This window comes from Emydura macquarii, unplaced genomic scaffold (assembly GCF_026122565.2).
Source record: "Emydura macquarii macquarii isolate MOO-44397 ecotype Brisbane River unplaced genomic scaffold, CSIRO-AGI_Emac_v2 contig_3517, whole genome shotgun sequence".
NCBI classification, from domain to species: Eukaryota; Metazoa; Chordata; order Testudines; family Chelidae; genus Emydura; species Emydura macquarii.
In genome coordinates, this window is record NW_027133654.1 from 7,899,392 (window position 1) to 8,008,740 (window position 109,349).

The following is a 109,349-nucleotide window of genomic DNA, read 5'->3' on the forward strand; positions in this document are numbered from 1 at the left end:
GACCCAATTCTGTGAGCCCATCTTTGGCCCCCCAGGGCTGACTTTCAAAGGTGATAAGCGAACACCGTGTTCTTTATCTTCTTTTGGAGTTGTAGATGCTCAGCACTTCTGAAAAGAAGGCCAGCAGCTGTCTCGAGTTGGGTACCCTAAGACAGCAGTACCCATAATCAGTTGCCACTTTTGAAAAATGTGGTCTGAACCCACTGCAGTATCAGACACATCAGCTGGTGAGGGGAACAGTATTGGTTTTTGCCTCTAGCTCCTGTTGGCAGAAGAAATAGTGAAATATCAAAGAAATTGTGAGATATGGAATTACTGATTGCTAGTGGAGACACATTTAATAGAGCCCCTTACAGGCTTAATTAGATTGTCTCACCTGGTAAAGCTGCTTCCACAAGAGTTTGAGTGTCAGCTTCAATAACGTGCAGGGTACATGTGTGCACACTAGGAGCATAATCTGTCTCCTTTCTAGAGGTTGCTGGTAAGATCCCTACTCTTTGTTGCTGGGTAAACATTTTACTTTATTGCTTTCCCCAGTTCTGGCTTCTGCTCTGGTGTCAGTGGGAGCTACTTCTAAACCAACAGGGCAGCCACATATCTATCTAATATCAAGCTATTGGAGGACTTATGTTCAAAAATAGATGCACTGTATGTGCTGTATTAATATGATGGCACCTATCAATCCCTGCTTGAGTTCAGTAAGCATGCTCAGGGTACGGGCATCCTGACTGGATGCCATCACAAAGTCATTGTTTCTGAAGCCTTGGTAACCAAAGATAAGGGACTTGGAATGTGCTTATGGAGACAGACTAGAGCTGGGCATAGTTTGGAAGGGAGTGGGGCACCCCCTTTTCCCCCAATTCAGCCAAAACACCTTATTTTGAACATGTAGCGCTCCACGTGGCTCCAATCTGGGACCTGAGCTGAGCAGGGCTAGATGTAGGTCTTTGAGTGCCCACAGTGAGATGTTTGTGGCATCCCTCACTCTCCACAACACATTGAAAGAAAGGGAGTGCTGTGGTAAAAAGAGTAGATAACTATCACTACATTTCAAGTTTCCAGAGCACCTGTTTGACAGCTACTGTTAAAAACATAGGTTAGCACACAGGAATTAAACAAACTTTTTTTTACTACGCTGATATTGTGAGTCTTTGTTTTCACTCCCCTTTTTCATTTCTTTAGCCCCTTTTTATTTCTTTTACTTCCCAGTTTAATTGTTTTCTTTCGTCTGAACTTCGTTTTTTCTTTCCCTCTTTTTTTTCTCACCTTCTAGCATTTTGACTTCCCTTTGGCTATGTCTACACTACAGACCTTACAGTGGCACAGCTGTACCAATGTAGCTGCATCACTGTAAGGTCTCTTATGTAGCCACTTTATTCCGACGGGAGAGACCTCATAATTAAACCACCGCCAACATAGCGCTGTCCACCCTGGCATTTCTTTCAGCATAACTTATGTCTGTCTATTGGGTGTTTTTTTCACACCCCTCCCCGACAAACGTTTTACCAACAAAAGTGTTAGTGTAGACATAGCCTTTGCCTCTCTCCCTCCACTCTTTCTTTTGGGACCTTGATACAGTTTCCCTCTTTTGTATTTTTCTATCATCATTCACTGCTTGGGACCCCCATACTTTCTTTCCTTCTCTCTCTTCTTTCCATCCCTTGGATTTCTCCATTCCCACACATTACCATTCACTTTCCTACACTCTTTTATGTTCATGTTTATTTGTTCCTTCATGCAGACCCTCATCTATTCACATTTTCATTCATTCATTCTCTCTGTCATATACACATCCATTAATTTTTCTTATTTTCTTGTCACGAGGTCCTGGATGGACCAAGGGCAGGAGGCTATCTCCAGCCTGGGCATCTTCTGCTTCAGTGAGCCATCCTGGGGATGGACTTCCAATCAGAGATGGTCAGAAAATGGGGAAAGAGGACTAATTTCACAGCAAATTTCAAATGGTCATTAAAAAACTTGTCCATAAACTGGAAGTTTTGGTTTTCAGCCAGAAAGTTTTTGGTTTTCAGGGTTTTGCTGAAAACTTGTAATTTTTGGAGGAAGCAGGTACTTTTCACAACAAATTTAGTTTAGTTGAAACCCTAATTTTCTGTTGAAAAACAGTTTCAGTGGAAATTTTTCAACCACCCTGCTCCTAGTGGGCAGGAGGAACTCTGCGCCAGGTGCTGGCCCATCCTTCAGCTCTCCGAATATTTTGCTTGATCTCCATTTAGGCAATGCATTGTCACATGCTGGGCCAGCCACACCTCATTTCCCCCTTCCATGCTGTCTGCCTTTGCTCGCAGAGACATTGGCAATTTGTAGTCAGAGGGTGGGTTGCTTTTAGGGGCAGCATTGCTAGCTGCTCATCTCTTAGGATGTCATGTCCTATGAAGCCACCTAGCTTTTCGGTGCCTAAAGCTGTGGTGTATGTAGCTATGATTCAGTTTTCTGTTTCTGAAGCAATGTAAGTGAAGAAGTCTACCTGTTTGAGGTCAGGCTCTGAAAGGATTCAACATAGAGGGTCTTAGCAGAATGTGTCTCTCTCTTTATGTCTATCAAAGGAACTGTATATTTGTTCTTTCTTTGCTTTTATTTTAGTCCTGAGAAGAGATTTATTATGCTGGATTGTGCCTAACTATGTGGTGGTTTCATAGGTACAAAAATCTGTAAGATTATGAAACTGATATATTGTTGCAGCAAAGGAAGAGAGAATAGCACTAAGCATGGAGACAATTTTCCCTGTAATTCTGTTGATGATTGGATATATTAAAACCAATAAGGAAATGAATTTTATGATCATATGGTCAGAGCCCTCTGTCAATCAAGCAAAATCTATATAATTTTCCATCAGTCAAACTCCCCCGTCAGCCATTATTTTGCTACAAATTGATCCTAAATTGTTGTTGGGGGTTTTTTGAACCAGATTTCAAGCTCCTAGAAGCAAATTGAGTGAGTGGAAGTCTAGGGAATAACACTAGATTTGATTAAACGCTGTGATTTTATTACTGAATAGGAAAACCAGGCAGTACAAAGCATTGTGTGCACTTATAAAGATGAAAGAGGGCTTTCTGCATAGCCAGAAAAAGTTTGGCGGGAATCACCAGACGATTCAGAAGACTGTCCAAAACCAATTCTCAAAGCTGCCTCAGCCGTGATCTAACCTTTGTTAAATCAACTGGGTCAAAAATACACAATGGCATAAACAAACAATGGGGGCGGGTTTCATTAAAAGATCTGGCTCATAAAGAGAGACCTGTTTTCAGTCAATAGCACTGGCGGTGCTAGTATAAACAAACAGGTCAGCAAACATGGAGTCAGGGATCTCCTGACTATCTCCACGCAGCCCAGCTGGCTGCGGTGTTAGTTTCCACACATCACCAGTGTGTCTGAGCCTAAGCAGAAGGGCTCCCTACTGGAGAAAGAAGGTAGTGCTCTCTCCTGCCCATTCAGTCCTTGGCCTCTCTGCTGAAATTGCTTGATTCTGCTGGCACCCCATATTTGTCCACGACGGACCAATGGGACAAGCAGCTTGTTTCAGATTGTACCCGGATCAACCAGGGCATGACATGGATTCTGAGCATTAGCAACCTCTTTGGGACGTGAACCAGTGAATGTCAGGGGAACAATAACGGGCTACAGAGCCTCTCTCCAGAGTCACCTTATCCCCGTTCTGTGATAGGATGTTAGTGTCACTCTTTGCATATGGATGAATCTGAATTAACTTTTTGAGGTAGGTCTGGCGCAAGTTGATCTTGGCAGCACTGAGACTCCATCTGCCCACTTCCCTCTACAAGGCTTCATTTGAGAACCCCTTAATGCTTTGTTCAGCAGGGTCCTGGGGAACTCTGGCAGCTGTGGAACAGCCCCTTTTAGTTTACCCCAGTAACTCTGCATTCAAAATTCACATGCTACAGGGATTGTCCTCTTACTGGCCCTCCAGAGAGCATGTTTTGACCCGTCTGTGCCTAGGATAGCCCACCTGAAAATGCCAAGGTCAGGGCAGACTACAAAAGAAGAGCAGATTCTCCCAGAACAGGTGGGTAACACTAAAGTTAGATTCCCCGACCAGTCACAAACAGTGCTCCTGATTTCCCACACTGGTTATCAAGAAGCTGTAACAAGAAATACACAGCCCCCTTGCATTTCAGTCTCTGGCTCCCAATCAGCAACTGGGTCCAGTAAAGAGATGAGTTATTTAAAACTCTATTCCCTTTACCAAAATGTTATTGTGATCCCCAAAGGATCAGCCACATTGCCAGATCAATATAAGTTTGGATCTTACCCAAAATACCATGCTGCCAGCCAATCCTTCAGTAACTAAAACTAAAGGTTTATTATAAAAGGAAAGAAACAAACAAGAAGAGAGATGTTAAATGGTCAAAGCAATCAGATACATATGACCTTAAAGTCCATATGTATCTGATTCTCAGCAGAATTGTGGAATTTGCAGGCTTGTACAGTTCTTCTGGTGTACATTCAATACCTGGATGGGTCTCAATCTTTTGTTTCCAAGCTTCATTTGTAGATGAGTTGGCCAGAGATAGGAAGCAGGAATAAAGAAAAGATAGAGATGGTGCAACTGCATTTTATAGATTCTGCCATGAGGCTTGTAATTCCATTGTCCCAAATGCAGCGACACAGCACATGGCATGGAAAAGCATCAGAGTCCCCTGTCCATAGGCATGTTCCTACATGTCTTGGTGACTCATAAGGTGTAGCCCCTGGGTTCTTTCACTGGATTCATTGTACATTGGAGTTCCCTTGATGGGCCATTAAGCAGACGTAATACTGCTGCCATCTTGTCGGGGGTGTCACCCACAAACTCAGCACAAGTTGAAATACAAATATAGCATACATATTTAGAACTCATAATACAAAACTGATACATATGTATAAACATGCTTATCAATCTTAGCGAATCATGACTCCCATCAATACCTTGCATGGTATATTCTATATGATATTTATTGCAATTTTGTCATATTGGTATTAAATAATATTATAAATGATCACCCCCAATCCAGACAGCATCACACATGTCATACCAACATGGACAAGACTTTCAAACAAAGTTGGGGAGTACCTAACAGAGAGGCTGCCACTGATGCTGAGCCTGACGTGTTATCTACAATAAATAATGAGGAAGGAGCCTTGTTGTGGACCTGTAGGTGGGCATGTCACTTATCCAGCCAAACCTTTAGTGTTTGATTCAGCCGAGTTTCCAGCTGGATCATTTCTCCCACCTTTAAGCATGAAAGTCCTGGGCTTGGTCTTTGGGAAGAGATATATTTGCTACTCAACCATTCAGTATCTCCTTCTAAGAAGAAAGAGATTAACAAAGGGTGAATTGGGGTGTGCAAGTGCAGATCACTTATTTCAGGTGCAGAAAGCTGCAAGTAACCGTCCCATGAGAATTCTAGAAAAAGAAGAACCTGATCAGGTCTTGCCTTTTTTTGGAAGCAATATTAGTGTGTGTGAGAAAGTTCTGTCTATTCTGAGATAGATTTAAAACTCAGTGGAATCTTTGAAACTCATTTCAATGACAAAATATTCCACTGAAAAGATGAGCTGCTGCTGATTTTAAAGCAGCTATAAATAAATTGAAGTACTTTAAATAAACAATGTCACATAATTGGTGTGACTGAGACTAACTATTAAGAGACAATAACAGCTGCCACTCACCGAGCTAGGGAAACGTGGAGGGTCAAATGCTTGGCTGGTGTGAATGCACAATGGAGCTGGTTCTACTTATAACAGTGCAAAATTTGGCCTGGAGTCTCTCCCGTCTCACCATCAGCAAGGGATCTTCAATATATACCCAGGGTCTGTGCTGAGCTTGTACTACTCACACTGTAGGAATATAGACCCACATTAGATGGGTGAACTATGCTTTTAAATTGAGTTGGGATAATTAGTATGAGAAGTAGACCCAAAACATGTGACCAGAAAGAATGAGATCATGAGAAAGAAGAGTTGTGTTAAATTTGTTAGTGACCTTTTGCAATAACAGTTAAGGTTTGGGCCGAAGTAATAGAAATAAAACACGGTTAATTGGATACCAGCTGCAGTAAATAACTGGCTATAAAAGAAACTGCTTCATTTGGCCTTAGCTAAGGTCTGATCATTGACAATGACATCGCTTGTTTGTTAAAGGGTGTGTAAAAAGTAAACTCTTAAAAGAGTTCATTGCTAATACCTGCCTGACCGCTTAACCCATATGGGTCTAAGCACCCCTGGGTTTAGCCTATTTGTAAATATTTTGATCAAATGCCTCTCAATATTTTGTTACAGTCTGGACATAGTAAATTGCTTATCATTTAGGGGTGTTAGGCATATTTAGAGCAAGTATATAAATACCATTTGGCCTTTGATGCTAATAAAAGAATTTATGGTTAAATCGGTATTCTGGTAACAGCCAGCATAAATAATATTAATTCCAACACATGCTGAAGCCTGCACTTTGTAGTCATCACTGCTACTGTTACCTGTGCTATCTCAGGTAGGCTAGCCCATGCATGGCATATTCTGTTGTTGTGTAGACGTACCCCAGAGAGGGGGTTATACCAATCCCTCCTAAATGTTTTACATTTGTATTTGGGTTTCACTTGGTTGACTCATTGGATGCTCTCTGTTCACCTGGAAATGATATCCAGGGCAATCTTATGTATACTTGAAGTTTTGCCTATTTGGTGCCAATATCAAAACAGCCTACAGGTTGCGGGTCCGTTGGGGCAATTTTTTGTGCTTGTTTGCCTTAACTGGAGCTGATGATGGGGAGGTGGGGACAAGACGATAGCAATGGGAAGGATTAATCATTCAGCAATAACACAGGCTGAATGTGATTTCAGGTGCGTTCACTCTAACCCAAGATGCATGTTACCGGGATGAAATTTTGTACTAAGCCCCATGAATGGGAGTGCTCTTTGGAGTGCAGACTGAGGGAAGCATGTGCTAGGTGGATTGTGCCTGATGTAATTTGTTCTTTCATATGAGAGAGAGATAGGGATGAAACAGATCCTAGGACTCTTGGTCCTTGACCAGATGATGGGTGAGAGCACTGCAGGAATAACTGCCCTGGTCTCTTCCCTCACATATGTATATATGTCACAGTTCAGGGCAACCAAATCTGTATTCCCCCACTGTGGTCCAGCAAGAACACCCACTTCCAGCTCCTCAGCCATCACCTCTCTTGGGAGGAGAACCTCTACTTTCTCCTTCCTGATCTGGCACTTTTCTAGGCTGCATAGTTCCCTGTTAACTCTGTGATATTTCCAGCAAGCCTGACTGCCTAAACAGGCCAGCACCCATGCTTTGCTTTCTCTCTGAGGGCTATGAACAGTGTATTGCCAGCAGTTGCAAGTTACCACACTGCCCTTTCTAAGCAAGCAGTTATTCTGAAAGTGAAAGCGTTACAGAGAAAACATAGTAAAAACAATATATGAACGTACACGCAGGCTAATAAGCTTGCCAGAGATCACCCTCCCCTCATCTCTGCTGGGGTGCTGGTTGGTGTCAGTCCTTAAAACCCCAACAAGGGGTTTGTCCGTGGTTACAAGTTCATAGCAGCCTCAGCTCAGACCAAGCACACAGACTCTGCAGATCAGCCTGTTCCTTTATACAGCTTGGGCCTTTGATCTTCCGCTTCAGGGAACAGCTGATTAGCAGATGGTGCTCCCCTCCTCAGTGCATGGCTGCAGAAGGCTGGGTCTTTTGCACAACCGGAGTGTTCGTGTGAGCGGGCGGGGAAGGATTTGCATTCACCTCCACCTAGCTTTTCCCCAGGAATTCTGCTTTGCACACATTGTCCCAAAAGGCTATTCTTGTCTGCCACATTGTTCAGTATAGTCCTTTGTTCATCCAGGCCCACAATAATATATAATGCAATGGGCTCCAAAGATATTTAAACTTGATTCAATTGGTTTTTCAAGGCTATTGCATAAAATTGCCATCTCACTCACATCTCCCCCCTAAAGAAGGGGGTGTAGCTAGTGCAATTGAATGCTAAACTGTATGGTCCAGTTCGGCCACTAGGTGGCACTGTGTGCGCAACATACCTTATTAAGTTAATATCAGCCATAGCGGACAGAACATTAAAGGATCGCAAAGTGAACGCATCTCTGGCATATCTCTCTGGGAAAGAAGCTCCATAGCCAGTCCATATCTGGTACAAAAGCCTGACCTGCTAGTAGCAGCCCGGCAACATATACAAGGTGTACGGGACAACTAGGGTGCTTGACCAGCATCCTAGGGGAACTCAGGGACTTATTTCCTGGACGGGCTTATTCTCTGAATAGCGTTTCTGCCATGGCCTTCTCTAATTGTACGTTTCCACCACTCCGATTATAAACATTCTGCTAGCAAGCCGGGCACACATCCTTCAAAAATCCGTGCAGAGTCAGTTGACAACCATCCTGTACAATTTCTCTGTTTATCAGCCCATGGGCTGAGCTCTCACACACCCCTTCTTACCCTGGTTACCCTCCAAAACCTCTTGGGTGTAAACTTGACACTTGGTCCTCCCACTGCCACCCACCCATCTGGTTTCTAGGGAGTGTGTGTGGTATACCTCCAGGGGGTGAGCTGCCCCAACAATGGGTTGAGCTCCTTGTCCCCCCGCCTGGAAGTATTCCAAGCAGTAATTCTTGGAGAAATAAGGGAGGGCTACTTCCCTGTGAATGGGCTCTCGACCATGCATTACTTGTTCCCCCTCCATAGGCTTCAGAGCTCATGCTCCAGCCTGAGCTGCAACTTCAAAGTGCTGTCTACACAGCTGCTTTCAGAACCCTTGAGCAGGTCCTGCTAGCCTCACTCTGTCAACCCAAGCTGGGAGGCTCACTGCTGTGGGCTATGTAGACGTACTCTGAGCGGGGAAAGGGCAAAGGCTGCAGCAGTCACTTTGTAACACTAAAGCGCAATGGGGGCTGTCTGCCTGCTCAGCCAAGAAGGTGCTACTGAGTGTGTGGCGGCCAGGGTTGGAGAAAGGGGAACACATATGTATAGCACTAGTCTCTCCTTTTTAGCATTCACAAAACTGTTCATCTTTCCTTTCCAAAAGATGGAGCTAATGAGCTCTTTCCTCACCTAAAATGCAGAACTTAAACATTAATATTACATCATTTTAGGCACACTGCACGTCTGCTCAAATGGAAGGCATCACATCACTCCATACAGAAACACTTGTGTATCACAATGATACCTTACGGGATGGGAAGAAATACAGTGGGGCTGGGACTACATACAGGCTTCCAAGGCAAGGGCTGTGCTGCATAGGTTATTAGCTCATGACAAGAGCCATAAATCATATTTCACTCAGGAGCTCAACCAGGTTCGTGAAAACATCGCTCTGGATGCTGCTATGCTGGGACCAAACATCACAGAAAGCTTTCTCTGCAGCTTTTTGTCATTGAGCACCTGCTCAACATTTTTCTGTTCTTTTAAGGTGATTAGAAGCTTTTCTGCTTCCATCTAGTTTAGGGTCCTGTAAAGGAGCAAGCAAACAAATGTATATGAAACAAGGAGTGGCTTCAATCTGTGCCCAAAACTTGAACCTGAGCAAAACTCCAATTTTTTTGCTTTTGAGGTTTGAAAACGATGTGTTCTAAAAATGATTGTCACGTGCTTTCGGCACTTTATTTTGCAAATCTTTCTTGGCTTCAGCTGAAGACAGAGCACAGAAATACCAGGACACAAGCTATTCCCATAGATGAGTTTGTAAATTAACCTAGTTATTTTGTGCGTGATTTCCTAGGCTTTTTCCTTCACACTGCCTGGGCCCAGCAGGTAGTCATTGAGAGCTCAAGAGGAACAGGCTCCCTGGCCTCAGTTCAGGTGCACAGACTCACTGCAGCCCAGAGCTGCCCACAGCTGCAATTGCAGGACAAGTCCTGCTCAGCTCCGGGCTAGAGTATGCACAGTATTGTGCAGTATTGAACAGACTCTTTGGGATTTTACTAAGAAGTCTCTACTAAGCATGTGCAACCTACAATTTTTCAAGGCCAAATCTTGGCCAAATCTGGGTGGATTTCCACAGAGAAGGCAAAAGGCACATCCCTGCTGCAAATGCTATCCCCTGCCAAATGTCAAGCCCCTGCTCTAAAGCATGGGGTACTAAAGCTTTTCAAGGATAAATCGTAGAATCATAGAGTTGGAAGGGACCTCAGGAGGTCATCTAGTCCAACCCCCTGCTCAAAGCAGGACTAACCTCAGCTAAATCAACCCAGTCAGGGTTTTGTCAAGCTGCAGCTTAAAAACCTCTAAAGTTGGAGATTCCACCACCTCCCTAGGTAACCCATTCCAGTGCTTCACCACCCTCCTAGTGAAAAACTTTTTCCTCATATCCAACCTAGACCTCCCCCATTGCAATTTGAGACCGTTGCTCCTTGTTCTGTCATCTGCCACCACCGAGAACAGCCTAGCCCCATCCTCCCTGGAACCCCCTTTCAGGTAGTTAAAGGCCGCTATCAAATCCCCCCTCATTCTTCTCTTTTGCAGACTAAACAAGCCCAGTTCCCTCAGCCTCTCCTCATAAGTCCTGTGCTCCAGCCCCCTAATCATTTTTGTTGCCCTCTGCTGTACTCTCTCCAACTTGTCCACATCCTTTTTGTAGTGGGGGGCCCAAAACTGGACACAATACTCCAAATGCAGCCTCACCAATGCCGAATAGAGGGGAATAATCACTTCCCGCGATCTGCTGGCAATGCTCCTACTAATGCAGCCCAATATGCTATTAGCCTTCTTGGCAACCAGGGCACACTGCTGACTCATATCCAGTTTTTTATCCACTGTAACCCCCGGTCCTTTTCTGCAGAACTGCTGCCTAGCTCATTGGTCTCCAGTCTGTAGCTGTGCACGGGATTCTTCTGTCCTACATAGAGGACTCTGCACTTGTCCTTGTTGAACCTCATCAGATTTCTTTTGGCTCAATTCCCCAATTTGTCTAGGTCACTCTGTATCCTATCCCTACCTTCCAGGGTATCTACCACTCCCCCTAGCTTAGTGTCATCTGCAGACTTGCTGAGGGTGCAATCTACCCCATCCTCCAGATCATTAATGAAGATGTTGAACAAAACAGGCCCCAGGACTGACCCCTGGTCACTAAAAGTTTTTTAACATGGGCAAAACAATGTATTTTTCCCTAGCCTTGTTCCTGGAAACAGCTGCCCCATTTTTTGCTGAAAAATTTCAAAACCATTCATGCTGAGGCAGGCATCTGGTGTGGAAAATATCAGCCAAAATGGTTAAAATGTAGCTAAGTTATAAACAACTGAAAACGGGGCCTTATAATGGGAAGCATCAGGCAACCTTAATAACAATCAACACCACTAGCCCGCCTAGAATTCTCTTTTGTGTTTCTTTTTCTTTTCTTTATTCTTTCCTCTCTGTAATATTATGCTTTGCTTTTGCATCATTTGTAGATTGATTACTTTTCTGCAAAATCAAAAGAGACGCTAAATAAAAAGAATAGATTACAAGGGAAAAGAGGTTTTGTTGGCACAATATTAATGACTTGTCAAGAGCTCTAAGCTTGGCATGTAAAGTTGGCTCTCCACTATAATTCCTATAGTAACTGGCTTCCTTCTTATGCTTTGAAAGATGTCTCTTCTATGCAATCCTACGCAGCTGAAAATGTATGTTCATCTGTAAAGTAAAAAAACTGCAGGGGAAATAGTACTTAGGCCACTGTGAAGATAAAAATAACTATTATTTAATTGCTAGAACTTTCCTAAACCATTTTATTAAAATTTAAGACATGTAGATAGTATAATGAATCGTTTAAATCGGTCACGCTTTAGGATTTTCACATACTGCACTGGCATGGTGGTTTTCGAAGAATGAAAATATTATTCCTCGAATTACTATAAAGCTCCTTCTGGAAGAAAGAAAGGGGGGAAAAAAGATGACTCTCTGTACTGTAGAGGGTGTCATTTTTAGCAGCAGCCTGGCTGTGATGTTGTGTAGTGGGAACAGAGTCCTGCAGCTGCAGAGTTTGGCCATAGCATAGGGAGACCTGGAATCAAGCTTATCTCAGGGCTCCTGGGGGGTGATGTTCTTTTGCTCTGGAAAGGATGGGGAAAGGGTGGTGATGATAGATGTACAGTCACTATGTTAGCATCTCCTGCTATCGGCTTTCTGGAGAATTAGTTACTTGCGTCACTCACCACTCACTATTTCTATCAGACAGAAAGAACCCCCTGCTAGTGTATTTGCATATGAGAGGAAGCATTTAAATGATGTCAAAAGATCATTTTGCCCAGAACAAAGTTCTAGGAACTCTCATTTGAACTAATGCTATTTGGACCAGACAAAGGTACACAGAGACTGTTAGGAAACTAGCAACCCCCTTTCCTGCAATAAAGGAAGATTGAGGCTAGATGACTAGTTAGATTCCCAGCTGAGTATATCACAGGCAAGAACTGACAGAATTGTGTTGTGCGACCAAGAGACATATTTTTTTCAACATCACCACTGTTCAATGCATTAAAGAGATCAAGCAAGATTGTTGTGTGAGTCGTTTTTGTGCTGAGAAGCGGGCTGTTTTAATGGTAAAATTATAGAGATTTATTCACAAAATATATAGGTATTAGAAAGTGCCATGTTGGTAATTAAGGGGCATGTAATTCCCAGAGCTGTGCTTTGAAACATTTGCCATTCAGTTATTTCTACAGGAGTAGCTTCCCAACAGGGGTCTTTATGACTTGGGGTAAGTTTGTAAGGCAGTTTTTTTCCAACTGCTAATTTGATGGCAGGATGCTTAACAGCAACTTGAGTTCTTAGCTCCTTGACTGGTTTTCACGTACTGTTAGCTAGATCACAGATATTACATACTGCCAGACACAAGCAGATGTGTTTGATATCTGATGGTAACTGGTAACTGGACTTGCCAAATATTCATACTGCACATCACTCCACTCTTGAAACATTGAAACCAGCAACTGGCCCAGGTAACCCAACAAGGAGTAGAGGTTGTGCTAATTTGTCTCAGCAGCGCATTCTTCTTTATATATCTCACTGCAAGATTTTCTGCTTTCAACTTTAATCCGAGATTTCCTCCTGGCTTTTTCTCTTTCCCTTTTCACTTTGTTCTGGCAAATGTTTCTGGACCCTGAGAGCTCTGTGAATCATCCTAAGAGGCTGGGGTGGATACTAATTAAAAACTGGCCACAGTCTCAGAAGGCATCATACTGAAGGAACGGTATACTTTCTCTGCCTCTTTGGCCCCGTATGAGTGCTGGGTTAAATGTGTGATACAAGAGATAAGAGAAATATGAAATCCGGTGGAAAACGACACCCTCAGAAATTGATTTAAGGATTTGTACAGAGCATAACTTGTCCAAGTAGGCCAAAAATACAACTGATTTTATCTTTAAGGAAATACTGATACTGCACTAATCCAAGACACACATTTAATAGATTTCATGGCTATCAAATTTAAAAGGGATTAGGTTTACAGAGCATAGAAGATGGGAAGGCAGGCACAGTATCCATTAATCACCACCCCTGCCCTGCAATTGAAGGAAATCAGTCACATGGGATAGGTCTACCATATTCCAGCATATGGTCTTCGCTCAAGAAGAGAATGGAAAATATCCTAAGCTCCATGTCAGTAATGAACTGTTTGTGGCAAACTTATTTTCACCTAAAGTTAAAAGGGTGACCATCCTGTCCCATGAGAATTTGAATATGCATGTATAGGCCTGATTTGAAGGCAATAGAAAGACTCCCACAGAGTTCAGTGGACTTTGGATCAGACCTTATATGTATCGAATGGGTTTGGGGCAACTTGGATTGGAGGTGTGATTTTGCAGGCAGGGTGAAGGAAAGATGGGAATGGAAGATGGAAAGAAAAGGCAGATGAAGAATGACTGCAAACACAGAAGAAAGAAAATAATTAGAAAAAGAAATAAAATATATTAATGATTGTGGAGAAAGAAACGTAAGGAATATAGCAATAGAAGAGGAGAAAGCATTATGTTCATTTCCTGAATTCCTCCTGATGGGGAACATGGTATTAGCAGTCTGGTGATAATCATTTGTGGGGTGGGAGGAAAAGCATTCTGGGACATTCATGCTGGCTAAAGGAGGGCCTAGCTGAGGTGGAGTAAGATCAAGGAGTCTTATTAGAGATTCATAGATTCCAAGGCCAGAGGAGACCATTGTGATCATCCAGTCTGACCTCCCATATAACAAAGGCCATAGAACTTTCCTGAACTAATTCCTAGAGCAGAGCATTTAGAAAAACCATCTAATTTTGATTTTCAAATGGTCAGTGATGGAGAATCTACCATGACCCTGGGTAAATGGTTCCCGGGGTTAATTACACTCACTGACAAAAATTTGTGCCTTACCAGTCTGAATTTGTCTAACTTCAACTTCTAGCCAGTAGATCATGTTCTATCTTTCTCTGCTAGATTGAAGAGCCCATTATTAAATATATGTTCCCCATGAAGATACTTGTAAACTCTGATAAAGTCACCCCTTAACCTTCTCTTTGTTAAGCTAAATAGATGAGAGAGGATAACTGGAACTATTAGGAGAAGTTTGATGTTAGGGATACATCAGGATGTATCGGGAGACATGATTGTGTAGCGGCAGGTGGTGTGGGGCTTAGAATAAAGTTCTTTTTGCAGGGCAGTGCATGATTTTAATATGGAAGTTTGCAAAGGCAGTAAACTATTTTTGTGCATGTGTGTCTGTGTGCATGTGTGTCTGTCTTTGTGCAAGACAGCTGCATGGTTTTAATATCTGGTGGTTTAAAGAAGAGGGGAGTTACTCCTTCATCCATCTATTCACCCTCAGGAGGTAAGGACAGAAGAGAACAGGATGTTGGGGTTCAGTTGTCACTCACCATTAAATTTGATTTTGGGTGTCATAAAATTATGATCCTAATGCAGGATTGCCATCTGTTGAAATTATGTGTCTATAGACATCACGGTGGTGCGTTATCATTCACTGATACAGAGTTAGGACTTGAAAATGCAAATGTCATAAAGCTTTGTCACGGTGTTGCAGTGTGGCTTTGGGAAAGGGAAAATTCAAAAGCCAACCTGGGGTATGTACAAGAAAGAAGCAGGTCGGATTTTCTTACTTTAAAGCAAAAGGTAGGATCCAATGCCACTAAGTAAAACTCTGAATTCTCTTACTGTATCTGGATGTTATCTGAATTCTTTCATCCTATGGCAAAACACGAACTAAGGGAAGGAAGGGAGAGTATGTAGTGGTATGAGCTTGGGCATCCAGATTCCTGGAGTCGGTTCCTAACTTCGCCATTTAATCTCTGTATAACCTTAGGTATGTCTCCTTAAACTTTCTATGCTTCAGTTTTTCCATAAGTAAAATGGGCATAAAAATATTATTACTTTATAGGGGTGAGGTGAAACTTCATTAATGTTACGTGCTTTGAGACCTTCAGATGGAAGGCCCTTGAGAACTGCAAAGTGTTGTTATAATTGTAATGAGATTCCCATGGGAGACAATATATGCTGAGAGAGGAGATTTCAAGTAGCAGGTCTATTGAGTGATGGGCCTGGGTCTCCTGGGATAGTTAGATTTTTGACAAGAGGTACAGTTCTGACAATGGCTCAGTATGTGAGACTTTCAGAAACTTCTCCCCTACAAAATGAATTATAGAACTGTTCATAATTCATTCCCTATGTTACACATTCTAGATCAATTTCTTTCTGCTCTCCCATGAGTTAGTCAACTTGTCATGCACACTACTGCAATTTTTTGTCTGTGCTCTAGTTGCATTAAAGTTGTGGAGAGTCAGGAATAACTAGGGCAAAGTTCTCAAAGGACAAGTAGGGCAAAGTTCTCAAAAGACAGTACATCTTAGTAGGTATTTTATGTTGGATAACCTATGCAAATAGCTGAAACATGAAATAAAGACTTATTTCGAATTGAATAATGCAGTTGCCCCATCTCTGACCAAACTGCAAGAATCACTAATCACAGCTATTAGAGGCCAAGTGATATAACACATATCAAAAGAGAAAAAGAGAGACTGGGGAAAACAATTATGGTTAACAAATGAACAAAAACAATTATGCAGCTTCCCTCCCACAGTGTGCAGAAGCCATAATCCAAATGAGGTGTGCGGTTAACTACTGCACATGCTGTTACAACAAGTGGAATGCTCTGTGCTCCATCTTAAACAACATTTCTGAGAATCATGGGGAAAAAAACGTATAAATTACTGGCCTAGAGTCATAAACAAACTGGGGCTTCGATGAGACATTCACTCACTACTTAGACTCCTGGGACTTAGATGAGACGAATGGGCATGTTATGATCCTTAGGTCCTAGAAACCCCTTTTTCTCCTCCACTCTCCACCCTAGAAAATCCTTCCTTCATTGCATATTGCGAAGAAACCTCTCTTCTTTACCTGGTAAAAAATACACCTGTACTGTCAGCATAAGCAGTGGTCTATATAAACCATTACCCCTGTTGCTCTCTGAGGCTGAAAATGCAGCTGATGGTTGGACTAAGGACAGAAGATGACTGTGTGCCATCTCCGGTAGTCTATATGCTTTAAAGTGCCTGTCCCTGTGGCATCCAAGCACTTTTAAGAATTAGCTAGGAATATGTTTAAATAAAATCCCTTTTGTCAGTTCAGTAAGTGCTATTTGTGCTGGTCCTACCCACCATCAGAGACAGGATGTAGGATGAGCTGAACCACTGGCCTGATCCTGTCTGGCTATTCCTATGTTCTTAGAAAAATATCTGCTAGAGAACTTTTTAAAAAATTACAAACAGGAATAAGAAAGACACTTCAGAGGACCTGTGTTTACAACAGATGAGAGCTGGAATTACCCCAACTGTAATAAAAGTGCATTTGAAACCTAGTCTGCTGTGGTTTCTGAGACAATGAAGGAAAGGGGGCAGCGAATCCTATCAGTAGCAAGGTGACTCAAAGTTTATTTGCAGCTGAGCTCTCAATCCCTGCAAAGCTGTTATCATTTAGTTGTGGGTGAGCAGTTCAAAACCTTGAGCATCTCCACCATTACAACCATCCCACGCCTTCTTTTCAGACAATCCCCTCCCTGCCGTATAAACCTCTCAGAACCAATGATGTTCCCCATTTGTGATCGGGAAGCATCAAACGTTTTGCGCTAGCTAAGCTCCAGAAAGTTTCTATCAACCCAAAATTAACCTGAACCTATGAAAGTCTCCCTGCTTCCATGTTCTTCTTTCTTTGATTTAATTTATTATTGTTGTTGTTTGTCTGTGCATGGTAGGGCCTCGCGTCCCTAATGAGGGATCAGATACCCATTGTGCTAAGTACTGTACTCACACGTAATGGAAAAACAGTCACTGCCCAAAAGTGTTTACAATCTAACTATGAGCAACTTCAGGTGGAGGTGGGGGTGGAGCACATGGTAATGAGGAGGCAAGTCAGTGACTTCAAAATCCCTCACCCAACCCCTGTTAATCCTACCAATATCTTTAGTGCTATTCCATTGAAGCTGGCCTCAGAGCTTGCTCACTCTCTCTCTGCTGGGGTCTAGCTGGATGTTCTATGCTTCAGGGCTTCCCCATGCTTATTAGAAAGTCCTATTGAATGTAAAAGGGATTAACCCAATAGGGTTCTATAAAAACTATTCTGAAAACCTAAAGAACTAGATTCTCTGCTGCACCCAGTATCCATTGGGGTCTGGTGCAGAGGAACTGGTTGTGGCTCCCCGATTCTGGAGTCAGTTGTATGTGGGCTTGGGCTCCATAGTTCTCTAAAGTACATCTACTCTATAGTAGAGGAGCCATCCACTGCTGGAGAATAGCTGTAACACTACAGCCATACATACTCCCACCGCCATCATTTCCCTTTGCTGGGGCAAAGTGAAACAGGACCTGCCAGTGAATAGGCAGTTCAAGGCCACGGGACACCCCAGCCTTAGGGGAATTCAAATCTAGGTAGGTCTGATGGCTGTCTGGCAACTTTGAGAACAACACAAAGGGGCCTGAATAAATAAGATAATCTTACACTTAGAATTTACTAGAAAAATACTAATCTTTCTATGGGTTTTTTGAACCACCTCATAGAATCCTGTAGCAGGGATAACATTTTCCGTTATGCTCTCTGACTTTTCCATAAGGAGAAAATAGCGACCTCTCAGTATGCACTGCCCTGTCTAACTGCAGGAAAGTCCTGAAACTTATAAGACTTGTAAAATCAGCCCACTCATAAAGGAAAGCTAGAGATGCTGCTGAGACAGATTTCAGCAAGATGATGCAGTCTAGAAGGGGATGTGACACAGAGAGAGAGAGATTGAGTTTTCAAACATTGAAAGGCTCATTTGGTTTAATTTGAAATGTGGGTTATAAATTCTACCATTTCTAGAAACTACGTGCCTGATCTTCAACTATGGCCAACATAAGTGCCTTGACAAAATCCATTCATTAGGTGTAAACCGAAGAAGACAAGCAGAAAAGGATGGAAGAGACAGAAAACGTGAGTTTGTGTCTGACCATTTGTTGTCACAATGTCAGTTAACTGGTTGAAACCTGATTGAAAACCTGACAAAGCTGGTACACTGACAGAATGGGGACTGCAAATCATAAGCTCATACATTCTCTTTCAGCTTCTAGAATATTGTATTAGGTAATGAAGGCCATGCACAGCGTGCATGCTAAAAGCAGCAAAGCCACCAGTTTGCTAGGTTTACCACTAAACCTTAACTCTGCCCCTGTGTCATGGTGATTGTGAAGTTTACAACAAGGAGGAGGGGCAGCTTGCTGTGTTCAATAAGTGCAGCAGCTTAACAAAGATGGCACTGGACATGCTGATTCCTTCTCATTTCCATGTGCTGGCAAGTCCCAGGGACAGAGTTAAATTTATGTGGCTGCGTTGTGTATGAAGCAGCAATCTAACTGCGCATTTCCTGGTTTTCAGAAGTTTGTGTGCTGAATTGTGTGTGTGTTTGTATGTAGATAGGCACATCTTAATTGTGCATTTCCTGGTTTTTGTACTTTTGTGAGGTGTGGGTTATTTTTTTGTTTGTTTGACTCTAACTTATCATTTTCTGAATGTCTAACATTTCAGTTTATGGTTTGGTTGGTTGGTTGGTTTTTCTTAAGTCTCACATTCTGGAAGGGCAAAAGGAGAAAAAGAACGTGTTTTGTGCTCACAACCTTAGCTGCCTCTTAACCAAGTTTATTGCAAATGACTGATGTTTTATTTAGAACATACGACAAGAAAAGGAATGTTGTAAGTAGTCAATCGCTGTACAGCAATGCTAAAGGACATATCAGTCACTAGTCTAACAAATGTGAGGTACTGGCTTTTCAATGCACTCCAGGTTCATGTGCGTCTCTCACTATGTAAGTGAAGAAAGCATCCTACATGGTTTACATTCTTCCAGCATTAGGCAACCTCTTTCCCCCAGTGGCACCATGGCAGATGTGATCAGCTGAAGTACTTGAGCTAACAGAGAAGGGATAGTTAATGAACTGCTCACCACAACTATTGGCATCTCACAATTTGTGGAGTGGGATTGGTCGCATGGTATTGTTTCTGCTCTCTGATTGGATTAATTTAGTGGATCCAGTATAAGAGCCACTAAAATCATCTGATCACATAAAAACTTTGTTTCCCAAGTACTGATCATGCCAAAGATCGCATACCAGAGTACTGACTGGAAACTTTTTAAACTGCAGAATGGGAAATGGGAAATGGGGAATAGCAAATAGAGTACTTCCAATAGGAATTCTTGAAATTTTCAAGATTTGTGAATATTTTCATGAATATTGTCTGAATATTTTGAATAAAGGATAGTATGACGCTCCCTATGGCAATGGATCAAATTCAAGTCCTTTCTTTACAAATATGTTTTAATGTTTTCAGGGCAGGGATCATGTCTTCCTACATGGTTGTATAGCACCTAGCACAATGGTTATTGGATCCTGATCAGGGCCCTTGGGCACTACTGCAATATAAATAATAATGAATGCTCTACCAGTTCTACTTCTGTTCCTCTACGCAAATAGGTGAAATATGCCTGTTTCTTCTGGAATATTGCCTTGCCTTTGTCCAGCAGTCAAAGCTTTGCATGAAAAGATTCTATGTGTGTTAATAGCAAAAGTCTGCTCAGAACACCTGCTGCTCTAAACAATTTGACACATTGTAATCATCAGGCAATACCATAATGAAACATGAAGAGAAAGGCTAGTGAAGAATATTGCACCTACAGGGGAAGCTGCACAAGATGGGATATTCACCGCTGAGGGAGGTCAGGCAGTGAATGGAGTACATCACTGTCTCTCTGCTACAAAGGTTCTGCCAGGGACAGGCAGCTTTAATTTACATCTCCTCTTGCATTGACATCTCCCCTGCTGATCCTGCTTCCTCTCTGGGCTGGCTCCCAGCATCTCCCAGCAGAGAGTGGTTGCAAGCACTTTGTGATGCTGCTCTCGTCCCTCTGATATGACAGCACCACATGAGGCCTGCAATTCAGATGCGCCAGCAGAATTTGACGGCTGAATATAACCTATTGTTTGCTGCCATTTTTGGCAATGGGAAGAGAAAAAAGTTTTCAATACATTTATGCTACTCTCTGCAAAGCTACCAATCTGAGCTAACAGAAATTGGTCTCAGCATATTTCTCTCTTCCACTTCTTTTCTGATCACTCACTCCGTTGTGGCCTGAATTGCCAGTGGATACTTAAGTATAGAAAACAGGAGGATAAATAAGTAGCCTGAACTAACTGGTTGCTAAGAGAGTAACCTAATTTACAACAGATGGTGTTTATTATTACCTTCCATCCATACGAGGGGGAAAAACTCTTCTTGGAATAAAACTGCATGCAACCTTTCAGTTTTCTTGTAGGACTGGGAAAAATGTATTCAGATAAAATATGATCATTCACATGAAACAAGAACTGGCTCAAACATTAAGACAGAGCTTTAACCAAGCCTGAGTTGAGCTTTGGATAATTTTTTCCCTCCACAGCCTTTTGCCTTTTTGGTTATGCTGGTCTGTATTTTTGGTTCCAGAAGGGGTTGTGATAAAAAAACCACTAAAAAGTTGGCATGACCATAATTTTTAGCCCAGTTTCAAAGACTCCAAAAATGGGTTAATCTAGTGTTCTTATCCAAACTAAATAATAATAATAGTAACATATTTAACACTTTCAATCTTTATTATTATTACCATAGCCTCTAGGAGCCCTAGCCATGGACCAGGACCCCATTATGCTAGTTAGCGTACAAACACAGAACAAAAAAGTCAGTTCCTGCTACAAAGACCTTACAATATAATCTTCAAAGTGTTTATTATCATTGCAGTTCACAAGAACTTTTTGAGATTGGTCGATTTCGTTATCGCCATTTTATAGATGGGTAAAAGTTAAGTAAATTGCCTCAATCCACAGAGGAAATTAGTATCAGAGCTGGGATTAAAGCTTCAGAACTCAGGGCCCACACATGGGGAGGAAAAAAGATACACTTTACCGGGGCCCAGAGGCTCTGGAGGGCCTGGCCCGGCCCAGGCTGCAACCCCCATTACCATGAGGAAAAAATTTTTCATGGCTCTGAAGGTAGCGCCTCACCAGCAGCAGTGCAGATATATACCGTACCATGCTACCATCACTTCTGTGCTGCTGCTAGTGGCATTGCTGCCTTCAGAGTAGGGCTCCCAGCCAGCAGTCACACAGCTTCCTGAAGCGGAGGGAGGTTCCCAGAGGTGGGTCTGACCGGGGCCCTGAAGTGGCCCAGTCAGGGGAAGGGGAAGTCTCATCTCTCCCCATGTCGGCTGGGGACTAGCAGCTGGAGTCTGGCACACGGTAGCAGTCCCTGGCTAGGGTGCCCCCAGCCCTACCCCTCCCCAACTCTGGGACCAGGGCTGGGGGGCTAAAGAAGCCTTGGACTGGCTGTGTGTGGGGGAGGGGGTCATGTGTGTGACCACAGCGCCATGGGTGGTTGCCCACTCATAAAGCTGGCTCTGCTCCCCCCTCCCCCCCCAAAAAAGTGACAAGCCACCCCCATACCATGCCAGCCTTACTTCTGTGCTGCTTCCTTCAGATCTGGGCAGCCTGAGAGTGGTGGCTGCTGACTGGGCGCCCAGCTCAGAAGGCAGCACCCCATCAGCAGCAGCACAGAAGTAAGGGAGGTAATACCATGACCCCCCAACAATAGCCTTGTGACCCTTCCACTAACCCCTTTTGAGTCAGAACCCCCTATGGTTACAACACCATGAAATTTCAGATGTAAATATCTGAAACCGTGAAATTTATGAGTTTTGAAATCTATGACTGTGAAATTGAACAAAATGGAACGTGAATTTGGTAGGGCCCTACTCTTGTGTTTAAAGTTAGGTACATGCTTAAGTATCTTGCTGAGCCAGGGTCTTGGGCCTTAGCCTGCTGTAATTGAAGTAAATGGAAAATTCCCCTTTGACCTCAATGTGCAGGCTTAGACCCATGGATCTAATTCCTACTCACTTTACTGACATGAGTAGACTCACTGCCACGTGCTTTGCAATCAACAGAAAAAAATGGACACAAGTAAAGTATTGGTCATGGGGAAACATCTTCCTTTGCTTTGAACTTAAGTTTCTTAATTAGAGTTCAGTTTTTTAAACATTTACAGGAAGTAGCCAAAATAGAATTTTTCTTTAACTATGTAGGCAGACAGCCAAGCATTGCAGTGGCAGAAATGTCATTTTATTAAGGGAATGTGTTCAAAGCAGTGCGTCAGCACCAAGCACATCATTTTGTTTAATGTTATCTACATTTCCTGGAGGTTCTTGATAGCTGAGGCATCTCCCATGAATTAATTTTAGTATCTCTGTCCCTGCATGCAGCATACTGTTGTACTTCTGCCCTTTATCCTAAATTGTATGCAATGTCCCTGGCAAGCAATGCTTTTTAGTAAAAGTAATACCCAGAGAAACCTTAAGATTGAGACAGGAGGTTACGTGGTTTCTTTACTTCCTCATTTAACTAATGTACACTGGAATGGAAGCATTTCCAAGATAGTGGATTAGTCATTAGCAGCCCTCAGGAAAGTGATGATTCAATTATACTAAACATATTATATCAGTGTGCATCCCTTGAAATGTCCTCTGCTCAGGGATGTGAAGTAATACTGGGATCTTTAAAAGCTTGTAGCCTCTGTGCAGTCTGTAAGGACCTCTTTTTCCCCCCCAAACTTCCTACTTTGGCAACTGTGCTGATACTGAAGTGTTATTTAAATGATTTTCAAATGCCCCATCTTCAATCTCTCCAAAGGTCCCTTGGAGGAGAGGCATCCATTAATCCATTGTCACCAAGGATCGTAGGTTAAACAGAGCTGGAACCCACAAGAGGTTATTAAAAGCACCATTTCCCTACAGTTTGGAACAGATGGTGTGAAATGGCATTTAAAAAACTATTCAGCAGATGATTGAAAACCAAAAAATGAGAACAGGAACACAAGTACAGCAAGAAAAAAAAGAAGGGGGATGGACCAGAGGGTTATAACAGAAATGTACTGTAGTCATGGTAAAAAAGTAGCGGCAGAAAAGATACCTTCAGAAGACTCATTGTAATGTCTGATTCACTCAGCTCTATGGTAGGACTCTAACCTCATCGTTTACATTTTTGTAAATACCTCCATTCACTTGCACCACCCCAGTGACTAGTGTAGTGGACTAAGTTCAGAACTCATGAATACTGATCCTGGTTCTTCCAGCAGCTCCCATTGGTAAATTGTAAAGTTCCCACGGAGTGTTTTTTATTGTATATTTATAGTATAGTTGTATCCAGAGGCTTCAATCAGGATGAAGGCCCTTGCCAATGTACAAACACAAACAAAAGGTGCATTCCTTCCCCAGATAGCATTTTAATGACAAGTGAGGATGCAAATACAGGACACATCTTTTGGTTTGGATTCCAATCTGGTAAAGCCACTCTGGAAGTGGAATGTGCTTTGGGTATATTATAAAGGCTGGAGAGTCTGGGATTAGACCCTACTTTGATAGGAGATGAGTATCCAGAGTCACATGTTAAAAGCTAAATCTATGGCTCTGTGGTTGGTGTAATGGGGTGACTGGCCCTTTTAAGTGGGAGCAAGTTCCAGTGCATCTGGATTGATTATCTGCTACCAATTGGGCTTCAGGGAAAGGTTTTATAAAGGAACAAGCATCAGCAGCTGTCTCCCTCTTTATATGGCCCAGGTGCCTTCCCTAAAGCCCAGTTGGGCAGCAGGTAATCACTAGAACCCATTCCCTTTTAAAGGGGATAGTCTTCCTGTGATACCAGCCTTAGAGCCATCTATTTAGCCTTTAACCTATGACAGGTTGGTCTAACTGGGGTGCATGGGAACCTGCTGCTTCTTAGAGGTGCCAGTCACTCTGTGATAATTGGAAAATCCTGTTGTCACATCCAGAAGCTAAGAGGGAAAGCCTGCCTATCTTTGCCCTAGTAGAACATGGTTAAAACCACTGCCTTAAATTGTTTACTTGAGGCTTCTAATCCTACATTAGAGAACTGAACCTATGTTACAGCATCACGCTAAGTGTGAGGTGTGTAACTCACACTTGCCATGCTACTCCAACTTCAGAGCTGTTGCACTTTTGCCTCCTGTCTGCACCAGTGTTTTACTATACCATTGCCCTCACACAGCTGGTTAGTATCTCTCCCCCTTACCACTCCTTAAGGCAGTAGCTGCTGGGAGATCTTGAAAGGCTCTGCCACCCAAGCAGTGGTGCAGGGCAGGACCCAGGACGGTTCACCTGCCTTGTATGGAACACCTGTAATACAAAGGAATGGTTGTAACTTCCTGGGGTGCTCCTGAGTGGCCCTTAGACTCTCACACTCAATTCCTGGTTTTTCATTTATTGTCCCCCTCCTCCATCCGGGTTCATTAGCTCCTCCCCTTTGATTTAGGTCGGGGGAGTCTTTCTTGACTCAAACTTGCGTCCTTTCCGCTCTCATCCAGAAGACGCCACGTTCACTGACCGGTGCGGTGCCATTTCCGTCCGAAGGTTTCGCCTAATTCGGATTACGACGAACGTGTAGACGCAGCGCTTGGGGCGGTGATTTAAACCAACTCCCGCCGCCTGCAGTGACGCCTGGAGCCCGCTAGGGGCCGCATTCGCCTGTGGCGGCCTCTATTCCGGCCGCCCGCCCCTGCTCGGAGACTCGGCGCCTCGTCGGTGCCGCGTGAGCAGTTGCCGCCATGTTGGCGGAAGAACCGCCGCCTTCCCCCGCCCCCTCCAGCCGCTAGTCGCGGGGGGAGGCAACTGAGCAGTTGGGAGCCGACGCCGCGCGCGCGCGCCGCGATGGAGGCGAGGGGCATGAGCCTGCCGCGCGGGCCCGGGCACCTCTGCTTCGACACGGACGAGTTCATGAAGGTGCCGGGCGGGGGGGGGACACGGCGAGGGAGCGGGCAGCCGGGGCGGCGGTGGCGGCGGCGAGCGGGGCCGGGAGACGTGCCCGGGGGCCGGCAGCGGACGGGGCGGTGTCCGCGGGGGTGTCGGGTCGGTCCCTGCGCTGGCTGCGGGGAGCAGTCCGGGGGAGGGGGGGCGCGGGGGTCTCCCCGGTGCCGGAGCGGTGCATCGGCCCTTGGCAGCGGGGGCCGGGTTCACCCTCTCTTCCCCTGCCCGGGGAGCCCGTTGTTAATTAGCAGATTTCCAGCCCTGGGGGCCAGGTGCTGGTTGGCCAGGCTCAACCCATAGCCTGGCATTGGGGGGCGGGGATGTCCCTGGGCGCCCCTGGGGGCCGGTCTGTAACCCGCCATGGAGCAAGGCCTGCTCCAAACTCTCCTCCTGCGACCAGCACAGCAGCTCCAATAGCCGTGGTGGCTTTGAGCCCCCAGTGGAGCAACGAGGTGGGCATGTGGGGATGGTCGTGGCTCCATCAGAGAGAAGCCCTCCAGCACTGAACCTCAAGAGATGAAGTCTGAGTACTGAGATGGGCAGCAGGTGTCCTGTTTCTGCTCTGCTTAGGTTTTTGTATTACAGGCATCATCTGAGCACCTTTCATTAGTGCTTTGAGCAACATGACTGACATCGGTCACATTATCTCATTTTCTCCCCTGGGGTGGCAATATGTGCAGTGGGGTGTTTTGGAATACATCTATATATACACACACACACACACACACGCTGCTATATGTTTATATTAGAGAAGGCAAGATAAAAGTGCACCTTGGACATGGAGCAGAAGGTGGTGAGGGTTTGGTGCACCTTGGTTCTCGTTGGAGTTGATGCCACAGTCTGTGCTGGCCCCTGAGGAAGCTTTGTCTTCTGGACACAGATCTTCACCTTTGTTGTAGACGGTTCCGTTGTGTCAGGAGTGAAGTTGTTGACCACAATCTTTTAGAGACTGGGCCCAGGCCATTGAGCTACTTGAAGATAAAGATTGAGACCTTGAACTTAGTTTTGTATTATTTGGGAAGTTAGAAACTTGCTTTTCTCAAGGCCTGGTCTACACTAGAGAGTTTTGTCCACTTTGGTCAACAAAACAGAAGTGGTGTACACACTGCAGTTAATCCTCAGCTGACAAAACTGCCCTGTTTTTTCGATGAACTAAAACCACCTAGATGAGATGTGTATGGCTTTTGTCGGCTTAGTTAGGGAGACGCAGTGACAACCTGGACACTCCCTCCCCTTACATCAGTGGTGGGGCTGTCATTCTTGTCAATTTAGTGGTGAAATTGACAATGAAGCCCAACCCCAGGCTGCTGTAAGCCTGGGCAGCTGGTTCCGGCTCCTAGCTGGGAGCAGGGTGAGAACCCCTGGCAGCTGGTCTCTGCTCTCGGCTGGGGCAAGAAGGGGGCTGGGGCGTGAAGTCTGGGTGCTTCTCCACCTGCTCCCAGACAGAGCAGTGGCAGAGCTTTGAAATTGACGTGGCTGCCCATTCCAGCGGCTGGGGAATGGAGAAGCCCCCAGTGGCTTCTCCTTGCAGAGAAAGGGGTGAGGGGTATGCAGCGGCTTCCCCTGGCTCTCTGGGACCAGGGAGTGGAGGGGCAGTCCACAGAGATGGGACTCTCAGCTCCCCACACTGCTCCCTAGGTTGGTGGAAGTACTCCTGGTGAGGACGCACTCCACCAACCCAAGGAGGGCAGTTTGGACATCAGCCACCGTTGTAATTACAGTGGTGGCTATAAGTCGACCTATGTTTGGTCAACTTATTTTTTTTAAGTGTAGACAAGGCCTCAGTAGTCTCTCCTTGTCAGCAGGTAGCCATTGTCTTTCTTTGGGACTACTTGTTCTTCACCCTTTCTGGAACAGGTTAAATGTTGTTTAGAGGTGATAAGGAGAAGACCTTTTGAAAATCTTGAAATTGGTTTTCAGGTTAACTTGGATGGAGAAAAACTCAGATGTCCTCTTTGAGCTTTGCCCTCTGAATACAGGCCTATGGAATCACCCTGGATGATAGCTGAAGAACTTTTGTTGTGGGGGCAAAAGAAGCGTTGCTATCTTTTTTATTGTATTTTTTCAGTCTTGCTATATTTGATGGTTTTCATAAACTTCCAGCTCTCGGAGGCACATGGTTTTGTGAGAATCTCAGCTTCCGTTTAAAAAACTAAAAGGAAATTTCTAGACCTAATTTATGCAAAGACAAACCTGAAAATGTTAACTTGGGTGTACCTCAACAATACAGAAGGCAAATTAAAAGAATCCAAAATTTATCATTGATTTTCAAATTTTATGCTTTTTTAAGTCAATCAAATGATTTTTGAACCATTGGCAGTACTGTAACCAATAATGTGCTTAAGCTTCAAAAAGTTATATATATTATTATAGTATAGATCACTGGTGGTTCTCCGCTTCTGTCTAGACTAGTGGTCTTACTGTTATTGTAATCCAAAATTATTAATATTTTGAAAACCCAAGAAATGAATGGTTAATGAGATGGGTGTGTGTGATAGGCTCTTCTGTGAAGTGGCATGCAGAATGAAAAAACTGGTATACCACTAAAACAGGTAGAATTGAGAGAGAGACATTACTGGCAATTTTTGTCTAACCTCTTTAAGATGAGTGTGTCAGGGAAAGACTAAGCTGAATCTACTACTTTGTCTATTAAGCCTTGAATATATTAGGGACTTCTACAACATAATTTCTACAGTGAAATCTGTTCATCTCTATTGGTTTTAGAGTGACAGTAACAGACATTCACTTTGGGAAGAGGGAGTCTTTGTTGTTTTTTCTATCAAATTTGGTGTTGGAACTTTACAGCTGTTGAAAAGTGAATGAAAAGAGAGCAAATTGAGTCTCTAGGGCTTAAATAAAGTGATTGTGATTGTTAGAATGGATAGATTAGTCTGACAAGGGAAGAGAAACATTGGTCTAACAGCCCACTGTCTCAGGTGGTAAATTAATTATTTTATTGTTATTAGGAGACAGTAAAGCACAAGTTTGCTCAGTGTATATTGACTTATGTCCTGAAAGACAGTGCTAGCATAGCTCTGTTCGGATCTGGAGTCTCTAGATTAGATGAGAAATTTTTCTTTTGATTTCTATTTATATGTTGCCTTCTGTTTCCAACTGTGCCTATCAGTTGTCTAGGAGCAGCTGAAGGACTTTGCAGTAAAAACACAGGCATGAAAGTTAATTGTTTAGGGTGGAAGGGAAGGAGAATTTTGCAGGATATGATAACTTGTTGGAAGGTATATGCCGAGGAAGCAACAAAAATCTTAATGGGGCTAGTCTGTGAGCAAGTTTATCAGTTTCTATGAGAGGAAGGCCTGCGTATTTAGAGGCATGGCTCTTTAGGCTCTACTACAGTTCTGTATATCCATTTCAGATGGCTGTATCAGCCAGAGTATTTGCATCTGTGCAACTGAATATCTGGAAACCCTTTTACTCTTTACACTGTGATGGTTTGGAATACGTGCACTACTACTACTTTCATTGGTTAATCTTTGGATAAAAGTATGTAAGGTATTAAATCACAGTTTGCAGATGGATGTTAATTTGGGGATGTAACTGTAAACAAATAGAGTGAGAAATATAAACTAATTTTTAAGAAAAAGCTTTATCTTCTTATCTGTAATAGAGGAAACTTGAAACATAAATCTGTTTTAATTATTTTCCTTTTCTTGTCCATCTCCTTGTCATCTGTTTTTGATGCTTGCGCTTGTAACTGCTTCCAAATGACATTCTTTCAGTGCCACTTCTCAATTTCTTCATACTTTATTCTAATTGACTTTAGTACTACTTTTTCTTTCAGGGTAGATTAAGTAATTGATTTTAATCATGTTTTTCATTTATACTTTTTAGTGATTTTACTGAAGAAAGGTTGATTCTCATTGGGTGATAACCATTAAAGCATGTTGATTTACAACTAAATATAGCCTTTACACTAAATTTGGTGCTGCTTTTTGCTAACCAGGAGAATACACTATATCTGCATACATCTATTAAAGCAAATATATAGTTTAACTTTTTACTAGATAATGATTAATTTTTTTACTTGTGACTTGGGCCACGCTTTATTTGAATGGGAATCCAAATTCAATTAAAATGCAAAAAATAACATTTTATTTTTTTTATTAAATAAAACTGCCTTAAATGTGCTCGATATATAAACAAAAAAAGTTTATCAAAACATGTCTTTCATTTAAAACTGATTGATTTATTCAACCAAGGAAGTAATATCTATACAAACGAACTGATCTCAATGTTTCTGGTCACCATTATTTCAAAACTTTAGAACTAGAAAATGTCAGCCTCTTGCACCTAGTTTTCATTCAGAGATTAGAAGAGGAAAACAAGCTTTCCTGTTTTGGGAACTTCCAGTTGGTTTCTAAACTTTGAGCTAGTCATTGAACAGAACTAGTTGAATTAATTGAAATGAAGAAAATATTCTTTCTGCACCTGTAGAAGAGGCTACTGCTTTCAGAAGCTGGTTTAGCACTTCCACGAACTCTTGTTCCAGGTGCTCAGTCAATTATTTCCACCAGTTCAGTGGTCTAACTTCCTTTAAAATTTGACTGTAAACGTGGACTGCTTAATAGTTTTTCTTTTAATTTAAATAAGTTTATGCATTAACATAGGTTGCCAGTTTCAGATTTAATTTTAAATAGGCTTGTTTTTTAAAAAACAAACCTATATTTAATTTAAATTAAAGTGTAATATAAATTTTTAAAAATCCAATTTCAATAACAGATGTTTAAGGTGTTAGTTTGATCTAATTATGTCATGAATTTTTCATAGCTTTTATAGGTATATCACAAAAAGGTTTAAACTGAACTCAGGTTCTGCTGCTTGTTTTGAAACACACCAAGTTTATCCCGTCCTTCAGCCCTGGTTACTTAGTGATGCTGTTTCAGAAAGCTCTGTAATACTATGTCTTTAAAGTACACTGGAATCTTGTATGAAACCCTCTTGTTACAGTATGTGCAGGTAATAGAAATAACATGCCAATATTGCCCTGCAACAAACAAAAGCTCTGTTTACAGCACTTGGTCAGAAATTAGAAGTGATTTTCCCAAGGCAAGTTTTGTGTTCCATTTTAAGTGATTGTGTGCTAACCATTATCTCAGCTGACATGGACAAAATAAATTAGATAAATTTTTCTCTTTGAGCTATTAATATTTACCACAAGAGATCTACTTTCCTCTGTGTAGCACCAGCTTAATTTTTCTTGGAAAAAATAGACAACTGATAGTACAAAAACCCAGCTTGCTTACCTTTTTAGCTGAGAATAGTTTCCACTTCAAGTGATAAAGAATTTGGATCACATTAAAATTCCCCCAATGCATTTTAAATTTTCTGGCTTTCTTGTTACCAGACATGGTCCTGTAATGTGCACTCTAAAATAAGATACTTTTCTATGGTACATTTCACATAGGGTTTCCAGTGAAAGGCCATTACATAACCAATAATGAACCCTCAGCTGTACCGACCTTGCTTTCAGTTGTGCTCTTTTGATGTAAGCATATCATCATCAAAGCTGATTATACTATTCAGAAGAATATAATAGTTGATCAAGTAACAAACTCTTTCCTAGGCATTTTCTAGATGAGGTTTGAAAATCTGTTTTTGCCATTCTGTTAAATATGGATTCCTGATTGCTAAAAGATCTCTTTATGATAGAACAGGCTAGAATTTTAATAAGAAATGAAAGCTTTGTTTTTTTTGTGGAATACTGCCAAACTCTCAAATATTTCAAACTCGTGAGGTCTATAGATTCTGTTCCTGTCTGCGCCTAAATGGAGTTCTTAGCCTTATTATGCAGTCTGGTTATACTTCACGTTTTAGGCTTTTAAAAAAGTTTTCTAGTATATTCCATATCAATAATACCAAAATGCCTGCCTGTGCTAACTCAGTCAGGGGACTCTGATGCAGCACAGCTGTCCCATGATCTATTATAATGGTCTTCTAATACTTATAAATGTAATCCTAAATCCTTCATTTGAAATAGTTTCTATATTAACTAAAGTGCAGCAACATTTCCACAAAACAAGCTAAGCTTTGCATATAGGGTGGAGTCCAGAAAATGCTCATCATCTTCAGCTCCCATTGAGGCCTTGTCACTGATATTCTGCACTTCACAGGATTGAGCTCATACTTGTAACATATTTTCAGACAAACCCACAGGCAGAGTTTAAAGCCGCAATAAAGGGTTTGGGATAATACAGTAGTGTAAATACATATAAGAAGACAGTATCATCTGTCCCAATGGGCTAGGATCCCAGAAAGCTAAAATCTCTCTCCAGAACATGATTTGTCAATTATCTGCAAACCTTCTTGTTTGGCTTCAGATATGCTTGATGGTCTTGTTTAATGTAGAATGTGTTATTACAGGAAAGATCCATTTATTTTCTGTTCCTTTGAGATTTTTTTGTTTATTTACATCTTTTTGGTCGTTTTCATTTTCAGCCAGACTTCGATGTCGATCACTTTGTGTCTGACTGCAGAAGGCGTGTCCAACTGGAAGAGCTCAGAGATGATCTGGAGCTTTATTACAAACTCCTTAAGACTGCCATGGTAGAACTCATAAACAAGGACTATGCAGATTTTGTTAATCTTTCAACAAATCTGGTAAGTTTTCCAGTTGAATTATGTATTTGAGTGTTTCAGTGTGCTTTTAATTACATCCCAAAATAGTGACTGTTTTTCTTTCCTGGCGTGCTACATAAAGAATTCTTGCCCCTCAATTGAGCGATGCTAGAAAATACTTGTATGTACTGTACCAGTAGTTTCTATATAACTGTTGTTGGTCTGTAGGAAGATAAAAAACAATAGTGTTTTCTTTAAAGATAATGAATTTAGTATGAAGGTAGTAAATAAGTTTTGAGACTTCCCCAACCTCCTTAAAATGTGAAAAGCCTCCAATACATGTAAAGCACCAGAAATATAAATTATTAAAATGGAGTGTTAAAAATCTAAGATGACCATAAGAATCCTTCAGAAATAGCCAGACTATGTAACAGGTTGGTACAGTTCAGTCCAGTTGACAAAGTACCACAATTCATTTTTCACATGGAAATGTCTCTAATACTACCCTTCTACTCCAATTTACATGATTTTGCTGATTGAAAAATAAATTACATTTATGGGCAATTACACACATTTTTGGTCATTGCAATTCTGTATGGTGTGGGCATTGGGATAGTACAAATATCTAGTTTGCATAGTTCTTAATTTTTCTTCATGTTCTGCACTGTTGAGACAAATAGTAGTGCTGATTTTTTGTGTGCCTTCCTTGTAGTATTAAATTATCATTCTGGCACATCACTACTAAGTATGAATCAAGATGGGATGACTTTTGTGAGGATTGTATGAGTCTATAAAACAGTGCTGTATCTAATGGATACAGTGAATAATGAATTCAAATGTTAAGTAAAACAAACATTACTATAATCAGATAGCTTCCCAACTGTGTATTTTGACAATTTCTGTAGGTTGGCATGGACAAGGCCCTCAATCAGCTTTCAGTGCCTTTGGGACAGTTACGAGAAGAGGTCATGGTATGTTTGAAATACTCCATATATGCATCAAAGTAGTTTGGTAAACTTGCATCTCATTCTGTATCTTATGAAAATCAATTGCTTTTTAAATTCCTCGAATTGATGTTTGTTTGTCAGAGGCTTCTGTTTGAAAATGAGAAATGTAAGACATCTTTTTCTGGTCACAAAGTTTTAGAGGACAGTGTGATATAAAAGTTCTGTAGCAGCAGTAGTAGTAATTTTGCATTTTCTGTAATGTCTTCCATCCAAAGACCTCAAGTGCTTTAAAGACATAAATGAATTAAGCTTCACGAAACCACTATGTGGTGAAGTACTAGCACAGTTTTACACATGAAATTGAGGCACAGAACGATTTAAGGATGTCTACAGCAGAACCAGGAATAAAGGACATACCTCCTCCCTCCCAGTTGCATGCGTTAACCACAAAGACATCTTTCCTCCTCTTCTCCTTCAAGACCTTGTTACACTAGGTCACCTAGCATAATTTGCATTTAGCAGCTGAAATATATTGGTAAAAATCTTCTTCACAGCTGTTCCTAGAGGATTTTTGTTGAAAACTTGACTTAGAACCTCATCTCTGTGAGATGAAAAATGCCCATGTGCGTGCTAGTACTTCATCTTTCCTCCAAGATGGAAAATGTTTAAATCCACATATTATCTTCAGTTCTAAGAAGCAAAATAACATTAGGATACATATTTAGTGCTTGGGAGTTAGGTATTTAAAAAAAAAAAAAAATCCTCCTGTCTGAAAACTTACTTACTGTTTGTTACAGGTCTACATTGCTGGTGAAATTTGGTGGCAGTTGACGGGAGTTACGCAAGCTACGCAGTATGGGCATGCATTTCCCGTCAGTGCAGCGGAGACGGCACGCTAAAGGGAACTTACAAAGTCGACGTAATGTAGCTTGCATAACTCCTGTCGACTTTGTAACTTCCCTTTAGTGCTGATGGGAAATGCATACCTGTCGACACAGCGCTATGCTTTTTGGGGAGGTGGTTTAATTGAATCGACTTCCGGATCGATTGAGCGAGTCTTTACTTCCGCTAAATCGATCCAGATAGAGTGATCAGATGGCGGCGAATTTGCTGCTGTCAGTGTGTACATAGCCTTAGGTAAATTTAAAAGAGTTAAACAGGGGGGTCCCTCAAAGATCTGTACTGGGACCTGTACAGTTCAACATATTCATTCATGAGTCACTCCTTTTTCCAGATCATTAAGTGGCAAATTTTGCAGATGATACAAAATTACTCAAAATGGTTAAGTCCAGCACTGACTTCAAAGAGTTACAGAGGGATCTCACAAAACTGGGTGACTGAGCAACAAAATGGCAAATTAAATTCAATGTTAAGTGCAAAATAATGCATGTTGGGAAAAATAATCCCAACTACACCTACATAATGATGGGATAGATTGGCTGTTACCACTCAAGAAAAAGATCTTGGAGTCACCATGGATAGTTCTCTGAAAACATCCACTCAATGTGCAGTAGCAGTCAAAAAGATAAACAGAATGTTAGGAACGTTTAGGAAAGAGATAGAAAATAACACAGAAAATGTCATAATACCACTATATAAATCCATGTGCCACGTACATCTTGAATACTGTATTCAGGTCTGGCCTCCCCATCTCAAAAAGGATATAATAGAACTGGAAAAGGTTCAGAGAAAGGCAACAGAGATGATCAGTGATATGGGACAGCTTCCATGTGAAGAGAGACTAAAATGAGTTGGGGTGTTCAGCTTAGAGAAGAGACCACTAAAAGGGGCTATGATAAGTCTGGAAAATCTTGAATGATGTAGAAAAAGTGAATAGAGAAGTGTTATTTACTCTTTCCCACAGAGATCACAGCCTATGAAATTACTAGGTAAGCAGGTTTAATGCAAACAAGCGGACATAATTTTTCACACAGCACACAATTAGCTTGTGGAACTTTTTGCCATGGGGTGTTATGATGGCCAAAAATATAACTGGGTTCAAAAAAGAACTAGATATTCTCATGGAGAATAGGTCCATCAATGGCTATGTGCCAAGATGCTCAGGGATGCACCTCTATTGTCAGGGTGATCCTAAACCTCTTACTGCCATATGGCTGGAGGAGAAGACAGGGTGGATCTCTCCAACTGCCCTGTGCTGTACTCATCCCCTGATGCTCTGGTACTGGCTACTGTTGGAGACAGAATACTGGGCTAGATGGACCATTGGCCTGACCCAGTATGGTAGTTTTTGGGTTCTTAGATATAACTGAAAATATTATTCCTCTGTTTTCAGTTTATTTGTGCATTTGACAGCAATTCATGTACTGTATATTTCATTTTTCTCCCTGTGTATCAATCAGATTTCCCTGTTTTGTCTTCTATATCATAACAGCAGAGAGAAAAGTTTTTTAAAAATAGGAAAATGATTTAATGCTCACAAAAATTAACAGTTCTTAAGGACAGCCAAACCCTTTTTTTAAATTGACTAATTTCAAGTTGGTGTCGTCTTAGGCTTAATTTTTTCCCCTATCACTAAGCCACATTTTCAAAATTCATTCATCTCTCTTTCAGAGCCTTAAGTCATGCGTAAGTGAAGGAATTCGGGCAGTAGATGAGCGTATGTCTAAACAAGAGGACATCAGAAGAAAAAAGGTACAACAGACAAATAGCTGAAGAAGAAAATATTCTAATTAGAGTAATTATGTATTTTCCCCCCCCACTAAATGTGTTAAAACAAGAAGTTCAGAGAGATGGCTGTGTCTGTCCATATTCCACTGTGCACTGGTTTTATACATGTAAAAGTTAGACATCCATTGTTTGGAGATCCCTGCAACCTTTTGGTATAAGGTGAGTGATGGTCAATCAATCATAATTCAAAATTTCCATTTATCATTAAGTCAAATCATTCCTACTATTAAGGCTTACTTTACTTTTCACTCTATAAAAAAGATTGCACTACTATTTTCATTTCATACTGGTGTGTAAACTTCCACATAATTTAAATGTAGTATAATAAACCTGGAGAGAAAAATGTTTTAATTTTTACTTAAGAAAAAAATCTAATTTATTTTCAGGTCTTTGGAAGAACAAGATTATTTGAACATGTACTAAATATAAGTATAATATAGTTTCTATTATGCTTAACACCATTACACCTAAGTAGAATCATGAAAATATAGGGCTGGAAGGGATCTCAAAGTGATCAAGTCCAGCCCCCTCCACCGAGGCAGAACCAATAAGCCTAGACCACCCCTGACAGGTGTTTGTCCAGCCTATTCTTAAAAACCTCCAATGACAGGGATTCCATAATTTCCATTGGAAGTCTAGTCTAGAAATACCCTTATAGTTAGTGTTTTTCCTAATCGCTAACCTAAAATCTCCCTTGCTGCAGAGTAAACCCATTACTTCTTGTCCTACCTTCAGTGGACATGGAAAGCAATTAATCACAGTCCTTTTTATCACAGCCCTTAATATATTTGAAGACTGTCACAATGTCCCCATCTCAGTTTCTCAAGACTAAACATGCCCAGTTTTTTTAACCTTTCCTCATAGGTCAGGTTTTCTAAGCCATTTATCATTTTTGTTGCTTTCCTGTGGACTCTCTCCAGTTTGTCCATGTCTGTCTTAAAGTGTGACACTGAAAAGTGGACACAGTACTCCACTGAGATCAACCATAAATGTGATGAATGGTCCCAATGCCATTTTCAGACTCGTTAATTAGAAAATGGAGACTGAAACAGGAGATATGAACATGATGAATATTGCTTTATTTACAGATGTGTGTCTTGAGACTTATTCAGGTTATTCAATCAGTTGAAAAAATTGAGAAAATTCTACACTCCCAAAGCTCTAAAGAATTGTCTTCATTAGAAGCAAACAGGTAAGGAATGTGCATATATTCAAGATATATTCTGAACCAACAAGTACAGTGTTTTTTCATTGTGTTATACTATACTAGAATTTGCAAGCAATCTTGCATGGTTAGAATTTTAATTATTATGGTAGAATGACAGCAAGACCATAGTTAAGTGCCATAGTTCTAAATTGTACAGAATTCTTAAAATCTCTATTGTTCTGCAAAGTGTCAATAAACTAAACAGAACTTAACATTTTCATAACTTCTAAATTTTTTAAAGTGTTTTAGTAAAAGTATATTGTTGTGTGCTTATTAATTTAATAATTAATTAATTTAAAAAGCATGGAATGTTGTTGTGCTGTTTTTTCAGAACCTGTTTGCCAATAATATGTAACGCCTTTGGTTCTGAAATCCTTCCCATGTGCCTGTGAATGTACCTTTACTTCAATACTATTGGGAGTAAAACGAAAAGTAGCTTCTCCTGTTTCCCCGGCTTTTTCACATAACTGAAAAGAAAATTGTCAACAGCAAGGTGATGTGTATAGGATTGATGAAGTAATAGCTGTGTTGGAGTGGAGCTTTATGAGGAGCCAGACTGATACTTGGACTTCTCCGACAACTTCAGGGTCAAGTTCCCCATCTCTGCCTCCAAGCAAGGAGGGGCAGGCTTCTCTCTCTAGCTGCCTTGCAGCTGAAGTACTAGAAGTAATCCTCACATAGCTCACAATACCAGCTGTAGTTCATAGGCAAGGGAAATGCTGGTCTTTTGAGCCTCTTGGTGCATGAGATCAGCTCTGCTGTTCTTCAGGTATTGTACAAGGGGGCGTGGGTCAGTATAGGAGGGAGAATGGATGTAGGGAGACCCTAGACGCATCCTCTTTTATGTGGGGGGCACAGAGAAAACTGAGATTAGGTGTGGGGGTAGCAGTTCAATGGTAGGGAATGGGGAAGTTAGTGGAGCCATGGAATGAATGGCTATTTTCTCAGAGATGGCCCTTATTAATGCTGCCACAGAGAATGGGCAAAGGGGGGGTTTCCTTAATCAGTCAGATTTGTCCCATGAGCCTGGCTTCCTTCGTCACAGCAAGCAGGACTATCACTGCAGGGAACCGTGTTCTGGGTGGCTGAGGCAGAATCTTATGCTCCTGTATCACATTCCCACTATGCCTGCCTCTTCCCACTATTCACAGGGAAAACAGCATTGTGACTCTGACTTTGTACTCCTTCTCCCCCATGTTACAGAGTTGAGACTTTTATTGTACATGAGCTACAAGAATTTTGGGGGCAGAGGGAGCAGTTGCATCTGAGCATTACGTGGGAATGAATTTGTTTGTGGAGACCTTTTTGTGTATTAAACTGGTAGTTCTCACCTAACACACACATTCTCTTTTAGCCCACTTTTGACTGGACAGATTTTAGAGAGAATTGCCACAGAATTTAACCAATTACAATTTCATGCAGTACAAAGCAAAGGAATGCCTCTTTTGGACAAAGTGAGACCAGTAAGTAGCATTGTTATCCTGCTTACCCTTCATGAAGTCTGACAGATGCAGTCGGTACAGAAATACTGATATTACACCAGCAATATTGTTTTAATTAGTTTGTTCTGTGAAAAACAGGTTTCTAGTCACCCTTTTTAAAACAGTCCTTTACCGGCACTATCTTCTGTGGGTGTTCATGCTGCTATTTTCCAACGTCTTTCAGATGAACAGTTGAGACTAGGAATAGAAAATGAGAAATTATATTAAATGTTTGTCGGCATAACATCTTATCCTTAGTCTAAATCTAGACCTTGGTACTCTGGGAGTTTCATAACTCTGGTTATCTTGTACAGACTGAAACATAAACAACTGAGTGTGTCCACAGTAGCTACCCTTAATTGGTTAAAGGTTTGACTTTGTATCCACAGCAGTGCTGACTTAAACTGATTAAGATGTCGTGGATGCTATCTCTGATGGCTTCCTCAGTCAGTGAACCACTTGTATGTCTACATTGCAATTAGATACTCACGGGTGGCCCATGCCAGCTGGCTTAGGCAGAAGTGTTGTTTAAATGAGGTGTAGACGTTCAGACCTGAGCTGCGGCTAAGAGGCTTTGCAGGGTCTAGAGCCCGGGCTCCATCCTGAGCTTAAACATCCTGAACCCCATGAGCCTGAGTCAGCTGGCATGAGGCAGCCACGGGTCTTTAATTGCAGTGTAGACAACTGCAGTGTCAGCCCAGGGTTCAAACTCAGGCTCAAGCCTAACACCTCTTCTGTCTACATACAAGTTGCAATAAACCGGAGTTCAGACCCAGGGCCCAGGACCCCATGAGCCTGAGTCAAGCCAGGACCGAGGGTTCAAGCTCTTCTTCTTTGCAGTGTAGATGCAGTCCTGCTGGATTCATGCTCTGGAAGTTCTCCAAAACAATCCCACAGGCAGACTTTTTTTGTCTTCTGGACAGTCAAATGTATTAGACAAGTTAAGTTTTCCCACACTGCACCACAAACAAAGGGCTAGAGTGGCCACATTTTGTGAGGGCACGAGGAAGTCTGGGATATGGGTGGTTGGACTTAGGCCTTCATAATACAGTGTACATTCTGGAGCCCCAGGTTGAGACCCAGTGTTCAACAATCCCAGCCTGGAGTTACAGATGAGCATAGACACTCAAGCCCTATGTTATCAAACCCAGTGTCTGCTAACTTGAGGTCTACTAACCCTGGGCTTATCTTGTGGTATAGACATACCCTCAGTTCTGACTTATACTCCCCTCTGGCCAGCCCCACTCAGCTAATGCCCACTGATATCCTAAACCAGCATTGCTGTTGTGGAGCATAGGCTTCATGTAGCAGTTGGATCCACAGGAGGTTCATGAGGCCACCACAGTTGAATTACCAGCTGAGAATAGCGCAGGGGGAAGGGTGGAAGCATTAGTGGAGTATTTCTAGAGGAGCAAACTGTGGGGTACTCCCTGCGATGCCTTCCCTAGAAAGGCTCTCAGCCAGCTGTGTATTGTCAAATGAAATGATTGATTGCAACTGGTGACCTAAAGTTGGTTTGCCAGCTTAGAATATTCAGGATGGATTCCGGAAGCATTTCCAAAGAGATCATTTTTAAGGGGATACTTTGAGAGGAGGCATAAAAGTCACTTGACTGGTGGTCAACCGTTAAATCACCGGCTTCGTATTGGGAGACATTAGATGTGCAGTGGGACACTTACTGGGAGAATCTACTGGAAAGGCATGGCCAAAGGGGTATTTTTGGGGAGAGTGTTGGGAATGAGTGGAGTTTAAATGGAGGAGATACTGCCAGAGGGAGAATCTCCACAAGCAGACTAAACGTGGTTCGCTGACTGAAGCAGCTATTAGTCCTGGCAGCTGCCAAACATGGAGGTCCATCATTTGTTCTAATAGATTGCAGTCATATTGGCTCATAGTTCTTCGACCTGAAATGTTGGGGACTCAATCACTGCTTTTTTCATAAAATCCAGGGGTAAAGGCTGCAATTGTTACCACTAGCAATTGATTGAAATAGTTGACACAAGGTGTGGTTTAGTTGATTGGGGGGGAACAATTGTTGATTTATCGTTTCTCCCGTGTCAATCAGATCCTAGACTGTTGACCAGATTGATTTTTTTAATATACAAAAGAAAATAGTTGATTTTTTTCTCTAGTTTAGCATTGTTCGGTTGAATAATTTCATGATAAGGAGTTAAGTATATAGTAATAATCCATAAAGATAAGTGATTAGGCTTATTTTAATCATTGCTTTTTAATGTTAAATTGATACTGACAGTTATTACAATTCTGACTGTATAAATTTTAATTTTAAAAGTGTATGTTGAAGTTGGTAAATCTTCTTGCACATAACTCAAGTAAAAAGGGCAATGCTCTGTTTTTATCTCTCCTTCTTTGTAGCGTATAGCTGGAATAACAGCTATGTTGCAGCAGTCTCTGGAAGGGCTGCTATTGGAAGGCCTTCAAACTTCCAATGTTGACATAGTACGTCATTGCTTACGGACCTATGCAACAATTGACAAAACACGAGACGCAGAGGCATTAGTTGGTCAGATTCTTGTAAAACCATACGTAGATGAGGTAAGATAAGATCCAAAGGAAACTAAGTGGCTTGGGGAAATAATTTGTTTACCTGTGAACGTGTCGCTTCCCTGGTGCTCCCTCTGACTACAGTTAGCACCTTCAAAGCTCCAATTCCCAGTTTCAGATTGCTTGATAGTATCCTCTAATATTAGCTTCCAATTTCAGTTATCTTAAATAAAATACGTTTGGCATGGGCAATAGAGAAAATCAAAATAAAACAGAAGTCTAGCAAAATATTATCATAACTAGGGTTAGACTACAATAAGTGTAACTAGTAAGGCCAGACCTCTTAATTACAGAATATTGGTTAAACAAGATGAAAATCTCAGATTTCAGAAAATCTGTGCCTGACAATGCATTCTGTTTCAGTACCACCATCTTTCAATAAGGTCAGGAAGTATCTGATCTTTCTGGCCTTGTCTGTACTGTCAGTTTTGGTGGAAGGCTTCCACCATTGCACTAGTGTTGATGCAGCTCTACTGGCAATAGTGGAAGTAGTGTTAGTGTAAACCAGCTGTGCCAGGGTTTTTTCCACAGTGTCAGGATGTGCTTGGGCTGAGTTAGACAACTTGGTCGTTAGAAGTGCTAGGTGGCTAATCTACTGTTCCCACTGTTTCTAGCGCTGGTGTTGCTGCACTGTTGGTAATGTAGTGGGTGGGAGACTTCTCTAAAACTGCCAATGTGGACAAAGACTTTGTCTGCCTAGATGTGTTGTAAACTTTCTCTACACTGAAAACTTCTCTCTCCTCCCACAAAAAAATCTGACTAGTAGTAGCAGTAGTCGGAAAACTAATGTATACTTGACATCAGCTGGTGACTGGTCTGCACTAGCACTCCCACCATTGCTCCTGCTGGTTCAATTTAAGGGATGCAAATTTAGTTTTACAAAAATGGTCATGGTAAACAAGACCTCAAGCTCTGTCTGGGGCATCATGCTAAGATATGTGACATAGTTTCAGGGTAAGTGAACCTGTATTCACTCCTCTGTGGTCTACTCCAGGAGTTTCCAGTCAGGTCTCCTATTGTCACCTGTCTCTGGATTCGTACCCTTGTCCCAGTTGCTTCTGACCAGGGAAGTTCTAAGACTGCATGGCTCCCTGCCTTGTCCTGTGATATCCCCAGCGAGCCAGTCTGCCTAATGGCCAGTGCTTGTGCTTTACTTTCTCTCTCAGGGCTATGAACAGCATACTGCCAGCAGTTACAAGCTACCATGCCGCCCTTCCTAAGCAAGCACATTTATTCTTTAGGTAAAAGGATTCCAGAGAAAACAAAAAAACCCAACAAAAGGTCCTAGCTGAATGCCAAAAGCTTACCAGAGATCACCCATCAGTCTTAGGGGCTCTGATAGGCCAAAGTCTTTCCAACCCTCTTGCAGGTGTTGGAAAGAAGGTCCTGTTGGTTTGCTGGAAGAGAAAAAAGGTCTGGGGTCAGTTTAAATGCAGCCTTTTTTATACCAAAAACCATGTTATTGTCTTCCTAGTCTCTGGAAACACAGTTTGAACCAGAACATGCAAACCTCTTTGGGGGTGCTACTTCTCTGGAGGTGTGAGTGATTGACCTTAGTCTCACACCCCACTCTTTTAGTTCGTGAAGGAGTTGTGGTAAGCCTCCCACATGGCCCACACTGACACACAAACTTAATACAGTGTGTTCCCCCAGAGATACTACATGCAGTTGCAATATCTGTCATGGTAGTGAAAACCCATCATTAGCATATCTGGCATTGGGTCATTCCTCTTTTTCAAACAGCCATAGAAAATAAGTTTGCAGTTATTTTAATTAAGTTCCTGATCTTCATACTGATGTAACTTCCTCTCAGTTTGCATTGGGGATATATTAAGTGATATTGGCACATCACTTAGGTTTCAGTTATGTTTCTTTTCTTGGCTTTTTAAAAAACATAGAAGTATAATTATGTTAATTATTATTCTGGGACTTTACGCATTGTTCTAGCATGTGTGTCCGCCTGTCCTTTAAAATAAGTTTTTCCTGTGTCTTCCACAGATTAGTCTAATTTATATGCACTCAAACAGATGTTACTGCAAGTTAACAATGTACATAAATACATGTACATAAATCATTTACCAAGCTATTAGGAAGTGTTGTTCTACATGTTCTCATATTTAAAATATTTAAAATAAAATTAGGCCAATTAGGCATTCTTTCCAGGAACAGGTAACACCTCAATATTGTTTCAAAGGATACCCACTCATTGCTGGGATCTGAGTAAACTCTTTTAGATTCTATTCAGTAAGGCTGTTAATTGACTGTCTTACGGGATGGTCTCCTTATTTTTTGATGGGATTGTAAAATCACTGTACCAAAATTAGTATCTTAAAACTTTGAACACTGCTAATGGTTCTGAAAGATCTGGCCCATTCATACAATATCTGCTTGGGGAAAAAGCCTGTATAATACCTGATGACATGTACATTTTTCTATTAAAGAACAAAATATTTGCTCCTCCTCTGCATTGTTGTGAGCAGTAAGGAATGTCTCCTACGCTCACATTTTTTTATACTGCATAATATTTTTCCTCCTTATCTGGTGTCTTTGAATTGTGGGTTGATTTAATCATTTATTCTTGCACTACTTTACTTGTAAGACTCTGTTATGGCCACCATTCTCTTAGTTGAGAGAGACTTAATAAAGCACTTCTCAGTTGAAGGGGCTGCTATGGCACATGTCAGGTATTGAGTAGTAGTGCATTTTCTCGCCCCACTCGTAGGATAGAGCAAGCTGTTTTTGTAACAATCCTGTTTTGCTGCGTGGACCATGTATTGCTAAAGATGACAAATATTTAAGGTGCAGAACAACACTGTACTGATTCTTATTTCTCAGTTTCTTGAGCACATTCCCATATTATGGTCTCTTGTTCCTTAGGCTGTACAGTTGCCTTTCCTCAGCCTGTCCTGCCTTCTTGAAGATCCAGGCTGATGGACAGAAGTGTCCTTAAACTACTACTGCAGGTTGTTCGGCTTCGGTTTCTTTTAGCTACTGATTGCCACACCTGTGATTCTTTCCGTTAGTCCCCGGGGGACTGATCTACACAGCAGTTGCCACAGGGTGGCGGACTTTTTCTGGATCACATTAGAGCAATATTTCTTAACCTGGGGTTTTAGAGGGGTCGCAAGTGCAGAGCTGGTATTGGGGGTGGCAAGAAAGGCAATTGCCTGGAGCCACAGGGGCGCCATGAAACTAAGTTACATGCCTCAGCCCCGTGGGGGTGGGACTCAGGCTTCAGGGGTACAGTAGTTTGGAAAGGTTAAGAACCACTGCATTAGAGAGATGAAGATGCTGCCACTTCATCATTACGTAATGAGAGATGCCTTCGCATCTAGATGCTAATAACTGGCTTTGTTTCCCCTTTAAGCTATGGTTCTTTCGCTCTTATTGTGGAAGAATAGTCTCCTTTTCTGATGTCAGTGGAGCTGAGGCCGCATTGCACAACAGTGAGCTTGTTTTTCTCTGCTCAGAGGGTGGGAAGAAACCTGTAACAGTTTTGGAATAAATGAGAGAAAGCTGTTATGAACCATTGAGACTCATCTCTCACCTACATACCCAAATACTCACAGGGCAGAGAAACTAAAAATTAAGGGACAACCTTTGGGTCTTGACAGGGGAAAAGAATAAAGCCCTCACCATGTCTGTTAGAAGTACTGCTCTTGGATCCCTAGTTAAACCAAAACAACTAAGAGGAAAGCAAGAAATTCTGTCCATTATTATGTTAGTTTCCCAAGATCCCTTCTTTCTCTCATTTACTATCCTAAAGGACTAAAAGGGGAAATAAAATATCCACATTAGATGGATGGGAAATACAAAGAAACAATGGGACAACATTGAAAATAGACAAACAATATTGTATCCATCTGTTGTGTGTTGTTTTATACTTAATCCTTGCCCCAAAGAGTTTACAATCTACCTTTTAGTTCTGTATTCATATAGTGCCTAGCACAGTGGGATCCCAGTCCATGACTAGGACTCCTAGGTGCTACAAATAATTAATAATAAATCACTTAAAAGGGTAAAATACCCTGTAACAAAAGCTCACTGTAGCTTGTTTCTTCGTACTTATAGATAATCCAGTCATTCCTTGCTGTTACATTTATAGGATTGGTTTTAAGCGCTGACAATAAAAAGCTATTTGAAAGGGACTGTAGACCCAATCCAATGCCCATTGAAGTCAGTGGAAAGACTCCAGTTGACTTCAGTAGTCTTTTGATCAGGCTCAACGAAGACCAAATTGTAGGTTTTGGAAAGCTTGTTCTTACAAAAACAAAAACTGGTAGAAAATTTTCCTTGTTTTTTTGAAGTTCAAGGAAAAGTTTATAACAAACATTCCAGTGTGGTGGTTCAATCCAGCTATTGTGGTAGCATATGCAAACCTGAAAGTACAGTTGATTAGAAACTGACAATTTAACAATATTAAGTTTGCGGACGACACTAAGCTGGGGGGAGTGGTAGATACCCTACGAGGTAGGGATAGGATACAGAAGGACCTAAACAAACAGGAGGATTGGGCCAAAAGAAATCTAATGAGGTTCAACAAAGAAAAGTGCAGAGTCCTCCACTTAGGAAGGAAGAATCCCATGCACAGCTATAGACTGGGGACCGACGAGCTGGGCAGCAGCTCTGCAGAAAAGGACCTGGGGGTAACAGTGGATAAAAAGCTGGATATGAGTCAACAGTGTGCCCTGGTTGTCAAGAAGGCTAATAGCATATTGGGCTGCATTAGGAGGGGCATTGCCAGCAGGTCACGGGAAGTGATTATTCCCCTCTATTCGGCATTGGTGAGGCCGCATTTAGAATATTCTGTCCAGTTTTGGGCCCCCCACTACAAAAAGGATGTGGACAAGTTGGAGAGAGTCCAGCGGAGGGCAACAAAAATGATTAGGGGGCTGGAGCACAGGACTTATGAGGAGAGGCTGAGGGAACTGGGCTTGTTTAGTCTGCAAAAGAGAAGAATGAGGGGGGATTTGATAGCGGCCTTTAACTACCTGAAAGGGGGTTCCAGGGAGGATGGGGCTAGGCTGTTCTTGGTGGTGGCAGATGACAGAACAAGGAGCAACGGTCTCAAGTTGCATGGCGGGAGGTCTAGGTTGGACATTAGGAAAAGGTTTTTAACTAGGAGGGTGGTGAAGCATTGGAATGGGTTACCTAGGGAGGTGGTGGAATCTCCATCCTTAGAGGTTTTTAAGCTGCGGCTTGACAAAGCCCTGGCTGGGATGATATAGCTGAGGTTAGTCCTGCTTTGAGCAGGGGGTTGGACTAGATGACCTCCTGAGGTCCCTTCCAACTCTAATATTCTATGATTCTATAACTTAGTTTTTGAAAGCTAAATGAGCTGCAAAAAAGTTATAGAAATTAGAAAACTAAATTCAGTTTTAAAGTTTTTAAATTTTAATAATCTCAAATGTTTTCAGTAAACAAACATAAGCAATGTCTTTAAAATTTATTTTTAATCTAACTTTGTCCCTTATAATAACTCCATTCCTATTGCAGTTTATGAGGGAAAAATTATTACAATAAATAAGAAAGAGTAGATTGGTAGACAAGGATTCCTGAAACACTGTGTGCTTTCTGTATTTTGATATCTACAGGGTGCTGGAACAATTTTTATAGTGGGGGTGCTGAGAGCCATAGAACCAAGCTGTAAAACTTGTATATAATGGAATCCACTTCAAGCCAGGGGGTGCGGGAGCACCCCTATTTCCAGCACTCTATGCCTTCCTGTTCTAGTTCACTTATTAAAGTTTTGTTTTTGAAGCACCTATATACCATTATGCTAATCACATTGGAATGATTCCAATGGCTGGTTAAGCCAACCAGAGTGCTACATAAGAGAAAATATATATCTCAAAATGAGCATTACAGTGTAGCAGTTGTAATATTTATTGAAGTCAGTGTGTGTAGGTTTTACATCTGATTGTTTTTTTTTTCCTCTGCATGTTCTCCTGTCTGATGTTTCACATTACACTCTTCCTGGCAGGTGATTGTGGAACAGTATGTTCAATCTCATCCTAATGGCCTGCAGGCCATGTACAATAAACTACTGGAGTTTGTTCCTCACCATTGCCGTCTCTTGCGTGAAGTAACAGGTGGAGCTATGTCAAGGTAAAAGTCTGTCGGTTATAGTTGTAATAGTTGTTGATTATCCAATACTTCTCAATGTCTCGTATGATATTTAACTACAATACACACAGGATTTGCCCTGTCCTTTCTAAAGATTAAGATCAATACTGTTTCTCTTTTATATCTGCACATTTTAAAAAATTGTTCTGAACAAGATTTCCTGATTCTGTGGCACTGGGCCTGTAAAGGGAGAGAAACTGTGTTACAGTAATGAAACTAAGTATCATTCACAGTAGTCCATCAGCTTGGCCTGACCCTGCAGCAGCCTTTGCCTTCTGGAGCCAGCCTGTCTGGGACCTTCCCTACTGTTATCAATTGGGCCTAGCCACCTTGAGGGATAGAGGGGAAGCCCTCTGAGCAGAGCACTAAGTCTCAGGGAAGCCAGGGGCTAGAGTGGCCAAGCAGCCAAGTGTGTTGGGAAGGGACATTGTTCAGAGAAGCCAGTGGGAGGTTTTGATTGTTCTTTGCCCCAGTTTTACAGGCAATGGGTCTGGGCTAGGGTCTTGAAGCACCCTCACCCTTCTCCAGTCTGAGTGCTATCTGGAAATGGCACCTCATACATTTAAGGAGAAGGAAGAGCAGGTCATCAACTTGGGACCTTAGAATGCTGAAGGGAAAATGTTTGGCCTCTGTCATATCATAGGTTTGACTAATTCATTGTGTGTAAGACAGGTTTGATCGATCTGTAAACTTCTTTTTGCTGTCTTAAAAATGCCTAATTCCTTGCAATTGAACTGCCTGTTTTGAAGCCTACAGAATTCAAGTCTACTAAACTGTATCCATTTATTAGTTTATTCAGAGGCTGGTTAAATAGTAAATTGCTACAATTAGCAGTGCTTAGAATTTAGTCTCTAGAGACTGCAAAATTACTTTTCTATTTAGCTATCCATTGCTGTGCTTTTTACGTCTTTAGATTTTGCTAACATTTCAATTCTGTTAATCCCTCAACATTTTAATCCTTTTAATAGGAGAATGTTTTTAGTATTTACTTGATGTCCCTACTAGAATTATAAATGCTTGTTTCTTTTTCTTCTCCATCAGCTTCTGAATTTGGAAATTCAAGATAAACTTTTAATCTTCCACTTGGAAGTATAGCACCACTTGCTCCATGTAGAAAGGAGACTCAGAGAGGAATTCCCTTTCTTCTTAACACTCCATTTCCATTTGGCATCTGATTGATGAGAGAACTGTTAGAACTTTAAAACATGCATGTTAGAGTAGGATTTTTTTGCTGATAAATATTTGTTTTCCAGAGTTCACTAAAAATGTGCTTCTACATAAAACTATTCATTGTTCTTCTAGAAAATGTATTAAATTGGAACGAATCCAGTTGTCTCAGATATGGTGCACCAGTGTAAACATACATTGTGTGCGTGCGTGTATATATATATTTGTGTGTGTGTGTGTGTGTGTGTGTGTGTCTAATATGAAAATTGTGAATAATCCCCAAATAAAGAACCAGTTTAGATGAGTAAACATGCCTATGTAGTTATTTTTTCTAATTAAGAAAAAATGTACATAATGCAGTGCTTAGGTTTTGGTTAACATTACTGTCAAATTTGAACTTTCACTAGTGAAACTTATTTTTTTGAAAAAAATAGGAATAATTGAAACATTTATCATCTTGCAGTGAAAAAGCAAATACTGTTCCTGGATATGATTTTTTAGTGAATTCAGTGTGGCCGGAAATAGTACGTGGCTTAGAAGAAAAATTACCATCACTTTTTAACCCTGGAAACCCAGATGTATTTCATGAGGTAATTTTAAGTGTTTTTTTACATTTGCTACAACTTTGATCTGGAGGAAGAACTGAGTGTATCATGCTCCCTAGCTTGTTTTTTCACATTTTCTTGTGAAAACTCGTGTTGCATGTCTCAGAATAAGGTGGTATGTTAGAGATCATGTGATAGTTGAAATTCTATTTTAACTTTCTTAGAAGTAAATTCTGCCTTTAGATGCATGAGAAGGACTCGTATTGAAGTTAGTGGGAGCTGCACAGTCATGTGAATTTGGTCTTAACATTTGCTAGACAGCAGATATCCCTATTTTAAAGAAAAACACCACATAAATGAAGGAGGGAAAGGGAGAATTGAATTTTTAAGGCTGGAACTGCTAGAAAGAGACAGCTGTCATGTTAGTTAAACATCTGGGAAGCAACTTGGCATTTGAATGTGACTTGCCCTTTACTGTGGAAAGGTAAAAAAACAAAAACAAAAAAACCTTTGGTGTCCCATCTTTCTCTCTCAACCTTTAGTCTTTTTCATCACTAGTAATGTTGTTTTTGAAGATACTTCAAAGGGCAATTTGAATAATTTAAGTATTTTGAGGGGATGTGGTTATAAATTTAAGACTTTGGACTCATAGACTTTAAGGTCAGAAAGAATTATTATGATCATCTAATCTGACCTCCTGCACAACGCAGGCCACAGAACCTCACCCACCTGCTCCTGTAATAGACACCTAACCTATGACTGAGTTATTGAGGTCCTCAAATAATGGTTTAAAGACTTCGTACAGAGAATCCACGAGCAAGTGACCTGTGCCTCATGCTGCAGAGGAAGGCAAAAAAACTCCAGGGCCTCTGCCAATCTGCCGTATGGAAAATTCCTTCCTGACCCCTAATATGGCGATCAGCTAAACCCTAAGCATGTGGGCAAGACTCACAAGCCAGACACCTGGAAAGAATTATCTGTAGTAACTCAGAACCCACCCTATCTAACATCCCATCACAGACCATTGGGCGTATTTACTGCTAGTAGTCAAAGATCAGTTAATTGCCAAATTAGGCTGTCGGATCGTACCATCCCCTCTATATAAACTTAACAAGCTCAGTCTTGAAGTCAGCTAGGTTCATTCCATTTCCACTTCACAGCTTTATCCCTACATGCCTGGCACTGAACCTATTCTGTAATCTCCTTCCTCTCTTCCCAACACTGTGTAACATGGGAGCTTCTCTTCCACTTCCAGACCACTGAGTCAGCTCACAAATCCTGGAGCACCTCCGAGGTTTTGGCACCATATACCTGGACAATCATGGAGCACCAATAAAAGGGAGGTGTAGCTGTGGAACTTCCACACTCGTGGTGTAATTCATGATGAAGGGGTCAATCTCATTTCCCTTCACAATGCAATAAACTGGCTGAGTGCTTCAGTTCCATTGCAGCCCAGGCTCTGGCTTTACGGGGTATGTCTACACTGCAAAATAAAACCTGTGCCAGAGTGTCTGAGTCCGGATCTATAGACTCAGACTCATGCTGTGGTGCTAAGAATAGCCATATAGACATTCCTGCTAGGGCTCTGAAACCCACCCATTCCCTGGGTTTCGGAGCCCGAGCTCCAGCCCAAGTGGTAACGTCTACACAGCTAGACTCAGGCCTGGTCTACACTGGCAGTGGAGGTCGACATATTGCCTCTTACATCGACCCCCTAAAGTATGCATCTCCATTGGCATGTAAATTCCGTTGATTTTAAAGCGTGGTAAAAATCGACTTAATAAAACCGCCACTGCAAGTGGCGTAGTGCTGAATTCAAATTCCATGGGTCGAATTTGCATCAGTGTAGGCAGAGCGCAACGTAAATCAACGCCATTGGCCTCCAAGAGGTATCCCATTATGCCCTGTTGTGACCACTCTGGACATTCACGCTGTGCTGTAAGATGGCCATGTAAACAGGAAATAGCTCTTCCCCTCAAGCCCTGGGAAATTTTGAATTTCCATTTCTGGTTTGGACAGCATGGAGAGAGCTTTGTAGCTGAACTGCTCATGGTGACTGCATAACCCAGCTTGGAGCCAACCAGAGGTTTTGGATCTCATCCATCTGTGTAGCGAAGAGTCTGTTCTGACTCAGCTCCAAGCCAGCAAAAGAAATTTAGATATATACAAGAAGATATCTTGTGGCATGTTGGAGAAGGGTCACAACAGGAACGACGCACAGCATTGCCATGTTAAGATCAAAGAGCTGAGGCAGGCTTATCAGAAACCTAGGGAAGCTAACAGCTGTTCTTGCTCCTCGCCCAAAACATGCTGCTTTTACGACTAGCCGCATGCAATTCTCGGCGGTGACCCCACCACTGTGCCACCACACAGCATCGATACCTCCGAGGAATCCCAGTTCAGGATGAATGAGGAGAACTCTGTGGACGATGAGGAGAACGGGTTATTTGTGATGCTCACAATGATAGTGCAGAGCTGAGCGGGCTCCATGTCTCTCCGGCAACTGTGTGTACGTGGTGTAGAAAAATGGTGCAAAAAAGCATTTGCAGTTTGTTTGGGACAAAAAGGGAGGGGGAGGGAGCGCGTTGCATCATGGGAAGACGACAAGCATCCCAAAAGCCTCTGCAGCTAGTTGCACTGTGGGATAGCTACCCACAGCGCACTGCTTTGAATGTCGATCCAAATGTGGCGAGTGGGGATGCAAGAGCCCGGTGCAAGGAGCGTGGTGTGATCAGGTTCCTGTGACTTCTAAAATTAGGCAGGTGAAAGTCTATTTAAAGTAAATTGACTTCATTCTGCAGTGTAGACATACCCTCAGGCTCTGAGATTCACTGCCATGAGTGATGTTTTTGCAGTATAGACATACCTATGGAGATTAGAAGTGGGGGAATTGTCAGCCCACTTTGAGCAATAAGTACAACTTTAATCTGATAGCCCACACAACAGAATCAGCATATGGTCTTGACTATTTAGGAACCTCTGAATTGTAATAGTCATATCATGGTTTTTCTTCATACAGAAATACACAATAAGCATGGATTTTGTACAAAGATTTGAACGACAGTGTGGATCGCAGGCCAGTGTGAAAAGATTAAGATTGCATCCTGCCTACCACAGCTTTAACAACAAGTGGAATTTGCCTGTTTATTTCCAAATAAGGTCAGTACTTGATCTTTACTTTTAAGGGAGGAAGCAAGGTGAAGTTTAGCCATGGCAAAAGAACGTAGTCCAGAGCCAAAGCTCCTCCATCCTTACAAACTGAACTTGTCATTTAAAAGCAGCTTTCTCAAAACACAGAAAAAGCCAATGTGTAAATAAGCCTTAAGAAAAAGCATGGATACTGCAACTGGTTACCAGGGCATGTAATTATTCTGATTTCACTAAGTTAGCCAGAAAACCAGGTAAACCTATATTTTGCTTTAGTTATAGTGAAGTTGATATCGAGTCTCACTGCTAAGACTGCCAGTGACTGTTCTAGACTAGTTTTCAAACCTTGTGCATCATCTATAGCTCAGTCTCTGCTTATCATCTTCCTGAAATTAGAAAGAATGTAGACTGAATGGAATTTTTGTAAGGCTGGCGGAATGTTTAATAAACTTATCATAGTAGAGTTCTGTTTTTTAAAAGCTCTAAAATAGTTAAATATCACATCAATTAATCTGCCATGGCTATGGGTTAGCTGCACCTTTTTCTCATTTCACTTAATGTACCTCCACAGGTGTTAGGCCTCATATCTTTACCTTTTCTGAGGTAGAATCCTGCAATTCTCCTGCTCTTAGATCAGGTCCTGAGCTAAAGTAGCCTGTGTTCCAACCATGCTTATTCAGCAGATTTAGTTTGACTCGGTACCTGCAGTTTTCCAGTCTGGAGTTTTTGACCAGAGGTTAAACACAGTTGACCAAAACAGCCTTTATAAAACAAATATCTGTGTAATCTTAACAGTAAGAATCAAGTACAGTTTGAGAGGTGTGAATGGCTCTTGCATAATCCCAAAATAACGTCACAATCCCTTGAGGGGTCGTGACCCCCACTTTGAGAACGGCTTAGCATAAGTAGTTAACACACATTTTGAGGGACCATTCAGTGTGAAGTGGCCTGTTATCACCTCTCCAGTCATAGGGAGGAAAGAGGGGAGGGGAAAAAAGTGGTGTGTGTAAATGCATTACAGATGGTTGTAATAAGCCATAAATCCAGCATCTGTTCAGTCTGTGATTTTTAGGATCTAGCAGTTATGAATTTAAGATGCCAGGCACATCTTTTGAAGGTATTGTGCAGGTTTCCTTTGAGGATGAGGACTGAGAGTCTGATGTAGAGTGATCACTTTGCGAAAAGTGTTCACAAGGGTGTCTTTCATCTTATATCATTTTTCTGGGAAACAAGGCAGGTGAGGTAATATCTTTTCTTGGGCCAACTTCTGTTGGTGAGAGAGACAAGCTTTCGAGCTACACAGAGCTCTTCAGGTATACAGTCATTTTTCTGAGAGATCATTTGCGAGTGTAGTGATTTTTATTTCACCCACGTAGTTGTTATTGGGGCATTTAGTGCACTGGATGAAGTACGCCACGTGTTGATAGGCATGTGTAGAAACAATGGATCTTGAAAGCCTTTATTCACTTTTCTGTCTACTTGCAGTCAGCCTCTTCTTGACTTAACCCCATGTTTTCATACAGCAAGTCCCTTACAACAATCAGACAAGCAGTGTTGGTCCTATGTTTGCTATCCAACAAAAAATGAGTTTTGTAATGTCACTTCTATAGAACTGAAAAGGAACCTCAGACAATTGCGTCTTTTTGAAAATGCTTTGCCTTTGAGACAATTGAACTCAGACGGAATTCCCACTGGTTTAAAAAAATATATGGTTAAAACATTATGCTTCTTTCAGCGTTCTTCTTAGATCTGTGTTTTTGTTCAGCATTGCTCCTTTGGCTTAGAGCACAAATTCTTAAAAGATGATAAAGTAGTTCCCACACCACTGTTGTATATTGGAATTTAGTGACTGGATTAAAAAGTGATTCTGAATATTTTATTTTGAACATTTTTATCTCACAAACTATGAAAATAATACTAATTGATTATATATAAACATTGGATCATTAATCTGCATCAGGGAAAGTTATCCTTTAAAAATGCTTTTTAGTTTAGATAAAGCTTTGAAATATATTCACACCCTCATATTAAATAGGAATTTTGTATTGGAATCTCAAACTTTTCCTAATGTACATAAAATTAAGGCTCCTGTTCATTTTTTTCCTTCTATGCATCTAGCATAATGAAAAAAACAACATGGAGGCGATAGTGGGGTGAGAGGAGATGCATAAATGTGTTTACAGTCTTTCTGCATCATTGCATGTTTGGTGGTATCATAAGGCCAGAAATGACCATTATGATCATATAGTTTGACCTCCTGTATAACACAGGACTTCATGATATCAGATTTGGGTAGTTATTAATTAAGTCATATTTCTTGTTCTTAAAGTCTGAATGTGCTCCTCATAAATAGCTAGTTAATAAAAAATTATCTATGTTGAGAATACAGTACTTAATTACTTTATGCTCTGAGATCATTTGTTTATATGCCTGCCATGATGGGAAAATGGGAATGGCCATACCAGATCATATTTATGGTCTGTGTAGTCCACTGTTCTGTCTCTGGTGGTAGACAGTAGAAGATGTTTCAGAGAAGGTGTGACCCATCCCGTGCCCAGGGTAGCGACCTGATAATGCCAAGGTCAGGACAGGCTGTAAAAGGAGAGCAGATTCTCCCAACACTGGTAGGTGACACTGAAGTCAGACTTCCCAACCAGCCACAAACTGCACTTCTGAATCCCCACAGAAGCCAGTATACAAATGCACACAGCTGCCTTTACTGCATTTCAGCTCCTGACTCCCAAATCAGCACTAGGTCCAGTAAAGAGACCAGTTATTTAAACTCTATGCTCTTTACTTAAAAGGTTCCCTCTGACCCCAAAGGGTCAGCCACAGTACCAGTTCAATATAAGTTTGGATCTTACCTAAAATACCATGCAGCCAACTAAAACTAAAGGTTTGTTGTAAAAAGAAAGAAACAAACCAAAGAGAAATGTTGAAGGGGCAAAGCAAATCAGATACATACAAATGATTGAAAGTCCATATACATCAGGTTTCTAGAAGAATTGTGGAATTGCAGGCTTGTACAGTTCCTCTGGTACACATCCAGTACCTGGATGGGTCTAAGTCCTTTGGTTCAGTTGCAAAAAGAATTGATCCAGAGGCAAGTATGTGTCTATAACTGAACAGGAACAAAGACAAAATGGTTTCTGTGGCTTGGCCTTATATACCCTCTGGCCCTGGCCATGCGGTCTTGTGGAATATTACAAGAACTACAACGGAGTCCAGAGTCACATGGACCAATCCTGGTAACTCTTCAGGTATGCCTTTAGTGTCTTCCTGGGCCCCTTGCATCTGTGAGTGTCTTAATGGGCCATTAAGCAGGCTGTTGTTCTGCCGCCATCCTATCTGGGGTGTTACCCAGGCAGCACAATTTGAAATACAGATATCTCAAGTATATCTATAACTTCCATTTCACATATTACACACGAACATAAGTATTATCATCTGACTTAGCATATTATAACTTTTCTAACAGTACCTGACATGGCATATCTCACATGAATTATTATGATTTTGACATATTGATGTCAAACAATATAACAAATGCTCTCCCTCCATCTACCCAGCATGACACCCCCAACGCGAGACTGGTGTAGAAAGGAGTAATCAGAGCTCCTGAATACACCCCAAGGCCCCCCCCCTCGTTCAGACAGCGTGACAGAAGGTACAAGAAACTATATAGAGGGCAATTATAGAATTTTGTGAAACTCTTTTAGAAATGACCTATGATGTACCAGTAGCAGCAAAAAGAGAAGCCAGAGACCAATAAATAAATAAAGTCATCCTTGTGAGCAAAATTAAAATAACTGCTTTGCTTCAGGACAGTTTAAAAATCAGTTTTAAAATATTTTGGTAATAACCTTATTTAACCAACACTCCCCTGAAAGTTACAATGCAGGATCTGTCTAGTGTATTGTACAGATAAGTATCCTGAGGCTGTGTACTCTATTTAGATAATATATGATGAAACATATATGAGAGAATTGGAAGTTTTCAGTACTGACTTTTGCTTTTATAACCCCAAAGTTTTTTTTTTAATGAGGTCAAGGCATTCTGGGAGGAACTATTGATTTTTATCAGGTACAGAACTGTTTGCAGAACCTTGTGCCACTCACTGTTCATTAGAAAACATGTGGAAAGCTACAGCACCATGATCATGTGACATACCTGAAGGTTAACTAAAGCAAATGTAAGAAGTGAGACAATGTGTTGACTTTTTCAACGTGAAAGCAATAAAATTGAACAAGTTAGTGTTTCTTAACAAAGCTGAGGATGTTTGTCTGTAAACTTGCTTCTTTTTATAGGATGTTACTAATTATGACTTTAATCAGTTTCCCACTTGTTCTGTGTAATTTTCATTTCTGCTCGCAAAATTCCATTCTTTTTCTTTCAAATGCTTTTCAGTTAGGGATCAAACTAAGCAAAAACCAAAAAACCCTCACCAAACAAAAAATCCCACCTTTTTTCCTTATATAGCTGACAATATCAGGTGTGTTTAGACACTAATTTAAATAATTCTTGACTTGTAATATTGAACAATATTTATTTTTCTTTCTGTCAGATTTAGTGAGGTAGCAGGGGCCTTAGAAGCTGCACTTTCAGATAGCCTAGAAGAGGCACCAGGTAAATTTCCTTTACTAAATAAAACTAGTAGTTTTTTATCATGTAAATAAAACTGTTTTCAGGTAGTGTTGGTGATTGTCTGTTAGAGTAATCAGTTACATAAAGCTTTAGATCTTAAAATTTTCAGTCTTTACTGGTAAGTCAGTTAAGAGGGTTAGACCAATTCATTAATACAAATAGTGTTATCTGGTTTATACAAATGTGATGAGGGATCTAAACTATGTAGGTCTTCTAGGAGATGCAATTAAAAATTATGCTAGGCTATTGGGACAAACATCTTGTTTGCTTTCATAACTGTAAGGTTCTGAATAGAAGAGGAAGAAATAGCCATTTCTAAGCAGTGGTTCCACTTGTTACTCTGTGATATTGGTGTCATCCCTACAAGTCACTTGTCTGCTACACTGGCCAGAAATTAGGCAGTAGCAATTAATTCATATCTGTTGAGTGAATTAGGAGGCTGAAGCACTGAATTTATAATCTATTGAGTGAATTAGGAGGCAGAAGATATTAAATGGGAACAGAGGAAAAGGACTGGTGCTGTGGAAAGAGGAAAAGCCAGGAGAGAAACGTACAATGCCTTTTTAAAAAAAAAAAAAACCATGAAAGGCAGCTAAACTGTTGCTTTGATTGATGGAATAAATCTCTATGATCTGTATAAAACAAACTAGACTTTCTAAGCGGAGGACTAAAGATTGAGACAACCAGACAGCAAAGTTGGAGGTGGGGCACATTGCCTTTGTCTCTAGGATTTACACATTAATTTTAGATGAATGATAAATGAAATGTATTTACACTTTGAGAGCTAAGTACTATTTATTTGCAAACTATATAACTCAATTGCCAAAAGCGCCTTAAAAGTATTCATTTAATTATAGATGTTACTGATTGAACTGTCAATTATTTTTTTCTAACACTCCTTTAGTACCAAACAGCGATAACAGCTGCAACTTACTGCATTGTGTTGTCAGTACATAGAACAGTTGCTATTGTGATTGGCAACTGTCATGCACTCAGTCAACACAGTAACTTTTTTAATGTACCTTGATACCTGATAAGATAACTAAAACCAGTTCTGAAAATGTTATCCTATCAGATAGATTGGATAGTCAGTAAATATGGCAATAAAGTTGAACTAAGGGCGAGGTTCTTATGTCACTTTTGTGGCACGTTTATGCACAGTTATGGACACTTGAGATCCAGGGGAAGGTAGGTCTTGGATTAAAAATTTGGCTTTAAACAATTTTGTTAAATTGACAGTGTTTGAAATAATTTTAAAGTGATTTTTTTAAAAGTTCAAAGTATTTTGATTAAAAAATTTAACAGTAAAAGTACTGTACACTAGGCTTTGAAAAATAAAATTTAAAAAATAAGATCTTAAATCATGATTAGTAACATAACCACTATCCCGTAATTATTTTTTTAGCTGGAAGCTCATATTGCCTTTTGGCCACTCACCTGGTATGGGTGAGTCTTCTGAAGTGTTGGTCAGACCAAATGTTCTTACCATTATTAGCACACCGCCTATGGAAATTTACACTGCAGATTTTAGCACGCTACTCTGTGTTCATTAATGAGGTAAGAGAACCACATTCTTATGCCATTGATGCTTATTGATGACATATACAAATCCAATGAAAAGTGTACACTTGAAATCTATAACTTTGTAATATTTTAGTACCTTTAAGACTAAGAAATGTGTATCAAGCGCAGTTTAGATAGAGCCTTGAGACTAAAAAAGATATTGCAACAAAATGTTAATGATCAGGAACTATCTGAAAACATGACTTATATGAAAAAGTGTTGTAGAGAGACAACTGACTCAGCTGTCTTCTCTAAAGCCATTATAATGGGACTGATACTCAGGTTTCGACTTTTCTGTGTTGCAGCTGAAATGTGACAATTGATGTTGACAGTGTCACTATACAGTTGGGGATATCAGCCAATGCAACCCCTGTTATTTACAGGAGTAACATTTTTAGGGGTGTGAAAATAAAGAAATTGCTACATCCTTGGTGAAATGGAAAACCATTAGTCAAATTCTCAATCCTCCATCCGTCTCCCAATGCAATCTAAACCCAGACACAGTGGTTTCTGTCAGTACCTCATTTTATGGACTTTGACCCAAAGAACAGATTGCATTACATAGATCTCTTTAAAGATGTATTTGGTTTTTACACATCAGGGTTCTGAAGTGATGCTGTACAATGTTGGATATTCTGAAGCCTTTTGTTACATAGATTTTTTTTTTAAATATTAAGCCAGGTACAGTCGGTCAGAAGAGACATTTAGATGCTTATAACTTCTGCAAATGATGTACTCTTTTGGGAAGAATTTGGGCAAGACTTTATACACTGCAATTGTGAGCTCAGCTATAACTGTCTTCTCAAAGACTGATGTTCATTTCTCATTTGGATACTACAGCTTTTACTCAGGCCTATCTCAAATGAAAATACAAAAGACAACAAAAAATATATGGCAACCAGTAGCAAAGAATCCTCGGTAAACCTGACCCCCAGTGAGGACCAGGGAAATGGTGCTTCGACAGAAACGCAGTGTTTACCTTCTATATCCAACACGCAGTTGGTGTATGTTGCTGCAGATCTGGACAGACTTCAGGAGCGGGTTAGTACATGCTACTGTACATACAAGAATGTTTTCATTGATGACATGTCAATATTTGGCATATTGTTTGTAACATCTTAAATATTTATCAGTGCTGAAACTAGCATAGCCTAAATATAGGAGGTATTACAAGCAACAAAGCTTTAGGGAGGCAGTCTTGTTTTTATTCAAATATGGCTGGTTACAGAGATACCAGTCCATGTACAGGTAATTAGGGAGTCTAGTTTTTCAGTAAAATGAATTTTTCAGCAGCTGCTGAAATCACATTTTTCCATTCACTCTTGGCACCGGCTAGCATTGCCCCAGTCTTGCACCTCTCAGTGTGTGAAACTGATGAACAGCAAGGACCTGGTGTCCAGGGGCACAGTGCAAAAAAAGGCTCTGTGTTTTGGGTTATTTCTGGTTTAAACAAATATTTACTGTTTAACCTTTGAGCCTCAGCAAGATTTTACTGGTGACAGTGAGTTTAAAGCATAATTCTAAATCTCACAGGTGGCTTGTGTTGTACAGATCTGCTTTGAGAGTCTCCTGTGCTTTTGATTAAACTGAACTTTCTAAAACCTTTGAAGGAGCAAGCTTGTTATTTGAGTAACACTGTTTAATTAATTCTAGATGTTTTGCCTTGTGCGATGTGGGGGAGGGCTCCAAATGCTTAATGCCACATTGTTTTGTCTGTCATGTGTCCTGGTCTTGTTGATTCCCATCTAATAGTCAGTAAAAATATAGACACTATGTAAACCTAACACAGTCTCTTCTTTTAACACATGGGGGATTTTCAGACCTTGAGAGAGTAAACCCAAATATATTTATAACAATGGTTGAATGCATATCTGTTTTTGTTCAGCTTCCTGAACTCTTGGAAATTATCAGACCAAAACTTGAAATGATTGGCTTCAAGAACGTATCCTGTATCACAGGTAAAGCTGTGAGTTTGATTTTAGACATTTTGGAAAACAAAGGGAAAACATTATGTGTATGTATATGCATATTCTTGTAATATTTACAAGAGTTTTGGGGGGGAAAAACAAACAACCTATCCCATTTGACAGTTCTTCAAAATTTAATTTGGACTGGAACAGTTAACTAGAAATAGTCCTGAATGGGAACTTCAGATCTGGAAAAAATTCAATTGAACTTTGGGAGAATTTGTGTCTGAATCTGAACTTTGTGACTCTGCCTACTTTTACTAACACTAAAAAGCAAAATCTGATAAATGTCTCCCACCTCCCCCCCTTTTTTTTCTATCTGTGAAATGGATTTTTAGCAGATATCTCCTAAATTGTTAATGTTAAATATAGGATTTCATTTGAGAAATAACATCATGGAGCTGGGTGGCGTAATTTAAACGTCAACATTTTACTTCAACAGGAGCGTTGGAAGACTCTCAGGCTTCTTTGTCCGCCTCCATGCCTACCCTGAATAATAGGATTATTCAGGATTTGAGTGAATCCTGCTTCAGTTATCTGAAAAGTGCACTAGAAGTACCAAGACACTATAGAAGAACCAATAAGGTCAGTGATGGTCTTATGTGAAAAGAAGTGCTTTCATGAAAGGGTTAGGCTGTGAATACAACCAGCTGATGCATTCAAGGTTACTACCACATCTACTTAAAACTCATTGTAAATGCCCCTACTTTGTGACTGTTTAATTCCTGCCACCATTTCATTCTTGCCACAGTCAAGAGAATTTTAATGTGGTTTTTAAGTAAAATATCACACTTGGCTTTTGGAGTATGAAAAATACATTAATTTTTTTCACATTATTGCTGAATTTGAAGGCACTTCCAAGCACTGTCCATGGAAGCAGCTCCTCTGACTTGATTTGTTTAATGTTTCTTTTACACCAAGGGGCAAGATAGAGCTGATTAGAAAGATGGGAATGTTTTTATTGACACACAGACTGGTAAATATCAATGATAGAAAAAGATGCCAAAAATGTATTGTGTGATAGTTTAATCTATTCAGGAAAACATTGTAACTCATTTTCTCCAGCTAGCCCAACTGTGACAGTAGTAGCTAAAACCTGCCGTCACCTTTTAGATGGCTTAAGCCTTAGAGAATAACTGGTTTCAAGTGGCAAGTGCCTCTGGGGCAAAACACCACTGCAACAGTTGGCACCTTTGCAGATTGGAAATGACATGGAAACTGACCTTCCCTCTCATCCTTAGAGGCCCCCCTCACTCACCTCCTCCTAAGTCAGAGTTGAAAGCACATTGGCTAGGTATTGTGAGGAAGCTGGTGCTGCTAATGTTTGTACCTTTCTGTGGACAAATAAAGAGCTTTAGTCTCTGGTGCTGTCAAGCCTGTTCATTTCATGAATTTATTTTCTTTTGGGTGGGCTGGTGAGGAGCTACTATTAACTGGAGTGGACGTGGCTGTTTAGGCAATAGTTTATCACTTTCATTAGTTTATTGCTACGGCTACCAGGTATCTTGTTTTCAAAGACTTGTTTCCATCATATAATTGATATAAAAAAGAACCTTAAGACTGGTGGAAACATTCCTTGCAGTGGGTTCTGTTCTGTTCTGTTCCAGTTGGTAGGTATGTGTTAGGACTTTTGTGACCTGATGTGTATCAAAACAAATCATATATTAGAGATGCAGTAACTGTTTAAGTTAATGGATTGTTTTATTTGTACTGCCAGATTTTCAGTAGTGTTGAACCTCTGCAGCTCCCATTGGCTCCAGTGGAAGCTACAGATCCCCCAGCACCTCTGAAAATCAAATCCTGAGCAGTAGTGCTCACAGCCTTGGCCACTGAATCCTTACTTTTTTGACTGAATTATTGACCTAAATTCTGGGACTTCAGTTTGCTCTTTTGAAACCGGTTGTGCAATTCCTGGCTTCGGCAACCACCAGAGAATAACAGAAGAAACGTCTTAATGGCTGTTGCCTGAAAAGAAGATGCTGCTTCTGCTGGTCCTATTTTTACATTTCAGCAACCACACGGAGTATAAATTTATAAGCTTCTGTTCCAGAAATCATGAGTATTACCAAATGGACAATAGACACATCATTTGAAATTGTATTTATTTTTCTGTTATTCCTCTTGAATTTGGTGATTGCTAGATACTGCCCATTATAAAACCGTGTTTTTAACTGGTTATACTTTTGTTAAATTTAACCATTTGGGCTGGAATTTTCCATACCAGGTGTCTTCTTTAAGCTGCATTTTTATTTTTTTATTTTTTTTTAAAGTTTCAGCCAAACAAGTTCAGCTGTTTTTGAGAATAAGGCTAGGGAAAAATCCATTTTGGCCATGTTTTAAAAATAAATAAATAAAAAATCTGGCAACCTTTTCTTTGCCAAATTCTAGTACTCCCATGCTTTGGAACAAGGGCTTGAAATTTAACAGAAGGGTGGCTTTTGCTTCAGCCATATGCCTTTTGCCATTTCTGTGAAAATCTGCCCAAATTTGGCCAATTTGTAAGTCTTTGAAAAATCTGTTTGCCTGCTGTAAAACTTCTTAGATTTCAGCAGCTAAAATCTCTGAAGGTTATGTGCAAACTGAGGATGCTTGAGCCTCTCACAGCTCCTTGCCCTGACCAAACTGTGCTATGCCATCCCTACAGAGGGACTGAACATGATCCACCTCAGGATTGTGGTGGCTCAGAAGGACTTTCTTTGAAACTGATGATCTTGACCAAGGTGAAGGCAGGCACCAGAACTGAGATCAGGGAGCCTGTTTTCCTGTGCTCTGTGACCTTCCTGTGTGAAAGAGGAAACTGTGTGACTGGAACGCAGAGGGGATGAGAGCAGGACTTGTACGGGGAGGGAAGGGAGTAGATTGAGATTGGGGAGGATGAGTGGGGACTGAAGAGCGGGGAGACTGGAGTTGGTTGGACAAGGTGACTGGGAACTATTGAGGTAGGGGTAAAGACAGATTTGGTAAGGACCTGGAGAGCTGGGAGAACACTGTGACAAGGAGTTGGGAGATTGGAGGGGGTGGGACTGGAATTGATGGGAGACTGAGATGAAAGAGGGGAGTCTGGGGAGGAAGATTATATGAGGAACCGGAAGGAGGGAACTGGGTATGTCTGGGCAAGGAGACTGAGAATCAGACAGGAAGTCCGGAGGGGAAGTCTAAGAGAGAGAGTGGGGGAAGACTTAGGGAAGGATGGTCCCGTGGTCCAGGGCACAGCTGGCAGTGTGGATTGATTTAAATCAAGGCAATTTATGATTATGATTTATTTAACCAATTATTAATTATTATTATTAAATTATGATTTAATTCACCAAGTGGAAAGCATCAGTTTTAATCAACTTTACATTTGTACTTGTTTTCTAAAGAAAGATGCATTCTCGTTGTTTGATATAGCCATTGCGACTAAATAGAGCCTTCACTAGATTTGGTGCATCTTTTTGCTACTCTAGCATGGCACATTATAACTATATATATATTTATGTAAGCATTTATATAGCTTCTTATTTTCAGATTCTTTTTAATGATATATTGTTTGTTTTGTAGATAATTCAGTTTTTGTTCATGATTTCTGTCAAGCTGCATTAGGATGGTTACTAGAATTTAATTAAACACAAAATAGCACATAAAATGTATTTTTATTAAACAAAATATTTATATAAAATGTTTTGGATACATGAACTTATCAAAACATTTCACATTTACAACGAAATGATTTGTTAAATAAAGGGATGAACTATAATCAGTGATTTAAACTGATTATTTCAGGTCGGTCTGGGAAAATTTTGAATATGCCTCAGTGAAAGTGACTGGAGCTTAAGTTCCTATTCACCTAAGTCTCTTGAAAATGAGACAATCTCCTAAGTTACTTAGACCATCCTTCAGACTTTTAAAACTAGTTGACGTCACCCTCCTCGTTTTTATTCATAGACTGAAAGGAAGAGAGAAGTTTTCCTGCATTTTCAATTCCCAATCAATTTCTAAACTTTGAATGAATTAGCGCAAATGATGGAAATATTCTGTGTGTGCCTGCAGAAGAGGCTACTGCTGTCAATAGCTAGTATAGCACTTCAAAAAAACTCTGGTTCAGGTGACTTTCCCCAGTTCAGTGGTGTGATTTTCTTTAAATTGAGAACTGAGCCAGTCAGAGCTCAGATAGGGAGAAGCTATGAAGCAGGAGTATGAGACCACTCAGGTGGGCTCAGTAGATGATCCTGATGAGATACGTGATGGTGTCTCCTGGAGTCAGAGGCCAAGTCCCAATGTCCATGATGACTTTGCCAGTCTCTTGCACCCAGAAGCACAGCCCCTGGGTCCCCCACAGGATCAAGCCTTTAAACAGTGCGTGGCCTATTGTGCCATATTTATAACTCTTGCCCTCAAAAGTTAGATATTTTTCCCCTGATTCTGTCTTTATATAGAAAAGCTGCCTTTAACTCAAAGTTGTTGATAGAGGCACATGGATTCAGCATATCTGTTTTTTTATTTCAATGTTTTAAGAGGTGATGATAATTATAAGCCTTAGCAGATTTTGTATTAAACCTTTTTTAAATGAAGTCTGACTTTTTTTAATTTTATTTTATTTAAATTTTATTTCAATTATAATAGTTTTCTTTTTTAAAATATTTTTTCTCAAAAACATCTGTGATTTTTATCCACCCTGCTCGCTGAAGACTTAGGAAACTTGGGTCCATTTCCTTGCTTTGCCATCGAATTCCTGTATGACCTTGGGCAAAACGTTGTCTATGCCTCAGTTGCCCTCCTGTAAAATGTGGATTTGCCTCCCTCACCGGGATGTTGTGAGATAAAATACACTAAAGAGTGTGAGGCAGTCAGATACTATGGTAATGGGGGCCATAGAAGTATCTAAGACTAGGGCAGGTTGGTCAAGGAGAATAGAACTGGGATGAGGAGCCAAGGGTAGGGAAGGTGGACAGTACAGGGACAGGTTGGGGTCGTGGGACAGAAGGGGTCAAGCTTGTGGGAAACTCTCACAGTTCTGTGCCCATTAGAACACTCTCCCCTCCAAAGCCTGGAGTGGAACCAAAATTCCTGAGTTGCACCATTCCTCTGCTGTCAGCAAATATCTGTGAAACCCTCTGGCAATGTGTCTCATCCCCTTCTAGTCTTGGTCCAGATAGAGGATGACAATGTAGTACTGCTACCTGTCACTCTGTTAGCTCAAGTGGCAGAGGTCTGTGGTGTGGGTCTAAGGTTGACCCATGTACATGTCAATATGATGCCATATTGAGGGAATTTATTAAATGGCTGCTTCCTGATTTCGAGGCAGATTAATGTGGTGTTTCCAAAGAGACAGTGCAGAGGTTTGGAACTGACAGCACAGAGACCTTCAACACTGAGGGAAAAGAAGTGTTCTGGTAAGGTTGCCAGTGTGCAGCAGATTGTGGGCAATTCCTAGATCACAAGATTGCAGAAGTTGCAAGGAGTACACCATGACATGGGGATTGCTGACTACTGGCTGATTTGCCTCAGTACACAAATTGCAGGATATACATACCACTGCCTAAGTGACGACTAACCCCTGCCAATTACATTTTGTCCTGGTCACAAAACTAGGACATACAGTTTTTGCCACTGAGTTAAGCCAGAGTTAAAGTTGCATGGTGGCATGTCATCCCCTTGCAGAACACAGAGTTGAGCAAAACTCTCACTTCTGAAAACCAGGAATGCAGAGTTAAGGTTGTCCATGCAGTGTTAACTCTCCTCTTTTTCAGCAATGCCCCAGTACTCCCCGTTAACACACACACATTAACTCTGCCCACAGTTGCTGAGATGTACAAGCTCTTCACCTCTCTTTACCAGCTATTCACTCTCACCCACAGGATTCTTCCTAACACTATTAAAGGACAAAGAGGGGAGGGAAGGAGAGGGGAAGAGAAGGTTGGCCCACAGCCTCTTCTCTCTGAAAATCAGCTCTAGGAGAACAGAAGTTTGAGTTGTGATTAACTCATTGTTCTGCAAAGGCGTGGCATATGCCCAAGCAGCGTTAACTCTGCGTTAAGTCGTTTTTGCCATTGAATATGCTTTGCATTTCACATGTGGTATATTTGACACTGGAATTCTTAAATTTATCTGCTCTATTCTCCACCTTGCTTCCCTCATGATTTACTAGGAGGTGCCAACTAAAGCTTCACCTTACGTTGACAGTGCTCTTAAACCTTTCTACCGACTGCAGAATGAGTACAAGGATATGTTGAAGCAATCCATGATTCATCAATGGCTAGAAAGTGCCCTATCGGAAAGCACGCTGAAGTAAGTGAAAATGTAATAGAACCATACAGAACAATCTCACTGTTTGCCAAAATCTGTTGACAAAAAACTGACCTGTGAGTTAAGGTATTTGCAAAAATAAAGCAGGAATGTATTCCATTGTTAGCAAGATATATTCCTATGGAGGTGGTGTGATCTTGTGTATACCACATGCAGGACTGGGAGTCAGGAGAGCAGAGTTCTGTTCACAGTTCTGCTGCTGGCTAACTGTGTGACCTTAGGGAAAGCACTTAACCTCTGAGCTGCAGTTTCTCCTCTTTAAAATGTACGTAATGGTTACCCGTCTTTTTAAAAAGCGTTTGAGATCTATGAATCAGGTGCTGTGTATGAAATAAGTATTGCTCAGAGTTAAAAGTGAAAAGGTGTTGAAGTATTGGACACTTCAAAATGTTTGAAATCTAGACATTACACTTATTCTGTGGGTGTGTAGCCAGACTGCTGGATGGTGGACTCGTATAATTTCTTTAACACTGAGCTATTTTATTCAAATCTGCCCCTATAAATATCCTGTTGAGAGAGACTCTCATTCTTATAAGAGTATCATATTGTTTTGCATTGTTCTTGGGCCAAATGGTGTCTCTCCTGAAATTCCTACTTACGTAGGAACTTAATTTTCCCCTTCATTAACCTGTCTTTACTCAGGTATTATGAAACGGTATCAGATGTTTTGAGCTCCGTAAAGAAAATGGAAGAGAGCCTGAAAAGGCTGAAACAGGCCAGAAAAACTGTAATTCCAAACGTTAGTTCAAACGGGGGCATGAGTGATGATAACAAAATCAGATTACAGTTGGCCCTGGATGTTGAGTACTTTGGAGACCAGGTAAGTTGGAAGAGAAAAGCCTACTTATTAAAGGGTTATCACTAGCTGTTTCTTGTGGACCTGTCTTAGTTGTTTACAGTTTTGTTCAGATCTACTAGAAAAGATTGCACACGGATGCCTTTATTAGTCTGACTTCCATTAAAGTTTATCGCGTAAAGCAATTCTCAATTACCACAAATAAAAACTAAAATAATATATTACACTTTCATCTGTGCTTTATTTATTTAATTATACAGATTGGGAAGAAGTCTTGCATTTCTTTGTTCAAAATTCAAATTCTGTACAGCAGTGATCTTCAGAACTTTCTGTTGTGGGAAAGAAGCATAAGAAAGGATGAGCCACTTGTATGGTCAGAGCATAGGACCCAGAGCTAGGATTTCCTTAATTCTAATTTTGGCTCTGACCCAGAGCCTCTTGTGGCCTTGAAAACATTTAACACTGTCTGCGTTGGTTGGCAACAAACAGATGAGGAAGTCTTATGAGTTACATGAGGAGTAGTTAATCTTTTTGAAGGGCTGTGAAGATGCTAACAGCCATAATTATTACACAGTGCTTAACTTTGATTCACTTTTGAAACGTAATACTAAATATAAAACAAAATCTTAACGAGCACATTAAAAACAAAGAAAAAATGCATAAGATGTGCAGTATAATGAAACTTTTTCATGTTTTTGTATTTGTAACCTCCTTTTCCCATCCTCTTCTGTCTTCTTTTAAATTGTCATTTCCCTGAAGTGATAGTCTCTTTAATGAGTGACATAGTTCGAATAAATAATCATCTAGCACACTTTAGGGTGCTCACTGAATAAATGAGGTTTCCTCTAAGATAGGGTCTGGGGGTGTGTACACTTCCCATTTCAGATTACACAAATTGAGCACTCATCGTGAACTGTGGACATACATGGCATATTTTTTTTCAGGAATAAAGCATACATATTTCCAGCTAAGTACAGCTTCATAATGTTAGTTACCATCTAGTGTTGCTTTTTTCCTTGTTTATAGTTGTGAGAAAGCATTTAAGTGTGATGATAAATAGAGCCTCTGGTCCATTGACATTCCCCTCTAGTACAGGGTTTATCACAGAGACTAAGTGGGAAGATTTCTTTAGGAGCACCTTGTTAAAATGAAAGTGGCAAATATCATTATTGCATAGTTAACACCACTCTGCCTCTCAGCGCAAGCTGAATTCAATTTAGAGTATTTTGTTCGTGCACATATTTAAAGACTATGGTTTAGATCAGATCCTCTATAATCACTGAAGATAAATTTGAAAATTATCCATTGTTACAGTAGAACAAAATAAAAACCTAAGAATTACTTCAGTAGTTTATTTTAAAAGTTTCTCTTCACACAAGGCACACTTGTCAAAACATGTCATCAAGAAAGCTAATTCTCATAAGTTATAAGTTTGCTAGATAACCTTTATAGTCATCACTAGCTACAGGCATCCTGGAAAACTGATATATTTGCCTGCAAAACATGTTAAATGAAAAGTAACCATAGCTGGATAGTCATCTCTTTATAGAGAGTAACGCACATAGTAATGGACTTTGCTTTGTCATCACACAACAAAACATCATTTACTGCTTTTCCAGATTTTTACAGTAAGATGATGCAAACAAATTTTTCTACCTATATCCTACAAAAAATGTTAGACAACAATGTAACCATTTCTTCTGTGGCTTTTTTAGATGCGAAAGATGGGACTGCAGACAAACAATATAAAAAGCTTTTCAGCTCTTATAGAGCTTGTTCTAGCTGCCAAGGATCATACTACAGTGGAACAACCTTAAATATATTCAAAAGCATGTGATGAGGATGAACCATGTCTCCAAAAAGGGGGTGGGGAGGTTTTCACTCTTTTCTTTTACCAGACACTATGTAGCAATGAAGTGCTTCCTAATGCATCGTCAGCAACAAGTCAATGCATCTTCTGTCAAGATACCCAAAGACTTGTTTCAACAAAAAATTACAAGAGAGCATTTAGTGTCGTTTTCCATTGTATGGAAGGCAGTTTAAATCATTCTAAACTTTCTATTATAGATTAAAAGCAAAGGAAATGTCTTTATTTTTTATTGTAAATCTTACAATGTGGAAGAACTGACTTAATGATTAAAATAAATATATAATGAATTGTCTTCCTAACTGTATCATTGAGCCAGGAGAAGGAATGGCGCAGTGGAGTCCATGGGCTTAGGGCTTTTTAATCAAAATGTTTAGATCATGACTCATCTTCAACCTTAATTTTCAACCGGTGGTCCTATCTGCTGACATTGTGACTACTTTCAGACCTCTAAAACTAATAAATGCATACACAAGGGAAAAACTCTTCTGGAATGAAGAAACTTCACCGGAATGGGAACACTTTATTTCTTGTGTACAACTGTGTATTTTCCCCTCTTGAGTTGGATGTTGTTGAGTCCTGTGAAGGAACTGAAAGTTTTTATTGTCCCTTCAGCTAAATTTTTCTCAAAGCTTATTTTATAATACTTCTCATCCAGAAGAATCCTAAAGTGCTTCACATACTTTGGATCATTTTATCCACCGATGAAATGTAACCACATCTGGGGTGAAACTCAAAACAGTTTAATAGTGCCTAGCAACATTACACTGCAAAATTTTAAAATGGGAGGTGAAAACTAGTTGTCAGTTGCACAGATAGACTGTAGGGTAGGCTGACAGTAACTTACCCAGACTGGAATTTAATCAGGCCACCAGAACTAATGGCACTCGCTTATTGTGAATGTGTAATAGATGTTAGAATTAAAGAAGCATTAGCTTCAGTGTATTCAGTATGTTGATGGTGTTCTGCTCTACAGTCCCAACACATCAGACCTAGCTGCTTCAGTGGAACAAATATTACTGTACTTCTGTAAAATCAAGCTTAATACTGGTGACTTGGGTGAAGAAACTGGAAGATGGTGCTGGCTTTAACCTATGAAGACCTGAATAGTTTGGAACCTGGTTATATGAGGGACTTCACCTCTGCAGGCTGTACTGCCATAGTTGAGATCAACAGTGGCACTCAAGTTAGAGCTCCCTCAATATAAGTGAGGGAAAGAAGGTTTCCCGTAGGAGTCTTGACATTGGGATTCTCCTTGGTCCGGAGCCTGCAGTCATTAACCTTCCAGGAGCACTGCACAGCCCACCTCTTTTCAGACATCGAGGAAGGCTGGAGACTTTCGTTGAAAGAGTTGGAGATAGTAGAATGTCTACGTCATGTTTCATGCCATGTCTGGGCAGTGTCTAGTTCTTGTGAGAGGCTATTAATTGACGATTGTGTTGTATTAAAAATATACTATGAAAAGCTTTAATTTTCTGAAGGTTTCTAAAGCTCTGGGTATTTTGTGAAGCCCTAGCTAGGTCCAGTTGTTTTACATGTAAAAGGAGATAGAGAACTGGGCTTTATACAGTAATAGCAGGAGTGGTTTGTTTTGCAAAGATGTGATGCACTGCATATCAAAAGGAATAGATAGCACAGTGTGGAACCCACCATGTGCTTGTCCTTACAAGTGGTCTGAGTCAGTATTTTTACTGCCGTGGGTGAGGACTTGTTGAAATGCACTAAAGCTGGGTTTTGTGTTTAAAGTTGGTTGTGCGTGCCTGTTCGGTAGGCTTGTCATTTTTCTCAACTATAACTGAGTCCTTTTTAGTAAAAATCAGTTTGAATTTTGCTATTCTCAAGCTTCCCACTGAGTTTCAAATATAGTATGTGACGTTAACAGAACAAAAGAATATATTGAAGCTTATTTTGCAGTGTATACAGTTTACAGAAAACTCTTAACAGGTGAAAAATTCTATCTTTTAAATGAGATTTAATAGAATCTGAACTCCATTTTCTAGATTTACAATATTACTGTTTCAATTTCTGTAAAATAGTGAAAAATCTTGTGAGACTAGTAGCCATTGATTGTCATTTAAATTGCAGTCAGCAGCTGTTCCTGAAAGCCAAGAACCAAGCCTTCATTAGTTCTGTTAAAGATGGCCATATTTTTAAGATTCGTGGAACCATTTTTTACTTTGTGGAATGTGTATGTATTTAAATTCAATTACATTCCTGACATAATAGTGAATCCTAAAGCCCGTATGTGCCACTGGGTTCAGATGGACTGTGTTGTGCTTCATTTGCCAAACCTTTTTCTCTAAACCACAAGGTTCTTTTCTCCGCTTGGGACCCCAACCCTTTTGTATACAACGTTTAATTCCTTTTCTGCTCAAGACCAGCTTTAAATTGAGAAGGGGGAAGCAGCTACCATACAGCAAATCAGTGAAGACTTAAAGGCTCTTTTGGCTGTTATACAGATGTAGAAAACTAAGATGTAAATATACTTCAATGTCTCTAATCTGTTTTATTTTTAATTTAAAAAGAGTAGTATTTCAATACCTTTTGGTGAGATTAGAGGAAATTTGCAATAACTTCTCTTAAAAGATGCCAGATAAAAGGTGAAGTGGTCCCCTCTTTGAAAGCTGTTTAACAAGGTGCACTTTCCAAATAGTGTAGGGGAACTAGAACAGGAGAATGTATCTTGTCTCAACAATAAATATTTTGATGATTGTCTGTTTACCTCCTTCCTTCAAAAACTCATTGGATTTTTCAGGGAACATGTCTACTTATTGAAAGATCCAGATTATGCACCCTATTCTCTTCTATCATAGGTTTTTGCACAACTGGCTATTTCTGGTAACTGAACATTTTCTGTATAAAGTAGATTGGTAATATCAAAGGCCTTAATGGACTTCTTGAGGGGTCTGCTCTTCTCTCTTTTTAGGTTACGGAAAGCTAGAGGTAGGGTTTCTTTTGGTTTGGTTTTCATTTTGTGGTCTTGGTGGTTGCTGTGAATGTAATGGATGATGACTGAAGAGCTTTAATAAAGAAAGTTTTGTAGTAGTTTTCTAGCGATTGATTGAGCCTGGATTTTTCTCAGCTCCAGAATTTCATTCTAGAACCGAATCCCCTCAGCTGAATATACTGTTTTCTCGTTTTCCTTTTCCATCAATCACCACAGCTTCACACTTCCTTCAGGTGGGAAGAAAGATGGTCTTGTTTTAAATAAAAAATAGCTTATATCAACATTACCGCATTGTTAATCAGTTAGCTCAGTGTTTAACAACTTCATTCTGTGGACCATTGTTAGAGAGTCTTCTCCTTTCTCTGTCAAATCCCCCATCTGCCATTGCATGGTTCGCTGAATATTTCATTTTGTGGACTATTGGTGAGCCACAAACCTCAGCTGATAAACCATGTTGTTAAGCCTCGAATCCCTCCAGAGTAGGGCATGATTGTACTAATCCAAAGACTTTGAGGAATTTAATAGAAAAACCAGGACGATCAAAAGGTATTAAATTTGAGATAAATAACGTGACAGTATCCTGAACCTTGACACATTGAATGGGAGTAAAAAGTAGTAAACTTTTAAAACTACTGATAGTCAATGAGAACAAATTGGAGTACAGTGTATTTTTATATAGTCACTGAGTCTTTAAATGCCATGTGAGCTTGTCTCATCCTCACTATGCTGCAGTGTTGAGCCAGCATTTCTAGTCTTCACTGTTACTCATAGTCCACTCATCCTCACCTATGGCAGTATATCCCTTTCCTGCCCTGCATATGCTTTCCTTTTCTCACCAAGAATCCATTGCATGGGACCACTGCTCCATGCAGCTCGCATTCTAAGTGCTCCCACTAGTAATACCTGGGCAGAGCTGGGAGGTCATATGGTAAGGAATTCCTTGTCTGTGGATAGTGTTTTCTTGCTACCGAACTCCCTGGCACCATGGCCAGGAGAGAGCTGTGCGTTTGCTGAATGTATTGTCCCATATACATGCCTCAGTCTTCAGGAAAATTAAGACTTTTGTTGTCTGAAATTTATTTTTGGCTGTGACGGATGCGACCATGTGCCTCTTATGAACAGATGGGACGGGTTTTTAAATCAATAGCAGATTTCTGAAAGTTTGGCCGTTGTCTATGCTACACAGGCAGCTGTGCACTGTGTGCTGATTTGCAGCTTGGCTTCTATTGTAAAATGTGAATCTGACTTACAGCGAATTTCAAAGATGGGAATGAATGAGGGATCCAGTTACCTACTTTACGTTAACTATAGTTCTGACAAAGCCATTTGTAAATGTTTTATATGTGAATTTTTCCTACTAAAGTAAAAATTGTTTGTGTATACACTGCCAGCACAGTATTTAAATGTTATAGTGTCTGAAATACATACAGCATAATCAAATAAATATATAGAACAGTATCATGGCATTTGAAGTCAGCCTTCCCAGGTTTGGCTGTATTAATTACTCTTATCCATTAGGATGTGCAAAAGCTTGCATTCTGGAGCATTTTAGCATTATAGTAGAGTGCCAACAGTATGCTATACAGACAGGTCTTCAGACAAGGGGTGAAACATCTGGCTCCACTGAAATCAATGGTAAAACTCCCATTCACTTCTGTGGGTCCAGGATTTCATCCACAACCCTTACCTCCACAAGCTTACAATCTAAAGGCCCGATTAAACCCCCGTTAGAGCCAACAGGGAAACTATTGCCTTGATTGATTGGGCCTTAGGAGCTTGGTTCTGCAACCTTTACTCATGTAGAGGTACTTATTCATGTCCCAAGTCCAAATTACTTGCTTGAGTTAATACTACTCAGTGAGAGTTAAGATTTACAAAGCTGGGCCATAAATAGCAGGAGTCTCTCAGTCATAAATGTGTATAATAATAAATAGCTCTGTGTCATGTCTAAATAGTTATTTGTGGTTTAAAAATAGTCTGAGCTTTTTAGTGGAAAAGTAAGGCTTTCTAAAGGGGTGTGCGTAATAACACTGCTATTTCAGTTCTTGAGTGTAAACAAACTTTATTTGAACTTCCCAATATAATTGGGAAATGCATTTTATTTTCCATTAGGATTGTGAAAGGGGGGGGGGGGAGAAACATCCCAAAGCATGCTCACATGATATTGTTTTAATACTACTTCTACAATACAATCTGTGCTGCTCCCACACAACCGCCCAACTTTTCAGATGTATAAAAGAACTGAAGATACTCCCTTCTTAATATCTCTGCAATGAAACATCAGTTATGTTAAGCAGTCCAACTTCATCAGACTGCAGCTTGTAATGTAGCTGCTCATGCCATAGAGTTCACACTGCCATCATCCTGTTCCCAACAGACAGACAGACAAAGGATTTTCCTCCCTCTTAGTGGATGACTAATTGGGAGAAAAATAACAAAATGCTAGTGATAATTGTGTATCTTTTAAAAGTTGTGTTTGAAATACCATCTGCTTCATTTCAAAGCCAACTACAGCTGCTCAACAGGATTATAAAGAGCAGATGAATAAGAGAAAAGGAGACTGGAAACATGGGATGCTTTGCCTATCCATTTACCCTTCTTTCCACTCCATCCACCACCTCTGACACCAGCCCTTGGCTTTTAACACCCTTCAGTGGGTTTGTTACTCTGCCAAATAAAAGCATTGCCTTTGAATTCTTCTCATAAACTGCTAGTAGGAATGGTTTGTTCAGGGTTACTTCCAATGGCAGCGAACCTCCATTTTCTTCTACAAGGTCATCTGGTTGATCTACTCCATTGTCACTCAGTTTGAAAAGGGCCTTATTTATCACCTGAAAAGAAAATATGTAAGTGAATCTGGAATCACCAGAGCATGACAGTGAGGTGATAAATGAAAACACTTCATATGCTTTCATTTACTTGTAATAACCAGTGACATGGAGATCAGGAGGTGCAATGAATAGATACTTGAGGTGTTTGTTCCAATAAAGCGTGCGCACACAAAAAAAGCTAGACAACCAGGCAAACACTCAGCATGATTCTATGGGTTAAACATGGAACTCCTATTGACTTTGATAGGGTGAAATCTTATCCTGTCAGTCCTTGTATGTAGAAAAAGCAGGAGTAAAGTCATGCATGCTCCATCCAAGAACACTTTTTTCCCCCCTTTCGTGAATATAAAGACCACTGCCCTAGTCTTCCCCATTCAGGCCTGGATATTAGGTTTCTGCTGCCAAATAGGTAATATCCCACACTTCCTGACCACCTCATTGCACTGATTTTCTGCACAGGCTTATCTCTGTACCTCTGACCTAAGCTCCAAGTATGTGCTACCTCCTTTCTGCTGATTACCTGTTAGCACGGTAAAAGATGTTTCCTGACGGGCAATTATAAGTAAGGAAAAGTTGGCACTTTTGGAGCAACAAAGCCTGCCCCAGCATTTAGAAACTTTCCTTCCATTGCTCAGTGACCATCTCTCAACTTTGGAAATTAGCTAGGCCTCTGATGCCATCTACTTGGGTATTAACTTGCAAAGGGTAAAGCTTTTAAAGGATTGAAAGAAGATCCATTAGTAACACACATCAGCCATTGATTATATGGAAATTAGTTGATGGATGGACTAGTTCATGTTTGTATGGTGCTTTGAATATGAATATCGCTATCTAAAAGCAGTGTGTGTCTGTGGTAACCATAGAAGTTATGCCACGTGGAAAAATGAACACAAAACCAAGGTAAAATAAATAGACCTTCATCCCAGTTCTATGCACAGTTGTCATCTTAACAGGCTAGAGTGTCTGTGTTCCAGATGCAGGTTTTATACATGGTAGCTGCTTCTGTTCCTAAGCTGCAATTTCTGGTAGTGGGCTTCAGTGTATGGAGGGTGGGCATTGACCAACCTAATACCTACAGTCTGTCCTCAGCTATGGAGCTTGCCGAACTATTCGTAACGGATTCGTAACTGAATAAATGTCAAAACCGTGCTCCTGCTCATAGACATACATGGATTTCTATTCAATTATTTATAATGGACAGGGACCGTGCCTTCCTATATTTGTGTACAGTGCTTTGTGCAATAGGACCTCAGACCTGACTTCTTTATTGTGGTGCTATTGTAATGTATGTAGTAGTGATGATCTCTGAACAGTTTATGCAAACAAACTTCAACCTGTGGCTTGTTCCCAGATCTGTCACTCTCTTATTCATGGCCACTCGGAACGACACACATACTGGCCTTGCTGTTTGTTGCGTTATGTTTTTAGCTGATTTATATACATTTGGCTGGACAAAATACATAGGTGAAAGTGTCTCTTAATACGGATGGCATATACTATACCTTTCCAATAGTAAGATTGTCATCACTTATTTTACTGAGATTTGCATTCTTCCCCAGCAGTCCAGACAAATTCATGTTCATGAGCAGTTCCTGAAGGTCATACGTGCTTTCTATTGTTAACTCTGGCAAAGATAATTTAATATGTCTGCAGGAAATATATTTAAAAAAAAAAAAAGAAAAAGGTATGAAGGATTATTGTTCCACAGTGTCTCTGGGGAAAAACCCATAAAGTGACCTTGGATTTTTAAAACCAGTGAAGGTCAACCAGAGGTGGTGTTCATATGGGCATACAAGAAGAGTCAGTTTTCAATGTCACAGCCCAACAGAAGCTTTGTGTTGTTTTCAAGGGGTAACTTACCCAGTATTATGGGGACAGTGCTAATGCAACATGGCGCCAATCCAGTAAAGCATTTAGGTAAGTGTTTAACTTTAAGCATGAATAGCCCTGTTGATGGGAGCCTGGGTTACCAGTTATAGAAAGGCTTTTGATGGTTTTTTTATTTTTGGGGGAAGAAGCAAAATACCAGGGATAAAACCTTGGCACCATTGTAATCAAACTCCAATTGATTTTAATGGAGCCAGGATTTAACCCCAGAATCCTGGTTATCAACACATAAAAGGAGGAGACAAAACAAGGGTGAAAGGTTGACTTGAGAACTCACGCAGTTATACAAGCTAAGATAAGGGCTAGCTTTTCTGGATAACTGATCACCCTCTAGGGTCCCCTGGTGTTAACAATATTGTACAACCAGATGCAGTGTTGTGTGTGTTTCAGAAGGGTTGTTATGCCTTTCTCGGAAGGATCTGGCCACTATCAGAGAGAAGAAACTGGCTAGCCATGGACCACTGGCTTGTTCTGTTTTAATAATCCCTATATGCTTATGTGAGATTGTTTGTACACTTAACTAATTATACCTTGGTGACAGATTGTGCAGCCAGGTAGAAGATGGATGCAAGGAGAGTTCCGACTCTATCTGGTTCAAGTCATTGCTGTCGACGGGCTGTGCCAGCACCAGTAAAGCGTTCTCACTGACAGGAACTTTGATTACTGAAAAATGCTTGCTGTCATCACTCTTGTACTGAAATGTTCCGGTTACCGACATCATAGGCACCAAGATCTTTGTGCTAGAATCAATCCAGAACTCCTGAAGTGCTCTCAGTTGAGAGGCTTTCTTCACATTGGCTGTAAACCAGATTGGGAAAGAGAAAGGGGAGGAGATTCAATGTATTTGTGTGTGATTGCAGGAGTGAGTTTTATTTTTGCGAATACAAATGTGACCTTTTGTAAGAGAATTACATGCCTAAAATGAGGTTTAACTACGTGAGGGTACGTGCTGTGCTGCTGAATGTACCCAAGGATGGACTTAGGCAATGGATAATATACCTATGGCACCATATCTAAAAGAACCATCGGACTGTTACTGGGACTATTGCAGTCATTCAACAGCATGCTACTGTTTTGTTAAAATGTTTTGTATCTGATAAACATTAAAGAGACTGAAAAACTAATATAATATTGGTGGAAAGTAGAACTTGTCTTAACCTGAGAACTAGTCTCCATCAATAAATAGATTTATTTAGGCATGGCAGAATTTGATTTAAATTTTTTTTTTTTTTTGGTAATTTAGATAAATGTCAGTTTATTTTTAAGTGGTTTTTTTTCTGTTTTGATGTATGTAAATGTTCAGTTGCACAGAGTTATGGTTATAAGCATTTTTATTTTTATCAATTTTAAATTTGCAGAAAATTCTGTGTGGGTTAGACAGTAATTTAATGATAGTAGATGCTGAGATTCAAAAAGTTTAAGCTTTGTAACCATTAAAATACAAATTTCAACATTATATGTCAAAATATACAAAGTAAATATCCTTAAATCAAATTCTAATAAGTTCTCGAGCAGCATTTTTCTTACTTTGCTTATCTGTAAATTTTTATAATCTATTAAACTATTTTTCCATCAGTTTGTGAGTGCACAGTGAAATAAATGTTTACCGATAATCTAATCCTTCTAAGAACTATCTAGACTGATCAGTGTTTTTAGTGTCAAGTATGTTATGAATAATAGAAATGGCAAATGCAGGTACTGTTAGCACATGAAATTTACACACTGTAAGTACATTACAGTACAGAAATATTCTGAAATTGCCTCTGAAACAAGCTTTCATGAAAAGCGTATTATGTGCATAATACTTCTACATACTGCTACGCATAATTCTTCTCTCACCTTAGCGAAGAAACAGATAAGATACTTGAAAGTATATTTGATAATGAAGGGTAGAAAAGGTATATCTGCTGCAGCTAGTCACCTCTTCTCATAATATAAGAATAAGGGGACATAAACTGAAATTGAAAGGAAGCAAATTTAGGACTGATAAAAAGGAAATACTTTTTTCATTCAGGGTAAAAATAGCCTGTGGAACTCATTGCCGCATGATATTACAAGCCAAGACTACTGCAGTGTTAAAAAACAAAGTGGATATTTATATGGAAAACAAGCATATGCAGCATTGTAATAGTAAATGTATTTTAAGGAGTTTTGGAAGGATTATAAACCCTCACGCTTCAGGCCATGCCATAAACCAACCTCTAACGATTTTGAGTTAAGAGGAAACTTTTCCTGGGGGGCAGGTTATCGTATAGCTGCCTCCTGCAGGGATTCTTGCCCCTTCCTGAGGCAGCTGGTACTGCTCTCTGTCCGAGTCAGGACACTAGATTAGATGGACATCGGGTCTACTCCAGGATAGTTCCTATGATCCTATTAAATAAACATAACTCACTTTTTCACCTCACTCTGATCAAAGAGCTAATCTCATCGGGAATATCTCTCTCACACACACCCCTTTGTTGCTAAAAGCCTTCAATTTGAACTATGAACACAGCTAAGGAACATCAGTTGCTGGTGGTATGTCATTTTGCTAAATGCTGCCAGTGAAAAGTCCTTGGTTTGACAAACAAATCAGCATGACCATGACAGTGTGCTGCCTCTGCAGTATCAGCATTAGTTGTTATAATTAATCTGACCTGCTTCTGTGTCACTGAAATTTCCTTGCCGTTGACTTTGGATGCAGGGTCAAGCTCATTACCATTTGGTGGAGCAGATCCTCAGCAACTGTAAATCTGCATAGTTCCATTGACTTCAACAGAGCTACATGGACTTCCCAGTTAAGTATCTAGCCAACAGTTCTGTAAATCATACTATGTTTCTACTGGGTCTTCTGTATAATATTAGTGTGTGAAGGGAGCTAGCCCTATTCTCCTGACAATGAACTATTCACCCTTCCCCACCCCAAAAAAAAATACTGAAGGCAATCCCCAAGCTAATGAGTCTTTGCCAACCCATTTGTCACGTCATTGTATTCAGCAGAAGTAAGTGGGAAAGAATTTTTCCTTAAATACACACCAGTATTCATAGGTTCTAAGGCCAGAACCAACTGCTGTGATCATCTAGTCTGATCTCCTGTATAACACAGACCACAGAATATTTCCAAAATAATTCCTAAAGCAGATCTTTGAGGAAAAAAATCCAATCTTGCTTTAAAAAGTGTCTGAGATGGTGGAATATCCAGCATGACCCTTGGTAAGTTGTTTTATGGGTTAGTTATTCACTGTTGTAAATGTATACCTTATTTCCAGTCTGAATTTGTCTAGCTTCATCTTCCAGCCATTGAATGATTTTATACCTTTCTCTGCTAGGTTGAAGAGCCCATTATTAAAATATTTGTTCCCCATGTAGGTACATGTAGACTGTAATCAAGTCATCCCTTAACCTTCTCTTTGTTAATCTAAATAGATTAAGCTCCTTGAGTCTATCACTGTCAGGCTTTCTAATCCTTTAATTATTCTCATTGCTCTTCCTTGAACCCTCTCAAATTTATCAACATCCTTTTTAAATTACGGACACCAGAAGTGGACACAATATTCCAGCAACAGTCACACCAGTGCCAAATATGGAGGTAAAATAACCTCTACACTCCTATTCGAGATTCACCTATTTATGCATCTAAGGATCACATTAGCCCTTTTGGCCTCAGAATCACACTGGGAGCTCACGTTCAGCTGATTACCCACCATGACCCCCCAAATTTTTTTCAGAGTCACTGCTTCCCAGGATAGAATTCCCCATCCTGTAAGCCTGGCCTACATTCTTTGTTCCTAGATGTATATATTTACATTTAACCATATTAAAGTGGATTTTTCTTGTAATAAGAAACTCAAGAAAGAAAGAAAGAGCCCCTGTGTAACAGGAATAGATCATCTTAGCTGTATAACCGAAAGAAATGCTTTATTACTGAGAGTCAGCTTGTGTCAAGTCAAAGGGGGCTGTGACTTTGGGTAACCTTTTCACTCCATTATCAAAGGAAAGAGGCATATATCAAGAAGGACAAGAGAAGGGAGGGATAAAAGCATAGAGGCTTGCAGAAACTCTAGGCTGACCAGCTGCACGAGGACTCTGACTCTCCCGCCTCCTAGTAGAGAACCATTGTTCATCTATACTTCAAGTAATATTTCCTATACTTAGTAACCCAAATTTTGCACCCATTTAGTAGTGCTAGTCAGAAAATGGCTTTCTAGTCTGTAGAAAACAGACTTTTTGTCAAAAAAACCAAAAATATTCTGCTGAAAAAGTCTGGATGGAAAATTTTTGACCAGTCCTACTGCCCAGCTGTGCTATTGTAGGATCCAGGTTCTCTACTTGATTTGTAATTATTTATTTTTGCAACTTTGAAAAACATTTTCTATCCTCCCCCAATAAATGTGTTTAATTACTGGTGACCTGCAAAGAATTTCAAAAATGGTTCTTAGGCTTGTTTGTTGTGGCTGTACTATGCTTGACAGTCCCTTTATGAACATGGTGGTTGTACCACAATACATTCTGTAATGTGGAGAAGGGGGTCTAAGTTTTTATTTAAAATAGCTATATATAAGTGGCTTACAACTGGGAGGTCTAAAATGGTGAAACCTTGGTTTCTAATTGGATTTCTACCACCGAGACAGTCTCACAACTATGGGTAGTATCTTATGACCATATGTAGAAGTAATGTAATAGAAGAACTCAATATATTTTCCTCTCCTGTGTTTACTGGAAGAAAATGTGGTGCTTGCAAATGTAAGTTAACATGGCCGCTCTTCAGCAAACAGAAGAGCCAAGCAAGATCTGCTGCTTATAGCAATGGCTAGTTTCTAATTCATCCATGTCCGAACTTCTTTTCTCTAGCCCACATGTGGCGTCTGTGGGGCATGTGTGTGTGTCCAGCCATCCGGCCATCTGTCCGTCCTCCTAAGAAAGCGGAGAAAATAGAGCCAAACCTGTGAAGCAGAGAGACATGGCAAACGGACATTTCCAAATCAATCAAATGGTGAGTTTCCAACACAGAGGACGGTGATCCAAAGTAATAGCTCTTAAAGGAAAACTTTGCCCCTGTGGTGGTGCTCAGCTCAGCGCAAGGTTAAAAGGTAAGATTCATAATAATACCTGTTATTTCTACAGCACCAACATTATGCTAAGTGCCTTATAGGCAAGTCTGAAAATAAGGTTGCTGCCTCAAAGAGCCAGCGCCTTTCATCTGAGGAGCTCAAATTAGATCTGGTCTAGTCTAAAAAGTTAGGTTGACTCAGCTACTATGCTCAGGGCTGTGAAAAATCCACACCCCTGAGCGACATAGTTAAATTTACCTAACCCCTGGTGTAGACAGTGCAAGATCTAATCTTCTGTTGACCTGGCTACTGCCTCTCAGGGAGGTAGATTATCTATGCAGACATGAGAACCTCTCCTGTCGGCATAGGTAGTGTCTCTAGTGGTGCAGTTCTACCATAAATGTAGACAAGCCCTAACATTAAAAAAACATTCCAGCTCATCACTTCCAGGGGAGCTAGGAAACTCCGATTTCCAGTTATCTCCAGTTTGTGGGGAAACAAAGGCACAAAAGGTAACGTTTTCAAAAGCACCCAAGTTCTGTTAAGAGGCTAAGTCTCATTGAAAGTCAGTTGGAATGTAAGCCCTTCAATGCCAAATTCGCTTTTGAAAATGGGACTAAGGCTGCTGTCACTTAAGGGTTTTTTGAAAATTTTACCCACAGAGGTTAAGTAAGTGACTTGCCCAGCATCCGATCCAGGAACAGAACGCGGTTCTTCGGACTCCCAGGGCGCTAGCTTAGCCCTTGGTCCACAGTTCCTCCCTGGTTTGTTTTGGCCATTAATATATTGTGCAGCAGATTTGACCATAGAGTTCTTGCCATTACAGTTGCTGGTTGCAGCCACTTCACCCCTTGTTATCACTGAGCTAATGTACAAGTGTGTTCTCTACCCGTGTTTAATGAAGACTTAGGGTGAAGTTTTCCAGAGCACTCAGCACTGAGCTAATTCTGCTGCCATTGAAACCAATGGTCAAACTCCAGCTGACTTCAACAGGAGCAGAGTAGGCCAGCACTGAGCCCATTTGAAAACCCTATTAATGACATAAGCACCAAAGTGGCCCCAATATAACCATTCTGTCTGTATATCAATATTGTTTTGATCCTGACTGGTATCCCAGTCTAGTGCAAGACTCTCCTGAGAGAGGCTGTATGGAAATGTAGGCTTTCATTCTCAAGGGTCCCAACGTGTCTTACCAGACTGTAGACATAGCCATTGCTCATCCACCACTCAAGAGCAGCCACCTCTTGGCTTGAATATGGCAACTCCTGGGTGCCAATAGCAGTCTACAACGCCAGTAGTGTAGAAGGCAGTGGGGAGGCTAACTGTCCATCTGAAGCTACAGGGGGAGTTCTAGGTAAGCAGACAGGAACTTCTCCAGTTGGAACTGGCCAGAGTATCTCGTTTAGTTCTTCTATTCCTGTGCGACTCTTCTGGTGGGGTAGATTGCACCCTCAGCAAGTCTGCGGACGACACTAAGCTGGGGGGAGTGGTAGATAGGATACAGAAGGACCTAAACAAACTGGAGAATTGGGCCAAATGAAATCTAATGAGGTTCAACAAAGAAAAGTGCAGAGTCCTCCACTTGGGAAGGAAGAATCCCATGCACAGCTATAGACTGGGGACCGACGAGCTGGGCAGCAGTTCTGCAGAAAAGGACCTGGGGGTAACAGTGGCTAAAAAGCTGGATATGAGTCAGCAGTGTGCCCTGGTTGTCAAGAAGGCTAATAGCATATTGGACTGCATTGGGAGGGGCATTGCCAGCAGGTCGCGGGAAGTGATTATTCCCCTCTATTTGGCATTGGTAAGGCCGCATTTAGTGCATTGTGTCCAGTTTTGGGCCCCCCACTACAAAAAAGGATGTAGACAAGTTGGAGAAAGTCCAGCGGAGGGCAACAAAAATGATTAGGGGGCTGGAGCACAGGACTTATGAGGAGAGGCTAAGGACACTGGGCTTGTTTAGTCTGCAAAAGAGAAGAATGGGGGGGATTTGATAGCAGCCTTTAACCACCTGAAAGGGGGTTCCAGGGAGGATGGGGCTAGGCTGTTCTCGGTGGTGGCAGATGACAGAACAAGGAGCAACGGTCTCAAGTTGCAGGGCGGGAGGTCTAGCTTGGACATTAGGAAAAAGTTTTTCACTAGGAGGGTGGTGAAGCACTGGAATGGGTTACCTAGGGAGGTGGTGGAATCTCCATGTTTAAAGGTTTTTAAGCTGAGGTTTGACAAAGCCCTGGCTGGGATGATATAGCTGAGGTTAGTCCTGCTTTGAGCAGGGGGTTGGACTAGATGACCTCCTGAGGTCCCTTCCAACTCTAATCTTCTATGATTCTATGTGACATGTGCAGGAACGGAACACTTACTTCAGAACTTCAGCAGCACTTGGGGAGGTTTCTGACGTAGCATCCTCGCCCTGCATGGGGCCAGCAGAGATACAGAACGAGCAGGCAGTGTGTATGGATGGTTTTGGTTCATAGGCTGGGGACCCAAACCTATGAATCCCTACACAAGTGGTCAGAAGTAATCTCCCTCCATTCTCCTCTGAGTCCCCCTTTATGCTCAGCAATGACTCTGTGGCTGGCTTACAGATGTTGCCCGTCTCGGTTTATCCATAGACTGGGACCCTTCTCATGCAGTATCAATTACACGGCACTGCACTCCGGGGGCAGGGATGCCCTGACAAGATATGCACCAGGGGAGAAGGATGAGCTTGTGGTTAAGGCACTGGAGTGAGACTCGGGAGATCTTGGTTCAGTTTCTGATTCTGAGACAGAATTCCAGCGTGACTCTGGGCAAGTCACTTAATCACTTTATGTGGTTTCATGTCTGTAACGGGAATTATAATACTCCCTTTTGCCCACCCTGTGTCTTGTCTGTTTAGATTGTAAGCTCTTTGGGATAGTAACAGTCTTTGTTCAGCGCCAAACACAGTGAGGCACCTGCTCTACGAACAATACAGCCCATAAATAATAAGAGCCATACTAAGTGCAGTACCACAGCCACATTTTCAGCTGAGGTCTCCTATCCAGCTGCTGATCAGGCTTGATCCCGCTTAGCCTATAAAAGCAAAGCCCAAGTTGGCATAGCTGCGAGGTACAAAATGTGTCAGCTTGCAGAAACATGAGTCTTGATGACATTAACTGCCCCCCAACCCCGAGAGTACCATTGAAATTAATGCTTGTTGTTCTTACCTTTTAACTGAATGTATGTCGCAAACAGCAGGGTTGTAGATGGGTCAATGTTTGTCAGTAAATTCTTGCTTCTGCTGGCACCTTTGGCCCACACAAAGCTTTCTATTAGTTCTGCTGCCTGACTTGGCTTCGTAAAGTCAACAGCTCGGGCATAGAAATCATTGGCAGAAGGGGCCAGGCTGTGCACGAATGATTCAGATAAATGAACCCTGGGAGCAGAGAAGAGGCAGGAAAGCTTGGTAAAAAGCAGATCAGCAGCCCCGCTTGAGAGGAGCAGGTCATCAATGGTCCTCAGGGCCAAAAGGACTTTGTGTCCATCCACTCTGGAGGTGCAGTCTGAGTCACCGGATGGGGGTACGAATCCCAAGAAGTTCTGTAAATCAGCTGCTGTGTGGCTAGAGGCCCCTAAGTAGAACGACATCAAAGCCCCATAGAGATTGGTAGGTGACAGGAGAATGTTTTTACCCTTCTGTGTTTCCTTCAGCGCGCCATAGAAGCGAACACCAAGAACATACATCAGGTCTTTCAAGTAGCTCAGCCGTTGATTGCCCTTGGTATCCAAGGTTTGTGTTTCCAGCTTGGTTTTGTCTCTCAGGTTCTCATCATAGGCAGGGGTGGTTTGGGACTCAATGGAAATGGGGACAAACATTTTTTCCTCCTGCGTCAAGTTCTCCAGCTTCTCGCAGCTGCTTTTGTTATAGGAAAACAAATGGAAAGGGTGGACGTATACCCGGTCACAAACTACAGGGCCGAGGCAGAGGAAGAAACACAGAATGCTCACTGCTGGATTCATGTTGAAGAACAATTTCAGTAAAGTCTGTTTTAAAAAAAAGAAAGTAGGGGGGAAGGGTTAACCAATTAACTTGCTGTCTACTTTGTTCCTCTCATAGGTAGTCAGATGTTAACCTTGCTTTATCCTCACAGTTCAGGAAATCAGAAAGGAGGGAATTTTCTAAAGGGTTTAGTATTGGCCTAACTCTACTTTTACTGAAATCAATGCTAAAACACCCACTGAACTCAGTGGGGGCAGATGCTTAATTCTCTTGAATAGCCCACCCTCAGTGTGTGTCACTATGTGTATCATATAGCCCCCAGGCCTGTGGTACCTGAGAGCCTCCCACTTTAATGTATGTATCCTCACAACACCCCCTGTACAGTAAGGAAGTGCTATTATCTCCCTTTTACAGATGGGGGAACTGAGGCATGGAGAGATTGTGACTTGCCCAAGCTTGTGCAGGGAAGCTGTGGCAGAGCAGGGAATTGAATCCCACCCTCCCCCTAAAGTTGTTGGGTTGGGTTTTTTTAATATTACTTCCCTATCATAATAACTGCTATAGAAGTCATGAAGAAAGTTTTGCTTTACTGGATTAGCAATTTCCACCTTGTGATGTACTGAGACAATTTTGGGCTTTCGTTTTACTTCACTAGAACTTAAATTAAATTTCACTGTGTAAGTTCACTCTGGATTTCTGTTTATATCTATGGGGAGAGAGTGAGAGACATGTATACACACCACTGATATGTTCTTACAGATTTTGCACATTATAATTATCATTACTCATGCTCCAAATTTTGGCTATTTCTGAATTTTTGAAGCGTCTTCTTTAAATTCGAAGCTGTGGATTGGAAACCTGCATATTTCATATTAAAATGCAGCATCATTTGTGAATTTGCAAGATAGTAACATCCATCATAGTTCAAAACGTTTATGTTTAGGGCCAGATTCTGATGCCCTTCGTCACAATGAGCAATGCCTTACTCCATAAATGCTTCTGCTGATTTCAATGGAACCACTTACAGGGTACGACACTACTTCACATGAGCAAGGGTATCGGAATTTGGCCCTTAGTTATTTTAATTAACAAGCTCCTCTGATTTTTCACCAATCTCCTCTCCCTCTTCTACCCCTTTCCTGGTTCTGCAGGGCTCATGAATGGTGCAAGATGAAAACAGGCTCAGTTTTCAGTTCTGCTCTTCTTCTACAACCACATGATTTTAGAAAGGGCTTTCAAGCTGTGCCTGACTGGCAGCTGCTGTGAATCTGGGATCCTGCTGAGAAATGCCATAGCAACCTTGTCTGCAGTAGGCTCTATTCCTTCTCACCTTCTTCCTTCCTGATGCTCACTGTTTATGCTGATTGGTGGTATTGTGATTTGAATCCATTCTCTGGATGGCAGGCACCTTCCATAACCCATTGTATGTCAGTAGTGCCTTCCATCTGAGCATCTCAAAGTGCTTTACAATTAGTAATGCCTGAAACCTCCCGGCATCAGCCTGAGCTATTACCCTATTTTGCAAAGGGGACGATTGAGCCACAGAGAGATTAAGTACTTACTGAAATTCACCCATTAGACAGATGCACTACCAGGTCTGCATGCACACTAGGGCTTATGTTTAAATCCCCAGTTTGTGTGGACCACTCTAGCCACATGTATGCAAGCTGGGGATTTGCTAATGAAGTAGCTGGACATTTGCACGCCTGCTCACTTACTGAAAATCAGGCCCTAAAGGAGTCGCTCAAGGTCTCACAAGTTTGGGGAAGAGGACTGGGATAGAACCCAGCTTTCTTGACTCCTAAACTACAGAACTATTCTTCCTCCCTGTTCTCCCCATTTAGCTAGCAAGCCACCTCCTGTATTAGTATTCAATCAGTCCTGGCCTTCAGCATTGCAACATTTACTTCCTTCTACAGCAGGTTTTGGCTTAAAGCAGTTGGTGGTGCTGCTCAAAGCAAACATTCCATCCCAGAGTTTCAATCAAGACACATCCAAAGCTCCAAGGTATCCCAATTTATGTTGGGATTATATCATAAATTAGAGCAGACCACTTGCAACTAAGATGCTTTCCTGACCAGTTTCCCATAAAGCATAAATACTCCTCTGGCTCCACTGAATGCATTTCCAGCCAGATCCTCTCCCTAGCATTTCCCAATGATCAGCTGGTAATTGCAACAGAAAGGCCAAGAATTAAAGGGCATTGCCATTCCATCCATAAGACTTTGGCCCTTTTGAAACCAAGTCTTAAGAATCCTTTCTCACAGTGAAAATGATTCTGTGCCATCTACACTAACATTGAAATGGTCTTCTTTCTTGATTACCAGGCTAGCTGTCCCGCTGGCCCTTCTTGGCATCTTTCCAGGTGCATCCCCCTCAAACGTCAGGCCTCTTGTGGGCTGGAATTCTGCAATTCATCCACTCTCAGATCAGAACCTGGGTTACAGGCCCCTGGTAGTAATCATGTCTAATTCCTGGTCCAGCTGTCCTTGGACCCTGCCAGGGTATCTCTTTGGGAGCCTGGGCCAGCATGTGCTTACAGTGAGATAGAAACAACTTCTTCAAAACAAAGTCTGATTTATTTTTCCCCAAAGGTACACAGCTCTTAAAGAAGTAGGTTTAAGCAACCATAGCGGCCTGATGTATCTCCCCTTACCTAAATTTAACGTCTCTATCTGTAACTTACGTGCGTCTGACTTGGGAGAAGCAGCCTACGCTGCTTGCAGCCTTTCCTTTGTGTCACTGTCAGCCTTTTCCTTGACACGTCCTGGCCAGTCTCTCTCTCTCACCCAAGAAACCCTTCCTTTTCTAAAGTCTTTTAGGGTTTTTTTTGTCTCCTTTGATTCTGTCTTAACCTTGGGAAAGGTACCCCAATCTACACTGGATGGAACCAGCTATTGTTGCCTTAAATTCTTTGAAGCTGGGTACCTGAGGCTAGTCTACACTGGAATAAAAGACCCGCAGCACAAGCCACGGCTGGCCCGGGTCAGCAGACTGCGGGTGCTGTAAAAATTGCTGTTTAGCTATTTGGTCTCGGGCTGGAGCTGAGGCGCTGGGCTCCCTGAGCGGGGAATGGTCCCAGGGCCTGGACTCCAGCCTGAGCCTGGACATCTAGACAGCAATTTTACAGCCCTGAGTCACTGGGCCAGCCATGAGTGTTCAATTGCTGAGCGGACACACACTGAGAAGCTATCTTGTCTGTGCGATTGTTTTACCTTTCCTGAATTCCTTATCCACCCCACCCCCTTAGAGCCGCCTTTGATTTAACTCTACGCATTCAGGCAGGTAACAACACCAAGCTGAACAGGGAGACAGTCCCACTAAATATTCATAAAAGATAATACAGCTGTTCTCCCAGTTTGTCATAGACCCATTGCTGGTCTCCGTGGTTACCAGCAGCAGGGCAGTTTCCTAGTGCAGCCAAAGCCATAGCTTTCCTTCCTCCAGATGAGCCATGAGGCTCATTGCTGCCTCCTGCGCTGCACCTGAAAGAGAAGATGTCGCTCTTGGGAGGCCAGTCCAGAACCTTTCACCAACACTAAACAGTCATTAAAACTAACATTCAAAGCAAAACCATCTATTCGATCAACAGGCTTAGTAGCCTTTGTCCTTAGTCTCACCTTGCTGGCTTATGTTATCTGCACCAAATCAGGATCCTCTCAGCACCTCCCGTATCTGAAGCACTGTACCGCGACTGGCTGGCATATTTATGCCTTTTTGAAAGGGAAGACCCTTTCCAACGGTCTCCAGTGCTGTTCCCCAGAGCTACATTGCATCACCAAGGGAAGGCTAGATCAGACCAGATGGGACCAGATGAAACCTGAGCATGGCTTAACACTAGAGCAAATGGCCAGTTTACAGATCAATACGCAACCTTTAACCAAGCTTTGCATAGTCTTCTGTTACACATTCACTGGCTTGGTCTGTGACTTTCTGTTATGCCTATGTTATGGGCATAGTAGGGTCAGATAAGAAGCCAAATCAGGTTCTCATAACCTTTCATCCCTTTCCCTTGCCTGGTGACTGCAGATACATTGCTACATTTAGGACCAAATTTGTCCCTGGCATAACTCCATTAGCGTGTGACTTTTTAAACCATTTTTAAAGTTAGACTGTACAGGCATTCTTCTAATAATTAGATGTGGGCCCTTTGTCAGGTTTTAGCTGCACTAGGGTTGCCATGGTTTTAGAAATTAATACAGGCCTGAAGATAGAACTTTGGCTTTCAAAGAAATGAATCTCTTTACCATCTTTCATTTAGGACATCCAGCAATATAGACTTCAGGGATCGAGGTGGTAGAATGCTACATCAGGCAGAGCTCTGACTACAATCTGTGCAGCAATTAGGAACTCACGGTGGTAAAAGCAACTTCCTAAAGGCACTGGTTGTACACACCCAGAAATGTATAGGTATGTTTCCAAATAAATCCCATCTGGTTATAGCCACTTTAAGGGTACAAAGAAAGCACACACCTCTCAAGCCTGCTCACAAGTCAGCGAAGAGGGTTCCAGTCTTGTTTCCCACACTTTGTGTCTGATTTCAGAATGATGTTTTGCTTCCTATACTATTCCCACAATTGCCTAATCTGGGTTACATATTAGCCTTCCCCTTTTATCTCATTTCTGCTCAAAATGTTCTGGGATACGTTGCTGTGTTTTTCCATTGGCTATTAATCATCATTGCCTCCTTCAGCGAAGAAGAGCAAACAGTGGCTGAAAAGTTGATTTCATCAGCAGCACAGTCGTTATTTCCACTGCATCCTAATTTTTGGTCTCTTTGGCAATATTGAAATTAAATCAGTTTATGCCAGGTATTCTTACTGCCCTGCAGTGCCAACTTGGAATCATTGCTGTCAGATGATCTATTCTCAGTGTATAAATCCTCCTCTTCATAAACGTTAACCATAGCAGAGAGACATTGACCTTACAGCTAGCTGAAGAGTAATAATTAGATACAGAGAATGCAAAGACATTTTGGTCCCGGCACTTATATCTGTTGCGCAGACCAAGAATGTAGGCTACTCTTTTGCTAAGAAGGATAGTCTGCACTCTTAAAAAGTGTCTGGGATTATGAGGAAAGTTCTGGGTAGGACTATGTGAAATTCAGCACTTTTCCTTTGCACAGAAATAAATGTAAATCATGTGTTCAATGTTGTTCGATCTGGCTTACCACCCTCCCTAATTTTGCACTGAGACCAAAATGCAGCTGAGTTTAAAAAAAAAAAAAAAAAAGCTAGGGGAGAAATACCCAGTTGCTGTAACTCTCTCGTCTTCAGTGAAGTTATGCTAGGAATTATTCTGAAGGCTGCTGCTGTGGCTAGAGGGCAGTAATGACTCTACTTTTGTCCGCTTGGTTCCCAGCTCAAACTTATTACTGTAGTTTGGCTGTCTCCATAGAATAAGTTTAACACTCTTGACCCACCTAACTAGACTATGGATCCGTGTACAGTCAACCTAGACATAGTGAAACTCTCTTTATAATGAAGCAGAGTGACCATGTTCAACTTTTTCAGCGCATTGCAACATGCAAATAACAAGTCTGATTGTTCCAGAGGGGTAGCCATGTTAGTCTGTATACAGCAAAAACAACGAGAGTTCTGTAGCACTTTAAAGACTAACAAATTTAATTTCTGCAGGCATAAGCTTTTGTGGGCTGTAACCCACTTCGTCAGATGTAAAGAATAGAAATCACATAGGAGGTATATATATACATATCCAAGGGTAAGTAACAACAATGGGGAAGGTAGATAAAAGCAAAGTCCATTCACTTAGAGTAGTTGAGGCCTATTCACAACCATTGATTAGGAGGTGAGAATGTGTGAACAGTGACAATTACTTCTTGTAATGAGATAACCATTCCAAGTACTGATTCAGACCCAGTTTGATTGTGTCAAGTTTGCAGATGATTTCTAGCTCAGCAATTTCTCTTTGAAGTCTGTTTTTGAAGTTTTTTGTAGAAGTATAGCAACTTTCATGTCTGATTGTAGTGAACATCTGCTCTGTTCTGTGAATAAGAGGCTTCATTATAAGAGGTTCTACTGTGCAGATTTTGGAAATTAATTCAGGCCTAAAGATAGACCTTTTAGCTTTCCAAAAAAAAAAAAAAATCTCTTTACCATCTTTCATTGAGGACACCCAATAATATAGACCCCAGAGATAAAGGTAGTAGAATTCTACTGGGTTTTTGGGTTTCTCTCTTTTTTTTTTTTTTTTTTAAAGAATAGGATACACCTTGAACAGAACTGTACAAATGCTGCACTGACCTATTCACAAACATTCATTTGCGTAAAAGTTGTGCATTTGCTTTCACATTCATGAGCCTTTCTGCTTCCCATGAATGCTTGTAACCAGTCATGTCTCTTTTGCTTAAATTTGCAAAAAAGAAAGCGATGTCTAGGTGTGCATGTTCCGGGAGAATCAGGAAAAAGGGGGAAGCACATGCAGCAGAAAAGGGAGGATCCGGGAAAAAGAAAGCACGTGCAAGGATAGAGTTGGAAAAGATGACATATGTACAGTGAAAGATGTACAGGGGGTTCAGGAGAGTGCCTAAATCACTTTTGAAATAGGATGTAGGCTCTTATGTCACTTAGGTGCTTTTGAAAATTTTATCCTCTCGCTCTGAAGAAGTCTGTACTATGAATAAGTTTGAGAACCCTGTTCCATGGTATATATGTCGTATTGGGGCCTGAATTTAATTTCTTCATACCTTACAAAACCTGTGTTCTCTGTTTTCACTTTGCTGCACATGGGCGACCTATTTTAAAGTAAACAGATCGAGGAGGGCACAGATCAAGTTTTGTTTAAAAAATAAGAGATTTATGCACAGATGTAAAAAACAGTTTCCCCTTTACCCTTTGAGAACTGTTGCAATGCTGTCCCTGGTTTTAAGCTTCATTTGTTTATTTTATTGGCAATCTGTGGTGGCAAAAGGCTATACCAAGTGATTTTTGTTAACTATTATAATGAAAAGTCGATAAGAAATAGTTTGGTAAGTATTTTTTTTTCTGTATTTATTTACTGATCTGACTTCTGCCCTAAAAACGCTATTCCCTGAAGGCAGCTGGTGAGCATGGGGCAGTTGAGAGGGCTTGCCCAATTCTTGCATTAAAAAAACATTGCCAAAACGCTTTTAAATCTCAGCATTCAAAGTACAAATGATGAAACCGGGACATTATCGAACACCTCAGCCTTTGCTATGAGTTCTCACAGTGAAGAAGAGTGGAAAAATTTGTGACAAATTGGCGACAATAAACAAGAAGGTCTAATAGCCCCAAGGTTTAAAGTTGAAGGAGAATGTTCAGTCACCGTCACTTTGTGTTCAGTGATATTGGGCCCAATCCTCAGTTGGGTATCATTCGGTTCTTATGCAGACAGAACTACTGAAGCTAAGGGAAGTCTGAATAAGGACTTCCAGGAATTTGTCCTGAGTAACTGCCCAAAAGAGGGGCAGATCTTCACAAGCACTGTGATTCACTTATCATGGCTATCTCCAAAGAAACAGAAGTTCACTGCTTCCTGTAATAGCTAACAAAGCACGATTTTAAGAGAATTTACTGTGGTTCAAAGGTGCCAGAATAACATCCTTGGAGATTGAAGTCTTCCATTCATCTGTGTAATGGATCTGACATTGAGTAGGCCAACTATCCTGCAGTGCCCCTCCAATAAAGCTGATGTCAGCTTGTGCAGCAGCTGTGTGAAATAACGCATGGAAGGCCCCATCTAGCTGCCTCTACACACATGAACAATCCGTCATCCCCGCACTCCCACCCTGTCCCTCAGTTCTCTGTGTTCTCAACATATGGCTGTAGTGTTCTGTCCCTTCAGTCTATTTTGGGTGGCCGCCAAAGAGGTAGAGCCGAGTATCCACATTAGAGTGTCGAGAACAGCTTGATATCCCTCCCTCCCCCGCACACATTCAGTGCAAAGACAAAATCCATCGTCCAGATCACAATAACTAGGATACTGTGACCACACTGATCACACCTATACACACTAGTTCACTTATCCTATCCTTATTAGGAAGGGTTCCTTAGCAGCCTGGCATATCTGCCTGTCTGCCAGCATCCAATTCTAGTGTGCCTATTGCTGTATTATCTGAAAATGGCACAGAGCCAGGATTCCCAGCCTGTGAGGCATGCAGAACTCCACTGGAGCATCCCATCTCCCATCATTAGGCTTTGTTGGCCTTGGATTCTCCCCCCTCCCCTCCCTTGATGGTGCTACACAATATCATTTGCTGCAGTACTGCCTGAAGTCACTATGGTAAGTGCAATGTAATGCAGCCTAGGGAAGTGTTAGACAATGAATGACAGCCAGCAGCCTGGCAGGGATTGGAGACTGACAGGCTGAGCTGGATGTGAGAGAACAGTGGGGAAAAGCGAAAATGAAGAGGAAAACAAGAGAAGAGCAAAACCATTATCGTTACTTGTATTTCTTTGTATTAAGGAAGCACCTACAGGTCCTTGCCAGCATAAGGGCCCCATTGTGCTAGGGGCTGTATAGATGCATATCAAGAGACGATCTCTGCCCTCAAGAGCTTACCCTCTAAATAGACGAGACTGGCCAATGGTGGGAGAAAGGGAGAGAATCCCCAAGCAGAAAATTGGGAACGGAGTTACCCAGAAGTCTGTTGCAGAGCTGGGAATCTCCTTAACCGTACCACCGTTCTTCCTCTGAAAAACCAGAATAGAAACTAAGCAATAGAAAACAGAAAAGAGGAGAGAAGGAAACTAGAGAAGAAGGAGAGCACGACTAAAAAGGTAGGACAAGGTAGCTGTGTCAGAGCACAGCATGGAAGGAAACTGAGAAGGGGGTACCTATGCCCCAATCCATACAAGTGAGAAGTCCAATGAAAAAAGGCTGCTAGTCTTTGAGATATAGGGTCCTGTTGCCTTGAAGGGAAAATATCTGAGCTGCAACTGCTGATGCATTGAACTGCTTCATGCCAGGTATGGTCAGCAGAATTCACAGTTGTGATCCAGCAATGAAGCCACTGCACGGATTCTGGATGGGGCCAGCTGCAAAGAGACTAATGCACAATTCCTGATCGACGAGGATAGACAGAGTAGGGTGCAGAAGCGAAAACAATTGTTTGTTTGCCGGCGTAGCTTTGTAGACGTTGTCACTTCAGCAATTTCAGGCAATGATCCCTCACTAGACTTCAGGGGTTTGGGTTTTTTTTGTACAACTTAGTTTAATAGGTACATAAAGGTAGAGCACTAGTGATCTGGGATTCTCTGTATCATAACAGCTTTGTCCCTTAGATAAGAACATCTGAGTGGCCATACTGAGTCAGATTAATGGTCCATCTAGCCCAGTATCTTGTCTTCCAACAGTGACAGGTGCCAGATGCTTCAGAGGGAGTGAACAGAACAGGGCATTTTATTGAATGATTCACTCCCATCCTCCAGTCCCAGTTTCTAGCAGTTAAATGTTTAAGGACACCCGGAGCATGGGGTTGCATCCCTGATCATCTTGGCCAATAGCCAATGATGGACTTGTCAGCCATCAACTTGTCTAATTCTTTTTTGAACCAGTTATACTTTTGGCCGTCACAACGTCCCCTGGCAACAAGTTCCACAGATTCCTTATTTTGTTTTTAATCTGCTGCCTATTAATTTTATTGGGTGACCCATGGTTTATGTATTATGTGAAAAGATAAATATCACATCCTTACTCACTTTCTCCACACCATTGATGATTTTGTAGACCTCTAGCATATCTCTCTTCAGTTGTCTCTTTCCCAACCTAAACAGTCCCAGTCTTTTTAATCTCTCCTCATATAAAAGCTGTTCCATACCCCTAATTATCTTTGTTTTCCTTCTCTGTATTTTTTCCAATTTTAATGTATCTTTTTTGAGATGGAATGACCAGAGCTGCATGCAGTATTCAAGGTATGGGCAGACCATGGATTTATATAGTGGCATTATGATATTTTCTGTCTTATTTTCTATCCCTTTTGTAATGGTTCCTAACAATCTGTTGGCTTTTTTGACTGCTGCTGCACATTGAGTGGTAACAACTAATTTAGACCCCATCATTTTGTATGAATACTTGGGATTGTTTTCCAAAACACATTACTTTGCATTTATTAACACTGAATTTCATCTGCCTTTTTGTTGCCCAGTCACTTGGTTTTGGGAGATCCCTTTGATCTCTTAGTTAGGTCCAAACAGACTGCAATCTTGAGTAATACAGTGTCCTCTGCAAACTTTGCTGTCTCACTGTTTACCCCTTTTTCCAGTTCATGTATGAATATGTTGAACGACACTTGTCCCAGAACAGATCCTTGGGGAACCCCTATATTTACTTCTTTCCACTGTCAAAATTTATCATTTATTCCTATCCTTTGTTTCCTGTCTTTTAACCAGTTACTGATCCATGGGAGGACCTTCTCTCTCCTCTCATGACTGCTTACTTTGCTTAAGAGCCTTCTGTGCGGGACCTTGTCAAAGACTTTCTGAAAGTGCAAGTACACTATATCCAGTGGATCTCCTTTGTCCACATGTTTGTTGAGCCTCTCAAAGAATTCTAATAGATTGCTGAGGCATGATTTCCCTTCACAAAAGCTGTGTTGACTCTTCCCCAACATATCGTGTTCATCTAGGTGTGTAATTCTGTTTTTACTATAGTTTCAACCAATTTTCCTGATACTGAAGTTAGGCTTACTGACCTGTAATTGCTAGGATAGTCTCTGGAGCCTTTTTTGAAAATAGGCATCACTTTAGCTCTTCACCAATCATCTGGTACAGAGACTAATTTAAGTGATAGGTTACATACCACAGTTAGTAGTTCTGTAGTTTCATATTTGAGTTACTTCAGAACTCTTGGATGAATACCATTTGATCCTGGTGAGTTGATAAATTGAACAGTATTAATTTGTTCCAAAATCTCCTCTACTGACATTTCAGTCTGGGGCAGTTCCTCAGATTTGTCACCTAAAAAGAATGGCTCAGATGTGGGAATCTTCCTCACATCTTCTGTAGTGAAGACGGATGCAAAGTACTCATTTAGCTTCTCCACAACAGCCTTGTCTTCCTTGAGTGCTCCTTTAGCATCTGTCGTTCAGTGGCCCCACTAATTGTTTGGCAATCTCCCTGTTTCTGAGGTACTTAAAAATTTACTCTTAGTTTTTTGTCTTTTGCTAGTTGCTCTTCAGATTTTTTTGGCCTGCCTAATTATTCTGAGCATTTCACAATCACCATCTTAGTCAGGTGGTTGGTAGTATATTCCTACTGCTACACTCTTATGATTCAATCATGGAATTTTTATCCATAGAGATGCTATGGTACTGTTTGATTCATTTAAGTTTTTTGCTATATTTGACTCTCTGCTTTCTTTCACATGTAGTGCCACTCCCCTACCAGCACGACCAACCCTATCATTCCTATATATTTTTTACCCTGGTATAATACTTGGTATTATCATAACTATCTGATGGCCAATCACTATGCCTGCTGCTGCTGAATAATCCCATTCTTTAATTTCATTAAATGATATACCAAACTCTGGGAGTTATTCCCAATTTATTACCAATGAGTCATTCAAATTCCTCTAGAAAAAACAGCCAAATAAGCATCCATAAAGTGTATTGGACTCCCCCGATCACCCAGTCATGAGCAAAGTAAACAGCTGCTTTGTAGATTACCATGCAGAACAATTTGTTCAAAATGTAACTTTGTGAACTTGAACGCAGTTATCCTTTGCTCAGCTTAATTAACTCAGTCTTCCTCAAAATGTCATCATAGCTACTAGTACATTGAGTGTGGAAAGCTTCTAAAGGAATATTCCCCTTCAGGGAGGTCTGCACTGCATTGATACGCTATCTGTGGTGCTCACCTAATGATTTATTACCTACAAATGAGTTTATATTAACACTAACTCACTTCCTTCCATTTTATAATTACATTTGGGCTGATAAGACTTCTGTTTGCAGGTCCAGGGTATAGAGATTTCTCTGCATTTAAATTTCTCTTTCATTTTCCCCCCAATGGAAGATGAATGTTTTTAACAGCATTTTTTAAAGTGATTCCTATATAAGCATAAATAATATTCCTCTGTGGTTTTGTGCGTGGCTGTGTGCGCACGCGCGTGCATGTGGTTTTTCATCTTAAAGTAACTCAGTCCTTTACAGATGGTTATTATCGCTACAGTAACACCCAGAGCCCTATACTGAGATTGTGCTAGGTGCTGTACATACACATACTAAGAGACAGTCCCTGCTCCAAATAGCTAACAATGTAAATAGATAGGTGACAAAGGATAATAGGGGAAGCACAGACACAGAGTGTTGAAGTGATTTGTCCAAGATCACATAACAGGTCACTAGCAATTCTGGTAATAGAATCTATATCTCCTGATTCCCAGCCCAATCCTTTATCTACATTAGACCATGCTGCTTCTCTGTCAGAGACGCTCAGGGGAAGGGGTGGAACTACACCATCTGCATGGCAGTGCCTGTAGAATGTTATGCATGGGGGAGAGCCTGAGGAGAACACTGTATAGTGAGACTTGCTGCAAGTTGCTGCACTGGCATTGCCTGGTGCAAGAGAGGTAATGCTGCCCCCACCCCCAACACTTTCTAGCTGAGGAAGCCAACAGTATAAATTCTGTAAATGTATTCAACTGTTTCATCACAGACAAGTGTGGAAGAAGAGGCTTGGCTACTGCTGTCAGCAATGTAATGGGGTATGCTTTGGAACTTAAATTCCTACAGTCCCTGAAAGCAAATATTCAAATCTCTTTAGCTTTCCAAGGTGGAAAATTAAGTTCCATGCAAATTTACTGTGTGGGGGGTCTTTCAGAAGAGATCTTTAAAACCAAATCTCATCTGCTTTGCAGGGATGTTAAAATAATGTAAATAATGCATTTGTGGATGTGTGCGTATTTGTTTGTTTGTTTTTGCCGTAAGGCAAAATGTCCTGTGTCCTATCACTGGGCAGTATGTGGGGCACTGGCTGGCTGCTTCCTTCTACCCCAGAAGTGGCTACAATTTGGTGATTCTATAGGTACATAGTAGGTAAAATGCACTAGGGTCAAATGTGCTAGATACATGTACAGTGGTCATGCTTAAAAGTTTCCTACACTTTGAAAGAGTCTACCAATGTGAGAGAGAGTCCCCATTCTTAAACAGAGGATACTGGTAGAACTGGAAGCATTACTCAACCTGGTGGAAACACTGTAAATGCATCCCCCTTGCAAATTATTATTATTATTTATTATATGATATAAAATAGAAGGATTTTGAGAAGTGAGTTATGTAGGTGGTTTTCAGATCTGCATTAGTTTTAAAGTAGGGCTTGGGTTGGGGTGCTGTAACAATTTTTATAGTGGGGATGCTGAGAGCCATTGAACCAAACTGCAAACTCCTTCAAGCAAGGGGGAGGGGCGGCAGCATCCATGCATTTGTGGTTCCAGCAGCTCTGGCTTGGGTTCATATTCAACAGCCCTGAAACTTTTGAACAGTTCTTGTGAAATTTCAGCCTCAAATGGCAAAAATCTAATTAGGGCCCTGATCCAGTGGCCAACGAGTCAGTGGGAAGATTAATATGGGCTTTGGCTCAGGCCCTTAATCAAGATTTTGGTCGCGTCTGAACCAGAATTGACTGACTAGGTCTCTTCCCATTTGGGATCTTATTCAGAACCAAACTGGGTTTGGATCTACAAATGGGAATCTGAACTTCTCTGAAATGTGAAGCAGCCTGATTCCAAGTTCCAGTCTTGACTTCACTCTGATATTTATATAGAAAGAGTGAGCAATTACCATTAATAATGCGTGTATATATTTTAAAATTAAGGAATAGAAGGAATACTGTGAAGCTGGACATGGGTACATTTTGTAAACAGTAGGTGAGAGCTGGCATAGACTATTTATGACAGAACATACAATTTTTATTTTACTAGGACAATATATCTTAGTAGCCTGGCAGATTTTCTGGTTTCCTTATCAGGACTTTCATTAAAACAATGGTAAAGCTCTGTGACTAGCTGCATCCACTATGTGATCTTATTCTTTATGATGGTTAGGCTGCCTCAGAAAATTAGGGACCTTCTGTGGGCAGAAGACAACATGTCAGCGCATGGATTGCTAGCTACAACCCTATCAGCATATAGCTCACAGTGAAAGCTACTCAGCATACGAGCAGAAATGACTTTGTGTGTAACTATTTGCTAAGGTTTGAAGTAATTGAAAATTCACACCACAGGAAAGCATGTTATCAAATCCATCTTAGAACTAACGACACAGGCTATGGCCTCCCTCTTTTCTTAGCTGATTCTGCCCCCTTGTGGAGCTGTATAGCTAGATCTCTGATCATCTGGAATGCATAATAGATGTTGGTTGCGTGTACCACACTGTATATAATGTTGGTGGCTGTGGCTATCATATAGTCACTGGAAACAGGGTTTTTCTTTACCTTATTAAGTCTATAGTTTTTTAAGCAAAAGAAGGCAAAGCTTTAGATATTTGCTCTATCTACCCTTGTTTCACTTACTACTACTAACTAACACTACAACTGTCAATTTTCTGGATTTCTGAGGTGAATAGCACAACAGTCACTTTGAAAATCAGAATTTCATGTTCTTCCATTTTTTACTGGCTACTTTGTTAACAAATATTTATTGTGCTGCAGTTCGGGATCCATTTTCATTCTGTTTGGATTTTTTTAATGTAAAGAGTCAAAGACATGAAACAAAATATTACCTTGGTATTTGTACTGGTTCAGTAGTTAGGTTTTAATAAAGTGAGTAACATCAGGATTGTTATACATTGGAAAATTGTATCCAGCCGATAAGGTAAGGAAGAATATATTTGGCTTAGAATATTCTTAGTGGGAAAGGAATTAAGAAATTCCCAGAATCCTCTCTGCTCCAGATCAGGACTTTGAAACACCCAATAATGAAAGTCTAAGAAAACCATTGTCATACTAAAATTCTGCCTGAAATTTATTGTGCCTATTAGGACTGATAACTGCTTCCAAGGAGAATAAACTGTGCTCAATCTGATAATATATAGCTTTTTAAATTAAGGATTTTTGGTGACAATAAAATCATAAAAGCACAGCGTGAGTGGTATGTGTGTAAATATTACATATAAAAACCTTCATTAAACAAATGTTATTTATGTTGTAAATTCAAGCACTTGAAATTTATGAAATGCCTGCATTACAGTTGCCTGTGCAACATTAATTCTGTTTCCTTGTGAGTCCAGCCTATGCATTGAATGAGGGAGGGGTCTTGTCAAAAATAAGTATGTTCTCTCGTAATTAAAGACTGTACCTAATGCTTATGCACAAGGGAACAGAATTAATGTTCATGTTTAGTTATTATTTTGTCAGGCTCCTAATGTTTTCCTGAGCAATGCAAGCAAGAGAAGGAAAGGTGATTTTCAACAGCTTGTATCTCAGCAAAACCTGAATGATTTTCGTGGACCTGCTCCCCTCCCCCCCTCCTCCTCCAAATGAGTTTCAAAAGCCTTCTGCAAACAAAGAAGGTGGAAAAAGCATCTCAAACAAGGTATCAAGACTCTTTTATAATGGGAAGTGTGAAGCAAGGCAACCTAAATATAGAGGGCACTACCAGCTCCCCTTATAATGAAGCCCTTAAAATGGGCTTTGTCTTCAGTGACAAACAAGGTGCGTTTTTACCACAGGATAACCCACACACGTTAGCTATCTTGATTGTAAACCCCAGTGGAGACAAGGCACTGTAGTTTTACTGTGAGGTAGGCTAAGCAGTGTTGACCTCACTGAGCTACATTGCAGTAAAAATGACAGGCTTGTCTCCACTAAGGTTCTGCTGCTAGATAGCTAACATGTATTAGTTATCCCGCAGTACAAACACACCTTTTTTTGGCAGTGAAGATAGCCACAGAGAGTTGGCATGCAGATGATTAATATTATTTATTATTTGTATTACCATAGTGCTTAGGAGCCCTAGTCATGGACCAGGGCCCCATTGTGCTAGGTGCTATACAGACACAGAACCATTATTTATACTGTGTAGATACTGACACAACATTTTAGACTGAAATGTCTTTGAGGCAGGGACAGTTGTATATTAGATGTTGGGACAGTGCCTGCCACAGTGGGCCCCAATGTGGCTGTGACCTTTTGCGCTACTCCAATATAACTGTTTTAATATTAATAATAATTAACAATGAGCATTAATTGTAGCTTTGACTTCCTTATTAAGTTAAAATTCTGGCGCCTATCATTTTTAAGGCATTTATTATTGGCTTGAGGGACTTTCACCCTTGAGCTTCAAAATCTTTTTTCTCACTGTTCTTTGGCCAGAATGGCAAATCTGAAACATTCTGAGGACGTTTGGCTCTAGAGTAGAGCAAGTGACAGTGGTCCAGTGGGCAGGGCACTGGAGAGCCAACCCAGCCATGGACTACTTGTGTGAACTTGCTAACTTTAAAGTGTCTGAGTCTGTGTTCACCCATCTGTAAACTGGAGAAAATAATGCTTACCCACCTATATGAAGTACTGTGTGATCAACAGAGAAAATGTACCAAGTGTTCTATTATGACTCAGAGCCAAACAAAACTTGCTCAACAAAAACTCCATACTGGGCACAATTTCAGCCGGTTTCTACTGTTGTTAACCCCCCAAACAGGACCCTGATTTGTGAAAAGTTTGCTGCAGCTTGTGATCCTTTCAGTGAACTTGACCTGAAAGTGAGTGAGGTTGGATGGAGTTTCACACAGAGCTGGGCCCAGTCAAGCAGCTTAGAGCCAAGCAGTGGCAACTGTAAGAAACTTTGTGATTTCAGATGACTGTAGTTGGAGCATTTGAACTTAAACCTCAATGTGAATCTCAGAAGTAGCCAAGCAATATAAACTGAGACTAGTGTTTTAATATAGTAAAAACAAAGGTGTCTTGTATCACTAAAAAAAAAAACCTCAGAGAGGGGAAGGAAAGAAACAGATATTGAGCTTTACGAGCATGTAGGTGGTATTTAAAGCCTTGTAATTTATTTAAATGTTTAATTTTATCCTTGCAATAACAAGGAAAATGATCAAATACTCAGGACAAATCCCAGCCATGGCCCTTGAAACACGGTTGGGGCGCCTACTAACAGTGTCAGTGGGATCAGTATAAATTCATAGACCCTGCAACAATCATTTAGAGTGGGATGAATCATGTCGAGGTGAGCTTATGTAGAGGATAGCCAATGAACGAGAGTCCTACAATCAGGCAGGTCAAAGGCTGCGGATAAACTGTTTGGTCTGTCGTCATTTTTAATTTTGCTGGGTTTTAACAACAGAAGGGTTATTAAAGGCCTTAATCAGGTCTGTTTCATTGGAGTGACCTGCTTTAAACCGAGACCGCTAACAGTCTGCCAGGTCTGGATAGAAGAGAAATGATCTAAATACGACTAAGAAAAACACCCTCAAGGGAGGGTACTGACAAAGGATGAGATTCCAAGCTGTGTCCAGACAGAGCACAGACCTCGCAGGCATAGGCGCTGGGTCATTTGGGCCTGTGGGGCCCGAGCCTCACCAGTGTTTGAGTCAGCAGCACAACCAGAATTTTGTTAAGGAGGAGGTCCAGGCTACCTGCCCCACCACTCCACATTTGAGCAGCATTGCAACCTGTCACCTACGGTGCGACACCACTAAAATTTGGCCTGTCCTCCCCTCTGTCATGTCATGCCTACCTGTGGGGCTTCACCCCTCCCAAGTATAGGTTGTTCTGCCTCTTACACCCCCATGGAGGGCTTCAACCCTAGGCCCCACCAAAAATTTTACTTGTAGGCCATTGGGAGGTGGGGGCTAAAATGCCTCCCGATTCTGGGCTGCTCTGGGAGCTGAAGGAAACCCCAGTATCATATAGTTATGGCAGCTTGTCCCCACTTCCCTCTGGGCAGCAGGACTGCCCAGAATCTCAGCAGCGCTGCAAACCACAGGCTTGACAAGCCCCTTCTAGCCATGACTCTGGCACGCCCCCTATACCAGGGCTCGGGATGGCGTCCTCAGAGGACAACTTGTGGCTGTCTTCCTCAGTTCCTCCCCCAGTCAGATCCAAGGCTTTTAGAGTCCTTTCTGCTGCTGTGACCCTTTAGCCGGCTGTCCTGAGGCTGAAGGGAGGTGTGAGAATCTCACCCAGAGGAAGGCAGAGAATAAGAATGACAGCTCCGAGGCAGGCTGTTTGTTAGAGCATGCTTTTTATTATTTAAAAAAAAAAAAAATCTCCAGGCAAATCAGAGTTGGTTGTATTTGACAATAGAAAGAGCAAAGATAGAAACAAGCTGTGGAAGGAAACTTCACAAGGAGATGTGTGGGAAACTTGGTTTTATTAAATGCGCCAAATTGTCACTGAACACTAGGGCCCAGATCCTCAAAGATATTTAGGCACCTAACTCCCATTGATCGCCTTGGGAGTTGGGCACCTAAATACCTTTTAAAATCTGGGCCTAGGTGTTCAGATACCATGAAGATACAGATACTCAGTTACTGCAGTGATAGGTGTGTTATAAGCCCATAGCTAGGTGGATTAGAGAGAGAGAGAACTAAAACACTGAGTTCTCATCAGAGCGCTTTAGGGATGACAGCATAGAGAAGAGAACCGAGTGTGTTACGATAACTTACTGTCATTTAGTGGTTCCCAAACTGTGGTGAGCAGAGCACTTGCTGATAGACTGTGGAGAGCTGGCTGGCCACATAGTGCTGAGGTGTCTCATTGTGGCTACTGGTTAAACTGCTTTAACAGACTCAAAAAAAAATACAGTAAGTACTATCCTGATATTACTCTTCTTATCGTTGCCATAGGGATATTATGTGATCCACAACAGCAGTGGAGGTGGGTCTGTGCAATCACCAGCCGGAGCGGGGACAGATTTGTGCCATCCCCAGTGACAGGGCAGCCACCTCCATGTGATCACCAGGGAGAAAGGAGGCATCTGAGACAATCTCTATTAACTTGTGGCCCACACTATGAAAAGTGTAAGAACCCCGGCTGTAGGTGACATAAAACTGTTTGCAAGGTATCTTATGAAAAGATGTTTAATGGTTGCTGGAGGAAAAGAAGAGCAAGAATTCAGCCCTAGCATGACTTGCCATCCTTTGTCACTCATGTAGCCATGCTGAGTATGTCTGGACATGTAGCTTCTAGATATTTGCATCCCTCAGGAGTGAATTACAAAGTCACAGGTTTTTCGATGGCCTGCTGGAAGTGAGTTGATCTCAATCAGTGTCCACATCACCACTGGCAGCACCGTAGCATCTTTCCTGCCAGTCTTACCAGAGACCAAGAACTGTGCGTTGCCTTTTCACCCCTGGAGATGGAGAGTTCTGATCTTGAGGCTTCTAAGTGGGATACTGTGGAGGAACCTGTACTACTGCTGGCCATGTTGTACCTGTTCTGTGGATGAACAGAAAGAATTGTGGTATTCATGGCTATCCCAAGCACTACATTTACTTCCTTTGAAATGTCACCATCTGTCCATTCCAGCTGGTCACATTTAGCTATGAGCAGACTGACATCAGTCTGCCGCTCGCAGCATGTGTGTTCGCGTTGAGAGTTCAAAGGAAGGCCACGATGCTAAAAAGCAGTATTCTCTTGTTCAAGAGAGCAGTAATAAGACACGAGGCCTTTCCGGTCTAGCTCACCAGTTCAAATCCAGCCTAGCAGTGTCCAAAATGGGTTGTCGCTCTCAGTCCAGATGTGAGCATCACAATAATAATCACTGTAATCAGCAGCCTCGTTGTTAGTCTCACCAGCATGCCTGGAATTCAATGGACTTAATAGCCCGCTTATCCATATAGGTGGTGGTGGTCCCTTCTGATCAGGAATCTTCAGCATTGTCAATTTGGCATCCCTCATGAGCATGAAGTTAACACAATCATTTCATTGTTTTCTTGTGCTCCCCCACACCTATTGTCTCTCATCTTAGACTTCTTCAAGGCAGGGATGAGCTTTGTTACGTGTTTGTACAGCGCCTAGCATAGTGTGCCCTACTGGTATACAACTAATTAATAATTCAGTACAAAGAATTAATAAAAGAAGTAATTTACTAGACGATGTCACACATTGAAAAATGTATAAACTCTCCTAAATCCAGCACTTGGCATCATTTCTTGTGACAATGGCCTATACAAGCCCAAGAGGAATGTTTGTGCCATTCAACTCTCTTAAATACTATGAAATAATGCATAGTACCACTTAGCCACCCATTGGCAATTGCATAGACCTACCTCCTCTCCTATTGACGATCACATAACATCTCTGTGGCAGCTACAGGAAACGTAATATTAGAGAGTATTTAATGTATTGTTAGTTTCTTGTAATGCAAAATTTCACAGCAAAAGAACAATCTAACTATAGCCCCAATTCAGGATAATACTTAAGTACCCTTCCTGAATAGGGATGCTGTCCTGAATCAGCGTCATCATGGCTAGAGGGAAAATTTCTGACCATATACCTAGAAGAAACTAAACACTTGGTCTTAAATTCAGCTGATAGAATAGACCTTGTACCAAATTCAGTTAGGAAGGATTTTCAAAGTGGTGTTTGATTTGGTTTGGTATTTTTGGTTTTTGTTTGTTTTTTTAAATAGCTCAGGATTTTCTTGCAGGTGTTCCTTTCACCAGAAGCAAATCTCACCTGAAACTGCTGGTCTTCATGACCTGTATCTGTTCTGCCAGATGTTCCTGTCAATGGGAGTTCAATCAGCTCACAGCAGAATTGACTGGGCTGTGGAGCAGACAATTCTGACAGCTGGTTTGTTTTAAAAAAATGTATCATTTGGGGCCAGATCCTACTCCCATTGACATTAATAGCAAAACTCCCATTGAATTCACTGGTTGCAGGATGCAGCCCTTCAGAACAAAAATGTTATGTAATATCAGTACTCATGGACTAGAGCATTTCCCATATCTCATTACTGACAGACAGCGGGCTCAGCAGGGTCTTAAAAAAAAAATCCTACACATAAATTCTTTTGCCCAGGAAAATGGAAATGTTCACTGTTCCATTATTGGTTGTCAAGGTTCTATAAATAAACTACCCGCCGTCTTAGACATTCCTTTCTGTCTATGTCAATCTAATTGTTTGTATTTAATATTGCTAATACAGTGGCATCCAACATGTACAGCAAAGCATGCAAAAACCAAACTGAAAGAAACAGAAATTCCACCATGTGGCATCATATTGACACCTACATGAGTTGTCAATAGGGTTGGAACCTTTAGATCCACCGCATAGACCTCTGCCACTTAAGCTAACAAGTAATCGATAGCAGTTGTAGGTTGTCATCCTCTCTGTGGAACAGCACTAGAGAGGGATGAGACACACTCTTTGCCAGTGGGCTTCACAGATATCTGCTGACAGCAGAGGACTGGTGAGACTTCAAGCTTCCATTCCAGGCTCTGGAGGGGAATGTGCTCTAGTGGCATGGACTCTTCTGTTCATTCCTCCCCTCCCCCCTGCTCTCTCCTGTTCAACCTGTCCCTGTACCAGTCCTGTCTCTTCCCCACCCCAGCTTCTCAGCCCAGGCCCAGTCTCCTTGCCCAGCAAGACCAAGGCTCTCAGCTCCTTCTCCACAGTCTCCTTGTTCAGCCAATCCCAGTTCTACCTCCTCATCCTGGCTCCTCATCAGACCTGTCTCCACTCCCCGCTCACCTCCTTAGCCCTGCCCCACTGATTTTCTTTCCCAGTCTCTTTGCCCAGCCAGTCCCAGTTCCTCATCCAAGCTCAGTCTTCCCCCTACCTACTGGTTCCCAACTCTTCACCCCATTTTCCTCCTAGGTCCCAGTCTCTGGGTCCTTGCCCATCCAGTCTCAGTCTACCACACCCTCGTCTCCCAGCCTCTGCGCCCAGCTCCCAGTCCGAGTCTCATTGCCCAGCTAGTCACTGTCTCTCCTCCTGGCTACCAGTACCTGTTTCTCTTTCACACCTAATCCCCTGCCAGCCTCCAGTCACGGTTTCTGCCCCCACCCCCATGCCCACCGCAGGCTCCTTGCCCCAGTCTACTCCCCTAACTTCTATGCCTCTCTAGATAGGGTTCTTGTTCCCTCTACATTCAAATCACAGAGCTTCATCCTCTGTGCTGCCTAGGCCCGGGGGGGGGGGGGGGGCTCAGAGAGCCAGTCTCCTGCTCTCAGTTCAGGAGCTCCCACAGCAGCCTAGCACTGCCATTGCAAAGAAAGTCCTGCTCAGCCCAGGGCAGGAGCATGCCCAGTGCACACAAAATCTTTGAATAATTTAGCTGTTAAAACCTAAGAAGTCTCTACTTGAGCATGTCCAAACTGTAATTTTTCAACAGTTTATAACTGGGCCAAATTTGGGTGGATTTTTCATGGGGGGATGACAAGTAGCACCTCCCTAACACAAATGCTACACCTCTGCCAAGACCCTAGACCTTGCTTCAAAGCAATGGGGGGGCTACAGCATGAAAAGGTTCCCAGAATTTTTTAACATGGGCAAAATAATATATTTGTCTCTAAACTCATTCTTGGAAACTGACAAACGCTTTGTTTTAGCTGAAATTTTCCAGAACAATTCATCCTCAAGCCAGCAGCGGGCACAGAAAGTTTTAGCTCAAATGGTTAAAGTTTGACAAAGTTTTAAGCAATTGAAAATGGGGTATTATGATGAGATGTATCAGGCACCATTTATGTCCTTTCCCCAATCTAGCTATCTGTCCAGTTAAACTATAATACTGTGTAAAATTTTATTTAGCGACATCTTGTGGGTCTATACAAGATATGATGTCTCTTCCTTTGAGACAGAAAATGGCACATAGTTAACCACTAACAGTACTACACAGCCATTTAAGATAAGTGATAAAGAGGGTAAACATATACAGGAAAAAACAAGTCCTAAATTTTGCCCTTAGATATGCATGTGCAGCTCCCATTTCCTTAGTCAGAGTTTCAATCCAGTGTATGAGGAAAGAATTTAGCCAATGCATTGCAATTTAGTTTAATGGACAGGACACTGGACTGCAGGTGGAGCAGGGGGGGTCAAGTGAAAAGGGTTTCTAGTTCTTCCACTAATCTGATGTGTGAGCTTGGGCAATTCACTTCTCTCTGTGCCTCTGTTTTCCCCTACACCCTGTGTCTGTCGTGTCTGGTTAGACTCTAAGCACTTTAGAAGGAGGGTTCTCTCTTCCAATGTGTTTGTGCAGAGCTGAAGCACAATGGGGTCCTGATCTCAGTTGGGGTATCTAGACACTCAGAACAATAATACAATTCTATGAGGTAATTAAGGAAATATGTTCTCTGAAAATAAAGGGTTTCCTTCCCACGTTGTTTATGGAAAATAACAAAACAGAAAGGAATTCATTCTGATTCACCTAATTGATTTCCATAAATCATATCACAGCAAGATTGACTGAGCTGTCAGAGCTCCAATTAAAACGGAAGAAAAGCCAGACGTGTCCATATGTGAAGGCATACGTGTACGTTTTGTAATACAGTAACTATATTTTTTATCAAGTAGTGTGCATTTTCAACCTTTGGCAGCATGGAAGAATGTCCATTCCCACTTTGGCTTTGAAATAATATTATTTATTTTTATTTCTTCACAGCATTCACAGCGTGCTAGGCACTGTACAGATCAGAGAGACTGACACGTTGTAGCACAAAGATTTTACAATGTAACAGTAGACATGATGCGGTAGGTGAAAGCTGCAAACAAAAGTTCAGGAAATAGAAGGACGGGTAGACATGGGTCACAACAAGAGGGTTGCATAGTTAGGTAGCTGTTATATGCACATCTTGCTCCAAAACATGGTCTACATTACAGATCTCCCTCACCACAACCCACTAAA

General features: G+C 41.2%; 2 protein-coding genes across 5 annotated transcripts; one reads left to right on the top strand and one right to left on the bottom strand.

Moving 5' to 3' along the window:
* The first annotated feature begins 24,914 nt into the window (after positions 1-24,914).
* COG2 (component of oligomeric golgi complex 2) lies at positions 24,915-71,636 on the top strand. Its single transcript, XM_067535946.1, has 18 exons — positions 24,915-25,329; positions 31,807-31,968; positions 32,832-32,897; positions 35,445-35,525; positions 36,650-36,753; positions 38,123-38,231; positions 40,626-40,805; positions 46,798-46,922; positions 48,571-48,697; positions 51,672-51,811; positions 56,364-56,425; positions 57,849-58,000; positions 58,847-59,047; positions 59,892-59,964; positions 60,416-60,558; positions 66,101-66,240; positions 66,901-67,078; positions 68,770-71,636. Exons 1-18 carry the CDS (start codon positions 25,258-25,260, stop codon positions 68,869-68,871), a joined length of 2,217 nt encoding a protein of 738 aa, XP_067392047.1. The 5' UTR covers positions 24,915-25,257; the 3' UTR covers positions 68,872-71,636.
* A 2,264-nt stretch (positions 71,637-73,900) lies between these two features.
* AGT (angiotensinogen) lies at positions 73,901-90,185 on the bottom strand. Of its 4 annotated transcripts, XM_067535950.1 has the most exons (6): positions 90,048-90,132; positions 88,968-89,059; positions 84,802-85,618; positions 77,117-77,384; positions 76,202-76,346; positions 73,902-74,699 (listed from the first exon to the last, which is right to left on the bottom strand). In XM_067535950.1, the coding sequence occupies exons 3-6, from the start codon at positions 85,592-85,594 to the stop codon at positions 74,451-74,453; spliced, it is 1,455 nt and encodes a 484-aa protein (XP_067392051.1). In that variant the 5' UTR covers positions 85,595-85,618; positions 88,968-89,059; positions 90,048-90,132; the 3' UTR covers positions 73,902-74,450. The 4 variants fall into 4 exon arrangements, with proteins under 4 accessions (XP_067392048.1, XP_067392051.1, XP_067392050.1 ...); XM_067535947.1 differs by lacking the exons at positions 88,968-89,059; positions 90,048-90,132 and adding an exon at positions 89,822-89,991 and having other exon boundaries at positions 73,901-74,699; XM_067535949.1 differs by lacking the exons at positions 88,968-89,059; positions 90,048-90,132 and adding an exon at positions 89,195-89,350.
* Between the last annotated feature and the right edge of the window lie 19,164 nt (positions 90,186-109,349).

Coding starts and splice junctions, on each gene's coding strand:
- COG2 (XM_067535946.1), top strand. CDS start 25,258: ATGGAGGCGAGGGGCATGAGCCTGCCGCGCGGGCCCGGGCACCTCTGC. Junction 59,048..59,891: donor TGGACAGACTTCAGGAGCGG/GTTAGTACATGC, acceptor GTTTTTGTTCAG/CTTCCTGAACTCTTGGAAAT. Junction 66,241..66,900: donor CTATCGGAAAGCACGCTGAA/GTAAGTGAAAAT, acceptor GTCTTTACTCAG/GTATTATGAAACGGTATCAG.
- AGT (XM_067535947.1), bottom strand. Junction 76,347..77,116: donor CTGCACAATCTGTCACCAAG/GTATAATTAGTT, acceptor TATTTCCTGCAG/ACATATTAAATTATCTTTGC. Junction 74,700..76,201: donor ACAATCTTACTATTGGAAAG/GTATAGTATATG, acceptor TTTTCTTTTCAG/GTGATAAATAAGGCCCTTTT.